Genomic DNA, 134,763 nt, shown 5'->3' with positions numbered 1-134,763 from the left:
TTCATCTTTAAAGAAAAAGTAAGTTTCTAACCCTCACAGCTATGGAGAAAGCTTCAGAATGCAACCCCAGTGCACCCTGAAGGCTCAAAAAGCAGAAGACAAATAAAAATAACACAAAATCTATTATTTTTACATAATCTCATGATTTTAAAGCCAATCCCATGAATTTTAGTGAGACAGACTCATGATTTTTTTGAACATTTAGGGTTGGCAATTCAAAGCATTTCACAGCTTTGTTGTGGCTTTTTTCTGAGCTCTAGCGAACACCAGCAATCAAGGCTGGACGTCATGAACGAGTGGATCAAAGCCCTCAGCTGTGAGTCTCATAACCCTCTCCTCCCACATTGGTGAGACATCATGGACTGACCTGCTCACTGTGCATAGACAAAACGCAGCTCCACCTCCCCTTTATGTCAAACAAATAGCAATGTGTCACTGCCCTGTCAGTGTCTAGCCAGAATGAGTACCTGTATGCAGAGCAGCTGTCTGAAAAGAAACCCAGGAAAGACTGAGGTGATGCTGGTAGGAAGAGGGAAATGCTTAAAACTGGCCTATGCAACAGGCCTCACAATGGAGGGAAGGTGCCTCACTGTGTTGCCTGTCTGTAGCATTTTGGTCCCTTTGGACTCCTCATTGCTATTGGATAGCCAAATAATCCTAGAAGCAAAAAAATGCCCACATACATCTGTGACTGGCTAAGAGATTGCCCGTTCTAGCCTCTTGGGGTTAGGGGCAGGGCAAGGTGGAAGTAACTTCTGCACTTCCCTCCAGAAGCAGGGTTTGGGGGAAATTGCCTCAGCTAATAGGGAGTTATCTGGATCGGGATGGCCTGTGGATCGCACCCTGAGGATGCGGGGAATTAGGAGAAAAAACATAAAGGAGGCTTGGAGACCACCATTGCAAGAAGACATCCAGGTGCTGGTAAGGCGCTTTGGCTCATGCCCCATCTGGAGCAGAAGTTTGGGCAGTTGTGGTGAACAGAACTACCCAAGGAGCCCCCCACTGGTGCAGTATGGGCTGTATGATAGATGGCTGCAGCCTCCTCTCATGACTGGTTACTGTACACCTGTTATTCCTGTATTCTTATAACCTCCCTCCCCCCCCCAATGCAGTTGGAAGCAGGAAGCACACGCAGAGTTGGACTCCTGAGATGCCTGTGCAGACTGCAAACATCCTGTGTCCCAGTGCAGTAGACCTATAGCAGTACTGCTGCAGGCTGGGCTCTCTGTGTTGGAAAAATATGTAAATAACTGGTGTATTGAGCTAGAACCTTCTACATTTGGTCAAATTACAATCCATTATCATCATCTTCCAGCTCAGGCATATTAGCCATGAATCTGACCTAATTCAATTATGGGATACGCCTACACCATTGAGGAGTATAAGTCAGTATTTTTTTTTCTCTAGCTGCCTGTGGGGTTTAAAAACTAACTAAACTGAGAAAATGTTCTTCCTTTGGTTCACAGTTTTTAAAGAGTAACACAACTTCCTTTATTTTGGAACAATAACTAATGGTAGCCTTCAGGTCTCCAGACAGTCTGTGAAACATCTTTTCTTTCTGTGTCATTGCCAATTGACTTTTTAAGCTAGATGCTTGTTTATTTGCTTTTTCCTGGGCAAATCTGAATATTAATTAGGCAGAGCCCAAAAGCATAGGAAATAGAGACAAGTAAAACTATAGAGTACATTTTCCCCTAGTTATGCACAATACCAGGATCGGTTAGACATCTATCAGATCTTTGTCAAAGTGGTCGGATAATCCTTCACACTTAATAGCTAGCTTCAGTGTAAAGAGATCCCAGAAATATACCCTATAGATTCTTTTATTTCTTGATTTATTATACCACAGCTTAAGTCTGGCAACAAGCTAAATTTTCATTGTATAAAGTTGAGTTGTATTTTTTTCTTTCTTATCTCCACTGCTGTCAGAAATCATTCATTTGCTTCACTGATGTGGCCACAGAAGCAATGAGACACAGACACTGCAATATTGTTAAATGTGGAAGCTGCAACTTAACTCTTACCTAACAGGGTAAACCTCCCCCAACTACCCGGTTCTAGTGCAGCTTTCTGCTGTTATCATTAACCTCTGCTGAATCCTGACCAGCTCCCCTCCTCCATGCTGGAGGTGGGAGAAACGAGATGCGGAGAGCCACAAGTTGCACGGGACAGAGGCAAATGCCATCACTACGCTATGTGAATGCCCAACACCAATGCCTGGGCACCCCACAGGGTTATGGGGACCTCAGTCAGATCCTTTCTAATCCCCACATCACACTGGAGCCTGCAAAATTAGTGAGAATTTTAATTTAAACCCCTCCCCCCAAACCAGATCTCCAGGATGTTAAGTGGAAGCGAAAAAATCCACAAGCCGTTTGCTGATTTTTAACAAATAATAAAAATCCCTTCCAGGCCCTTCCTGCAACTGCCCATTAACCAAGTTCCCCCCACAGTATCCACAGAGACCCAGAAAATAGATGAATGATGGTGCTGAAAAAGGGAGGCTCACGATGTCTACCCCCACTGAGGTAGGAAACTGTATTGACACTTCCCCTCTGTCCACCAATGCCACCCAGGTATCGAGCACCCTCACCAGCATCTCCCTCTGATGGCAGCAGTTGTGAATGGGATGGTAAGGAGGGGGAAAAGAGAAGAATCACTCCCCATAGGTGGAGGGTGAAGGGAAGGACCTATGCAGGAGGTGTCTCCTCTGCTCCCAATCCCACCTAGCTAACAGAGTGAGCAATTTCATAATGTGCTTAGCTCATAGTAGTTTAATGGCTGCATTTACAGTATAGAAGGCTGTAACTCTGCCTTTACCAGCAGATATCACCGTGAAAACACTAATTTCTATGGGTTTTGTAAGATAAATATGTGTGGAGCAATCTTGAAGGGTCAGACTATGCTTCACACGGAGCAGTATTTACTCCATGAGTAGCCCATTTGGTTTCCATGGAGCTACTTGGGGAGTAAGGTCCCATTGAATGTGAGTGGTGCAATCTGGCTCTAACTCATTAGTGCAGTGATTGCCATTTGAAATGAGCGTTCCAACTACAAAATATTGCTGAAAAATATGGAATCGCTGTTGGTGTTTAATTTTCTTGTTCAAAAGAAAAAGCAAGTCTCAGTCATTAAAGTCAAAATTAATGTAGTCGGCATAGTAAGACATAGTAGGAAAGCATTTAAAACCAAACTTGTGTATTCTTTTGGAGATATTAGATTCAGTAATAGTAATAAATACACATTTCCATTTAGATGCACAGTACCTGTGGATCTGAAAGCTCTTTGCAAAAGGAAGGTGCTGAATACCTATCCCATTTTTACAGAGGGGGGTGAGAGGTGCAGACAGAATGAGTTGTTCAAGACAGTATCAGGGTCAGAAACAGAACCTAGAATGGCTGATTCCCAGTTCTGTGTTCAGTCCACTATCTCTTCCGGATATGAAGAATCCATTAAACAAGAAGCTAAGGAAAGGACCCGCGATTGGACAGCTATCTAGAGTAGTGAACAAACATTATTCCCAGGAAAAGTGTTTCTTTATTTAAATAAAAATTAGTGCCAATAGAAACAATAAATACATAAGACAATTATATACAACTCAGTACCATAAAGTATATACACCATTTTTACAGATACAAATACATTTATACTCAAACAAAAGGATGAAGGAGAAAGCAATGGAAAATGTGACAACTCACATGTCAGTCTCAGTTGGAAAGTTTCAGGATTCAAGTGATTCCAGGCAAAGTGCCAAACTTAATTTGGCTTCTTTCAAACTTAAACAGCCTCCTTTGGAGTAAATCTATCAAAAGCTTTATATGGTCTGATGTAAAGCTCACTGAAGTCAATGGAAAGAAACCCACTGGACTTCAAGAGGTTTTGGATCAGGCCCCTCATGACCAATAGAGCTTTTTCCAACCACAAATATCCACTGCTGTATCAGAAGGCTGAAGTGATATGTCTGGATAGTCTATCGCATTATATTAACCCTTCAAAGTGAAAATAGAGCTCCCACTCCTAAAGAGCAGAAGTACAGAGGACTTTTGCCTCAGTACATTTTTGCTGTTCAGTGTTCATGTTTTTCAAACTGTCTCTCAAGCTCTAATGCCTATAGATAAATTACAAAGCTATTTTTACTCAGGAAATATGTGGAGACATTTCGTAAGCATGTTCCTGTGCAATGCTTTAAGATTTCAGTTCTTTTGCTCTCATGCGTAAGAACTAATCTAAATATAAGTTATAATAAAATTTAATGCATGACTGAAATAATCATAGTTTGATACAATATTAACCTTTGCTTATTTTTAAAAAATGCAGTCCTTTGGTAGCTAATGCCTGAGCATTTGTAAAACCACAGTGCCATTCAATGAGAAAATGTGTTACAACCGTGGTTTTAAAAAATTAGTGATCACAACATAGAAATGCCACATGCAAAGCAATAATGAAAAAAAAAAGGAATAGATTAAAGATGCAACCTGCTGTTTATCTACGTTGGTTTCAGCAGAATATAAGGATCAAATTCTCTGATGGTGTAAATGGGCACAACGTCATTGACTTCAATGGAGAATTTGGCTTGGACACTTAGAGTGAAATCCTGGCCCCCTTGAAGTCAAGGGGAGTATAGCCATTGACTTCAAGTGGGGCCAAGGTTTCACCCTTAGCAGTTACAATTCTGTTCTGTGTTATACTCATGAAAGACCATTTATTTCAATACAGTGTAACAGAGCAGAGCTAGCATTTCCAGCTCTTTCAGTTTGTAGCAAAGATCTTTTAACTTGTTTTGCACTGAAAGGTCTCCGACTTTTGCAAACAGCTTTATATTGCTAAATGCACATTTCTAATTGGTCATCCAAAGTATTTGAGGCATCTACAAGTAAAACCGTCTGTATCTTGATTCAAGGAAAGCACAGTAAAAGTACTTCTAGTAGATCACAAATCTCTGAGAATGGACATTAACAACGGTGATTCAAAACTAGTCACTTACATTTGGGTAACTTCTCTCAATATTTCCCAGACATTTGCAGAATTCTGAAGTATGCAGAGTCACTAATAATTACCTACTGAGAAAATTATTTTCCATGTTCTTAGCACTTACAGGAAAAAACAACATTCAAATTGCCTAATTTTAAAGTTTCACTTATTTCACTCATTTTGTGTATTTGATTCCTCATCTTGCCAGCTTTCAAGAACATACTAGGCTCTGGAGTACAGCTACCTGTTGAGAGTTCATTGAGCAGGAAAGTAAAACAGCAAATTCTTAACAGTAGTTCCACTCACTCTTTTTGCTAGCTGATGGAGCTGCTTTTCAAAGGTCTGCAAGTGCTAGGAATTTTTGTGGATGTTTTCTGAAGACCCTTCACTGCTTTCATTGAGAAGGACTTCTGACACTTCCTCCAGTTCAGCATCCAGCACTTCCTCTTGAATGGTGAAGTGAATATCTGGTGAGGAAGACTCAGAACTAACACTGCTTCCCTCCATGGAGCAGGCAGCACATGACAGAGATGGTACCATACTCTCCTGCAGCACATTTAGCATCATCGGTATCTGGACAGACCTCAGTCCTGACACAGTTGGCAGAGGTTTCACGGTTTCTCCCCAACGCCTTTCCTCATCTTTGTACAGCAGAAGTAGATTGGATTTCTTTTCTTTCCTCTTGGATTTCATGTAGCCCAGCATTATTCCCATTAAGAAGATTCCATAGAAAGACATAACAATCAGAATGTAAAAGTACTCATTGCCATTGGCGTTCTTCTTCTCAGGAGTCTGGGATTCCGCAGTAAAGATGGTTTGGGTCACGTTTGCATGATCCATCTTCAACATCAAAGCACTTTTGCCAGAACTTAAGCCTAGAAGAGAATGTGTGTGCGTGTGTGTTAGGTATCAAAACTACAGATCAAATATTTGAAAACAAAACCCCTATAGAAATGAATGAATTAAAAACCCAGGCTGTTCTTTGTCACTCGCAATGTGTTATCTTTTAAAAGCTGGCATAACCCCACAGACTGAAGTTTGCATAGTCTACAATATTTGGGCAATAACATTTTAATCTAATGAAATATAATCAAATACAGAAAGTATTATAAAGAGACATAATAATAAATGATGAAAATTCAACTTTAAAATATAACAAAACCTAAATGTGGACATTTAGCATCATGGGTAAAAGTGGAAAATACTCTGCCAGTCACATTTATATAATTGAAACTGGCACTTGTGCTGGTTGCCAACGTTTCAATAGGAAAAACAAAGTTAGAAGTGTTATTGCATTGAATGGTGTGGGAGAAAGAAGAGAGACGTGAGCAACTTACGTGACTATGCAAATAATTCCTTACTTCACAAAGCTCAAGAGATCTTTCCTCTGCCAAATGCCGGGCGTTCTGAAAACTTTGCTCTGCTGCAGTCAGACTATATAGTCTCTCAAGAAATGTGTCATCACGTGCCCTACAGGCAAAGTTTATAATAGTTTGGGTTGGAGTCAACAGATGAACTCAAAGGATTGCAGTTCAACCCACTGAACTTTTGACAGCAGTGAAAAGAAAAAGGGTTAGGAATTCAGAGTTACTTTTTTCTAACCAGCACAGTGCCAGATCTTTCAGGTTGCAAATTTGCTCCCTCCACTTCCCCCAAATACTAAATTTGAACAGTTACACTAAAAGCTGTTATACATAGCAAAGAGTCTGCTAATCATTAAGTCCCCTTTACCATAAAACACAGACAAACACATTCATGATTTTATAGCACACTGTGGAGAATCCCCACTGTAGCCATGTACAAAGTTACTGCTTTCCCAGAAGTCTGTGCAGGCCAGATTCTCTGGTGCCCTGAACCTGGTGCAATCATTTAACCCATGACAAACGGAGAGCAAAATGCTTCCAAATTGGAATGGTAGTGGCATCCGCTTACTTTGCTCTCACTTTGCACAAAGTCTTGGATCCTGAATGAACCTTTCTTGGTAAAACACCCTTGTGTATAAATGGTAGTTTTCAGTAGGACCAATAAGCTAATATTTAGCATTACAGGGTGATAGTCTCCCTGAAACAGAGGTTTAGTCAAGTGAAAGGCCCTCTGCACCATTGAAACCCAGGGCTGGGCTGCCGATACAGAGTGCTTCTGTAACTCTCCATGAAAATCAGGGTGTATCGTGGTCCCTCTGCCAGCCCTGATAGCCCAGCCTGGAGGACAGCACTGGGGGCAGATTAGTGAGTGGGTCCACAGAACCTACAATTACACTGATCAATTGACCCTAACCATTATCTCCTATAAGTGGCACAAGGCCTGTGATTATTATGCCAATAGAGGCTCCAATACAAGCAGTAGAAGGCAGGAGGCCCATGCTGCATCTTGGGGGAATTTCACCTCCTCATGCTCCCCACCCCCACACTTCACACACAAAGCCTGATTAGTCAGGTGCCATGCATGTGATGTGAATGTCTCCCATAGAGGATCACTGCAATGATGTTTATGTAATAGGACACTTCAGTTCCAGACAATATTTTACCAATGTTGTGGAGTTTCCCCATTGTAGGTTTTGAGTTTTTCCATAGTAAGTTGTGGATTCCTTGGATAGTCTCCAAATGCTTTACAAATGCATTATGTCCTCTCAGCATCCCTGAATGATATTGGTGTATATTATTATACCCATTTTACAAGTGGGTAAGCCAAGGTACAGAGAAGGAAAGAATTTCATTATCAACCACTTAAGTCCAGGGGACACAGAACTTTATTAGCTGGAACACAAGCCCTATCCATTTTCTACTTTGCTATGTTTCCTTTTTCTAAAAGGCCCATAAATAGGAAGACTAAACCAGCAGTATTTCCCTCCCGTCCCTTGAAACTGAGGATCTGCTATCTAGGATGTTGATTTTATCCTCTCCTCACACATTCCCATATGATAGCTCAGGAGATGTTGATGTTGGGCTAATGTCTATTGGGATTTCATTTGACAAATTCTGTCTGCAGCACCAAGTCTGCACGTTTCCTCCCTGTTCCCTACAGATTACTGAGCAGACAACAATAACATAACAGTGGGCTTAAATGCATATCAGTTCAGGACTCCCAGTTGTCTGGCCACCTTTGGGGATTTTCTTTGGTATTCCTGTCAGACTCATATCATAGCCCCCTCCCTGCCAGCCAGAATTTCCTGTGGAAACAGCAGCTCTAGCTCCTGCACAGCTCTAGCTATTATCCATCTTCACTCACCTTTGTCATGAGGAGAATCTTACTCCCAGGATGATCTATATACAAATTAGTTTATGAACAGTCTCCGGTTGCCCCTCCTTCCCTTCCTATTTCCACCTCCAGAGGTTTCCACGGCTATCAAAGGACAGGAGAGGAATGGCCGGCCAGCCAATCAAGCAAAATTATAACACACTGAAAAGGTCTCCCCCGACTGCCTTCCCTTGCTCAAGACACTCACATCCTGATGAGTCTTTTGTGACAATAATTAAAATGAATGAAAGTGGCATATCTTTAAGAATAACAAGACTTTGCTCTTCTTTAACACCCTTCATCCAGGAACTCAAATATTCATTAAGCGTCCCTGTGGGTAGGTATCTATCTGATGACAAAGGCTGTAACAAGATCCCGGGGAGATGGTACAACATGAACCCACACTCAGAATAAAGGTTAAGAGAGAGAAAAGGGAAATGGCACAAAACACAAATCTATTATCAGTACAATGTGAGCAGCAGCAAGAAGTTTCCCCAGAGAGTCAGGCACGTTGCTGCAGGCTCAAGTGGAAAATACAGGCTTAACACTTTGGGGACCACCATACTCCTAGTGCTGAATTTATGTCCTGTTTCTATCCAGTGAGTCAGAAAGACTATTGGCACAATTGCACAGAGCTTGATTATGTGAACTGCCAAAATACCCTCAACTCTCTTTGTCCGTGTGGTGTATGTACAAAGTTCTCTGATGCTTTTCTTTGAAGCAATCATTTCAAAAGTTATGTGAAAGAAAGGGAAGAGAGGGGGGAAGTATTAGGAGAGATTTGGTTTTTTTTTCTGTAAAGTGGAACTTTAATGGGGATGAGAGATCAGTAATCAATCAGCTGAAAGAGGAAAAGGGAGAATTTTTATTTTACAAATATTTGCTAAATTGTGTCTCAGAACACTTGGATACTACCATTGGGAAAGGAGAGCAAAGGATAATTAGTATCTTCAGTTTACATATATGATTTCTTCTAAACTAAAATTGGGGATTGTGAGGCGTCTGACACCTGAAAAAGGAAAGCAAAAGGAGCAGTGATATTTGATTGATTGTTCCTTTTTAAAAGACCTGTCACTTTAAAATGCATGCTGACATTTGGGCCCATCATGAAAGCATAAGCCTGTCTAAAGGCATTGTCCAAAGCTCACTGAAGTCAATTTCCATTAACTTCAATGGGCTTTGGATCAGATCCAAAGTGACTGTCATTGCAGAAGTGACTGTGCATAACTCCCAAGTTCTAAGCTACTCTGAAACCAATCTCTCTTGAAGCTTGTGTGTGTGTAGGAGAAAAAGAGCTATCTTAACCTGAGATCTTAATCTTAAAATAGTCCGCTTTTGAGCTAATGGTTGGAACAGGGCATGGTAGTCAGGAAAACTACTGAGTGTTACCCCTACTTGCCATTTCTTGCCTAGAGCGATAAAGTGCATTTTTCAGAAATGTATTAACTTAATTGTAATTCACTTATCTTGTCTTTTCCTTGGTTTTCCCATTTGTAAAATGGGCATTATAATAATAACTGCCAAACCCTTGAAGTTGCTATGAGGACATGATGATATAAATCATTTGGAAATCCGTTCCTGAAGAGATACTGACTGCTGTGTTAAGTGCAAAAGCATTATTAATGTGCCACATCTAACATCCAAGCAACTCTCACATTACTTTGAGTTTTGATGCAACTTTCTCTCTCAGTTGTTTCTCATCATACCATATAAATGGATAACTTTTCTCACACACACACACACACACACACACACACACTCTCTCTCTCTCTCTTTCTCTCTCTCACTTACTTTCACCACCTCCTTTTCTGGAGGAAAATAATAACCAGCTTCTACAGCAGAGCCCACAATGCTGCACGCATACGCATTGACAAGAAGTGACTATCTTTCCAATTAATAGCTGTTAAAAGCAAACATTATAATCCCAGGGTCCAGGTAATGAACTGGTAAAATGCAGCATTAATACTGATCTGATAAAACAACAGAGACATTAATACAATATACAGTAGACTCTCTGTTCTCTAAATCAAAATATATTTTTTAAATCAGCAGAGCCTTCAAGTGTTCTGTCTTAGAAGAACAAACAACAACTACATTAAGAATTTCTCTATATTATTGTGCACAGTGTGCTAGGCACTTGACAATTACATAAATATATAAAAGATGTGTTCCAGTTTATGAACAGAACAAATGTAGAGATAGGGAGGGAGGCAACATAATCCAGTTTGACAGAGGAGTAGAGCATGACATATGTCCTGTATTTCCATGTTGGGTTTGTTTTCTGTTTTGTTATTTAACTGTCATTTTATTTTAATTAATTTTCAAAACAGTGTTTTGAACTACCTGTCACTGTTCCAGAACCACCTTGGTGAATGGAATCTTATTTCTTTGGCTTTGCCTATACAAGGAAAATTAGGAAGCATCATTCTTAATTGGTGGTAGCTAATATGGAGTTAGTAGAATTTTTACCACTGTGTCCTCTAACGCTGCTCATGGCATGTCCAAGCAACCTGGCAGTTAAAAAGGGAGTGGCTATCTACACTATCTTTCTTAAAGATGGTAGTGTAGTGGTGAGAAATTGCCCAAATGAGTCTACTGTAGACATGGCTGATAGACCATGTTAATGATACTACATTAACTTCCCAGAAGGAAGCAGAGACTTACAAGAAAGATTAGGTTCCTGCACTGAGGTATTAGACTTAACAGAAGTATTTTCGATAGATGGATGGATGGATAGGATAGGACTGGATAGGTTAGAGCAGAAAATGTCATGAAAAAAAATAATTTTTTCTGGAAAAAAATTGATTTTTTAAAAATTTTTTCCACTGGCTCTAAAAATATATAGAATAGAAAGTACTACAGATAACACTGTAAGTTTGACTATGGCAGGAGATGTTTATTTAACAGCATAGCGCCTAATATTTATTGTAATTTTTCCACACAAAGAATTTAAGGTGGCTGCTATTCTCCCACAGTTTTAGAGGAGGACTTTTTCTGTCTCAAACTCATGCATAAAACCAAAATACAAGTTTCTGTTCTTTTAGTGACAGGAATCTGATCAAAGTAACAGATCAGTTATAGGTATAAATGTTATCTTTCATCAGTGCAAAGATGTCTCATGACTGGACAGTCATTTGGCCTGTGAAACTTTCCTAATTCTAACATGCTCAGAATCAACATATTAACGTGACAAGGGAGAAGGCTTTTATCTCAACAGGCTGTGGATAAAGAGAGGTGAACAAATATTTAGAGTTTTCAAGAATCACCATAAGCATAAAAGATGAGCATCTGTTCCATTTATCTACACTTTTGCTCTTCTGAAAAATCCTTAATGATCTCAGAAATACAGCTTATGACAGCATTTGGCAAGTGAAAGAAATAATGAGGCGAAAGAATCCTCAAAACATTTGAGTCCTGTACTTAAATTTTCAAGTGACCGAGACAAGAACTTTGAGACTGCTCTGCTAGGAAAGTTAAGGTATTCACAGCACAAAGGGAAAAATTACCTCAGAAATGAATAAATACACTGGTTGCTGTCCAAAGAAATAACTGAAACTCAGGCTGAGTCTAGACTACTGTTCATTCCCTTGCTCTGTGAAAAATTTCTTCAGGTTGCTTTCTCTCTTTTGTAACTTTGTCTTCTTCAAACAAAATAAGTCTCTGTGTGAGCTCGTTTCTTGTTCTGCAGTCACAGATAATTTACAATCGGATTGCACTTATCCCTTCTGCTTTTCACTTCTGCTTCCTCAGTGGAAGCCATGCATGGTTATTTGGGTTATTTTTTAGAAATAACATTTGTAACAAAGAGAGAAGAAAAGTGGATTGATGTACTTTATAAGGCTATGTTACACACAAGCCATGAAATGTTATGGCAAGGACTGCGGATCCAGTGGCTTTAGAACTGTACTTTATTGGCAAAGATACAATGGGAATTCTCACAGCCTATAATACTTCAAAGAAGGTTTAAAAAAATAGACAGGAAATTAATCACTGGGGAAATCAAATACTCTGAAGTCAAGGAGACAGTTGTTGCTTACTTTTAACTAAACCCAGTCAACTCAGTTACAATTTCATGTTACAAGAAACAGTAAAGAGGCCAATGTTTTAGACCAATTAGTACGTCGCCTTACTCCTATTGAATTAAATGGAAATTTGGATTGTGTAAAGGAGTATGGCATAAGGCTCACTGTATTTTTCCTTCATAGAGTGAGAATGTGTTCTGCCCAGTTTTCTGCCTTTCTGGGATCTAAAATACCTAATAACGTATAGGAAATATTTCCTATTATTAATACTGATTAATTATCATAATATATAGCTATTGGTGGAAGCACTCAAGCCCAGAGGAATCTGAGTGTTGGACAAAAATGAAAGCAAACTACTCCAATAAGTGCATCATGGCGCCTTCACAGAGGAAAATAATCAAACCAGCATAACGTCTCTCTAGGGGCACCAACAAGCAACTGTGCCTAATAGCACAACAAGAATATCATTTTCCTGACTTTTCACTTCCTCCTCCCCCACCAAACCAAGCCATGAGAGGCATCTTTAGTCCTCTCTCCCAGAAAACGGTGCGTAGTAAGGGATGGATAGGATAAATTGTGCTTTCTCAGTTCCCACTGATTCAATCAGGTTGCATAGCATTAAATGAACAAGCTGCACTTCTCTACACTATCTTTTTCAATCCTGGATAAAATGGTTTACAAAGTAAAAAGTTGTTCATGTCATTTCACAGCCATTTCAGTGTAGCATCCCAGGTCGCTATGACCTTAATAGCATAACAGATGTTATTTTCACATAGATAACAGATGTTGAACTATATCTCCAATATACAAGGCACTTAGGCTTTTCTTCAACATACGGCATACACATCACATGCATTTATAACATTTTCTCCAAGATTTTTTCTTGAGATAGTCACATTGTTGCAGCTGTTAAAAGGAAAATGCCATGCTTCATTAGAGTTTGAAGTCCACTCTGATGTCCTCTATTTTCATGTGCTTATAAATGCAGACCATGATACTGCAATCTCTTTTGTATGTGTTCCCTTCAAAGCCCAGGTGTTCAAATGGTAGCATTTATTATTCTCCAGTTTTGTAGCTCAGGTGATTAATACAATCATTAGATTCAATTTTTGGCATAAAAAAAATCCTCAGAATTCCTCTTTGTACCATTATCCCAAAAGTCTGCATTAACATCAATAGCAGAAGGACTGAAGACTGCAGTAAGGAGTATGTGTGTGAGTAAATTCAGTTGTGTAGGAGATTGAGCAAATTTCTGATTCCACAGCTGACATTTTGGCCCACTTGAATGCAATGTGAGTTTTGCCGTTGGTGCCAGGATTTCACCCCAGGTCTGTAGACAGCAAGAGGAGGTTAGTAACTAGAATCCACAGCGGTTCCTAAAAATGGGCTATGATTGACGCATGAGGTATGCCCTCACAAAGCTATAATGAAACACTCCACTGCATCCACTCACTTCTAGTCAATGTGGTCGTGACATGGGGCAGCTGTCCTTTATGGAGAAATAGGGCCCAGTCTGGCTATGACTGCCTCATGAAAGCTCTATCTGGGGGTAACTGATTGCCCCAGGTGGCAGATTAGTAAACAAGCACCTGGACCTAATAAAGGTTCACCAACCTCAGTTAGAGGTATCTCCAAAGGAAGACAGAAGGTTTCTGAGGAGGGGAGCTCCTAAGAGAAGCCTGAGCTGGAGGACTGAGCAGGAAGCCTAGAAGGTGAGCTCTCTGGGTAACCTATGAGGTCAGGGAACCTGTGAGAGGCACTCCTGGAGAGAAGAGCCTCCCAGATGGAGGGGTGCAGCCAGCTGGCATCCAAGATGCCTGGTCTCAGCCAGGTATCCATCAGACACTGGCCAGAAGCCTGGCCTGGCAACGGTCACCCACTGTCCCTGAAGAAGATTTGCAGTGGACAGACCTCCCTGGACCCCAGACTCCAGAGAAAGGACATTGTGACAGTAGGGACAAGAGGCAACAACAGAAGCAAAGAGTGGCATCAAAAGAACCTTGAAGGAAGAGCCTAGGTAGAGGTGAAGACTGGACTCAGGTGCGGTACATGGACTGAGAATGACCTGGTCACCCCTTTGCGCCATGTTGGGGTGAAAGCTTTATGTTCTGTGTTGGTTTTTTCATTAACAAACGAGACCCTCCTCCAGGAGGTGCTCTTTAGCACTTAGCTGGCTATTTAGACATGTTGATAACCTGCATGGGGGGGGAAGTGGGAGGGAGCGGAAATCAAGGCTCATCTGCAACACTACACCCACCTGAAAGGAGGCACACTGGGTGAGCTGGAATGGTGGTAGGTAAGTGAGCAGAGAATTTGTCCCTACATGTATAAAACACATAGTGGGCTGTATACAACACTGAGTCATACCGACTTCTGGGGACATAATACAGCTCAGAAGAGAGGTTCTTTCACCCATACCCTGAATCAGAACAGCCCCTGGCAGCTTCCATTGGTAAAAGTCCTTTGGGAACCTAGGATCAAATTAAGTCTACTTCCCTCCATCAGAACCGCTGGGCAGGAGTGGCACTGCAAACATTGCCTTCTAGTGACATGGATGAGTTTCCCCCTTTGGGAAGCTGACAACCAGCAGAAGAAATTCAAGATAAAGGCCTTGACTACAAAAGAAAGCTGTACTAGCAAAGTGCCACTGACAAAACTATTTTGACAGAGTGAGTTCACGCTTGTCTACTTGCACTGGCACACTGTAGTTCACACAGTGTTGATTCAATTTGTAGAGGCAAAAGCACATTGCACTCTGGGTAGGCATCCCACTGTCCTCTGCGCTACCTTCACACACCATGTGTTATGGAAAACTCATCATGTATTGTCCCCCAAAAAAAAGTGAGTTATGTGGATACAATTTTCTAATTTAGACCAGGTCTCTGCAAGTAGGTGGAAAGAAAATGAATCAAAGTTTGTAAAAATTAATATTTCATAATGCTGTAAAAGAAAGTAAAACCCAGTGTGAAAGTTATTACAAAGTCTGAATCTCTGCTAGCAGCAGGAAAGGTTTCTTTGAATGACACATGGCTGTCCCGGTTCCTTTTTCTCAGGCACAGCTATTTACACTGAAGCATGTGGTGAGAAAATAATCACTCTTTGTATATTTTAAGAAGAATATCGTTAATCCAATGGAATCATTATTTTCCCTGTCTTGTTCTTAAATTGTAGCTATTGGCTAATGACATGCAATTAGCCACCCAATGTAAACACGGCACAGCTGGTGCACAGAAATGTGTGTGGTCCTTTTGCTCTACATGATAGAAATGGGTTATTTTACAACAACCAAAAATAATTCAGTGAAAGGAAGTTGTGCAAAAATGGGGGATTCTACAGTTTCACAAGAGTTTCTTGAAGTGAAGCACATTTGGGGAAAGATATTTTTATTCCCGATTGGCAATGTTAGAGAATAATATTCCCAGAGATACATGTTACAGGTGAACGAAGACTAGTCAAAAGCTCAATTAATATTCACTTGTATTATATACAGAATTTATGTGCCCAATGTTTATGAATGTTCATGTGTCCCTTTTCATGAACATTTTAATGCTCAAGCTTCAATCTAGTGTTAGTGAATAGAAAACATTAAATGTGTTAATACTTCCTGAAGAAATTTTGAACTGTATATTTACTTGTAAAATTCACAGTTCACGTGTGTTGGTTACTTACAAAAATCATCCAGTCAGGGAACAAACAATATTAAGATTTATTTAACTGTCCAACACAGCATGACAAACTCTTTGCTAGCATGCTATTGATCAGGAATCAATTTGCTAATTTCTTCAGCAGTAATGTTAATGAAAGAATACTTTCAAACAGGGGGCTATTTGTTTTCAGATGGCTGATGAATGGGAGAAAAGGTCACATTTGGATATTTCTGTCCAAATTACTCATCCGTGTCCTTCTCTCTTCTTCTCATGTCTTTTTGATAATTAACCTCACCCTACCCAAAATGCTGCTGTCAAATCCATGTCTCACCTGTCACTTGCATCATGTCATCCTCCCTCTGAGTCATTTCAGTGGCTCCGTGTTGGGCTGTCTATCATGTTAATAGATTTTAAGGGCACAAGAGAGCATTAGCATTATCATGTCTGAGCTCCTGCACAACACAGACCATAGAACCCCATCCACTAATAATTGTCCACAACTTCTTGTTAAAAAGACAAATCTCATGTCTGTGCTTTCAAGACTTTATATCATGCAGTCCTTGCTTCCATCTCTGACCTTGTCTCCTTCTAAGTGCCCACTGCCCCCCTCAATGTCTTAATATCCTGCCTATCGCCCCTTACCACAAATATTTCTGTGTTTTCTTCCATGTTACGTCTTATGTTTGGAATGCCATCACAAACTGGGTTTCTAAAGTGCCTTCTTTACCCCCTTCAAGTCTCCTCTAAAAAAAGTAACCTTGCTTTTGCTGATGAAAAGGACAGTGCTAAATTATTAAAAAAGAAAAAAAATAAAGATCACAATGTACATATCTCACTGAGCAACGATATGATCTTATTTGCCCTTCTCTTCCCTCCCTCCTTTCTCACATTTCTGGTTCTGACCCTCATTCATAGTGTCATATCAAATAAAGGTGATGGGTTTTTCTCAGCAGAGATCATGTCTTTGTTTGGTGAGATAGCTACCATATTTTCGGGCATTCGGTAATGAGGTATCATCACTTGTGACTGTCTGACTCATACTCTACCCCTAAGCCACCTTGCTGTGAATCTTTCGAAGATTGCAAACAGCTGCCTTTTAAAAGAAAAAGCTGCCAGAAAGACACATCCCTCCTTTCCCCAAAATATGGAATTTCCCTAGCACTTTTCCCTGAAGACTATCTTCCTAACAGATTTCAGCTTTTTACCCTTGGTAGTTTTGGCACAAGAGCTGGTGAAATAAAACATTCCAAGAATCTTGAAGAGGAATAGCTTGGTCTTGTTTTTAACTCTCCTCACACTCTCAGATGGCTACGTCATTTTTTATCAGACTTTTCACAAACATTCTCTCTCAAGCAGAGACCAAGACACCTATTTTAAAAGGTTCTCAGTGCAGGTAAATCTATCCATCCTCACAGCATATCATTGACTGGTGCATCTTTTAGAACCAGAGCCCCAGCCTGGAAAATTTCCACCCAAAATAATCAGCTTTTGAGAAAATTGTGACCACCTGACAACGGGAGCTGAGAAAGGAAACCTTTATGAAAATCTAATTACTATTTAACAGTCATCATTGCTCTGGACATCATAAGCTTAGCTTTAGCATTTGCTATCTGGATGTACAAGAAAGAGTGGTTCTCCTTGATTAAAAAGTCTTTGCAGTGAAACCTTCAGAAGCCACTGAACTGAATAACATTCCTAAAAATAAAATGACCATTGACAGGATTTTTTAAGGAACTGAACAGTTAGAATTAGGCAAATTCCCATCGGTGTTTGAGTCAGCATTGCCATAAAGTATTCTTTTAAATATGAAGATTAACTAAAAAGCAGACAGTATGCAGGCAGCCTGTGTTACAGTCGATAAATTAGATGTGATATGGGGGGGGAAAAATAGAATAAAAATAAAATACAGCACAACTGATATCAGATGAGACGTTATTCTAACAATGGAACAGGTCTGAAGTTATTTAGGGGACACAGTATATTTTGAATAATAGCTGCCCAAAATTCTGTGATAAACAAATCTTTTTTTGCTAGAACCTATAGAATTCTGGCTAAAAAGAACTCTGCTAAATCAGGAAGCAGGGAATCAGTTAATATAAGGGTAATGGATTTAAGGGATAAAAGACCCAATCCTGCAGGACATGGCATGCACTCAGATCTCACTGGGCTCAGTCCTCCTCCTTCTCCCATTAAAATCAATACTTAATGCTCCCATTTATATTCATGGAAGTAGGACTGGACTTATTGACTCAACTGGAACTTGAGGATGCTCAATATCTCACAGGACGCAGTCAGCAGCCAGCAAGATCTCACCCAATGACAGTGTTTTTATATAATATGATAGATTTATAGACCAAGGGAAGAAAGGTGGCTTATAGCATGATCGCCAACCATCCAAACACAGGGCCAGGCTGTGAACCTTTTATTTCATTGGAGAGCAGTTACTCACAGAAGTAGTCTCACTGAAGTCAGTATCCAGCTTTCATATGTCCTTAGCAATATATCCAATTTCTCTCTATAACACTGTTCAGCTAACCTACGGTCAAATCCTGCTCAACTTACTCACAAGAACAGACCACTAAAGTCTTGTGAGTAGGGCAAGCAGAGTTTGGTTGCTAATTGTTAGTCTTTTCACCTGCATTTAAGAACCAAAAGATTTTAAAATTAAATAGGCTCATCACCCCCTTGGAAGAATTAAGATGCAGACTGTACTATTTAGAAAACAGTAGTCGTATTGAACTAAGCTTTCATATCCCTAACATTGGCCAACTTGGACTTCACTGACTGCTTGTTGTCATAGTTACCTGCAATGCATGGAAACAAATACTGCTATGTAAATTAAATTGCCATGGAACAGAGGACATCTGGATGTTATTGCATAAAGATGTCATATTCAGGGTGCTGCATGACATTCTAATTAACAAAGAATATTCTTTCAAAGCCATGCATCTAGCTAATGCATGGCTTTGAAAGAATTGCCAAGAAATTAAGATTAAGGATGTGTTTTGCATGGGCTAGTCCCAAAAAGAAAGAGCATCTTGTTAAATAAATATGAATTACAGAGAATAATTCTTTAAAAATATAAGAACTTTATATAGGATTTATATATAAAGAGCACATAGTAGCTTCCTGATTTGTACTAGTGCAAATGAAAAGAGACTCAAGCTCCACGTGTCTAGAATACACAGTGTTGCCTTCCCAAAGAGGAAGACGAGAAGCTTCACAGAAGGAAGTTACAATGCAAGAGGTGCCACACAGATGAAGCAGTGAAATTGTCTAGAAATTCCCAGTGCTTTCTGAAAATATATCAGATGATGCAGTGAAAAATGAGATACTGTGGTGAGTTGACTAATGCTCAGTCTTCTATCCCTGAAAGCAACAAGGTGTCTGAGCCTGTACTGGCAGAGAAGCAGATGGCCATTGAAATCAGCGGGATTTTTGCCTTGGCTACGGAGTACAGGATAAGACCATAAGTAATTCACAGATACTCCTAATAAACACCAGCATTGCCAACTCCTGTGATTTTATTGGGAGTTGTGGGCTATTGGGGAGCTGATCTTTAGCTGATGTAAATTGACAAGAAGCTCAGACAATCTACACCAGCAGAGCATCTTCCCCTTGCTGTTTTGTTTATCTTAAAGTCCCAGCTGCTGGTATCAGCTTATGCCATGAGACTCTCAGCTTCCATTTAAAAAAACCCAAACACTTCATTTCTAGCCCTCATGAGTGTGGGGGAAATGCTTAAACACATGCCCCATAAGTGCTCCAACACCAGTCCTCAAATAAAAAGACCCCAAAATATATTCATTTTTAAATCTCAAGTTTTGGAGCCCTGACTTACAATTTTTGGGGTTGGCAATAATGCCAAACAATCTTAAAAAGAAGCAGACAAATTCCACTTGTGCTCCCTTTCCTCCCCCCTGAGAATTCAGTAAGCTTTATTTACCATTTGAATCCCTCCTTATTCCCTGAAGATCATAATAGAGCCTGTACATTTCTCAGCCACATTTCCCTTGTGTTTCAGGAAATGACCAAAAGCTTTAGAGAAGGGCAGGGGAATCAGTCATTCTAGGAAAAGTTTTGGACAGAGGGGTTTTCTTTTGCTGACTGGGAAAAGTTTATCAGAGCTGTGGCCAATGTGAATGACGACATGGCCTGAAGTACAGTACAGCTGCCTGTGCTGTGAAACAAAGCAGCATGTGGTTTACATTGAACAGACCAGAGAAAGTTGGAAATTCCAACCTGATACTACTTCATTGCTTTGCCTTGACTGGAAGAGTCAAACTTTTATCTTCTCTTTATTTTTCATAAAGAGTGCAATGAAAGTGTCTGTTACACTGCGGCTTACCCTACAGTTGTTCCACTTTTGCAGAGATCAGCCACATTGAGCCCAAAGCCTGAGCCAAAAACAAGGACAATTTGCATTCAAATAATTTACACTTATAAAGAATTTCTATTCAAAGATTCTCAAAATGCACCATGAATGTTAATGAATTAGCCTCCTATGATGCCTAATATGATGCAAGTATTATTATTACCAGAGATAATCCATGCCTGCCAGCGGCATGGGGTGTTTTGAAATAATTTGTATAGAGAGGGTGCTGAGAGCCATTGAACACAACCATACACCCTGTGTATGATGGAAACCACTTCAAGCCAGGGGGGTGATGCAGCACCCCCTGCACCCCTAGTTCCAGCACCTATGGTCAGCAGTGTTACTGAGCATGCTCAGTCCATCTGAGCAGTGACTGGGACGTAGGCAGTCTAGCCTGGCGATCAAGGCGCTGTTCAGAAACCAAAGGCAAATAAGCAGGCCCATAGTCAGGGGCTAGGGCATCAGAACTGAAAGTTGGAGCCAGGGTCGGACAGGAAACAAGGCAAAGCCAAGGATCAATGCTGAGTAGGCAGCCAAAGAGCAGGGTGACGGGTTCAGAGACCAGAACCAGGCTGAGGGAAGGAGCCAGGAACCAGGCCAGGCATCAGGTAACAGGTAACAGATGGCAGGGTCTGTAGCAGCCACAAGCCAGGATCCACCTTGTTGCACAGATCACTTCTTGGGTCTCTCTCTGGATTAAATAGGGACTCTGTAGCTCCTCCAATCAGGTCCCTGTAGGTGGCACCTTTAGTGGAGCTTAAAGTCTTAGGGCTCCCAAATCTCCAGTCATTGGTAGAACCAGTAGGCGATGTTGAGGCCACAGCAGTACCCCATGGGCCTGTGTCAGGACCCATGCATCCTCCCATGGGGGAGTCCAGACTACTGGTTTATATTGCTCACTCTAGCAATGGCGTATTGTGTGACTTTGGGCAGTCACCTGGTTCAAAAATTTCAAAAGTAGCCTCTGATTTTAGGTGCCTCAAAATACCAGCAGTAAGTAGAAACTTTGGGTATGTTCCAGTAGCACTTATTGAAAGACTGATTGATATCAGTGGAGATTGATTTTGGGACCACAGTGAATAAATAATATTTGCCCTCTGCATAGCACCTTTCATCATCCAGGGATCTCAAAGCAACATATAATCACTAACTTGCTTCAAGCTGGGCATCACCCCAAAATTGAGACACCCTGAATCAGAGGCCACATTTCAAAATTTGCCTTATTTTCTTTGTTTCTCAGCTTGCCCACCTGCCTACTGCTTGGTGGTATTGTGAAGCTTCATTAAATAAGGTTTCTATCATGCTCTGAGATCCCTGGATGATGAAAGGTGCTATATAAAAGGCAAAGTAATATATAGTCACTAGATCTCTGACAGCTGCCCGGTAGTTAAGGAGTTCATAAGTTCTTGCCTAAATCAGAAAGAGGATGAAAGAGGAATTGCTTTTTTGCCAATATAAAGTCACCTAAAACATTTTAAAATAACTAAAACAGAATTGGGATGAAAATATTTAAAATATTTCAAAATATTACGATAGGGACACGGCATCAGTTCTTCATCACAGGGGGTAGCTTGACACTCAGAGAGAACAAAGATGAGAAAATAAATGAAAAAAAGTTTAAACAACTCTTTGAGGCTCATGGAGCATTTAAGGCTATAACTGAAGAGTGGGATTGTCTGTCCTCCTTCCGAGCTGAGGATGCATTCAAGTTAGACATCTGGATCGTTTTTATTCAGAGTTTGACCTAGTTTTTTATCTGGAAGATTCTTCCTCTGCTGCTTCAAGAGGAAAAGGAAGAAGGCGAGAACAGTTGTTCACATAATCAGAATGTACAGCTTCCTTGCTCTTAGTCTGAGCTAGTTAAACAATACAAAAACCTGGAGAGTTTACTCACATTTGTTGTTCGTGAGTATTGTCTGACCATTGATTGCTTCATGAAAATGGTCACAAATCACAAACACTTAGCACAACTGGTTTTTCCTCTGACAATTTCAGCCAGATATGTCTGATTCTTCTGTTTAAAAAGACTGCCACATCCTAATTAGGAGCAAAAACAATATAACGCAACTGAGAGGGCAAATCAAACCCCATCGATGGGAAACACCAAATTGTGATAGATGTGTTGGAAACGAATAACTAGCAAACCACTTATTGGCTAAAATGTGTTCATATCAATCAGCAAACATTTGTGGAAAACAAATTAATCTTTATTAATGATGATCAGTTACCATATAATCCATGAAAAGACTAACTTGCTGACTGACTTATTTGAAACAAATAATTTGACCAGGTCTCTTTTCAATAGAGCATGTGTATGTGATATATTAACAGTATATCAATACCCGTCATCAAAATTTTACCAGTTCAGGCACAAAAATTTAGCCTCCAACCCTGATGATCAAGAGGGGAAAAAAAGAGGGTCCACATGTCATTTACGCTAAAGCTGCTTTATATTTCTTTGTTTAAGGCCCCTTTGCACGGCCAGATGGCCTTAGTGTAAATGAGAAACAAGCCTTCAGTTTGTGCTCACCTGGCTAAAAAAAAAGTTACCCAAGCAAGTGCAATTTAGCAATAGCATATGAACAAGTTCATTTAGACTGCATGTATATACTCTGGGCCTGAGCCTCCACCTTCTTACTCTAGGTTTACAGTCAGAGGCAACATGTAACTGTTGATAGTGTGGGGGGCAGGGCTCCCACATGGGGAAGGGGAAAAAGAGTACACTTTGCTGGGGTCCAGAGGCTCTGGGGGGCCCAGCTCAGGCTGACACACCCATTACCATGAGGAAAAAAATATTCATGGCTCATGAGAGTGTAAGTATGGGATGAGGGATTGTGGTACGTGTGTGGGAGGGGGTCTGTGTTACAAGTTTGTATTGAGCCCAAAAAAACCTATGCTTGGGCCCTGGTGGGGGGACACAATTTTAAAGGTTGGAGAGGGGCACGTGACCACCCCACACATCACCTCGGGGTGCAGGAACCTTTCAGCTCCACCTCCCTGGGTCAGGGCAGCCAATCCCGCCAGCTCCAGAGAGGCTGGGGGAGCAGGAGCAGGGACAGGGAGCACATGACACCAGGCCAGCCCTTGCCCCGGGCGAGGAACTCACAGCAGCAAAGTTTTTCCCTGGAGCTCCTGCACTCTCCTGGACACTAACTTGGGCCGAACACTGGGAACCTGCTCCTGGTGCCTTCCCCAATGACTCCCGGTCTTGCGCCCAGCCAGGGCCGCTGCACTCTCCCTGCCCTGCCAGGGTTACCTGCCACACAGGCCATCACTCCCTCCCCAGCCGGGCTCTTGCAGGCAGCCACCGCCCTGCAGAGGCAGCAACCTGGAGCGGCCACCCTCACCGAGCAGGACAAGTGGCTCTGTCCTGCCCCCTCTGCTCCTTGCCCAGGCCCAGCTGCCAGGGAGAAGAGCTGAGCAAGCCAGAAACATGCGAGGGGAGATGAGGCCACAGAGAGAGAAGGGTGAAGCTCCCCGGCAAGCTGAACAGAACAAGCTCAGGAGTTGCCCACTGAACTGTGGTGAAGGGCCCGGAGTTGGAGGGGGAGCAGCTCTGGGTGCATTGGGTCCATGCGGTATGTCTCAGAGTGCCCGGCTATTGCCGCCATGGGCTGTTCATGGGGCCGCAGAGTCAGTTTGCTCTGAGTCCTGCAAGAACAGCTTGGTCTTCGCAGAAATCTGGAGGGCACGGGACCCCATGTGACCCCCTCCACATGTTGTTTCTGTTTACAGCAATGTAACTCTATCAACTTCAACACATTTACTCCGGATTTTCTATTGTCCCCTGTGGAAACAGAAAAAGAATCAGGCCCTGTGAGTACAATTTCCTTTTTCTCCTTATGTGCTCTGTTTGCATAATTATTCAATACATTTTTTTAAAATAGAAAAAATGTATTTAAAAAATAATTAGGTGACATCTCTGTGTGTAGCAGCCTTTACTTGTTAAGTCTCTGTAAGGCTTATAAACCACAATCCTCCAGGATCTGTTCTCCCTTTTTTAGCATCCACTTCATTGTAACAAATTCCTCAACTCTCAAGAATGCTTTTTTGGGTGGGAGGGGAGGAGGTTAGAGAGGGGTGAATTAAATATATAGAGTGAACAAGCAATTTGCTTGACTTCCAGTGCCCTTAACCTTTCTTTTCACCATCATGATTATTATCATTCTTCCTTGGAGTCCTATATATTTCCCATGTGGAAGCACTACCAGTTAAGAATGACAGCACCATACTGATTTATATGATTCAGCTAGCTGCCTATTGAATATTTAGTGTGGCAGACAAGTGTTTAACAGCTTTTGCATAAAGGGGGCTACACAGCCATATTTGAAAACACACATTCTATTCTATGTTGGTATGTTCCTAGAGGTCCTCTGGGCATGACTGGAATTTTTGAAAGGTCTTATTTAATGGATTACTTGGAATCATGACAGAATTTGGTGTATAGAATTTTAAAATAAAGATGAATACAAAACTTTCATATAAATATAAAATATGTACACTAAGTTGTTTAGGATCCAAAATTTTGTGCAGTTAATTATGAAAAATACCTGTGCCCCCGAATGATACCACAATATACAGACCTCCTAGAGTCTCTCCAAAAAAGTAAAGACGACAACCTAATATGTCTGGAACAGATCTGAAATGGACTGTTTCAGTTCGCCAGAACTAATAAAAAAATGTCACTTTTTTGGGGGGGGAAAGGAGAGGAGGAACTGCCACCAAACCAAAGAAGTAAATTATTTGCCCAACTCTAATGAGCATAACTTTTAGCGTGAGATTTCTAGTGTGAATATTTGTGATATGAATTTTAAATTTGATTTCCACAAATATTCAGCACTATCCATATAAAATGCACTGTTTTGGCAAATATTCCTGCCAGTAAACTTGTTCACTACCATATTCATGGAAAAACAACAAAAAAGAGGTCCAGACACAACAAAGCAAACTGGTTTCAAAATTTGATGGAATGTTCATGAATAAAATTTCCAGTGATCAGCCTGCTCCATTTACCTCAATTCAACCAGAAGATGAAGCTCACAAATAATCAATTTGAGAAACAAGAATAATTATCCATGTACCAGCTAAGAGAAACTTCAAACTTTTGTCAAGTGAAGGAGCCAGCGAAGGGAAGGATGGTCCAGTGGTTGGGGAAGTAGCCAGGGACCTGAGTTCAAATCATTGTCCCCATCACAGACTTCCACCGTGTCACTTTGGTGAGGTCACTTAGGGCTTGACTTATGTGATTTATTACTATGCTAATTTGCACCAGCTGAGGATCTGCCCCAAAGTCTCTCCATCTGTAACACTCGGGACAATAGTACTTCCTTACTTTCTCAGGGATGTTGTGAGGATAAATACATTAAAGATTGCGAGGTGCTCAGATACTATGGTAATAGGGGTGCCATATAAGCACTTAGGATAGATGATGAAGTTGCTGCAGTAAAAGTTGAAAATAAGAAGGAGGGGAGGAGAAATCACAACTGTGTGATCTAGTTCTGAATGTGATTATTTGGATGTGCATGTGCGACTAGCCACAGACCAGTTTAGTAACTAATAGAAGGTGAAAGCAGGACAGGCTGTTTATACAAACACTGTACGTTGCTGATGTTCTTAAAAGTAAAACAAATCAGAACAGGTTAGAGATAAATATTTAGCCATGATGCATGGAAGTATATGAAATATAGTAATCAAATCCCATGCATCACAGTGAACTACTCTTACAGACTGTAAGCCCATGTTGAGTTTACTGGATACACTGTGCTATATACGCAAATAACTGAGACTAAAATCAAGACCAGAACAAAAAAAGAGGAAGAAGCATGACCCCTTCAAATAACATTTTAAGTACGATTAAAAACACATGCACCCAGTGGGCTAAATCGATAGTATTTTCAACTGTAGTCCCAAGTGTTCATCCTTAAAAATGCTTCTGATAAGAAAAAAAAAATCATAAGAGATCTTTAAACTAAACAGAAATGAGGAGTATCTACTGATATTCACCTCCTAGGACTTAGAAATTTACTGTGGAAAAAACCCTCCCTTTTTAAAAAGAAAATACTTTAGCTACAGGGCACAAAGATGCTAAGATTGTGATCTAAACTTTCCAAAAAACTTCCCATTGAAAGGGTCACATGCACCATTACAGGAAATCAGTAGAAGTGGCATGCTTCTAAACCACCAAGGCTTGACATCATTACCCTGGGAAATACAAATCAAGTTAATCATTTTAACCTCAGAATGATTTAGTTATTGATTTATTCCTCTAATAAAACATTGTTCAGCTCTCTGGGGAATTGACTTTACAATAGCCTTCATGATGTTAATTTTCGGATCTTCCCTACATCAAGTATTTACTGGGAATGTTATTCACTCAGGCAGCTGGTATTAATTATTGTGAAGGAGCTGGCCTGTTATAGCTCAGAACTCGTGTTCCTAGCCATTGCAAGGTTCCAGAAGTGACATTTAGTATCATCACGGAAAACTCTTTTAGGAGGCTTGTTAGGTCAGCAAGTACAGATAAAAGAATAGGAAGGGCCAGCAGATGAAAACAGGAACTTGAAGAGAATTCAGCTGGAAAGCAGATGTGCAAGGGATGGCTGTATGGTACTGGACCTTGTTATTCCTTGATTTATTGTTTTCAATACTATTTTCCCCTATGTTTGCTGAAGATACATTTACTCTCCTCCCTCTTCCTCCTTCCTCCCCTTCCCCCTCCCCCCATTTCTAGTAAAATGGAACAAAACTACGTTTCTGTGCGAATCATATTTTTCATTTGTGTGTAAAGTCATTGTGTTTTTATTTAGCAAAGAATGATGCTAGTAAACATTAACTTTTATTTTACTAGTAGATCTATATATCTATTTAAAAGAAAAGAGGTAACTGCTAGACATTGAAGCCATATTCACCACTGTGCATACTCTTTGACTACAATAAGAGCTGTGATAAGAGAGAACAGATTTTAATGCAACAGAGTGAAAAGAGGAGGAAGGAATCCCATCAATAATGGAAATGCACGGGCTTGAGTAATGCAAAGGAAACTTTAAAATGGAGTTTGATAAATTCATGAAACGGATTCTGTGATAGGTACCTGTGATAGCAGGGGACTGAACCCTGTGACCCACGAGTTCTCTTCCTCTCCTATAGTCTTATGATCATTCCCATGCAGCCAATGGCAGATGTCATCAATGTTTGGTTGGACTTCATGCACAGCTTCCACCCCCATTGACTTGCTTGCAACAACCCATGCAACAACAGGGAAAATTATACTAATTTTATATCTTATGGACACTAAAATCTATTGCCTTTTATAGATTTTAAGGAACGTTGTTAATAGACATCCACTTGAAGATACTGAACTATTAATTATGTTTCTGAGAATGACACATACTTGGTCTCCACCAGTATGAGATGGATTTAAAATCTGGATTTTGTTTAGGTTTTTTAATAAATTAATTACTCATATTTATTATTTCAATTTTGTATTAACGACCGTTCGTTTTTAATCTTTATATAGCACATCAAGTGTTATGGATGAAGTATGGATGAAATTTACCCCAGTGTAGAAAGCCTGCACAAAATCTGTGCACCACTTAAGTCTCACTTAAGGTATTTAAAAAGAAAGGTTGAGTGGGACATTCCTCTGCAGCTAGTGTTACTGAAGTCGATTGGACTATTCACATAATAGCATACTAACCAGCACGAGTACATGTGGCAGAATCAGATCCTACATAAACATAGTAGTAATTGTAATGGAAAATTATTAAAAAGATTACAATGTATTACTAGACAGAGAAATTACTGTAATATGTGCCCCTGAGTGCTATTCTTCCAAATTTAGAGAACTTAACTAAACACAGTTTATAAATCATTCAGATGGTGAGAAATACCAGATGGTCTGAAGGCATTTGGTCATATTAATAATGATTAAGGCAGGCTAGTTGTCACTGCAAACAATGGCAAAAAGAGCAAAAAACTCAAAACTTTCATCTGAAGAAAAAAAAAGGAAAATGGCATGGCAACCAATACATTAATGAATATTAAGTTCTTTGTTGTGAGCAATTATGACAAAAATCAAGGCAAAGATTTTCAAAGGGGGTTAGGCTGAATGGGAGCTAGAAGCCTAACTTTCTGAGTCTCCTTTGAAAGTCTAAACCCAAATAAATAGCCTTCATTTTATGAGTATTGTTTAAGCCATTGAATAACAGTAAATAATAGCGTAAAGCCATTTAAAAGCCTACACTCAACCACTCTAGACTGCTACAGAGCCAAATTTGTTTAAGAATAATAATGGAGGATTTATAGGGCATAATCTAAAGTTTATTGCTGGCAACTGGAAAGATTCCCTTTTACTTCAGTAGGCTCAAACCCTTTGTGGTGACAAAGAACATGTCACTTCTTATGAGAAAAAAAACCACTAAAAGTTATAGTTTTTGTCAAGTAAATTATGTCATAATAAACATACATTCTCATTAATGGTGGATCAGCCTGAAGAAGTTTGGATGCTCAGTTCAGATAAGCGCTCCAAAATTGAGATGCTTCTCCAAATCTCTTGAATAGGTGATGTTGATCTGAAAAATCTCACACCAACAGACATTCTTGTGAGATTTCCAATAGTTACTGCTGCAGGTTAGACTAGAAATACTTTAAGACCAGCATTTCTCATGGTATTTTATTGCTTAGGCATTCACGGTACCAGTCTCTGATAAAGTTTGGAACTGCAGGTAGGTGCAAAAAGGGAAAAAAAAAAAAAAAAAAAAAAGGGCGAAGGAGAAATAAGCAAACTTTTTCTAAACCTTAAAAAGGTTTTGTTCAAATCTGGTGAGGAGATTGAAGCTGTTGCCTACTCTTATGATTATGTATCCATTCAAAAAGGATATAAGTGCTCTGTTTTCCTATTCAAACCTGTAAAGGAAAACGTTGTGTTCTACAATAGATTTTGCATGTCCTCAGTATACTTAATCACCAAAGGAATCTGAACACTACAGCTAGCTGGAATATTACAAGTACAGGAAATTTCCTGGATAGTAAGGCTATGCTAAGAAGTCCCGAAGATTTTTTGGAAAAGTACATAGAGGGTAAATGAGATGAAAATAATTAAAATCAGAATTATGAAAACATGACAGTGGCAGTTCTCAATTATCCCAAATTAGTTTGGGACTTTAAACGTGACCCAAGGTCCAGATAAAAGAGAAAAAAATATATTGTAGGTGTAAGCAAGTGCAACTGCCTTGACATCACATTTACGCCAGCTGTGAATTCGGTCGAAAGTATATGATTGGCTCCACATCCGTCATTACTTGAGGTGTGGCTTTTGTGAGAGCTTTGAGGCTTGAGCATGCACACACGCACACAGCTGGAGAGAAATGTACAATTACACAGATTTGCATGACAGATCTATGACTCTAGAGCACCCACAACATCCCCAAAGTCTGTGAGCATGAGTGAGTATGGCAGAGAAGGTCAGCCCTCTCAAGAACAGCACAAACGTAAGCCAATCTTCTGCAGCTGTGTCAGATATTGTGACATGAACTCTGGCAAATGTAGAAACCAGCAGTAGTATCCAAGGAAGTTGTTCTCTCTCTCGCTCTGCAGCTGTTGACCTGCAGTGCAGGAGCAAAGAACTGTATGATAGTTTCTAGCCACCATTTCTTCAAACTATATCAAAAAAATTCCTCTGGAAATGAGTATAGGACTTTGCCTATTTTATTTCATTTCATTTTTATTTGCATTGCAAAGGGTTCTTCCTTTCTTCATCATCTTCAAAGTAAACTGACAAGAAGAACCTCTGTGTTAAAGAAATCTCACCCAAAGCAATTATTTCCATGGTGTATGTCACCCTCATTACTCCTCTGTACGATAGGGCCTGATCCAAAGGTCCATTGGAGACACTGAAAAGATTTCTGTTAGTTTCAATGGGCTTTGGATTAGACCCACACTCACTTGTTTTGCAATGAACAGCTTCTCTTTGTAAATTAATACATGTGAAACATCGTTTGATGTATACATGATGGAAGGCTGGAACCTCTAACATCCTGAACACCATCTGTTAAGAGCTGCAGGTCCTCGGCACATGTCTGATTAAGACACAGAGTTCCTAACCACAATGATGGAAAACCAGAGTGGATGGTAGGTATTGTCCATTGAGACCAACTGCAAATGAAAACTGCTACAAGAAATGGGCCTGACTCTGTAACATACTGATCATGCTTTGCTCTTTTTGACTTGAGAGGAAGTGGGAGATGCTCAGTACCTCAAAGGAACAGGCCCTAAGTATATCAACACCCTTAAGTGAAAAGCAAACAAGAAGAATATCAGAGCAATCTACTATCCTGATGAAATTCATTCTATTTAACAGCAGAGAGGGACGCGTTTCTTCTTTCCTAGAGCATGACCCACCAGGGGCCACACTCCACAGGTGACCCACCTCTTGCTCCCAAAAAGGCAGCAAAATCACATAGGCACTAAGACCCAAGTGAGAATGAGTGAAGGAGAAGGGAGATGCTCTGCTCTCTCCTTTTCTTCTCCCGCTGCCAATGCACAGCCCTGCTCAACCTGCAATCCAGCCATTTCTCTTCCCTCCCTTCCTCTCTATCTCCCCACCTGTGCAGCAAGAGGTGCAGGCTCCATAGTATATTCAAGCACCACTTCCCCCACAGTTGAACACTGTACAGGTGGGGCAGGAGGGAGAAAGCCTCTTCCCCACCACAAGCTCCTTTGTCAGCCCCCTATTTGGTAATCTCCTCTTCTTCCCACATCACACTCAGCACATAGCAACTCCACCCAGCACCCGAAACCAGCTGTCATTTCTTTCTAGGACACAGAATTTGAGGTAAAAATAAGAAACTGTGGCTGGTTTTTGCATCAGAAATGAATGGGAAAAAGTTGAGAACCACCAAGAGAGAGGGAGGGACCTCCTCAATACAACGAATCCTCATTGTGACATCTACAGCTGAATAGTTAGTGCACCATAGTACATACAATATCTGCTGTATGGATTCTTCTGTAGAAGCCTATTTAGCTATAAAACAATATACTAATCAGCAGTTTACATCTACCGAATACACTCAGTTCCATCTGAACAGCATAGTTGGAGCAGAGGAGTTTGCAGGGTGTACCATTTTTGGGGAAAAAAAACACTATGAAAGGACCATACTGCTAAATCATCTGGTATATGTCAGTGTCTGCTTCTGTAAGCTTCTCAAGACACGTGATTCATGCAAGAGTCTGTGTGTTTGTTTAACTAATGCTTGCTCTCACATCAGCTAATCACATTTTCTCTGACCTACTTACGCTTCTTACTGAAAGTGCTACTGATGGACGAAGGAAAAAGAAATTATATAAAAAAAAAAAAAGGAAAGTTTGTGTGAGAATTTGACTGGAAATAAAATGATCCTATGTACACATTGTACATTGTAGTAAGATGATCCTACGTATGCATGTAGATAAAGAATACACAGAAGACAAATAAAAGATAGACTGGCACTCGGGTATTTGCTTAATGTAGATCATCATTAGAATTCTCCTGTAGTACATTTGAAGGTTAGTCTGCACAGTTTCTTGTCTAGTACTGTTCTTGCTTACTGAAGTTTTGCAGTGGTAATCAATGCTATCGTCATTATGGCAGAAGTGCATAATAGGAAGTCAGTTAATGGAGATCGTTAAACTGATATTGTATACTGTAAACGTGATTGATGAGGGAGATGCATTGCACGGATCTTTAATAGATTCAAAATGGTGCTTTTCTTTCTTAGATTCAGGACAGGCTTATACTGCTAGAATGACTCTACTGAATGCCAGATTTCAATGGATTGAGGAAGAGTGATACAGTTAAACTGCTCCTTAGCCACTGGACATTTAGCTGTATGACTAATAGCAAAATACCACATACAAATGTAAAAGATGTTCTGTAGTTTATGACTGAGATGTCTGAAGCTATTTATGGGATTTGGCTGCTCCATAATGGGAATTGTGCATCCAAATCTATTAAACAAAAAGTCAGCGTATGAATTCTCAGTCCAGGGCGTGGCTCAAACAGCAAAAAATATGATGGCTTAATCTTACACTGTGCAATAGTGGTGGTGGGGAGGGAGAGGCTGAGTATTAATGAAGAATATGCAATAAGCTAAAAAAAAGGAGGCATGGGGAAAGCTGGCACATTCCATGGCCCACAGAGCAGCCGCAGGGTGAGAAAATCCAGAAACAAAAATCCAATGGGTCTGTGCAACAAGCCAAGGGTGGCTCTGCGAGCCTGGAAACAATTAACTGAATCTTCACTATACCGCAAAAGGCCAGTGGGGGAGTGCCACAAGGTACAAAAACCCATGCAAAATACACTATTGTGCTAAGGGGAGAAGGGTAGTGGCAGCCATATGGCAGATGCATGAAAGAGGAAGTGGGATGGCAACCAGCTTGACAGAGGCCGGAAAAGCAGGGAGGAAGTGGGATGGTGACCATATGGAGAGGGGAGCGCTAAGCAAGGAAGAAGTGACCCCACAGCATTCAGGGTTTAAAAAAAAAATAAGCAGAAGCTAGGTGTCTGGAAAAGGAAGAAAATCTTCCAATAGAAAAAACAAAGACACCACCCTGAAAAAGGCTAACACCTTCTCCACCATACAAACTATAGCGGCAGAAAGAGAATCACCAGTAACTATGCATAGGTCTACACTACAAACTGCGGGCGTGATTCCCAGCTTGCGTACATAGCCTCGCGTGAGCTCTCTTCTGTGCTAGCATGTTAAAAGTAGTAGTGCAGCTACAGTAGCACAGGCACTGGCAGCACAAGCTAGTCACTCCAAGTACATATCCACTCGGTTCAGGTGGGTTTATACTTGAGGCAGCTAGCCTGTGCAGTCTCTGTCACTGCCTGTGCTACCATGGCACCACTACTACTTTAGAGTGCGAAGCTCAGATAAAAGCTAGTGTGAGGGAACAGTCTCAAGAATTTCAACTACAAAGAGTAAACAGACAAGGCTGCCCCTTATCCCTCTTAAAATCATCGAAATGTTGGATGGGAAGGGACCTGGAGAGGTCATCTAGTCCAGTCCACTGCACTGAGGCAAGACTAAGTATTATCTAGACCATCTATGTCAGGTATTTGTCTAGCCTGTTCTTAAAAACTCCAATGATGGAGATGCCACACCTTCCCTAGGTAATTTGTTTCCGTGCTTAATTACACTGAGTTAGGAAGTTTTTGTTAATGTCAAACCTAAATATCCCTTGCTGCAAAATTGTTCCCTTGTCCCTTACTTCCTTGTCCTGTCCTCAGTGGTTAAGGAGAACAATTTATCACCCTCCTCTTTCTAACAACCTTTTACATACTTGAAGACTGTTATCATGTCCTCCTTCCCTCTTCTCCAGACTAAACAAACCCCATTTTTTCAATCTTTCCTCATAGTTCACGTTTTAATCATTTTTGTTGCTCTTCTCTGGACTATCTCCAATTTATTTACATTTTTCCAGAAGTGTGGTGCCCAAAATTGGATGCAGTATCCAGCTGAGGTCTTATCAGCACTGAGTAGAGTGGAAGAATTACTTCTCTTGTGTCTTGCTTACAACACTTGTGCCAATATATCCCAGAATTATGTGCATTTTTTTTTTGGCTACAGTATTACATTGTTAATGCAAATTTAGTTTGTGATCCACTATTCCCACCCCCTCCCCCAAGATCCTTTTCTGAAGTACTCCTTCTTAGACAGTCATTTCCCATTTTGTATTCATGCAATTGATTATTCCATCATAAGTGTTGTATTTCGCATTCGTGACTATTACATTTCAACCTGTTTATCTCAGATCATTTCTCCAGTTTCTCAAGATGATTTTGAATTCTAATCTTGTCCTACAGAGCACTTGCAACCCCTCCCAGGTTGGTATTGTTCACATACTTTATAAGTGTATTCTCTATACTGTTATCCAAATCCTTTATGAAGATATTGCCTAGAACCAGACCCAAAGGAGATCTTCACAGGAAGAACTCCACTTGATATGCACTTCCTGCTTGATTGTAAACATTAATAATACTCTTTGAATATGCTTTTCCAACCAGTTGTGCACCCAGCTTATAGTAGTTTCATCTAGGCTACATTTCCCTAGTTTGTTTATGAGAAGGTCATGTGAGATAGTTTGAAAAGCCTTACCAAAGTCACGCTATACCACATCTACCGCTTCCCCCCATCCACAAGGCTCGTTACCCTGTCAGAGGAGGAGATTAGGTTGGTTTGCCATGATTTGTTCATGACAAATACATGTTGATTGTTGCTTATTTTCCTCTAGCTGTTTTAAAACAGCTGAAAGATACAGTCAAGTCTGTGTGGCCTAAACAAATGAAGTACCGAGTCAATATTTCTTCTCACAATCAGATATATTAAATTATTTTCCTCCCATTATTTTCAAACTGAAAAATGATTTGTTGTATTGAAAAAATACATTTGTACTAGCTTGGCAAAAATTAATTCGTTGGCAAAAATTATTTTCCTATTTGAGGCTGTACCAACACTGATATGAACAAAGGAAATTCAAACAAGAATTATTAGATTTGTATGGGGCAATCAGTTCCCAAGAGTACTCTGCATAAACCCATTCTGGAAGGAAGATTAGCAGTATCAAATTTACTAAAATCATAGAAGTGTTGGACTGGACGGGACCTCAGTAGGTCATTTAGCCCAGTCCCCTACACCCAAGACAGTGCTAAGTAATAACTAAACCAATGGTTCCCAACCTGTGGCCCACAGGCCAAAAGTAGCCTGGGGGGTCTTTCAAAATAGCCCACTGCTCCACTCCCGCTAGCTGCAGAAGGGAGCCTTTGCCTAAGGACCCAGGTGGAGCATGTTGCTGTGGAGTTACAAGATCTACACAGGCTCCTTGCTGCAACCAAGGGGATGGGAGATCAGTGCTCCCCTCCTCCTAGCTGTAGCAGGGAGCATGGCAAAGCACTCCACCAGGGTCCTGAGGCCCTGGGGTCCCTGCTGGAGCTGCGGGGAGGGAAGCACTGATCTCCGATTCCCCTGGCTGCAGAAGGGAGCCACTGCCTAGGGACCCAGGTGGAGCACGCGAGGCTACAGGATGTATATGGTTTCCTTGCTGCAGTCAGGAGTACAGGAGATCAGCAAGGAGGTCCTCGCTGAACTCCTTCCATCTGGCTGAAGTGGGGGAGGAGGCAGGGGGAGCTGCTGGTGGAGACTGGTGGCCCTTCAGGGTTGTAAAAATGATATCTATGTCCCTCAAGCTAAAAAGGTTGGGAACTACTGCACTAGACCATGCCTGATGGTGTTTGTCTAACCTATTCTTAAAAACCTCCAACGACAGAGATGCCACAACCTCCCTAAACAATTAGTTCCAGTGCTGAACTACCTTGACATTTAGGAAGTTCTTCCTAATGTCCAACCTAAACCTCCCCTGCAGTTTAAGCTCATTATGTCTTGTTCTATCCTCAGATGTTAACAGGAACCATTTTTCATCCTTCTCTTTGTAACAATCTTTTACGTACTTGAAAACTGCTATGTCCCCCATCAGTCTTCTCTTCTCCAGACTAAACGATCCCAATTTTTTCAATCTTTCTTCATGGGTCATGTTTTCTAGTCCTTTAATCATTTTTGTTGTTTTCCTCGGGATTTTCTCCTATTTGTCCACATCTTTCCTGAAATGTGGCACCCAGAACTGAACACAATAATTGAACTGAGGCCTTATCAGCACAGAATACAGTGGAAGAATTACTTCTCATGTCCTGCTTATAACACTCCTGCTGATATATCCCAGAATGTTCACTTTTTTTTGCAACATTGTTACACTCTTGACTCATATTTAGATTGTGATCCACTATAACCCGCACAGATCCCTTTCTGCAATACTCCTTCTTAGGTTGTCATTTCCCATTCTGTGTGTGCAACTGATTGTTCCTTCCTAAGTGGAGTACTTTGCAGACACTTATTATTATACCCTATTTTTATATTTCAACATTATGTTACTTTCTCCACAACCATCTGATCATCCATCTGATCATCTACCAAATGAGAGAAACCATGCGAAAGCATAACAAGATCTAAGGGAAGTTTTTACATACCCTTTACTTTCAGAGGGATGGACATGACTGTCTAACAGGCCTCTTCTAAAGTTAGCTACTATGATTTTATAAATACAGCTAATTACATGCAATAGCGTAATTTTTGGAGATGCTCAAAAATTTTCCATCAAAATGCTTGAAGATGGAATATGGCTTTTTGATTAAATGTAAATTTTTATCAAAAAATACATTTTCATGAAAAAATCTCAGTATTATGGTGAAAATGGTTTCAAAGAAAAATTTGGACATAAACAAAAAAAAAATAGATTTCATCCAAAATATTTCCACAGGTAAAAAAGTAATTTTGGTCAATTCTAATGATTTCTATTTATTGCTGCTGTTCTCACTCTCGCCCTAATTGCTACCCACATTTTTTTATATTTGCTTTTTACCCTCAATACGTCTCATAGCAGGATGCATTATTAATCCCCTTATCTTAATTCACTCACTTGGCTTGAACAATTTATATTTGGGGATTATTTTTAGGGACCAGAGATTAACGTGTGGCATATGGCTTTTTTCTTGCTGTTGTTCTTGGCAGCACTTCATGGTCTAAGAGGCTGGAGTAGACTTTTTTTCCCATGCTTGGTGGTGGCTATATGTTCACAGTGAACAAACTTTATTAGTCTTTCTGAGGAAAATGTGATGCTTTCTTTTCTGTTCTACATCATGCCCACTTTCCGCACTTGACTGTAATCAGCTGCTAAGTGCAAGGATGTGCACAAAAATGTTACCATTATTACTTTGTATCACAGTAGTGCTTAGAAATACCAAATGAGATCAGTACCCTGTTGTGCTAGGTGCTGTACAAACACACAGTAATAAAGTCTCTACCCCAAAGAGCTGGCAATCTAAACAGACAAGATAGACAAAGGAAGTATTATCTGCATTTTACAAAGCGATCAGGTAACTTGTCCAATAGGGAGCCTGGGCAGAGATGGAACTGAATTCAGATCTCCTGAATCCCAGTGCAATGCCTTAAGTATAAGACCATCCTGCCTAATACTTAGCATATATAAAACATTTTACATCTTCAAAGTGCTGAAGAAACTAACTGACAAACCCTCATGCTGCCCTGTGAAATATGTAGGTAGCACCCTCATTTTACAGAAGAGGAAACCAAGGCACAGGAGTGAAGTGACTTGTCCAAGGTCATACAGCAAGTCCTTGAAAGAATTGGGATGAGCACTCAGGACCTTCCCCCTTAAAGCAGGAATAAAAAACCGTTTTTTATACCAACAAATAATTGAATTTAAGATTCAGATTTTACACAGAAGCTGCTCTCAGCCTGTTGAATTTTCATATGTTCCTTGTGTGTGCATACACACATGCATAGATAGATAAAATTTTGCAGCTTTGTTAAAGGAAGCATTTTAAAATGCTCTTTTGGATGTTTGGATCACCGTGTCTCACCTTTTTTTTCACATCCCTCTAGCTAAAGAACCACAGCACTTAGAAACCACAGACTGCAAGAGCACACAGGACACTTATGCAGGGAAATGCTGGTGTGAATTATCTACTTGTAACATCGTTAAAGCTATTCACCTAATTCATCGCAACATGAAGTAGCTCGCTGCCAAGGGCTCCCACTGGAGTTCTACTCGGTCATCTACTTTTTGTTACTGATCCTCTACCCCCAACTCACCAGTATGGTTCAGTGCACAGTCCCAGTGAGCCAATGAGGAGGACTTAGCAAAGAGATGATGGCTGTCTGTAGGACAGAGGGTAAATGAGCAGTAGCAGGACAATAGGGTTGGAATGCCAAAATCGTGGCAAGAAGTAAGAACAGATGTAAGGTAGGTTTGGCTGGGAGGGGTGTGTACAATCCTGCTCCTTAGCTCTGGGGAACATGCTTCCCCTCACTACCAGTCTTGTTCTGCAAAATAGCCTTTGGTTTGTTAAACAGGAATATCCCAGCTGATGAACTCCTGAGAGAGGGACTGAAGATTCATTCCAATATCCATCAGTGGGATGGCTTATCATGGTTTTTCCAGGAGCAAGTCTGTTGAATTTGTGTTCTCCAGTAAGTTTCCATATTTATTTTATTGCTCTGCAATCTAAATATGTCCTTCATATGGGCTATGTGATTATTTCTATTGATATAATACCATATCAGTTTATTTTTACATGCTTATTTGATGCCCCTATCATTCCACAGGAGGTCTGACATCATTCCACATGCAGAACTGGCTTTGGGTAATCAGCAGATGTCTGGAATTCAAAGCAAGCTCAAATAAGCTCAGTGGCACTGATGTGGGCATCTCCTGCATATGGCTGACTCGAGAATACCCAAAGTCATATTTTATGGTGAGCTAAGGCAGGGCACCCATTTTCATGGTGACCGGTACAAATGATATAAAGACACACTGAAATCAAACTTGAAAGTGTATCAGGCTGACCTCAGCAACTGGGAAGCAACAGCCCATGACAGAGCAAGATGGCAGATTTATCATGCCGCCATAACAGCTTTGCATCAAGGCACATTAAGACCTTATGTGAATGCCACAAACAGCGCAAAGCAAGGATACAACAGCCTGCAATGGACATGCACAATCTTGTCTGTCATACGTGTAATTGTGCTTGTGCTTCTCACATTGATCTGATCTTGTAGATGGGTGTCCACGTTTGCTGAATCCTAGTACATCAACATTGATGTGAGACACCATCATCATCAAAGTATCAGTACAGGGTTGAGTTTTTAACTACTAGAAAGCTATTCTTATCAGTCTGTGATCTCTTCTTTTTAGATTTGTTATCTCTAAGTATACATAATGGTGCTGTAATTTATATTTCATTTGTCTATTTTGCTGATTTAAAGAAAAATGCACCTATTAATTGTAGGGTATTCCAGAAAATAAGTCTATTTTCTATTGTGCATATGAACTGGATCCTTTAGATTCACCAATTATGCTTAAGAATAGTTTTTCTGCACTCAAATATAATGTATAGGAAGTGAGAGTTTTGCAGATTTTTCTGCTTTATAATTATTACATAGAATAAATATGCTGTAATATACCTTGTATGTGATTTTCAGCTGAGGGGTTTATAGCACACTAACCAGCTTAGCAGGGTATGGCACTGATCTGGCTTCTTTTAGCTGGCCCTTTGAGGAGAGCCTGGTGAGGGTGATTTAAACAGGCAGCAAAGGCTTTCAAATAAACAAATCTTAAAGCAAAACCTTCACACCAAGTTCTTTCTACGAAGGAGTCTCTGCTGGGATGAAGTTTCCAGTCCTCCTGCACAACTTGGGAGATCGCTCCAGAGGAAGGGTCAAAACTCAGGCCTCGGAGAAGTCAGCAGGCAAGCAGTCCTTCTCCTGCTAAGGATTCGCCCATTATGGAGGTTGTAACACATGATATGCTGCCCTCCTTCCTAGAACTTCCCTGATTGGCTCAGACCACATTCTAGAGCCCAGGCCCAAACATCTGCACTGCAATTAAACAGTACTTTAGCCAGAGCCAGCTGACACAGGCCAGCCACAGATTTTTAATTGCAGCTTAGACATACCCTAAGACTCCACCATTTCAACCAGTTATACACTGAAGGTATCCAGCACTTCCAAAACAACTAATTAACTGCGTTAAGTCTGGATTCACATAAGTATAGGAAAGCAATGTTTGCACTGCATTTGGGAAGGTGCTTGCCAGCTCTGGCAGACAGACACACTAAAAATAGCAGTGAAGCCAGGGGCAGCACCGGTGGCGGCTTGGCTTAGCAGCCCAAGTACGTACCTAGGGGGTCTAGGTGGGTTTGAACTCAGGTGGCTAGTCCAAGCTGCTGCCAGTACCACCTCCAGCTACACTGTGATTTTTAGCATGCCACTTAAGCAGATCCAGCACATCTCCCTACCCAAGCTGGAAAGCTCACCTCCAGCTGCTGTGTAGATGTACCCTAAGGATATGCCTACACTGAGTTTTAAAACCTGCAGTAGCAAGTCTCAGAGTCCAGGTCTACAATCTCGGGCTTGTGCTATACTGCTAACAATAGCTGTGTAGATGTTGCAGTTTGGGCTGGAGCTCAGGCTGTGAAGCCCATCCTCCTCCCTGGCTTCAGAGCCCGAGATCCAACCTGAGCCCGAATGTCTACATAGCTATTATTAGCAGCCCGCATCTGCAGAGCCCATCTCTGAGACTCACTGTTGCAGGGTAGATAAAATGCAGGATAGACATACCCCAGATGCTTGACAGACAGTTGCATAGCTGTAGCCCTGGTATTGTTCTCAGTCTAACTATTATTATGTAGTTCTAGTAATTATGTTTTTTATATATATAAAAACAGATCCCCTACCACAGATTTTCAGAATTCATTTATTAATCCTAGTAGATCTGCAATACTTTTCCACTTTTTCATAATTTTGTTGAATTTCTAGTTTACTATTTTTAAGCCATTTTGGTTTTTCCCCTTGCCTTTTGTTGGTATAGATCAATGGAATGTAGACTTCCAGTTTTATGAGCTTGACTCATCTGTTCTTCTTGTATTTATTTTTTTTTTACCATACTTTGTCACTGTCTCCTAGCAGTTTCCTTAATATAATACACATCTGAAAATTAAGCTTTCCATGTGGTTACTAAATATTTTATCCTTTCTTAGTACCCAGAGTAAGACTGGCTCCTAAATATTTTACAGTCCTTCACTTCTAAAGATTGAATTTATCATACAAAGAGCATCCTACAGAGAGCTTAGCTGCTGCAAAGTTTTAGGAAAATCAATTACAGTCAGCCAAATTATCTAGAATTAGTTCAAACTAAAAAAGTTTCCAGCCCTAGAAATAATATCATTGAAGAAAGTTTTGAATACAAGTGTGTGCCAGGAGAAGTCTGGAATGCTCTCATACATGGATGGAGGCAGAACAAACTGGCTGGCTGTTCAGCAGGAAGGGATTAGCATTCAGCCAATGATAATTCTGCCCCAAAAGGTCCATGGAGACTAAAGACCTATTGTTTGTGAATGCACTTGAATATGAAGTATAGAAATACCACTTTAAAGCAACAAGACACTACCATGATTAGTGCAGAAATATAGGACTAACAGAATCAACCCCAAGTTTAAAACTAGACAGATCACACTGTTGACGCTCTGACCCTCAGCCTGAATCTTTGCCATGTAATCAATATAAATGTGACGGTATCTGAGACTGACTCAAATCTTTGAAACAGTGATTTCCAGATTACTAGAATTCATTTATGGCACCCCAGCTCTCCAATGCAATGGCTACCATAATATGGTCTAAAAGATGTCAAAATAATAACTGCTATCAAGGTTGAAATATAGAAAATAAAACAATGATATTTATGTAACATTTACAAATTGCCAAGCATGGTGTTCGAATATTAAATATCAGCATCACACAACAACAAAAGCATTGTTATAGGGATAAGTTTGCATGGTCTGAATGTAATGGATGTAAAAACGTAAGATGGAAAGGGAAGAATTATTAGAGGAAGACAGGAATGTTATAGTCTGTCACACAATTGTGCAAAAAGATTTCCAACAGAGGAGAAAAATTCAAAGCATCCCTTTGAAAACAGCAACATTTTGAATGGTCTTAATTCATCACCATTTTCAAAGTGGGAAGAACATAGTTTAAATAGGAAGTGTCAGATAGATCCTCAGTACTGAGGTACAATGGTACTGTTCCACCAAGTCAGTGGAGTGAGACTAACTTACACCAGCTAAGGTTCTGGCCCAGAGTGTTTTGGGTTTTTGGGGGGGGGGGGGGGGGGGGGGAGGAAAGGTGTACAACACACTGAAAAGGTGAAGAACAGGAAGTGCAGGGCTTAATTTGTGAAACTCAATTTTACCTTTCTTTATTTTTGAAACTTAATGTCCAATTACAAATAAATAATTCATACAATATAACTCAGTTATGATATACACTTTTTCAGAGTTCATATTAACAACCAAACCAAGATTACATTGAAAATGAGTTTGCATTAAATAACCAATTACAATAATATACAACTGGTCATTCAATTACACTTTCAGCCTGGTCTAATGTGTACAAACTTTAAAAGAGACCCCTCCTCTGAAAAGTATAGAAGACACAGATGTATACAATTTTCTTACAAGCACAAACAAATGAACACATCACATTTATTTTAAAAAAATGCTGCAGCACATGGTCTAAGTGGAATTCTAATACAGAAAAAGCTTGCGAATTTCAGCAGCATAAATATAAAAGTTTACTGCCATGGACTCTCATCCCCTCTTGCATTTTCTGCCTAAATTTACAAGCTTTATAGGATGTTTTTATGTAGGATTTCAATTCCATAAATTTCTCCTCATCCTATTTATAAAACAGATAGATACATGCTATGTGCTATATTTCTTAGTTTCAATTGCACAAAGCTTTTAACTTCAACTTCAGCAAAATATTTCACTGTTGAGAAGACACAGCTTCCCTTTGAGGTACAGTCAATTTTTCTGTAAACTGCAATAGTAGCAGGATCAGTAAACTCGCCAGGTCTTTTCGAATATTTAATTTTTAATTTCCTAACCACATCCAGAAAAGTTTTGTTTCTTCCCTATAAAGAACACTTGTGACATCTAGATTGAAGTGTCGGTCTAAACTCTTGAAGTATTTCAAAAATAACACTAAAAATCAAAAACTCCAGAAGATTTGTGCCAACTATTCATCTTTCAGTCCTGGTTCTTTCTAGATCAGTCAGTCCTCTTTTATAACGCAATTAAAAATTCATAGCTATGTACATTGTGACATGGGGATAAATAGCTAATGATCCCCACTGATTCAGAATTTTAGGAATTTTAAATTGCTTCTTTTCAAGATGATTCTTTACAAAAGACAACTTTTAGGGCCTGAATAGACTCTCAGCTGCAGTTCCCACTCCATATTCTTATTATGAGAAACCTGGAAATGTGGAGGCTAAACTCAGTTTTCTTTTTAAAAAGTAAGTTCATAGCCTTTCTTATTTAAAAATTAACCTTGAAAATGGACAAAAATATTACTGAAAATCTGAGTGATTTTTTCCTGAACATTATAGGTTCTTCACAGTCCACTGTGGCCTTTAGAACATGTGGAATTCATTCCATCAGGTTGCTAGACTTTTTTTTAGTTTAGGGGTGCAAGAAGAGAAGACCCCAGACCAGCTCATAATTGAGGTCTGGTGTTGCATAGGCTGCTACCATTAGGGTTCCCGTGAACTGCCTCCCAATTGAATTGTTCCTCTGCTAAGCAGCTAGTGTGTCCTATGACCAGAAGCTGAAAGGATGGTGGCAGCTCAAGCACCCAAGATGTTTTATAGCTCAATGGACTACAATTACAAGGGACACATGCATTTAAATTTCAGTTATGACATGGCCTCGTTTTGTGGCTCTGGTCATTTAACGTAACTTTTCTGCCTTACAGTCTGCTCCTGAGAAGCCTGGAGTACCCACAAGTGACTTCAACAGGAGTTGCAGATATTTAGTACCTCATAGGATCAGGCCATTTGTTCTTTCGTCATGGAGAAAGGATTATAATACTTAATCAAAAAATGTTTTTAGACTCACCCAAAAATTCTAAGACCTTTTTCTCTGTAAGTGGAAACTAGCAAATAGTTCTACTGGCTTATTTTCACATTCTGTAGAGGAAACAAAAGCTTTATCTTTTCCAAAACCCATCTGATGTCAACAGAAACTGGAACTATTTGTCAACATCAATTTAAGTATATCAGAAAAGAAAATTCGATTGAAAAACAGATGTACAGTTAGACTACAGACCAACCTTCTGCAGAGCTGGAAGGAAAGTGAAGACTGTTCTTTCCAAACTAATGATAAAACACCTGTTCATTTCTGTGATTTATCCAAAGTGCATTTAAGATCTTAACAGTATACTTTAAAATACTATTTCTTTCGGAATTCTTCTTCTGGATTAATCCAATTCAGAATTCTTAAAATATACTGCAGAGTTCAAGAAGTGGTGTTAAAATGCTGGACATACGTTAGCCATTTTTAGATTACTTTTGTTTTTCTAGAATCACAAAAAAGTGATTTGCAACCTTGAATGAAGTATAACGTCTGCTTCCAAGTGCAGACTTTATTTATGAACCTTATTGATTCTTGATGCCATTTAACAGAGTGCAAATCCATATTTTATTAAACATTTTTCTATACCTAAAATATAGTGACACTTTCCTTTGAATCAGACAGACACTCTCCTACATTCAGTTTTATCTTTATGTATCTATCATGTTATAACTTCCTTAGGATTCAGATCATGAAGTATAGACTGAATTACAGAGGCCTCGCTATTTCATTTCTCATACAAGTGGGATTTTGAACTCTTTTTTAAATTCTGCTAATTCTATTTGACTAAATACACCAAATCTCATCAAAAGGTAGAGAGAGTTCTCCAGCGCCAACAGCAATGCAAATCCATGACAATCCAGTAAGAGCTATTAAAAATACAGTTCACCCTTCCATTATTTAAGTGACTGAAACTAGGTATGATGAGATATTCAGCTTTCACTAGCATGGGTAACTTACTTGACTTTGGTCTCCTACACAACTGCACTGCATAAACAATGTCAACTTTCAGATATTTCAGAATTAAATTTTTCATCAGTGTGTGAGAAACTGTTTAAAACTCCCGAGATAAAGCTTTATAAATGCTAACTGCAGAAAAGGCTTGTTTCAGGTACTGCACTTCTTTTGTACAGCCAATGCTCTGTTCTCGAACTATAGCATCAAGCAGAATGAAGACCTGATTTTTTACATTATAATTACATATACCTTATATGAGGAGAGAAAAATCTGCAAATTAAAGCCCTTTTAATATCTGTTCCATCACAGAATGTATGGATGTATGCATTTCCACATTCTCATGTGACCCTGATCAGAATATTTTCTCTAAATTAATATATTATAAACCAATAATTAAATACATATCTGAAACAAATCTAAAGCCTCTCACTTTAGACCTAGCTAGCACCCAGAACACTCTAGATGAAAGCTTCACTGGACTATTTCTAATCAACTAAAAATTGAGACTCCTTTTCAAGAATTTGGGTGCAACAATTAAACAACCAACTAGGTAAAATAAATATGACTCTTACTGACAATACTTCAGACATTTGCTTTCAAAGCAAAGAAGATTATAAACAAAAGAATATGAAATTATTAATTTAGGGCGAGATTTTCAAAAGCACAAATGGCAGTTAGGTGGCCCAGCTCCAACTGGTACCTAACAGATCTTTATGCCGTTAAAAAATTTCCTTCCAAAAGATTTGGGCTGCAGCTAGGATTGAACACAACTGTTATCAATGATTTACAAGCAACAAAACAGCAAACCTGAATTGTGTGTGTGTAAGGCTGATGAGAAAAGAGATGATTTTGTTAAAGTCCCATCAAACTTTCAGAATTCGTTTTACATAACACTTTAGAAGTTTTAATAGTTCAAACAATACAACTTCTGTACAAAATGGCCTCAAGATATTTTAAAAAGTGAATTTCCATATTAGACATATTATTCACAGGTGTAGCTTTTGCTGTGTTAAATAGCATCTTTTGTGTTAACAAAGCCTCAAACAGCATATTCTCTAGGGATGCCTGCTTATATACAGTACAGTGCTATGCCCACCTTTCTTTTTCAGGTGAAAATAAAATATTTAAGGATCAACCATCAGGCACATATTTCAGATGTATTTCACAAGTCAGAATGTCAGATTTTTTTCTTTCTAAAATGTACAAAGAACCATTGCACAGCAACATATAATCTGGTCTTCTGTCCAACACTGATTTGATTTATAAGCATTTTCAGATTACATAATTTCACAACATCAATAACTTTTTATATTTAAATACTTTTATAAAAAAGGCCCCCAGAATAACCATTTCTTATATTGCCAAGTTATCCCTCTATACATCCAAACTTTTAAAAGTTACAAACAGAACATTATACAGGATTTAAAAATCATATTTTAAAATTGAGGCTTCAAAATCAGTTTCCCAAAAGGACTCAGGAAAATCCACATACTGACAGGGTAGCAGAGAAAACTGGAAAGAAGGAGACAGACTCAAGTTTGCTGCCTTAACATTTTACTAATCCTGACAGTCAAAGATGTTGATGTTATTAGAAATAACAGTTCAAGCTGAAAATGAGGAACGGTGTTTTTGTGTGTTGGTCTCAAGTATTGAGACATGAGATTCAAGTATTTCCTATTTGATCCGAGCTCCCTATAGCAAAGCAGCGCAGGAAAAGACTATTTTATTTTTCCATACATTCGATCAATGTCTACCTGGTAGTGTGATGTAAGATCTCTGCGTTTTAATTTGAAGGCATCTGTCACCAGACCAGTCTCAGGGGTCCAAGGATCAGGGCTCAAACGAATTTTCATTGGTATTTCAAATTTCTCCAGATGAGCTGCAATGATAAAAATTGCAAGTAAGAGAAAGATTTCAAATGTATGTGGGTTTATTTTTGTTGGTTTTTGTTTTCCTTAACTAAAACAAAGATTGAGGGTCTAAATCATGCTCTCACACAGAAAAGCCTATGCTATGGGGATAAAACTACTCCTCAAACTTTAGTTTGCCGCCACACAGAGAAGCCTTCAAAGCAAGTAGAGTCACGGGATCTCTGGGTGATTATAGTCCCATTACCATGGAATTTGGGAATATGTCCCACGTGCTTGGGCCTTTGTGCTGCTCACTAGCTTCACAAACGCATGCATGCACATGCACACAGCAGCTTGGCTCACTCAAGATCTATGCTGTCAGGCCTGTTTTCCTCCCCTCCCCTCTGAAAATGGTAGAAGGCATGGAATTGAGTTTATTTAGGCTGCTACTTTCTGCTGTGTATTTTTTATGGTATTTCTGGAAAGTTGCTGGGAGAACATGTTGAGTATGGTAGCTACTTCCCTTTCTACAATATACTTCACCAAACCTGCACAGGCCCAGCTATATGCGGTTTGTGCAGATGAGCTTCAGTGAACTCATTGGAAAGGGAAAGGAAAGAAGAGGGAGAGAGAAAGCATGTCACTTACATTCTACTTTCCCCCTTTCATTGTTTTCCCACCCTTTTTGTTCTCTATGGAACACAATGGAGAGGAGTGTTTCACCATTACTCTTTAGCATGGAGGCTAAAGTTATGAAGTAATGTAAAAGTAAAATCAATGGAACACAGAGCTAATGAAAACAAATATCAGTGTTGGATACTGTATGCTCACTAGCTCACACAATATTTAACTTTCTATATTATCTATTAAAGGTTTTGAGATAGGCAAGGAGAAAAATGGAGGTTACTTACCTGTAACTGGAGGTTCTTCAAGATGTTTGGTCCCTCTCTGTATTCCAAATATGGGTATACAAGCTCCATGTGTCTGAGACCAGAGATTTCTAGCAAGTAGAGTCTGTTGGTCCGCACATGCACAGTTGCTCCTCTCATGCTTTGTACCAAGGGTAACATGGCAGTGCAGACTGATGCCTCTCCAGTTAATCCTCTTAGTGAGAATCAGAGAGGATGAAAAGCAGAGGGGAAGGAGGGCAGGTAGTGGAATGCAAATAGGGACCACACATCTCAAAGAACCTCCAGTTATAGGTAGAGGAACCGAGTACTGGTCTCTATGTGTATCCCACCTGTGGGTGACTGGTAAACAGTTTTCAAACTGGAGGGTGGGGAAAGGATGCAGTCGATATAGATGTCTGTAATATTGCTGTCCCAACCGCTGCATCTGCAGAAAATGCCTGGATTAAAGTGTAATTTTTGTAAAGATTTGGATAGAACTTGATTGCTGCCTTTGAGAATACCAATACTGGACACTTGGAAGACATGCTACTGATGTTGCCTGTGCTCTAGTAGAGGGGGTCCTCACCCTGTCCAGGAAGGGGAGACACGCCAACTGGTTACAAAGAGCAATACAGCCAGATATCCACTTAGAGAGACCCTGAGCAGAAATGCTTGTCCCTGTGAATGTTCTGCTATAGTGACAAATATAGGCATTTTCCTAATTGGTTTCATTCTTTGCACATAGAATGCTACAGCCAATCTGACATCGAGGGAATGAAGTCTCCTCTCCTCAGAAGCGTGAGTTTTTGTGAAGATTACCAGCAAGGGAATAGACTGCTGCATATGAAAACTCAGAAATTACCTTGGGGGGTGATTTTTGGGTGAAGGTGAAGGGAAAACCCTCTCCTTATGAAAAGTGGTATACGGAGGGTTGCCCATGAATGCTCCCAGTTCACTCATTCTGCTGGCTGCCGTGATGGTGCCGTGATGGTAGAAGATGACCTTCACGGAAAGGTGGGACATCAACCACATGGGCAATGGTTCAAAGGGTGGCCTAGTGAGTATTGATAGTACAAGACTGAAGTCCCACTGCAGTGTTGGCATTGCTACTCCTACTGAGATCCTTCAGAAATCTGACTGTTGGGTGACTAAAAAAGGAATATCCTTCTATTGTAGTACAGAAGGCATTGATTGCTGCTAGATGGACTTGCAATGAGCTAATAAAAATTTCCAACATCTAGAGGGTAAGAAGGTAGTCTAAAATACCTGCTCTTTCTGAGGATAGCTGGTTCTGTTGCACCCAGGTAGAGAAACACCTCTAGATACCATTTTCAGGTGGAGTCTTTTCTACTATTGAGAATAGTCTGAATGGCCTTCGAACATGGCTATTGGAGGGGTGCTACTCACAGACTGAGGCCAAGGTACAGGAGGTTCCCTCTGGCCTGGATCAGACCAGCGTCTCACAGCCTTCTCCATGAGGGCCTTCCTCAGTCGGAACTCTCATCCCTCACAGGTTCAGGGAGGGAAGGAACAGTAGATGCTGCACTTAGTGGAAATATAAGGCTCCCCAAGACAGGAAAGGCAGTGCTGGTGGTCATTACTGACGGAGAAGGAATGTGGGCAGGAGAAACAGTTCTTAAATCCTGGGACTCTGGGTATAGTCATGGTCCCTGAGGTAGGGATAAACTAAACTACGCAACCTGGAATATAAAACACTAAAAACACTACAACTATATACAATTATATATATATAGGTTATGAATGATAGAGATAGCTTCAGACACAGAAGATTCCGACTGAGGCCACATGGTGGTAAGAAGGAATTGGAGAGGCATTGGTCTGCACCCCTCCTTATACTGTTGGAATGGAGCACCAGGGAGCAACTGAACAGGTGCAAACCAAGAGACATTATTTGCTAGAAATGTCCAGTCTCAAGCACATGGAGCACATATGTACCTACGTGTGGAAATCACAAAGGAAAATATCCCCATCCGTCCCACACACAAAAAGCATGCTCCAGTTAAAGTCAAGTTTTGCAGAAAACACCGACTATTCATTATATGCAGACTCTACTTCATAAATCACACAAAACGAATCATTTGTAAATTGATATGCATATTTTGTTTCTATTGTTTCACAGACATTTTATATTTTTACATTAAACTCCACAAAGAAAATAAAAATTTACTCAAGTGCTCACCTGAGCTAGAAGCTTCAGCGAGCACCTTCAGTACCTCTTTTTCCATTTCAGCACTAGTACAGATCTCTTCCCAGGTTCCTTTAAATCCTTTCTTTCGAGCTAGTTCCATAAGCTCCTTTTGATTTGGCACAACAAATGCAACGACATAAGACTGGAAACTGAGAAGTATAATGTACTTTAGTATGAATTCTGTAGAGTTAACAATTAAATCATTTTAAAACAATTATAAAGTTAAACTTTTTTGTATTTTATATTGATTTTTAACTTTTGTCCATCTAGAATCTCACAGAGTAAGTATATACAATTGTACCTCTGCCCTTTTCTAAATAAGCAGAAGTTTGTATTACTGAATATGGTTACTTACGCCATAACAGACACATATCAGTATTAAGGAGAAATATGATACCAGCAGAAAACACACAACTTGGAATCTACTGACTGCGTATTTAAATTCCTAACTATAATGCCAGATTAGCCATTTTTAAATGTAATTTCCTTATTATGAGATAATTTGGATTGCCTATTTATAGAATGCACAAAAATAAGGCATAACAAATTCAATTCATAATTCACTGAGGAGCAAATCTAAACTTGCCCTTTACAGATATGGAAAATCCTCCTGCAAAGGAACCAATGCAGTTCTGCTATACTAGGGAGAGGGGAGGCATGGCTCAGCCCATGAAAGATGTGCACACCTCATGCATGAGAAGAATACCAGTTCTTGTAGGTCTTACTTGCATAATGTCACACTGGGGTATGTAGGTGCTGGATCCCTCCCTAGATAGATTCACCACCACTATCCCCATGGCAAGTTTACAGACATAAAGGCAGGCTGGGCTAGGAGTATCCATGATGCCAGGATCTTTTGGAATTCCATATTCAAAATTAATGGGGAAACAACTGTGGACAGTAATGGCATGGAGTTATCCAGTTATTCTGGGAGACCAACTTATTCGCTAAATCTTGGCTAATGAAGCCATAGGTGGGTCCCTTGGACAGAAGGAAGCAACATTTTAATTATTGCCCGAGTAGTTGCACAACGGTAGTCGTTTGACAGGCAAATGGCACTGTTCATGGAATAGGTTGGAAGCAGCAGGAAAAAAAAAAGTGTTCCATTGTAACTGCCTGTTATGTTTTGCCCAATATTTGTGAGAGCAAGAGAGAAAGCCTTATATATGGGTGGGAAGCTGAGGTGTAACAGCCAGCAAGGCGTCCTATACAGAACACAAACACCCAGGGGAATGCTGTCAGGGATGCCTACAGTTTGTATCTGTATCATGTATCTGAACATGTTAGCCGGTGGGGTGTATTACGAGCACTGGTATATTGTGTGTGGTTGAAGTTGCACGGTCACTATGTGCTTTTGTAAGACCCGATTAGTTATTTCAGGTTTATTTAAAGATTTTCCTTGTTAAATGCACTGATGACTCATAATGGATGTATTATAAATAGTTTTATTATGAAAATACAAACTTGTAATGAAACCAATGGGAAAATATTTTATTTGGAAACTCATTTTACTAACCAATCTACTTAGTAAGGAACCAATTGTGCACAACCTTTTAATAAGTGCAACCATGGAAAAAAAAACTCCAAGTGCAACAGTAAGAACATTTCAAACACAACAATTTGGAGGAAGGATGCAGAAAGTTAAAGGCAAGTATATGTCTTGCCCCTGGCTCTTCTTGTCCACATGGGTTCTCAGGTTTAGGCCTTGGCTCAAAATTCACAGAGGCACTGCACGGCTCAAAAGAATTGGACTCCAAGGTATAAGTGTTCTCAGTGCATTGGTGAATGCAGAGAGGTGAATGGGAACTGCTGGAAGCACTGCTGTGGAGATGCAGAGATTAGGAGTTAGTGCTGGTCTCATTAGCCAGCATTGTCTAGGGTCTGAAGGACATGGCTGGGTCCCAAATTATGGGACTGCAGGGCTTGTTGGCCTAGCAAGAGCATGTTTTGCAAGAGGACATTTTGTCTCAGGATAGCATCCAAGAGTTGCCTCTGAATCTCTCTGCCTTTTTCCATGCTCTCTTTCGCCATGGTGGTGATGTCCTTGGCCACAGCCACATTTTCACTGGCCACTGCAACACTGTCTTAGGCCAGTGCCATGATCTCCTGGGATAGCTGGACTTCTTCCTACCTCCCTCATACACAGTCTCCATCTCTCTGCCAGCCTGGTTTTCATCTCTGACTCTGCCATGAGTTCTGTAAACATCTTGTCTTGAGTCTTCTTTTTTCTCCCCTTCAGATTGACCAGCCTGTTAGCATAGAGATCCTGTCCTTGATGATCTGGATAGTGCAGGTTCTGTGGCTATGGGAGACCCGGGGGTGGGGGTGGGGGTGGGGGGGTGGTAGTGGTGGGGGGGGGTGCAATCTACTATATCTGCTTCCATGACAGATGTGGTGCAGTTGGAGCTATGTTCCAGGTTTGATTTTGCAGTTTTGTCTGTGCCCTGCAGGTGCTTCTTTGCCCCTCCTTTACACCTCGAATGCCAATGAGGGAGGCAAATTTGATAGTAATTCCCTTTACATGCCCTTTAAGTTGTCCTTACTAGGAGGCAGAAAATCACCTTACTCAAAAAGGCAAAGGGCAGTATCTTGCCAGTCTGTTTTTCACCAGGATGAACCCACCCCCAAATCACTGCAGGAGTGGAAGGAGCTTGCAAGCTATACTGGGAGGCATAAGTGTGTGGCTATTCCCTATAATATGCAAAACAAAACTATATCTCACTCTTAAAATGTGCTATATCTCCCCTGCAGACGTGGAGAAAGTGCAGAGAAGAACAGGGTGCAATGATCATCAGCTACAATGTGTGTTACGGGGCATTTATAACTCAGAAGGGTGCAGTACTGTTTGTGCTTTACTGGGCGGGCAATGTGCAATTATCCTTCACATAAACTATGAAAACTAACCAAATTTCTTTTCCTGCAAGCACGATCTCAATCAACTATTGAATTTTGAACACTTTGAATGAATGCTTTTGTTACTGAAATCTGCCATGGAGGAGGGTGCACAAGAGAAGAAAGGGGGACTGACTGCAACTGCGCCAAGCTGGCTGGTGCCATTTTGAAGCTGTAACGAGTGGGATGATGGAGTGGGAGAGGAGATGGCAGCTCCTAGCTCCCAATAATAAATAATAAATTGTAGGTACTTACATGCTGAAGTTCCCTGTAAGATATATGACTCTTCAGTCCTGGCCTGGGTTTCTGGCTGGGACTCTGGCTCAGCTGAGGCAGGGCAGGAATAAGGGTTTGTTGTAGCAGGGCAAGACTGGGGCTGGCTTTCCAGCTGGCCATAGTCAAGGCCCTGAGTCACAAAAAGTTCCTGGCTCTCAGGGGGCAGTTCCTCTCTGGCATCCTCCGATGGGTCTATCCAGTCAGTCGTCTGCAGTGAGGGGGGAGAGTGCAGGCAACACTCTCGGAATAGTGCCTGGCATGGGTTATACTATAATTGTGTAGAATCCAGTCTAGTTCATCAAAAAATGGACAAGTCACCTGTCCCCTGCCAGATTGTCTCCTTTTATCCCTCGTGTTAATGTTTCTCCTGAGCTCCTTGCTTTTTATCTGGCACACACCATCCTGGTCACAAGCCCTCAGAAACATGTGCTTTGCAAGGTCCACAAAAAGGTCCTTATGCCTGTGGTTGACCACAAGAGCTTGCTGAACTGACACTTCTCCCCAGCGGTAATGAGATCCAGGGACTCAACACATCTCCAAAGAGCTGCGCAAGGCATGTTGTGGGGCTTCTGGTGTGCTATCACGTTTGTGTCACCAGAATAATGATATACTAGACTGTAGGAGCAAATGGCCAAAATCTGGCTCTGAGCACCCTTTAAAGGGGACAAGGGTCATCCTGGAAACTCGACACCAGGGCAAGGAAGGCACATGAGTAAATGGATAGGTCAGTAACAGCTGACCCGGAAAGCACTGGGGGGATAGCCACGGAAGCACACAAAAAGTGGTGAACAGTAATGTAAGCACATGAACAAAAGACCAAACTAATTCTATTAGGAGCAAACCTAGTCCACTTGCAGGAGGATTCCAGAGTACCCAGGAAATATGGGGTTAATGTGTAGTGATGAGTTATATCATGCATACACAAGCATTTTCAAACTGAATTTGATCCAGTTCAAAACCCCTACGTAGACAAGCTCTCAGAGAGTTGCAACAACATCAGTAGCTGAAAACCAGTTTTCCACTGCTGCCCAATGTCTAATGGTGGGGGTAGGTCAGGAGATTCCTTTTTCCCTTCACTCTTGCAGTGATCCTCAACATATTCAGTTACTTGCAGACGACCTATGAAAACCAGATTTGGCTACAAATGTATTCATTTGGTCACATGCAAGTACTTATGCATCAATAAGAAATAGCTAATACTTTACCTTTCAAGTTTTAGATAGGGATGTACCTGCAGCCGAGAGCATAGGCACAATGCAAAAAACTTAAAAACAAAAAGGGCACTTGAAAAGTTTCTACTGTTAAAAATTTGTACTGGTTTATTTTTCATCTTAAACCTCTTTCAAATGGGTAAAAACTTGCAAGTCAGCAAAAATGTTTTATATACAACCACTGTAGTTTAAATATTAGAAAACACAGACCCCAAAGTCTTGGAAATATCAACTCTCTTACCTGCTTGCATATGCACAAATATTATCTACCAGTGGAAGATTCTTCAAGGCTGCCTCAACTTTGCCAAGAGAGACGTATTCTCCAGCCTGGAGTTTTACAAGGTCTTTTTTACGATCTATTGATGAATGGGAAAATGAACTATATGTTATTTGCAAAATGGAAACACTAAGGCCTTGCTCATACCCCTTTCTGAGATCTAAGTGTATAAATGTAACAAGCATATTTCTGTGTGCTTTAAGTTGGATACATTTATGCCAAGTTCCAGTCTTTGGTACTGCACTGGTTTACAAAAATTAATTTGCGCAGATAATTCAAATGTGTCCATATTTAAACACGAAACCTTTCCCCAGTGAAAGGTTATATTTACTATGTGTTTTATTCAAACTATATCTTCTAGTTATATGGTAACTTTATCAGATATAACAATATCTATTGTCACTGTCAGAAAACATAACTAGCCCATAATTAGAATTATGTGAAAAACAGTAATTGGCTGAAACTATGGGTTTCAAGCTGCTTGGCTCATATACATATGACCAGAAACATATGCAGGGGATACAGTATTTTGTGGGTTGGCTTTTTTTTTTTTTTAAATTTATATTTTAACAGTTCATCTGTTGCTCAAGGCACAATAATTAGAGATACAGGGCTCATTTCTCAGGTCTGACTGAGGTCTCATTAATACAGGACACAAGTGGAGAGGATAGCAAAGGTGGTGGTAGGCCACCTTTATGCCCTTCAATCCTGTGTGTGGTAAAGGGTTGATTCAGACCTCGGTACAAGTGACAGCAATTTGAAGGCTGTTCTATCTTGCCCCAGCTGTAATGGCTTCTGAGGGGCTGCTGCAGCAGACAAGGATTGCCATGTGCAATGGCACTAAACCCCTTTCCCCAACATGCTCTCTGGGGCAGCCAAATAAGTAAGCTTTGTAGCTCTATTGTCCTGAAAGACCACTAAAGGAAAGCAGCTGCAATGGGACCTAGCACCTGGCCCATACAACAAAACAAATGAAGTCAACAGCAATAGTCCTCATTTTACTCTTAAATCAGTGTCCTGATTTTCAAGATTACTGAGCACTCAGAAGCTCAGTAACTTCACTGGAGGTGCGTCACACTTTTGAAAGTCATGCCACTTATTTGGGTGACCAAATATGGCTTTAGGAGCCTAGCTTTAGGTGCTTGTTTTAAAAAAGTATTGACCTGCATGTATTCCTCTTTCACTGTCTGCAGAGGACTCCAATTTATACCACGACAAAGAAACACACTTTATAATTACTGAGTGCATAATACCAATACAACTCCCTTCCCCACACGCCCCTCATCAAAAAACAACAAAACACAAACAAAAAAACTTGAAAACCTAATACAATAGTTTAACTGACTCATAAACCTTGATTTAGGAAAGTAGAGTCCTCTACTGAAGCATCCAATATCACAGCTAAGCCTATATTAAAAGAGGGAGAACAATTGTAGTTTAAAAAATAACCTGGAGTTTATGGTTGAGGATATGGTTGGATACTTGGAACAGCTTGAGCCCAAATGCCAAGTAGTCCAGCACTTGAGAATTGTAGGCAACTCCGCCGCTATAAAGCAGTTCAGTTAAAGTTACCTTTATGTGTTGTTTACACAAACTGTTTCAACTGCGAGAAGTAAATTAATCAAATTCCTTAGGTCACTAACCAATTATTTTTAGACATCCATCAGCATGGAACTCTCCAATGTCTCCAGTATGGAGCCATCTCTGTCCATTCTCATCCACAGTGAAATCTGTTTTGGTTCGTTCTTCGTTTTTGTAGTAGCCCATGGTCACATTTTGGCCTCCAATAAGAATCTCACCTCTAGGATATGGTTTATCAGTATTATAATATCCACCTAAAAACAGAGTTAATTATTTTCTAAATATGCAGTTGATTTTAAAAATTTGAAGTTAAACAAAACACTATAAAATAAAACTACTCCAAGCAAGATTATACAGTTTTTAATAGATTAACATATAAAGTGTTTATTTTTTATCCAGATTAGGTTTTATAGAGCAGGGCCTTAGTTTAGAATAATTATTTTTGGAAGTATCCTTTTTACAATAAGTTTCTGAATAATTTAATTAATTAGAGTATAAGGGGGTCCAAATCAGTTTTAACATCTAGTTGGAGAGATGGGTAGGCACTGGTGAAATTCCTGTGTGCGCAGAGGGTTGACTCAAGGCTTACTTATCACCTGAGTTCCATTCAGGGGGCTTAAGTGCGACAAAGCCTTATGTACTGCCCTCCTGCAAAAATGGGGTGAATTTCACTGAATGTCATGAGGAAAAACAACTAACTGAGCTCTCAGATTTGCTTTAGAGACCTTCAGCTCTCCAAAATAGTGAATCCAAACTACAAGAGACTGTGAAGGGAGGCAAAGGACCAGAAGAGGTGCTTCCAACATCTAATTAGACACATTTGATTTGGCATCTAACTTAATAGACTTCCATTTCACTGATCAGTGTTTGCTTGTTTTCTTATTATTATTATATTAATACTAGTAATCTGCACTATGCCTATTGTGAAATTTTCTAACAGTGAGAAGAGTGTACATATAGTTTAGCTTAAACCCTAGTGAATCAAACACCCCGAGCGTGGCATATACAGAGCTTTGCCTCCCATTCCAGTGTGTTGACATTAGTTAAGTAATTCTCTAGATTTGAGTGTACATGCACACACATGCACACAAACGCACAAGATGTATGTTCATATATTATGTGATTAACAAAAAGAAATATATTATAATAGATTATTATTATTTGTATTATCCTAGTGCCTAGGAGTTGCAGTCATGGACCAGCATCCCATTGTGCTAGGCACTGTACAAACACAAACTGTAAATCAGAACTGTTTAAACAGTCGATTTCCATTCATCCTACAACAAAAACAGACTAATTCCATGGCTTCATTATACTAACCATCATCTCTTTAGGCAAATATCAATAATTTTCTATTGTCTACCTTTAAATTATCTAGACATTCTACTGAATTCATCTTCAATAAGCAACACACACACTGTACTTCTTGGCGCAGATTCTTCTCAATCCTGCTTGAGCAGGCTCCGTCAGGGAGCTTTGTTGCAGCTCACAGGTCCTGTGTCACCCAGGCCTTTAACTTACACTGTGGAGGACTGGACACAGTGCAGCTAAATAAATACTAACAAGGTTTTTGTATGCATTTGAATTTTATTACAGAAGAGTTTTCTTACCTTCTTCCCAGTTCAGTAATTTGATTTCACAGCAAACCAAAGGTGCTCCTACTCTCCCTGTAGTATAGTCCCAAACTAAAATTAAAAATAAATTAGTTTTCAGTTAAAAATGTGCAAGTAGTTTTTAGAAATAAATGTTATTTATCAAAACTGAGCAGAGTTGATCAATAATTCTTAATTTTAGTTCTCATAACACAACTTTCAAAATGTGCGATTAACATACAGACATACTGATTAGGGCTTTGATTGTGCAATGTGACCCTGGGGGGAGCAAGGCAAAGTGTTAAAACTAAGTCAGTATGACTCTGTGCAGTCACAGCAGTCTGACCTCATGGATCACATTCCAGGACCAGGACCTACAGCTTCAAATGGTTGCTTGCCTGCCTCCTGATCAAGTCAACAATAAAAATAAAACGTTACTAACCTTTCCATAACTGTTGTTCTTCAAGATGATTTGCACATCTATACCAATGCAGGTGTGTCCGTGCCCCGAGCACAGTCACTGTAAATTTTTCCCATTGGGTCAGCTCTGGCACAATGGTGCCATGCATCCATAGTGCCTCTGTAAAAGTGCCTCTGTGCCCCCTGAGCTCCTTCTTTCTGGCCAATTCCGATAAAATGGGTAGGTTGGGTCAAGGAATTGACATGTGCAATCGAAAAACAACAGTTACGAAACCCGCCAGTTCATTACATGTATGGATATATGATGTGATCCGCGATGAAATTCTCTGAGCAGAGATGGGGAGACCTTTCATCCTATCTGCTACTACTACATATAGCTGGGTGAATTTCCAGAACAGTTTGGTCCATTCAATGTAGAAAACTAGTGCACGCTTAATGTCCAATGAGTGAAGTCTCTGCTCTTCCCTATTTGCTGTGGTTTTGGAAAGAAACCTAGTAGGAAGATAGTTCCCAGTTTCATAGCAATCAAGCTCACTCTTGGGAGGAAAGCAGGGTGAGGACACAACTCCACCTTATCTTTAAAGAAAGTGTGTACAGAGGCTCCGAAGTGAAGGCACAGATCTCCGAAACCCTTTTGGCTGAAGTGATGGCCACTAAGAATGCCATCTTCCAGAAGAGGTATAAGAGGGAGCACATTGCCAGCAGCTCAAACGGTGGCCCATAAATTTTGAAAAGATGTGGTTGAGATCCCAGGGAGGGACAGGCTCTCGCACCTTGGAGTACATCCTTTCTAAAGCCCTTGAGGAAACAGATATTTGTTTGAAAAGACAGACTGCCCATCCACACAAGGGTGAAAAGCAGAGATCACTGTCAGTTGAACTTTGATAGACAAAATAGCTAAGCTCTGCTATTTCAGGTGCAATAGGTACTCTAGAATGAGTGGCAACAACGACCATGTAGGTGAGACACTGCAGTGGGACAACCAAATGGAGAACCGCTTCCATTTTGCGAGGACCTGCTTGGAGCAAGCTAGCACTCTGGGGTTTAGCAATAGAGCTTTCCAGGCCACCAGGTGCAGAGAGCTGAAGTTTGAGTGGAGCAGACAACTGTAGTCCTAAAAGATCAAGTCTGCATGCAGAGATAGCGGAATTGGATCTGTCCTGGAGAGATCTAGCAGCATAGAGAATCAATGCTGCAGGGCCATGCTGGGGCTGTTAGGATGACCCGTGCTCGATCCCACTTGATCTTCACCAGGACCTTGTGTACAAGCGGTATATGACGGAACACATAGTACAGTTGACCTATCCATGGGAGAAGGAAAGGATCCGTGAGTGACCCGGGACTGTGACCTTGTAGGGAGCAGAACTGCTGACACTTCCTGTTGTACTGAGTATCAAAAAGCTCTACCTGGGGAGTCCCCCACTGCTGGAAAACATCCTTTATGACATCTGGGTGAAGGGACCACTCATAGTGATTGAAGAAAGACCTGCTGAGATGATCCACCAACTAGTTTTGCACTCCTGACAGGTAGAAAGCCTCGAGGTGAATTGAATGGGCTATGCAGAACTCCCACAGCTGAACTGCCTCCTGACACAGGGAGGTAAAAGAGCGAGTTTCTCCCTGCCTGTTGAAATAAAACATGGCTGCCATGTTGTCTGAGAGAACTAATACATTTTTGCCTGTAACACAAGGCAGGAACGCCTGACATGTCAGGTGGACTGCCCTGAGCTCTCTGATGTTGATGTGCAGAGAGCTCTTCCAGAGACCATAGGCCTTGAGTCCTGAGGGGCTCCAGGTGAGCTCCCCAACCTAGTGCTGACGCGCCTGAGAGCAGGGAAATTGACATTTGGGGCTGTGAAAACAGGATACCCATGCAAACAGCCAGCAGATCCAGCAACCGATTGAGGGAGGTGAGAACCCGGGCAGGAATTGTGAGGACCTAGTCCAGATGGTGGCAATTTGGCAAGTACATCAAGGCCAGCCACACCTGGAGGGGTCTGAGGTGTAGTCTTACGTACTGCACTACATAAGTACACACAAGGCTATGTCACCCAAAAGCCTCAGACAACTCTGGGCTGTTGTAATTGGGTGATCCTTGAGGTGCACTATGAGGCCTATGATCACCTGGAAATGGGAGGAAGGCTCTGGTCTAGACTGAGTCGAGCACTGCTCCGATAAACTCTATCCTCTGTATTGGGGTGAGAGTGGATTTCTTAGTGTTTATTAGCAGGAGTAGGTCCTGGAAAGTCAATTGAATGAGGTGGATGTTGGATTCTACTTGAGCTCTGAACTGACTTCTGACCAGCCAGTCATCCAGGTACAGGTAAATTTGCACTCCTTGTCTCCTCAAGAAGGTTGCTACTACCACCAGGCATTTTGTAAACATCTGAGGGGCTGCCGAGACGCCGAATGGGAGAACCATAAACTGGTAGTGTGTGTGGCTCACGATGAACCTGAGGAACCTTCTGTATCATTGAAATGTAAAAGTAGGCATTTCTCAAATCAAGGGTGGCGTACCAGTCCCCTGGATCCAGAGAAAGAATGACAGAAGCCAATGAGACCATGCAGAATTTTAGTTTCTTGAAGTAGCTGTTGAGTTGGCGCAGATCTAGAATAGGTTTAAGACCCCCTCTTGGCTATCGGGATTAGGAAATAACAGGAGTAAAAACCCCAACTTAGATTCTGTGGAATCTCTTCCATGGCTTCCATTCATAGAAGCGATTGCACCTCCTGAACCAGCAGTTACTCATGAGAGGGGCCCCTGAAAAGGGATGGGGAGGGGACCTGAGATGGGGAGGTAGAACTGAACTGGAAGGTATATCCCACTTCTACCGTGCCCAGCACCCAACAGTCTGTAGGTCCCAACAGGACCATGCCTGGAGGAAGTGGGAAAAGTGGTCTGCATAGAAAGGGGAAACAGGATTCAGAAACTAAAGACTGGTACAATGTCCCCAGGCATTCCATCAAAAGGCCTGCTTAGAGGCGCCTGGGAGAGGCAGACACTGATGCCAAGGATGGGGGGTGTGGTCTATGCCAAAGCCCTGCTCTTTTTCCTCTGTGGGTCCTGCCTGGCAGAAGGAAATACTGAGAGGATTGCTGGGGCCCCTATTGCTTCCTTGAAGTCTCTGGGGTGTACAAGTTGCTGGAAGTTTCAAGCCGTGGAGCCTTGCATCTGTTTGCGCTGAAAGTGCCCTCAAAGGGAAGGTGCTGGAGGGTTTGTTGAACCTCCTGTGGGAAGCCTGAGGACTGGAGCCACAAACTCCTATGCATGACCACTGCAGAGGCCACGGACCTGGCTGCCAAATATGCTGCATCCAAGGCTACTTGCAGGGAAGCCCTTGCTAAAGTCTTCCCTTCCTTAACCAGTGAGAACTCCAGCCTGGCCTCTTGTGGTAGCAGTCCTTAAACATCAAAATGGAATCCCACGTGTTGAAGTCATATCTGCTCAAAAGTGCTTATTGGTTAGCGATCCTGAACTGCAGACCTTCAGTTGAGTAGACCTTTCTACTAAATAAGTCCATCTTTTTGGAGTCCTTTGCCTTGGGAGTCACTCCCTGCAAACCCTGCTGCTCTTGCTCATTGGCAGCCGAGACCACCAGGGATCCTGGGAGGGGATGGGTATACAGAAATCATATCCTTGAGCTGGGACAAAGTACTTCCTCTTGGTCTTCTTGGCCGTGGGAGGTAGGGAAGCAGGGGTTTTCCACAGGGCTTTTATCAGGTCCATGATGGCTTCGTTGAGACAGGGCTATTCTGTGGTCAGAATGTCAATCAAACTACGGGAGGACTCCTTTACTAACTCCGCTTATATGCACAAATTTTGGGCCACCCTTTTCAGCAGCTCCTGGTGGGCCGGGTAGTTATCATGGGAGGACAACACACCCACTCCTGTCACAGTCTTGTCAAGAGGAGAAGGAGGCCGGCACGGGCAGAGGGCACTCCTCCTCACCTTCAGCACTGACCAGGTCCTGTGCCACTGCGTCCTGGTATTCTGCACTGGCTTTGGTACTGGAGTCCAGATCGGGCACTTCCTAAAGGGGCAGCAGAACTCTTCCTTCGGAGGCCACCAAATAGAAGCGCCTCAACTGAGGTCCCAGCATTGGAGGAAAAATGCCCACTGGTTCCAAAAAGGCCATTGCATGGGTGCCAGCCAATGACCAGGAGGCCAAGCACCTGATGGCATTTCCTGGCATGAGTCCACTAGTGGGTAGTGCAGACTCAAGGCATGTCAGGGTTGACTCCTGGGACAGAAGGAGTACGCCCCACCTCAAACTCAAAAGACGAGGACTCATTGGCTGAAGCAGTTCCGACCGGTGTTGGGATTGTGAAGACAGGGCCAACATGGCCAGTTTTCCTTTAGATGGCACAGTAGGCCCCGGTACCAAATAGTAACTGGTGGCCACATGCTCCCTTCTGCCCGCTGGCACCAATGACACCAATTCTTGTACTGTCGGTGATGCCAGCAAAAACAGGTCTCTAGCTGCAGTGAAAGCCTCCAGCTTGGATGGCACTGCCATAGCACTTGTATCGTATGGACTTTCTAGTGCCGGGGTCTCTCCAGTATCAGACTCAATGTCATCCCCATGGCGTCAATGGCATCGACTGAGCTGCCAGAGCTGAGGAGTGGCCTGACACAGGTCACACTCTGCTCTGGTCTCAGTGTATGGCCATCCTTGGAGTCAGGGAACATCCTCTCTTGGCCAAGAGCTTCCTCTGTTTCTTTCTCAGTACCAGGGATGGTGAATGGTGCTGTGGCTCCCAGACAGTGGGAGGAGCACTCCTGACCGATGCCGAGACGCTCGGTGCAGAGTCCAAATGTCATGACTCCGAGGAGGGTCTTGGCAGAGGAAAAAATTTCTCATGACTGTGCTTGGAGAGTGCACACACCTGCATTGGAATGGACGTGCAATAACTCAAAGAAAATAAAATTTCACAACCATTTAGCAATACTGCATTTTTAATCTCTTTTCTGAACTACCTCTGAACTGACACAACGAGATCCCAAGATGGGAATCCCCACTGCTGAAAGATGCTCCATACCATGGAGTCAGGCAGTTACCACTAGTCGTCTCTGGAGAAATGTCAGCTCCAGTTGTCTGCCAAAACATTGTGCACTCCAGGAAGACGCACTGCTTGAGAGAGTGATCTGGTGGCAAAAGCAGGAGTTCCAGAGATTGACTGCTTCTACACGAACAGGGATGAACCTTGCTCCTCGTTTGTTGATAAAGTAAACTGTTGTCACATTGTTTGATGGGACTTGAACATGCAAGATCTGAACAAACAGTGGAATCTCTTGCAGACTTTGTGTACTGCATGCAGTTCCAGAAGGTTTATGTGCAGCTGGGATTTTTGTTAGGTCCAGGTACCCTGTGCAATGTGCTTGCCCAGAGGGGCTTTCTACCCTAGCAGGGGTCTGTAGTCAATCTTACTGAGAGTGGGGAGGAACAAAGGAAAGCCCCACGCACATTGTCTCCCAGTTTTCACACAAGGAGCGAGAACACAGAACTCTAACAGGAACAAGATCAGGTTGTCCAGACTGTGTTTATTTGACACTGTCCATAATCAAGCCTATAGACACTGAAGGCAAAATCTCACAAAGGGTGTCACATACACACACAAGGCACATGACAGATGAATGGGATAGGTTCAAACGGTTGTCTGAGGGCTCAGTCAAAGCTGAATGATGTTCTTCATAGCTTGGATTTGTCCTGAAGTAGGTATGCTTTTGCTCTGATTGAAATAAGTCTGTTTGGAAGCTAAAATGTACTTTTTTTGTTTACTTGCAGTCCCTACACACAATAATAAGAGGCCGAACAGTTGAAGGCTCAGTGCAACAGCAGGTTTCTTGAAGTTCCAAAACAACATGAGGAGGTCTTGAATTTTCTGGATCCTCTTAAAGATAGCTAGAGCCCTGCAAATCCATGGATACCTGCTTCATATCCAGATATCCACATATGTGGATCATTTTTGCAGATTACGAATCGGATGCAGATACAGATTTTGTATTGCTCAAATGATTGCTCACCACTACCCCAAATCTGACCAAAAAAACCAAACCCTTAAGCAGATGTGAAGGTGAGAGTTGTAAAAACCTGCCTTTCGCTCACTGCAAGCAGGAGCTGAAGGGGTGTGGCCAGATTATTCAGCTCCAAAACTCTGATCTGCCTCCCTGTTTATAAAATACGCACTCACGGTACATAAAGCAACACCTGTTTCACACAATTGTCAGTTGAAGTGAATGTCAATTTATTCATAGTAACAAAATTAAAAGTTTTAGCTTTTTTGAAAAAAAACAAAAAACAAAAAACTATTCTTCATAGTGTACACTTTCTATAATCTTCATCAATGGTATGTCAAAGTTTTTTTAGGCGGCACTCACTAGAACTCAAGGTATTTCAAGAATCTTGTTGTCAAGTATAGTATATTGATGGTTCAACTGATTTATCTATTGTATGCAATATATATTTTTAAATTCTATGTAGATCTGTTTCTGTCCTATCTGAATCAATACTATTGCTTGATTCAAATCTCAGAAATACTGCATGCATTACTGCCTCTCTTGAAAAAACAATGACTGCATATTCACAGCAATGTGCATTCACATATTTGACTTATATATTGAATTTAATTACTATGTAGTCTCTATCTAAAAGTAGAGAAACAAATTCTGGAGGCTGTGTACATCCAAGAAAGAATGTAGGTCACTGGTGACTGAATTATTTCCCTCATGATGCTGGCCACCTTACTCTTCAGGCTTCTTGGAACAAATTTATTCAGTTCAGTTATTATACACAAATACTGCCAAAATCCAGTTCATATCATTTCAGGTTTCTCTGCTATAATGAGAACATCCATTTATATATTTCTATATTTTAGTATAAAGTCTCCAGATTACACCTTCTAAAATTAAATTACTCTTTAACAATCCCAAGTCACCTCTTAGTGTTTTCTCACTTAACAGTTTGCGGATATAAATCCAAATGAATACTCTGCTGAAGATTATACAAACACAGATCACCTCATCCATTTGGACATGCCAACACTAACCTTCAGTGATTGTTCCAGCCCCGGCTGACTCAGTTAGTCCATATCCTTGTCCCACAGGGCAACAGAAACAGATGTTCATAAATCTCTGAGTTGCAGCAGAAAGTGGAGCTCCTCCACATAGTAGGATGCGAATTTTGCCTCCTAGCAGCATTCGTACTTTCCGGAAAATAAGGCTAAAAATGCAAAATTAAGATAGGAACATGTTTTTGTTGCTTAAAAATAGAAGACCAAGGGAATGATCTTATTTTGCATGTGCATCCAAAGCTTCCAAGAGATTTTTAGATGTGCAAAAAATGCAGGATTAGATTTACAAATAGTACACTTAAAAGTTTTTCAAAGCAATGTTTAGATAGAAAATGTTTAGGTTTTATTTTTGCATTTTACTTTGCAGGATGAGTCAAAGTCTCTTAAGTATACTTTACTGAGAAGCAAAGTTCTAACATCTATTTACCAACATTATTGAAAAGGAAAGAAAACTGCAGAAATCAGCTAAACTATACATATCTTTTAGTCTCAGTAACATTTGAAATAATTGAAATCCTACAAGTGACTTGAGCTTGGAAGTAAGCTGTCCATGTATCCATATATCATGTGTATGTAAAAGGCTCAGAAAACATTAGCAGTAGACTGTAAATATTAATGTGCTGTGCATTTTAATTGAGGTTTACAAGAGGATTTGAATTAGCTTGATGTGACTCTACCTTTTTCTCTGCATTTGTATGTCCCTGCTTCTATCAGAACTTATCACAGAATCATAGAAATGTAGGGCTGGAAGGGACCTCAACAAGTCATCAAGTCCAGCCCCCTGAACTGTGGCAGGATCAAATAAACGTAGACTATCCCTGACAGGTGTTTGTTAACATGTTTTTAAAAGCCTCCAATGATGGGGGTTCCCCAACCTCTCTTAGAAGCCTATTCCAGAGTTTAACTACCCCTACAGTTGGAAATTTTTTTTCCTAATATCTCCCTTGTTGCAGATTAAGACCATTATTTCTTGTCCTAACCTTCAGTGGATTTGGAGAACAATTGATCAAAGTCCTCTTTACAATAGCTTTTAACATATTTGACGTCTGTTAACAGGTCCCCACTCAGCTTTCTTTTCTCAACATTAAACATCCCCAATTTCTTTTAACCTTTCCTCATAAGTGAGGTTTCTAAACCTTTGATCATTTTTGCTGCTGTTCTCTGGACTCTCTTCAATTTAACCACTTCTTTCCTAAAGAGTGGTCCCTAGAATGGGACATAGTACTTCAGTTATGGCCTCACCAGCTGAGTAGATTGGGAAAGTGACCTCCAATGTCTGTCTTACAACATTCCTGTTAATACACCCCAGAATGATGATAGCCTTTTCCGCAGCTACATCACACTGTTGACTCTGAACCACTATAACCCCCAATCCTTTTCAGAAGTACTACCACCTAGTCAGTTATTCCCCATTTTGTAGTTGTGCAGTTGTTTTCTTATTGCTTTTTATGTCCCATGTTAGGTGTAACTCATTTTGCGCCTTAGCCTTTCTGATTTTGTTCCTATATGCTTGTGCTATTCTTTTGTTACTTCCTTATGAGAGTGTGCATGTTTCTACTTTTTGCAGGATTCCTTTTGCTTTTCAGGTCATTAAAGAGCTCCTGATGGAGCCAAATGGGCCTCTCACTGTTCTTCCTATCTTTCCTTCTTGGGATAGTTTGCAGCTGTGCTTTTAATGCTGTCTCCTTGAGAAACTGCCAGCTCTCCTAAACTCCTTTTTCCGTTAGATTTTCTTTCCATGGGACCTTACAGACCAATTTTATGATGGTAAGATTCACATTATGTTAAAAACAAAGTAAGATAAATGTTGCAAGATTATATAAATATTTTTCCCTCCAGGTATGTACAAAGCCCCCATTAAAACCTAACAGGAGAAACACAAGGACTTCAGTAGGAAAATATAGTTAAGTCTCCAAGTTACTGAGAGAAAAATAATTAAACACTTTTATTGCATTTATATTAATAAATTTTAAAGCAATCCCAGTTGAACTACTGACTCATGTGATTTTAGGCAAACCAATGGACTTACTTGTGTCTCAATTGAACAGTGAGCTTTAAAACTAAAGAAAAGTATAATTTCACTAAAGACCAGATATTGCACATATAGCATGATTTTGACGAGCATTTAAAAATATCCCAATAAAAATAGAATTAAAAATCTACCTGTCACAAAGTGGCGTAGTGTAGCCTTTTGAAATCTGTTCCATTTTGTAATTGTAGGCCAATATAAACAGATTCCTTTGGAAACTGGTCATTTCGTTCACTTTATTCATGACGTTTTTGTAGATCCGATCCATGATTTCCTAGTTACATTAAAGGATTAAATACAGCTAAGCAAGTTAATAGCAATACTAAATTTAGTACACTAGAAGTTAAACATGAAATGTAGAAATGCTAGTACATTTCAAGGGACAAATCCTTGCCTGTTGCTCCCATTTCTACAGGATGTCTATAGCTGGGCCAGGATCTCTAAGACAGACCAGGGAGACAGAGCAGCAGTAAAATCCACCCCCACTCTGAGTAGGTGCATTATGCAATCCTAGCTTACCTGCCGCCTACAACATAAATACTATGTAGCTAGGGATCTGGATATCTCCTAACCAGCATTCTTATGCTGCACTGGCTATGGTGTGCAAGCTGGTGTGTTTGCTAGATCTCAGTGTTGTTAAGTGCTATGAAGTTTACTTCTCTTGCTTATCAAGGAGTGTGGACCCCCTTAGATCCCTTTCCCATTCCTTCAGCATTAGCAGAGCCTGCAGCAGGACACTGCTCTCAAATTATAGTTAAATGGTAAAACATGGATAAGCTAACAAAAATAATTATAAAATCTTAATTTACATAGTACATCATTACTCAAATATTTTTAGATTTCTGATGGTTTGCACTACACACTATCTGAATTTAGAAATATGAAACTGTAACCTAATTACTGCTAAATACCATCTTTCAAATGTTTCATAAGTAATATATACATCAAGGTGCAAAGCATACTTACTACATTCTTTGCCCACAAAAGACCTAACTAGCTCGCATATTTTTTCCCTTTAAACCAACAGATGAATGAATGTTTATGCCAAAGACAATTTTCCACCTTCTTTTTATATGATGCTGGCAGACTCATTGCTCTATAAGGAATATTTCTTATCAGGAGACAATAGTACAGCACATCAATGACAAACAGAATAAAATGTCTTCTATGGATAGCATTTAAATTTTACCTAAATCATATTTATACTACCCACTATTAGCAATAGTTTGATGAAAGCTGAAATGCCAAGATGTGTAATTTCCGCAACTGGTTAAACACTTTAAAATTGAGTTAGTCACCTAGGAAGTAAGAATGTTCACACTACCCTGTAAATATTTATATAATTTTTTTAATACAAAGTACATTATGTAAACTATCTGAACACCAAACGTCTTCTCATATTTGTAATTTACAGTAACTCTTAAGAGATTATTCCTCTTTGTCATGTAACATTTGAATGATGAAGTATCTTTGAAAGCAAGCACTAAACTTACCGGTACAGATGCCATTAGGGTGGGTCTAAGCATAGTAACGTCTCCTTTGCTTCCTTTCTTTATTTTAGAAGACTAAACAGGGGGGGAAATAAGGTTAAATGGAGGATTTGTGCAGGTTTTAATACGTAAATAGAAATGTGATAGTCTACATAATGGGGGGGGGGGGGGAAATCAATCACCTGGGTTCAGGGAGCCCTCACCTTAAAACTTGCTTAGAAACTAGTCTAGTGTATTGTTATATAACAAACAATATACCCATTTATATTTTGATATAAAAAGATTTTCATTATTTCTTTCCTATAACATTTTTAAACAGCTATTAAGAGCCATCAAAAGTTGATCTTTTAATATTATGGTTTGACATATACAAGTTCCGTACCTGATCAGCTAACGTCTGGGGTGATGAGTAGCCAATACGACATCCATGAGATAGACAAACAAGTTCAGCACTTAACTCCAGAACATGAGCAAGAGGCAAATATCCAATATAAATGTCTTTTTCCCTGAAAAGAGTTTTAAAAAGATACTAAATAGTATAATGTGAATGTGCCTTCAGGACAATTATTTAAAGCCAAACTGTATTTACAACCTGCTAAAGAACCAGAAAAAAGTTAAAGAATGTGTGTATGCGCTTGGGAACCAATTTCAGTATTCTTGAGCACGTGTGGTTTCAAAAGTTGTGAAATGTTCATTTTTAATTTAGGGACTTTGAGAAAAGTATGTTATTTACTTGTCAGGGAACAAAGAGATTCTTATAACTAAGACCACAAAGACTTCTCCAGAGCAAGAAAAAAAAAAAGGGGGGCTTTATGCTGCCTTTGCGCCCACCTGATTCTAGGCTGCTCAGGGGGCTTCAGCAGTCCCAAGTGTAATTTAGACAGCTCTATGGGGCTAAACTTACATCAGCCTCCACAGGCTGCCCTTCAAATCACAGTGCTGCGCAGAATCTCTGCAGTGCTCCATGCTGCAACTCTGTCCCTTATATGCCCTTTCTGCATGTGGCTTACTATTTGGATTTTTGCTAGTCATTTGGATTTAAAAAAAAAAATCCAAAAATAAAATAAAAATAAGTTACTCCATTCAGAATATTCCCTGTAAATTCTTTAACTTATCTTTCAGTGAGATGTCATGCTCTTAACTTAAAGCTAAGATCTTCCATATGGGCAAATGGACAAATAATCAACAGCACTTCCTTTGAAAAACTTGGGAGAAAATAGTTGTATGCCTGCCTGTGGTCAACAACTTCACTGCTGATACAATTAAACTCTCTACATGAAGGGGAAAGCTCATCCGTGCGGGAGACAGAACATACTCGGGGGTCAGTCCAAGACTGTGGAATGAACCTCCAATGGAATAAGGACCACCGCAAATCTCATCACTTTCTGCTCCAACTGCAAGGCCCATTTCTTTGACCTTGCCATCCCTAACACAAGTATACAGAAAAAAACAACATGTAACAGACATTAGTTACGTTGCTAATGGACTACTGGAAAACGCTCAGATACTACGATGGTGAGGAGAGCAGTATAAGAATAATTAGTTTACACAATAATTGATCCATGATTTAATATAATTGCAATCCATCTTTAATTAAAATTGTTATCGGTACATACCCCAAATGAGGAATTCTTTCAGCCATCCCAGTTATACCAGCAATAAGGTTGCAATGAGAGATCATAACTCCTTTTGGAAGTCCTGTAGATCCACTTGTGTACATGATTACCGCAATATCTGAGGGTACAGGCTTGGCCTGCTGTTTGCTTACTGTAATTTTTATCAAAAAAATTATGCACAATGTGTAGAAAGCATATAAAATATAATATCTTAAAATACTAAAACATATTATAGTAATTATTTTGATAAGGAACTAGCCATTAAATACTTCTGTTACTATTACATTCAGTGAGCCAGACTGTGGCCAATCCCAGGCACCTGCACAGGGAGAAAGAAAATTTAAAGTGCACCTACCTTCTCTGCATCATCTATGAATACTATGTAGCTACACTGGGGTAAAATCAGACTCTGCAAGTTTACTATATCTCATCTACACACCTGCATGAAGCTGGGTAGGAAACATGGAACCAAAGCTCTGTTAATTTCCCAACTCTCAATGTGCTGGACAGCACAACTGCACTGACATGCCGGGAGATGTCCACTGCACCAGATATAGCGCAGGATACATCTCCACCAGAGCAGGATGAGGAAACAGGAGCATGATCTGCTTCTGTGTGCTCCTGAAGCACAGCAAGAACATACTACCCTATACATGGGGCTCACACCAAAGGCACAACTGAGCCAATGTCAATTCGCAAAACCACATTCTGTTCACCAACTATAATTTCTGGGAAGATGGTGCTATTCATTTGAAATAAGTAATTCACATAGAACTGTAGGAATTTAGGCCCCAATCCTGCAACTTATTTCCTGTAATTAACTTTTTATTTGTGAGTAGTCCCATTGACTTCAATAGAATTACTCACATGCGTTAAGTTAAACACATGCATAAGTGTTTGCAGAACCAGGGCCCTTATTTGTATCCAAAATTTCATTCTCTATGTTTCTAAAAGTTTACTAATGTTGGGCAGACTAATTCCCCTTTTGTTTAGCCTTTTGTCCTTGCATACAGAGCTGTTTTGTCGGCAGAACTGGTAGCAGTACCTAACACTTTCCATTATAAGACCCTATTTTCAGCTGCTTATAACTTTACCAAATGTTCCGTGCCAGGTGTCTGTTGGAGGGCTGACTATATTTTTAATGTTTATGCAAAAACAGTTCAGCTGTTTCTCAGCATGAGATAACAGAAAATCATTTTTAACATGGGCAAAAAATGTAAGTCTTACAGCCATTTCATAGAGCATCTCTCATGCCTATATTTCTTCGAGCAGGAATCTGAAATCTGGCAGAGGGATCTCCTTAGTGTCAGGGATGTGTCTTTCTCTACTCCCATGAAAAAACTTGTCCAATTTCTAAGATGCTGTTCGAATCTGGCAACTAAAATCTCAGAAGATTTCATCTATGCTGAACAAGACTATTCCTGCAATTGCTCTTCCTGGCACACAGGGCTGCTGTAGTGTCAGGCACAGGATCAGAACAAGGATGTATGTTCTCAATGCTCCTACTGCTGACATACATGGCAAAAAAGGAAGCTGCCTGACTGGAAAGCAAAGTGATGAGGAGCAGGAGTGACAGAAACAAGTGGGAGCAAGGGGGAAAAACAGGGGCAGAGTAGATAAGGAAAGAAGGGTCTGTAATCAGTAGATATCACCCCCTTCCAGAACCTGGAATGGAACCCAGGATTTCAGTCACTACGTTCTTCTGCTGTGTAGAAAATAGATGCGAAACACATTGGCAAAGCGTGTCTCTCATTACTCATTAGTGATCCTCCACACAGAGGATAACAGCTTGTGACTGCTATCCATTATTCTATTAGCTCAATGGGTAGAGGTCTATGGATCAAAAGACTCTGACCCTGCTGATGACCTATATGGGGGGGGGAGGGGCAATATGGTGCCACATGATAAAATGTCTGGGTTTTTTCAGTTTGTTTTTTTCAAACCTAAGAAACTGCATTAAGAAATAACCCCCATGTTAAAAGAATGTTAAGGGTGCAAAGTCAAACACTCATAAGTTAGGGAATACCAGAATTAAGGTTGCCTGCACAATCAAAACTCAGTCCCCTTGCACATATGCAATATGACACACTCTTTAATTACATGATTACATAGTAAGATTCTGAAGCGAATGAGACAATTCTCTACAGGACCTGATTTATCTGCTACAGATGCTGTAAGGTGCTTAGGAAATGATACAAGGGACTGCAGGGAGAATTGTGATCAAGGTGACGTTCAAATGCCTCAAAAAAATTCTATACCTGACTGTTATACAATTTCTATGTATTTAGCAAGTCACTTAGGCCCAGATAGGTGTCAGCATTGCAATACCTAATTGATTTAGGAGCCTAAAGGTTATTTTCAGAAGTTATTCAGGCACTTAGAAGCCAAATCCCATCAACAAAGGGCCTAAGTCCCTTTTGAAAATAACAGTTAGGCTCCTAAATCAGTTTAGATGTTGCAATGCTGAGTACAGTGACACCTACATACCTTTACAAATCTGAACCTTAAATCAAAACTTTTCACAAGTGACCACTAAATGTGTGTTCTTTATTTTATGGATGCTTCACTTGAAGAGCATAGGTTCACATTTGCAAGAGTGCTGAACACTCAAAACTGCAACTGTAGTGCACATGGGGCTGTGTTTTGAACCCATGAACTGCTATACAAATGCTAACCACTCTAAAAAAAAACAAAATCAGGCCTTACGCATCTCCAATTGGGCACCCAAAATTAGTGGCTATTTTTGACAACATGGCCTTAATCTCTACAAACCTCAGTACCCGATTTGTAAAACGGGGATAATACCATCTCTGTACCACACAGTGGTGCTGTGAAGGAAAGGCCATTAATGGTTTTTAAATGCTCATATATTATTACAGTGATGACTATTACAGAAAAGCTCATGGGGAAAATAATTCTGTATTCAGAGAAGGGTTTGCATGGTGTGCAGTAAATGTGGAATGAAGCCATAAACTAAGGATTATAAAAGTAGTATTGCATAGCTACCCAAACAGTGAATACTGTCCATCCCAGGCACTGAATGAAACAGGGTCCAAAGTTTGTGTTCATGTAATTAAAGAGTATATCACAATGCACACAGTCAAAGGTGTTGAATTAAAGTTGCATGAGGAACCCTAATTATGGCAATTTCCAACTTCTGAATGCTTGACTTTGCAATCTTATGCTTTTAATGGAGTTTTTTATGCAATATTAAAAAGATTGATGCAAGATGAAACATAAGGCCTTTTACTTAGTACTTTGAATAACAATATTCAACTGATTCAATATGAACTTTAGCCATATTAAGTTCTGCTGTAGGGGCTAAACATTTGAATAGCACATAGAGCTCGTTCATCACAAAGGAACACAATCATTCCTTTAAATAGAGAAATTAAGCACTTTTAATGTTGGGAACAAAACTGTCCAAATTATTATTCCCACATAATCAACAGCAGATGTACAAACCACACACCCCCACCTCCTAAAATATAGTTACATCCAACATTCACATGACCTAATGATTATAAGGATTTTGTAATTCCCTTCTTTTCCCCGTCCCCTGTCCTCCAAAAAATAACACATCACGCTTAGAGCGGGAGGAGGAGGAGGAGGAGCTGGGGAGGAACTCAGCGCATGAAATCTGAAGAAATCAGATTAACCAAATTTTTAGTACTAATAGTGAGAATTTACTGCTACTTAACAACATGCATTTAAAACATTTCATGTCAGGGAAATTCAGATTTCTGGTTCTAAGGAGTTAAAGAAATCAACATTAGAATTTAAAAAAACTAGCATAATATATTTTGATACCTTCTAAAATGCAGTAATAATAATTTAAACCAAGTTGTAAATCTCTAGATTTAAAATAGTTTACACGTTACTTCAAGTCTATGTTTATGCCTAAATTAATGAATATACCACAATGTAAATGAAATGTACCATATTTACATTGTACGTTCTCTACTTATCTCGAATGTTTTAAACTAATGCATGCTTCTTCACCGATGTTGGGGAAAATGGCCATCCTAAAAAGTATTCTTCAATTTATATGAAATTTAAGGATGGGGAAGAACAGCTTTAATGCAAGTATTTCCAATCTGCTTTTTCGAAAAACCGAACATGTCAAGAGAAAAAGTCATGTGGCAAAAAAAGGTGAAACTTTGTATATTTGTATGTTTCTCAAATTAAAAAATATTAATATGTTGCATCAAAAAGCAATCTGTTAGATATACAATTCATACATAAGAAATGATTTAACAAGACTTTCAGCAGTAAAGGTCTGTGACCTCCCATTCCTGACTCAGTCAGGTTTAGTCAGACACCAGTTTCTCCAACCCAAATACTTTAAAAGTACATACCATTATCTGCCTTGGCCCCCATAGCTTGCACAGAAGCCATAGTGTGAACAATGACACCCTTCGGGAATTCTGACCATGTTGTTGGTTTGCCATCCACAGTAATAATATGTCGCAATAGCGGAACCTGAGAAACAATTTCCTGTAGAAATGGATACATATGTTTCATTTTCCACAGTAAGCTGGTGCAAAAGTTTGTGCCAGGAAATAAACAAAATATTTTTACTGCATATATTATTGATTTAAACCACTAAATTGTAATAGAATCAGTATTTGAGTGAAGCCTGCAGCTTCCCCCTCTCAAATCTGTGGGACATCAGGGTTAATTTAAACTTTTCTTTCAACATAAAATTAAGGCCAAAATTTTAACAACGGTGCACTAATTTTGGGTGCTTCCATTTTTGAGACAGATTTTCAGAGGTGCTGGCCACCTTCCACTCCCACTGAATACTGATGAAAAGGGTCACTTTGGCACTTCATGGGTAACACTGAGCTCAGAATGGATGACTCAGTTTGTCTTCTCTGCTATTTCTTGAAATGCACTGTTTAGTATAGTATTTAAAATACGCTCTGCAGCAAATAGAAGTCTAGCAAAATGCATAGTCAAACATTATTTAATTACTAAAAGCAAAATCTAAGTTTTAGAGTAACTAAGAATACTGACCACCATTCTAAAGTACAAGGGAAAATGTGAAAGGCTGGTGCGCGCACGTGCACACACACACACACACACACACACACTCCATTCATGCTAGTTTTTATTTGTTCAGAACAAATTCTTGTAACTATCCAAAAGGAAATTTAAAAATACAGTTTGGGGATCCTGACTCTAAATGGAGCAACTTTTTTTTTTTTTTTTTTTTTTTAAATAAAAAATTAAGTGTTGCACCAGCTCAAGGGTCTAGTGGCTGCACAATGACTAAGGGTATGTCTATACTGATGGCAGCAAAGTCACCGCCATCAGATTGATCTTTCTGGTTCGATTGAGTGGTCAGTGTAGACTTGCTCAATTGATCAGGAAGTTGACGTTAATAAACCACCCCCACAAGTGGTGTAGCGTTACATCGGCGCAGTGCAGTGAAGACAGTGCGCAGAAGGGAAGCACACCTGTCGACTGCCGCTGAATCTCTAGGTAACTGTAGATCAGGGCTAAGTGCGGAATGTAAATGAGAAGACCTTTTTGAATATATTTTCAGAGTCAGTAAGGTCTTGAAGCACTCTGGATGTCCTGAATTCAGCTTCTAGAGAAAAATGTTATTTAAAAACAATCCAACAGTCCTAATGTCTAACAAAAAACTCTTAGGTATATATTAAGAACCAGTTTTAATAATACAATCAAGGGTTAGATTAGTTTCTGAGTGGGAGGAATTAACTATTTCACAAATGGTTTTCACTTAAACTCCTGAAAAAGAGCTTTAGGTTTGGATAAGATTAAAATTATTTATGAAAATAGTTACAGAAATACAGTAATTAGCTATACTACTTTAGAATTTATAAAAAGGTACTTAAATTTCTGTATATATGCATTAGACAGTTTTTGGATCTTAATTATTTAAGATTTCAAACTGAGTCCATGAATTAATGACCAAGTACTTCTGAATTTTGTTTAAGTAAAATTGATTGTACACCGACTGTGGCCGTTTTTAGGCTGGGGGAAAATTTCTCATCAATTTTACTTATTTTTCCAATTACCATGCTAGATTTAACATATTCTTATTTGTAATTTAAAAGGATGCCTTTAGACAGACAGGTTGAACATTTAGGCTACTTTAATAAAAATATTTAAGCAGATCTCCTGTTTCTAAAAATGACACTGACTCAAACAGAAGAGGTGCTGCTCTGCACAATCCATTGTCTGCTGCGAGAACAATTAATAATAAACCAGGAGTGATGAATTTTGTCACATTTATTATTGTATATGTACTTTATGCATTATTCCGCTCTGCCTATTTGCTTCATTTTTGATCACTCAGGATACAGAAAATATGTACAACTGTGCTCTTAGAATGCTTTATAGAACACAAAGCAATCGGGCAGATCTAACTTCATCTGCCCTATTTTCTGTCAAAGGTGACAGATCCAAGACTGACTCTTTTACTCTCTCTAGCATTGTTTTCACAAGACAAATGTGAGCATTTTTCTGCACCAATACAGCTCCAATGGTGTGAACTCTTTTGTATTGCAGGTATTTTAACTACCCAGCTCAGTAGGGTTAAACAAGATACTAAAAATGCCTGCACCTTGTCTACACAATAGTTTACTCAATTGGAAAGACCAATACAGCAGCAGCAATCTTTAGTCTCCAATACCAGATCACATACACAACAATAGATTTATTCACAAAGAAAAAGCATATTCCTTACCTTCAATTTTGTTTGCATAAGTTCTTTACTAGTAATGATGGTTGTCACCTCACTTTCATTTAATCCATGTACTATTGCTGGGCCTCCTAAAGTAGCATACAGTGTAACAACTGCAGGGAAAAAATAAACTTGATGAATCCTTATTATAAAATTGAAGTGCCACATAACTCTCGTTGTTTTTATAAATATTCAAGATATTTCAAAGCTCTTCAAAGAGAAGAAAAAGGGCCTCAGATTAACCAATCCTAAATCAGGTAAGGGAATCAGAACCTGTGTTGCTAACTAAAGTAAAGGCCAAGATAGGTAGTCCTGTGGTATAGTATGTTACATGCATTTAAAAGCAGTGAATGCAAAGCAAACTAAAATTATGAGAGGAATCAAGAACAAATGTTGCTTACATGAGTATTTGTTGTTAAGCAAGCAATAACTGAATATTCCAAAAACAACGAGAGTCCAGTAGCATCTTAAAGACTGACAAATTTCTGTGGGCATAAGCTTTCATGGGCTGCAACCCACTTCGTTAGATGCATGAATATTCCAAAAATCACACTAGCCTGTGTAACCCTCTCTAGACTTGCTCCTCAATCTTCCTGGTGTTTAACATTTTAAATGCAGGCATCTACTCTTAATTAATAAAATTTTACACTGTACTTAATCTTCCTGCATATAAAATGACTAACTTTAGTTGATTAATTTCTCTTTTCCAAAATCATATATTCCATTACTAGACTTTTTGAACTGGTGACTGAAACTATTGATAAGTTGTAATTAATATAAGGTTGGACTTTTCTTAGTCTAAAAATGGGTCCAAAATTTACCTTAAAAAAAAATTTTGATAAACAACTGTGACAGGGGCTACCGGAAGGTAGTAGAAGGACGCTATGTGAGCCTAAGAATGGCCAAGGCCCTGTTCCCCTAGCAGCTGCCCGAGGTTTCCCTCAGGCTGATTAGGGCCAGCTGAGGCCAGGGTCAGCTGAGACGATTAGGGCCAGTTGAGGTCGGAGTCAGCTGAGACCAGTTAAGGGATGCCTGGGGGCAGATAAAAGCTCCCTGCCAGGCAGGCAGGGTGCTCTTGGAGTTTGGAGGTCTGGAGTTTGGAGAGTGGAGCTTTGGAGAGAAGCAGAAGCAGAAGCAGAACTGTGAGTGGCAGGGGTCGGAGGAAGACGGGCTGGAGGCGAGGTGGCCGCCATCTTAAGAGTGGTGGGAGTCCCGGGCGGCCATTTTGGGCCCAGCACATTTGAAAAAAGCGCTCGGCCAACGGGAGCACGATGGCCACCCTACCACAACTGGTGTCAGAAGTGGGATCCTTTTTCCCTCTAACGAGGTGAGAGCGCACTGGGAACAAGGCCCTTGTACCCCGGCCCTGCCAAGATGGACGACATTGTCCGCGTGTTGGTACAGGCTACAGCAGCCCAGCAAGAGTCAACCCGGGTCCAGCAGGAAACCAACCAGCTGCTGATTAGCCAGGCGGCACAGGACCGGGCCCTCCTGCGGGAGGTCGTGGCCCAACTAAAGACCCTACCAACCCCCAGTCGAGGAATAGGCACCGCTGCGACGCTGAAGGCCACCCATTGGCTACAGAAGATGTCTCTGGGGGACGACATTGAGGCTTACCTCCCAGCATTTGAGAGGACCGCAGAGCGAGAAGCCTGGCCCTGGGACCAGTGGGCCGGAATCCTGGCCCCCTTCCTGAGTGTGGAGGTTCAGAAGGCCTATTATGTTATGGCAGCCGCCGATTACCCCCAGCTGAAAGCTGAGATCTTGGCCCGGTCAGGGGGTGACGCAGGCCGTCCGGGCTCAAAGGTACCATGCCTGGCGATACCGGGAGGACAAGGCACCCAGATCGCAATTGTTCGACCTCGTCCACCTCACCCGGAAATGGCTATGCCCAGAGGCCAACAGCTCGGAGGCCATCGTAGAGCTCCTGGTCCTGGACCAGTTTATGTGGGGACTAATCCCTGATCTTCGCACATGGGTAGGACAGCACGACCCCACTTCATACGACGAAGTGGTCGCCTTGGTAGAACGACGGTTGATGGCCCGAGAACACTCCCGCCCTACCCAGGGAGGGTCGGGACCCCGTCTGCGACCAGGGTCCCTCCCAGCGGAGCCCGCGTCGGGGACCTTCAGTAAAATGGAGGCCTGAAAAAGGGCCTGAAAAAGGGGGCCTGAAGGCCCAACCGGGACCCCAGGGGAACCAAGGAGGACCCCTTTGGGGCCCGCCAGCCCCAAGGCCCCAGGGATGACCAGGGACGCGTATCGATGCTACGCCTGCGAGGAGTGGGGGCACCTCGTGGCCCAATGCCCGAATGCCGAAGAGCCTATGCCGTGCAACCTGGGGAACTGGACTGACCCCTGTTCACTGGTCTACCTAGTGGGGCTTGCGGGTGCCCCGCACCGATACACGCGCCCAGTGAAGCTGAATGGAGTCGACACCCAGGTGCTCATCGACTCCGGGAGTGCAGTCACGCTCGTCTCCGGCGACCTGGTGAACCCCACCCAACAGCCTCAGTCCCGCCGCACCGGCGTAACCTGTGTTCACGGCGAAGTCGCCTACTACCCCACCCTCCCAGTGGAAATTGAGGTGCAAGGGGCCCATGCTAAGGTGACAGCAGGGGTAGTCCCGAAACTCCCATACCCAGTGATCATCGGCAGAGACTTCCCTGAGTTCGGGGCTTTACTCCCGGCAGAGGGGCCAGGGGAGCCCGAAGGCCCACGAGAAGAAGAGCTGTCCCAGGGCGATGGGGCAGCACCGATATTCCCAGACCTCGCCCCCGACCCGTTTCCCAAACCAGGGAAAGGCCGGAAGACGAAGCGGGAAAGGAGAGCAGCTAAGGCATTAGGGACCCGGATCCTGCGCCAGGGCCCGAGGGCCGCCCTTGTGGGGAGAAGGGCCCGAACGGCCGCAGCAGACCACCACCCCGGAGAAAACCCGCCCGAGGCTGGTCCCCGGCGGGAGATCACCAAGCAGGACCCAGAGGGGATATCCGAGCCCCCTGAAATAGGGCTCCTCGGGCAGCAGCGGGAAACCTTTGGGTGAGACCAGGCCGAAGATCCACGGTATGAAACCGCCAGAAAAGAGGTAGCAAGGGTAGAAGGGGTACCCGTGGAAGGGAAGACGGCAGGGCCCGGACCCTACTTCATAATAGAGAGGGACCTGCTCTACCGGGTAGCACCTGGCCAGGGCCAGGGCCCAGACCAGGAGGTGCGCCAACTCCTAGTCCCCACGAAGCACCAGAAGGCCGTATTAAGCCTGGCCCACAGTCACTTTTTGGTGGACACCTGGGAGCAGAGAAAACCCTCGCCCGGATTCTGCGGAGGTTTTTCTGGCCGGGCGTGCACGAGTCTCTCCGGCGCTACTGCGCCTCGTGTCCCGAATGCCAGCTACACAGCCTCCGACCCCGGCTGAAGGCACCCTTAGTGCCATTACCGATTATCGAGGTCCCGTTTGAACGTATAGCGATGGACCTTGTGGGGCCCCTCGAGAAGTCAGCCCAAGGACACCAGCATGTGCTCGTGATCCTGGACTACGCCACCCGCTACCCCGAAGCCATCCCCCTGCGGAGCGCAACCTCCAAGGTAATAGCGACAAGATTACTGGAAGTATTTGGCCGAGTGGGAATTCCCAAGGAGATACTCAGAGATCAAAGGACCCCGTTCACGTTGAGGTTGATGAAGGACCTGTACGATCTGCTTCACGTACGGACCCTACAGACATCGGTGTATCACCCCCAGACCGACAGCCTGGTAGAACGGTTCAACCGGACCCTTAAGTCCATGATCCGGAAGGTGGTGAGTCACGATGGGAGGGATTGGGACGACCTCCTGCCATATCTCATGTTTGCAATCCGGGAAGTGCCCCAGGCCTCGACTGGGTTCTCCCCGTTCGAGCTACTATATGGAAGGCACCCCCGTGGAATCCTAGATATCGCCCGTGAAGTCTGGGAGGAAGAGCGAACCCCTGGGAGGAGTGTAATAACCCATGTGCTCCAGATGAGGGACCGGATAGCCCGCGTCACCCCTATTGTTCGGGAGCATCTAGAGAAGACCCAAGAGGCTCAGCGCGCCTCCTACAACTGGCTAGCGAAGGTTAGGCGATTCCAGCCCAGTGAGAGGGTAATGGTCCTAGTCCCCACGGCGGAGAGCAAGCTCTTGGCCCAGTGGCAGGGACCCTATGAAATAATCGAGCCAGTAGGAGAGGTGAATTACAAGGTACGGCAACCCGATCGGCGAAAAGGGGAGCAGGTCTACCATGTCAACCTCCTAAAAGCCTGGTAGGCCCCGGAAGCAGGTATGGTCACCCTCAACGTTCCGACTCAGGGGGATGACCCCCGTGAACAGGTGACGATATCCCCTGACCTGATGCCGACACAGAAAGCCGAGGTACAGGAGATGGTAAGCCGAAACTGAGACGTGTTCTCAACCAGGCCGGGCCGCACGACAGAGACACACCACTACATCCTCATGAACCCCGGCACCAAGGTCATGATGCGACCCTACCAAATCCCGGAGGCCAAGAGAGAGGAGATCAGGGCTGAAGTACAGAAGATGCTGGAACTGGGGGTGATTGAGGAATCGCACAGTCAGTGGTCAAGTCCGATCGTGCTCATGCCAAAACCGGATGGCACCACGCGGTTTTGTAACGACTTTCGGAGACTGAATGAGGTTTCCCAGTTCGACGCGTATCCCATCCCCCGAATAGACGAGCTGGTGCACTGGCTGAGTAAGGCCAGGTTCTTGACCACACTGGACCTAACGAAGGGTTACTGGCAGATCCCCCTGGCAAAGGAGGCTAAAGAAAAGACCGCCTTCGCCACCCCAGACGGGCTGTTTCAGTATACTGTCCTCCCATTCAGGCTACATGGTGCCCCAGCCACCTTCCAGCAACTCATGGATAGGTTATTGCGGCCCCATGGCCGCTATGCTGCCGCTTACCTCAATGACAGTCATCCACTCCCCCAACTGGGAGACCCACTTGGAAAAAGTGGAGGCGGTGATAGAAACCCTAAGGCAGGCCGGCCTCACCGCAAACCCCGCCAAGTGCGCTATCGGACTAGCGGAGGCTAAATACCTGGGGCACATTGTGGGGAGGGGCATAGTGAGACCCCAGGTCAATAAAATAGAGGCGATCCAGACATGGCCCCGACCGAATCGGAAGAAGCAGGTCCGGGCATTCCTGGGCGTGGTAGGCTACTACCGACATTTCATCCCGCACTTCGCCACCAGGGCAAGCCCCCTAACGGAAATGATCAAGGCTCGCGGCCCCAACACGGTAAAGTGGAACCCAACGGCGAAAGCAGCCTTCAAGGACCTGCATATGGCCCTCTGCAGCGATCCGGTGTTGATTGCCCCGGACTTTCGAGAACCTTTTATTTTATAGACGGATGCCTCCGAAGTCGGGTTAGGGGCAGTCCTATCCCAGGTGCTTCAGGGAGAAGAACACCCAGTCCTCTACCTAAGCCGGAAACTCCTCCCCCGAGAACAGAAGTATGCGGTTGTTGAGAGGGAATGCCTCACTGTAAAGTGGGCCGTGGAGACCCTGCGATACTACCTTCTGGGACGCGAGTTCTCCCTGGTCTCTCTCTGGATGCACCGGAACAAGGAGAGGAACGCCCGGGTGACCCGCTGGTTCCTGTCCCTACAGCCCTTCCGGTTCAAGATTCAGCACCGAGCGGGCCACCGGCATGGCAATGCGGACGGCCTTTCGAGGGTCCATTGCCTCACGACCCAAGTAGCCCAACCCCTGATCATATATTGATCTTATTTACTATTAAAAAAGACTCTTCACTGATTTTCAATTATATGCAATATTCAGTTAAATTACAATATGCATAATTGTAGTTTTCAGAGGTATGAAGTAGTTAAAGGTAAAAGTTTTCTTGTGCACCAAATGCCAAATTCAAGTATTATTTTATTTAAACTAAATCATCTCAGCTTTGTGTCTTTCAGGTAGGGCTTACTGAATAGAGTATATACATTTGCATAAACATAATTGCTTTTACTTATAAGTTATATAGGTAAATAAATGTTTAGTCTTGAAAGCTTAATCCAGTTATTTGCTAGTGAAGTGAAAAATATATATTTTAATTCCAGATTTGCATACTGTTGATAAAGTATGTGACACTTTATACAATAATCATTTGATGAGTCTGTTCCCCAAAATAGCAACTACAATATTTCCCCTAAACTTCCGCTATATGATAAAAATAGAGTTATCCTTTTTATTTTTGCTGTGCTTTGTAGACTACATTAAAATGACCACATCTGAACTGCCTACTGCTGGTCTTTTCAGACATTGATACCAGTCCTGCAATCAGATCTGCATATGCAGAACCTTGTGCTTCCATGGTAGACCAAATGAAGTCAAAAGGACTCTCTGCATCCATCTGTGGAATGTAATAGCACAGAGGAGAATTGTTTTTTCATATTGTAGGAAGAACACTAATAAAAGAATGCATGAAACACCATTCCTGGAGGAGAAAGGGAAGAGGTGGGTTTTTTTTTAATGTCTATGAGCAAGACAGTCTACTGATTTTTGTCCTTGCTAAATTGTTTTTACACAGGTCTTATAAAGAACTGAACAATCTGCCCTCTTTATCCAAAATGTTTTGGGTGTCTGTATACCCAGCTGAACTGGGAAGTGATCTCATGCACACTTCCATGTCCAGGGACTATTAGCCCAGCATTTTAACCAGGATGTGGTTAAGTAAAACTTTTCTGTACTGTAATTCAGCATCCATTAGTGTCCTACTTGAAACAATATAGTAAAATATTGTTTTTACCATTTTTTCCCTACCTTCCTTATTTTCCTTGGAATTGTTGGGAAAAATTATTTCCTCCTTTGGTGAAGCCCACCATCACAAAGTTAGAGAACAATTGGTTTACTGCACTACATATATAACTATGTAAGTAGTCAGAATTATAGATACGATGAATGAAATTCTGGTCCCACTGGAGGATTTCATGGTCAGAAAAACTGCACTATTCTGTTAAATACCTTCCATATTTTAATAGTAGCTTATGATTGGGAAGCTGTAAACTTCAGTAAATACTTCATACTTAAAAAAAAATTGTACAACCAAATTTCATTATTACAATATATTGTGTGGGAAGAGAACAGAAGAAGAGAAAAGGCAAGAAAGAGCCATTCAAAGGGAAAGAGAAAAAAAATCTACAATATAATTCTAAAAGCACAGCTAACTTTACTTTTCCAAAATGGAATACTAACTAAGGTGTGAAGACAGTTTAATGCAGTTCACCTCTTGAGCAAGTTGCAAGATCACTAGTTCTTTTCACCTTTGGTATAATCATTTATTACAATGGCAAATTCAAGCATAGAAGCTGTGTGACATTATCAGAATTAGATATTTTTAAATTTCACTTGGCTTTTTGTCTAGATTTAGAGTTTGCTGAAAATTTTAACAGGGAAAAAGTCCATTACAATTTAATTATATTTTTGCACTAGCTTTATTTTAGTAATTTAATATTTTGGTCCCAATACCACCAAAGAAAAAAAATCTCAGCCTATCAGAGAATATGTAATTTTTGGAATTACTAATTCAAAATGGTATACTAAGAAAAATACAAAAGAAGACAACTTTTTTTAAAATCAAAAAAGTTAATCGTCAGCTTTTTTTTTTCCCCTTGTTAAAACAGTCTATCATAGTTCAGAACTGTTGCAGGGCAAATGCACATGCACATTGTTTTCTTTAATTTGGTGGGAGAAAAGTACAGAAGAGTGGCTCTACTAGTTCCCACGAGCTCTCTCCATTTAGTCCAGTGACCCCTGTTATACAAACAACTTAGCAAAAATTAAGCTTCCCCAGACCAGCTAGCCTATTAAAACACTGTACTTGGAGAGAAGAGTATAATCTCTTGAATAATAATGTATATAATTAATTATTCACCTACAAAAGCGAACAAGTGAAAAACAAACGAGTTATGTGACAGAGCTGATTAAGCTGAGAGGTTTATATAGTTTACAAAAGGGGGTACTGACGTCATGGAGAAAAAGAAAAGTGAGCTATGGCAGCTGTTAGTCCTAAATGCTGATCTGCAAAGTCATCATTTCTCAGCTAAGGAATCTAACACTTTCTCAGGCACATCTGAGACTTACATATACAATCTTATGAGCAAGTCTGAAATTTAACTTTTATTTGTGTATTTGCATATGGCATTGATCCAAGGAAAGCCAGAAAACAAAAACAAAAAACTTCCAAGCACTAAGTTTATCAGCTAATCATATAGGGTGAAATCACCACCCCATTGAAATCAATGGGATTTTTTTCATTGATTTCAATGTGGCCAAGATTTCACACACATTAAGATTAGACTCATTCACTCTCTACTATGTGTCAAACAGATTTTTTTAAAGTATATTTTCACTAAAAAGACTGCTGTGAGGTAGTCCAATCCTCCTGGCAGAAAAACTCGGAGACACCCAATCTCAGATTAACAATGTATTAGGAGAGTGTTAGGGAAAAGCCAATGTATGATCTTATGTTTTTGTGGTGTTACTTAATACTGACTCACGTCTTTCAGTTGTTCCCAATGGGTGGGAAAGTTTTGTGCATTAATTGATTTTGAAAGAGGGAAAAATACAATGCAACTGCTATATTACCTGTTTAAATCACCCTCCTGTATACACGTAGCTTCTTTGAAACATCAAACAATTTATAGGTCTTGAAATAAAATGTAAGTATAAAAAATTGAATATGTAGGATTTTTCTAAATTATATCTTAATTTTGTGCAATTCATGACATATATAAATACACTGAAATATAGGAGTAAGTCAATACACACCCTAACACCAGGTTTCTAAACACTTTATATCCATCATCAGACTGTCAGTGAGTGTGACCCTTGTATATACTAGCATGTATTTTGTTCATATTGTAGCATAAAAGATATTACATTTTACATTCCAAGTGTATGGAACAGAATTGCAGGAATATTTAGTCTTCCTTTCCATATCTGCAAATTGGAAAAATACAAATACTCATATGTATAATTTAGCAGCAGCACAATAAGTGAATCATTTGCCATATTGCCAAATTTAGTTAAAATATAATTCATTCTGTTCTAAGTGACTATGTGAACAGTGCGTGATGTTATCTGCCAGCAAAAAAGTCAGCCAAGTTCACACAAGATCATATATGGCTTTGACACTAAACAGTATGTCAGACAGTGAGCTGAAGCACGTCTCAATGAAAGAATTTAAAACATTAAGCCAAAAACAAAAATTTAAAACATTAAGCCAAAAACAAAAAACCCACAAACAACTCCAAACACCACTCTACACCATCCATTGAGACATTTCAGTATGTTAGAATTTTTTTAATAAAAAGACTTTTTAGAATTTGTAAACTTATTTCATTCCAAAGATAAAATAAATGATCTGTGCATCTGTATCTTTTTCCCTTGGGTGTTCATTTAGAATATAATGGATTCCACAGACGTGGAGAAGGATGGATCTTCACAGATAATACAGTCTGAGGACTCCAGTTAGAGGTGAGTAACCCTGCTCTCTTGAGAATTACCTATGCAGATCCCTATCCTTGGGAGATTATCAAATGATAGGCACCAAGGAATATTTAAAAATTATAGGATTGCTTCCCTACACTGTGTAGACTCAGACCTTAAAAGCAAAATAATACTGTGTAAAAAAGTCTGAATAGATCTCACAGAGTAATCTTGCAAAACTGTAATGAAGACAGTTCTCAGATATCCCATCCAGGCTGCTTCAAGTAGGGTGACATGTGCTGTTGAACTTTCAGGTAGTGGAATACACTCACGTGCATGAGAGAATAGAATGGAGAAGCTGGGCAGCTGAGAGTCTAAACTGCAGCTGAGAGCATACCTCCCAACCTGTGTAGCCAGATTCATGCTAGCATGATAAAAATAGCAATGTGAGCTATCCACCTGAGCTTGAACCCAATGGGTCGGGAGAGCTTGAGAACCTGAGCTGCTGTCACTGCCGCAATGTCCACACTGCTATTTTTAGCATGCTAGCTAGAGCTGAGCCAGAGCAACTCAGCACACCTGGACTGGGAGGCAAGCTCCCAGCAGCAGTGTAGACATACCCTTAGGGTATATTTATACCAGAGCTGGAAGTGTAATTTCCAGCTGCAGTATGGACATACCCTTAGACACTATCTTCTCCTGGGGTTTGTTTCTAAAAAGTCACAAATATTCTAGGTGATTAATGTATTTTGTTCTATTTAGCTAATAATTCAAAGCCACCTTTACACTTAGTTTTTGCAATGGAGCTAACACTGCTGAAGTAGGAGGTTCCAGAAAAAAAAATTACTGCACTAATCTTAGGAAAGAATTTGGATAAGGAGAATAGAGTCAGCTTATTCTCATACAAGTTTGAGCTTCAGGGTTCATTCTTCTGGTTAATGTTACAGCCACCAGTAATGCTAGTTTGAAACCCAGATAATAAAGAGGAGGACCTTTCCCCAGTTGCTCAAAGGATGGTGTACCGTCAACAGGAAGTAATGTATGGATGGTAGTTCTTAAACACATGGAGAGACTTTATACCAAATCATGTAAGTGGCTTGCAACAGTAAGTGGCTTGGCCCATTAAATGAAACTTGGTTCAGTGCTCCTGTTCCAGGGACTCCCATCTGGGCAAATTAAGAGGCAGGGCAGCACCTAGAGAGCTATAAGTAGCCTGGTGAATCCAATGTGTCAGAGCAAATGGAGTCAGTCAGCAGAAGAGCAAGAATAAGAGTTGCCAGAGAGAAAGTGGTTCCTGGGCGAAGGCTGAGGCAGGAGAGCAGCAAGGGGTTTGCTGGCTGGTGTCCCCAAACCAGACAGCCAGTGCCAGAGAGGGCTGAAGGCAGGAGAAGCAGCAGCAGAAGCATGCCAGCTATAAGCTGGGGAGCCAGAACCAAGGGACAGAGAGGGCAGAAGGAAGGGGGATCAGTGGAGGGGCTTAATCACCGGCATCTCCTTGATGGACAGGTGGACCCCAGAGGAACCATTAGAGACTACCAGCAGAGAGGCTGTGGCAATTGTCCCAGGAAAGAGTGAGGGGGGAAATTACACCCCAAAAAGAAGGCTGGGGTGGCTGTCCTGGTAGAGGGACAGGAGGACTGACAGTCTGGGTGTGGCAGAAGACATCAGAAAGTGATATGAGTTACATAAACGGCCAATAGGATATGTAATTTTAAAGACTACTTGCATTGGGATGATATGGACTATGCTTTGGGATTTTTGCACTATATTTGAATAATAAATCATGTTGATAGTCTCAAGTGCATGCTTTCATAGAGCTACCGGGGACTCAAAAGAAAACTGAGGTGAGGAGCCACTTACAGGGCTGCCCTGAAGCCATGAGGAGGCTATTCAGTTACAGTGCCCTTTATGATATAATTCCTTTAAATGGAATATCCTTGTTCAGATGCTAACATGCCTGAGAGGTGCATATTAACAGTACTCTAAGACAACCCTTAATTTTCCAGTGTAAGTCTAAAGTCCAATATAAAAAGGAACAGAAGATGACAAAAGAGACAAGAGACAAATTCATCAACTATCAGTGCCTAAAGTTAGGAATTTTAATTTAAAAAATGGCCTGATTTTCAGAAGTGTTTATCTCCCACATTTCCACTGAAGTCACTGGAAACCACAAGTGCTCTGGAAAAATCAGGCCAATTTTATTCATGTCTCAAAGTATGGGGTGTAGATGTCTGATTAGTCAATTTAGGTGCCCAATTTTGGCTAATATTGTTATAATTTGTATTATAATAGTGCCTAGAGATCTCAACTGAGATCAGAGCCCTATTGTGTTAGGTACTGTATAGATACTTAGGGACTGTGTATCTTACAATCCAAATATACAAGACTGGGGTGGGAAGGCACAGAGGGGGCTAAGAAACTTATCCAATGTCACAAAGCAGGTCAATGATAGCACCCAGAAACCATGTTTCCCAAGTCACAGTCCAGTGTGGTGACCTGATTATGTTGTTTCTCCTCCTGCGCACCCATGCTGAAAATTCTCTACCATTTCAAAAGCACAAGGCTTAGTTGAGGACTTTAGATTCTCATTAATAACCAATACATCTCCACTAAATAACTGCTTTCTGTTCCTCCTGAGGTAACATGTTCCAATCTTCTCGATGCAAGATCTGACCCCATTTCCAAGACCAAGATATGGGAAAGGTTGTTTTCATAGACAACAAGTCTGTGAACTATATTTGTTATTTTAACTTTGGCGCTGTGAAAAAGTCACATGGGTTCTACCTTGTTTTTAATCTTCCTGATTACACTTGGGAGTAAAAGCGTAAGATGGATGACACAGGAAATTTTGACCCCAGAATCTAGAGAACTGAGGAGTGTTGTGTCTAGTGCCAAAATAAATCTATTCAGGAGTTCCCCTAATTCTGAAATACGGACTTGATTACAGCATGTTTCAGAGACCACTCATGATGAGTATAGTATTTGTGGCTCAGGTAATCTGCTAGGATGGCTTTCATTGCCTAGCAGATGGAGAGATGTGTATGGCTCTTGACTGCCCTGGATTCCAATACATTGAGTGTGACCTCTTCCTGCTGAACAAACAGTTGGACTCAGATGAGCCACCAGTCAAGGCTGGATATATCTGTTACATGTACAGCTCAGGTAGGAAGAGAAAATGATGCTCCCTGACAAGAGCTGATCATCATGGTAGGGAATCAATAATACATGGCTGTGTGTTCACTAGAGCCTGTATTTCATCCTTTTGGAGCCAGTAAAACATGCATAATCACCAACACAGAGATCTCACAGTGAAAATGGTGTTCTTGAGCTCTTTCAACATCTGATTTCTTCTGGATGAGGTCCCCCAAATGAAAGATTTGATTACACCTCATGAAGGAGGCTGGGAATTCTTCAGTCAAGAGGCTCCCTTCATAATAACTGTTGCAGTAAAATAGGCTACAGTACAGTAAGAGGAACATTATGGAGGAAGATTTTGAAAAGGCAAAAAGGAGAGGTAGGTGCTCAATTCATACTAATAGAAAGTCTCCCCCAGCATGTCACATAAAACAGTGAACTTACAATTGCCTTTAAAAAATGCATGCATTCTAACAAATGTTACCACAATCCTTCAAATGAAGCTAGTCACTGTTAGCTGGACATTATCCTTAAGAAATTAAGGAAACAAGTTTAAATATAGTGCCATAAAGCCTACACTACCATCATATTAAATGTGAAATGTAAGCAATGAGGCTTCAATGTCTTAGGCCAGCTCCTGACACTGTCTTGACTCTGAAATGACTGGTCCCTGTTCCAGGATCTCTGATGTAGAGTTTTGGTGCAAATACAGAAAAGTGGTAGGTGGAAATGAAAGAGACCAGAAGGAATATAAATGCAACAGGAGGAGGGAGAAAAAGGAAGAAAGGAGAGAATTAAGACAGATAAATGAGATTTAGGAGACCTACATGGCCAACCAAAATGCGTTCCTGAACTATTAATCCTAAACGAACAATGTAGCTAATTAAAGTGCAAGTGATTTAAATCCAGTTAACTTTACTTAAAACAGGAAACTTAACTTCAGAGGTCAATTCACGACGGTGAAGTGGTGGATAACAGACAAGGTTGAAAGAAAATTGGGTAATCTCAGATATACTGGTATACAGTTTTGGTCTGATGTAATAAAATGAACATAAATGCTATTCAAGTCAAATTTATAACAATGAAAAAGTCAGATTATAATGCAAAAAATGACAGCAAGTGTGCAATCTGAAACCTAAACCATATAAAATGTAGATACACATCTGTCTCAATCACTTAGATTCAATTAATTCTTAGAGGGTTTTTTATTTATTTTATATTTTATTTTATTTTATTGTAAAAGAACTAAGACAACCTGCACTTATTTGATACCAAAAAAAAATTAAAGATTGTTTCTCATCATTGCTCACCTCTCACGGAGAAGCAAAGCACAAACTGGTCTCAGGAAGATATACTTATCTAACTTTTATATATTTATTGAGACTACTACAATTGTGGATCCAGGTTTCATAGAACACACACATATTACAAACCAGTAGATGCAGAAACCTAACACACCAGAACAGAGTTGGACAGACTGAGCTTAGCACAATAGATATTTTTCATTTGAGATTGTGTACATTCTATAAAATGGTAAAATATTTCAAATAATAAAATATACTTCTAATACATTAAGTGAACTCAAGACCAATTTAAATTTTCAGATTGTATCATGAGACCAAAAGCCATTAAAATTACTGGGTAAACAAAGAAAAGTACTTACGTTGGTAATTGTACATAAAGCAGGCCTGTGCAATGATCATCCACTCTGCTCTAGTCTCACAGAAGATGGCAACGTTAGTCTTTGGTTGCTGCCCCAATACTGCTAAGCCATTTCCAAAATTAGCAGCTTTAATGTAGACTTCATCATATGAGAGCCAGGTGTATTTTCCAAGGATGACCTAAGAAAGAAATATAGATGTATTTAAGTGTAAATTAGAAAAGGGTAAGCCCGGGGTTTCAGTGAAGATCTTTATTATGCCTTATGCCATGTGAAAATACAAATGATGTAAATCTAAAAATACAACTGAAATAAATCACTTTCATTATCAAAGTTTACCAAAGGACATTGCATTGTAGGTTTGAGGTTTTGTCCCTCAAAGTCCAAGTTAAAAGGCTCTATACAAGGAAACAATGTGATTGTTGAGGGAACTGAAACTGTCTGTAGGGAGCGTGTGGCATACGGTGGACCACAAACCATGTATAAGCAGCACAGCACGGATGTAGTTCAAAACGTTGGGACATCCTCTCCCTCATACTGTCCCTCTCAAAACATTTGCCCACTACCATCCCCGAGAACTGGCACACCGTTCAGTTCCACAATTCACAAGGACTGTGACATCTCCTAACACATCACAGTCTTTGTTTCTGCTCCCCACTTGGGAAGTATGGTATGTCTACAGCATTTGGGGTCTTCTAAGGCCATGCTAAACACCATACTAATTAACCCTTAAGTATTAAAAATTTTAAAAGGTTTATTCCACATTAAGAAAAGGATAAAAGCATGGTAGTAAAATATTTTCTCTAATATCCCATTTGCTTTACTTGGATGGAAACCTGCCTGGTTTCCTACCAGTTTGTCCATCTGCCTAGCTACCCTTCCTAGCACCTCTGCAGCCTACCTGGCAGGCTTCTGGGAAGTCAAGGATTCCAGACTCCCCAGGTCCATGGCAACTATTTGGCTGAGAAGCCTGGGCTCCCCAGCCTTGGCCTAGGAAACCCAGGCTGCTGCAGAGCCATAGAGCTTGAGAGCTCAGAAAGCTGACTAAAATGGACATGATTGTTACAAATTTCACATCTACCCACCACTGAACAGCAGCTGTGAAACTGACCTAACTCTTGTTAACTCTGTTTAGCTGTTGCTTTTTAACAAAGCTGTGAGCAATAGCAGAGACAGGTACTGGGGATATTCATGAAGAAATATCTCCCTCAACAAAAAATGTGCAGCAAAGGAACTGGTTCCCAAGCTCCCAGCAGCTCCTCTGACTGGCTGCCAAAGCCAGGGAGCCCAGGAACCCATGGAGCTTATTTCATTTTGGAAACACAAACATTCCTGCTATCTTGGTGTTTTTTAAACAAAATATTGTGTATTTAACTGTTCTGTAAAAAATAATAATAATAATAATAATAATAATAATAATTTTTTTTAGATTTTCATCCTGTTTTTCAAGAGACTCAACATTCTTTGCAGACCTGGAAATCAGTTTCACTGACAGCTCTAGGTATAAAGCCACCTGGTACAGTGAGCAGCAGGACTCACTTAAGATCACCACCACCAGATCCTACTCTGAGCTTGTTATACTAAGAGATCCAACCAGGGTACTACTGCCATGTAATATTTATCTCTATCTCCCCATGTGATTTACACAGTCTACCCAAACTTAACATTGTCTGCCAATATAATTTGCAGACATACATGAAAAGGTCAAAACAACACATTCCTAGGAGATGAGTGGAAATGGATCTCTTAAATTAGCAATTTTAACTTTAACCCTTCAACAAAGATTTTTGTTTACATGTTATATCTAAAGTTTAAACTAATTTGGCATAAGACATCTGAAGGAGGGGAGTCCTGCTCCAGCAGATCTTTTGATGCCAACTAACTAGTGCCTTCCAGAGGACACAGGTGCATTTGGGGAGCTGGAAAGAGATTTTATTCACAAGGGAAATTTTAACTCTACTAGCTACCTCAGATACTGAGGCAGTGAAGTGTAGGGGCGTGCTCACCAACATGGGTTGTACAAGCACACTGGGTAACATCACATGCTGCCATGGCTTCAATAATGGTACCAAAGCTAGGTTAGAGCAAAGCTAGCGCAGGTACATATACATGAGCTGCAACCACACCGTCTAATTGCCATGTAGATATATCCTTAATCTCCCTGCACAGACACATATGCTTCCTTGATTCCCTAAACTCACTTTCCTTACCCCAAGCTCTATGGTCCCCTGCATCGTTTGTTCCTCTTTTCATGACATGCCAACATCCTGCCACCATTTACATGCCACTTCCTCCTGCCTTCCCCAGCACAAATTTTTTGAGGATGTGAGACAAAGCCTCTCATCATCCCTCCAAATAGAGGGGCAGAAGATCGCTGTGAATGGGGGAGAGTGACAGGAGAGGTTGTGAGGAGAGTTAGAGATTCGGCAGCAGAGAGGCTGCTCGTTCCAGACTGGGAATGGGGATCCCAGTGGTTCCCACCTGCTCCCTGACCCAATTCCAGGTGTTGCAGGTGCTGCTCCAGCCCCTCCAGATCCCACTCTCACATCTGCGGCTTTAGGCAGGGGTGGTACCTGTGAAATATTTCCATTGCAGAGGCGTTAGCTCTCACTGCCTCTCTGGTTTAGCCATCCCTTCCTCTAAGCACCCTACTACCAAATTAATTTCCCTTCCAATCCCCTGACCTCATGTTCACACTCCTACCTAAACTTCTGACCCACTGTATTTTCCCTTGGTCCCCTACCTCTGTCACAGTTCAGTAGCTGGCGTTAGAAGGTCAATTTATATTATAAAAAGAGGTTAATCTTTACACACGTGGAGATAACCCTTTTTTTTTTTCTTTTTTTTTTAAAAAGCACCATGCCCCTTCACCCCCCACCACCAATTAACACTCCTCAAAAATACTAAGGCAATTTTTCCTCCTCAAGGCATATAAAAAATAATGTAAAGATATTTATCTATCAAAAGAGAATTTTGAAAAATGTTTTTAGAATTTTCCTTTCACTGCTTTAGTATTTCTATTAAATGGGGTAGGGTAGAATACTTTCTTCCTCGTAATTCATTTTGATAGTTCAGGAAAAAAAACAAAGACACATTTGAAATCAATGGTTCAGAGCCTTTCTAAGATAATGCCTATAGTGGATTTTTAAAATGATCATGGGTTAATTTGCATTTTGATTTCATCATTGTTAAGAAAAGGGTTTTCTGGTTGTTAAAATAATTTACGACAACTTTGGGCTCTTAAACCATAGAGAGTACAAGAGGAACATAGTGTCATTGTTTACAGAGGCACTTTCCAGTGTACAGCACTTAATGCCAATTTTGATAACTTGTTTACTATGTAAAGATCACAATCCTTCAAACATTTTTGTACATGCTTAACTTGTCCTATGGGGACTACTCATATATGTAAAGTTAAGTATGCACATACATGTTTACAGGGTCTAAGAGGCCAAAAGTAATATAAAAATCTCTCATTCAGCAGACATTTATATTCAAACGTTGTCAGAAATATGAGACACTGAAGTAGCGCTTAAAGTTCTCCTGAAGAAGCAGTCAACCTTAAGAGTAGAGAAAATAAATAAATACTGCCCTCTAGTGCATCTGATTTTTTTCATTTAGCTAAACAGCAAATTAATTACTAAAATTATACAGATTATGAAAGTTAATATACATATAATACTTTAAAACAGGGGGGAAGTCATTATATACAAATAAAACATTTCCAGATATTTAGTGTAACACATTAAAGAATAATTCTTGAGTGGTTCTTGGACAAATCTCTGTCACATACCCCTCCATGCAGTGTTATTGTAGCCATGTTGGTCCCAGGATATTAGAAAAACAAGTTGGGTAAAGTAATATCTTTTGTTGGACCAACTTCTGTTGGCAAGAGAAAGAAGCTTTTGAGCTACACAGAGCTCTTCCTCAGGCCTGGGAAAGATACCAAGAGAAGCTGGTCCAGTAATGATATTACCTCACGCACACTGTCTCTCTACATATTTGCCCAGGAGTGGGGTTTTTAAAAAGTGCTCAGCCTTGGACCAACTCCACTCTCACTCAAATCAACTGGGAGTAATTATGCCACGGCTCAGCACTTTTGAAAATACTACCCTACAAACGTTATAATTATTTATTCCAAACATGATTATTTTGTTTTTAAAAATAATAAAAATAAATAATAAAAACCCAAAGTACACAAAGCCAACTTCCCCCCTCCCCCCGGCATTCACTGCTATAAATCCAAATGCAGCGTTTTGTTTTTTAAATGTATACACTCTCAGATAGAAGCACCCTGCATATATCCAAAACACAGGAACTGCCATACTGGATCAGACCTATAATCCATCTCATTCTCATCCAATGTCTTATTTCTGACAACGGCCAGTACCAGATGCTTCAGAGAAAAGATGCAAGAAACCCCACAATAGGCACATACTGGTTAATCTGCCCTCCACTTTAGGTCTCTTCCTAATAGTTAGAGATCATTTTAACCCTGAAGAATGAGGCTTAATCTCTCTTCCAAAATGTATGTTAGCATTAACTATTACAACTTGGGATATTTTTATTTTTGGTTGTATCAATCTCCAATCTCTCTGAATTTTGCTATGGTTTTGGCCTCAATGACATCATGTGGCAGTGAATTCTACAGTCCCACATGGTGTGAAAATGTATTCCTTTTACCAGTAGTTTTGAATTTTCCATTATTTAAATTCAGTGTTATGAAACATTGTTATAAGATAGGGAGAACTGAAGCTCCTGAGCTACGTGTTCTAGATTATTCATTATTCTATATACTTCTACCAGGTCATCTCTCATCAGTCTTCCAATTCCAATCTTTTTATTCTCTTTTCATATGAGAACAGCGAGAGTCCTGTGGCCCTTAAAGACTAACAAATTTATGTGGGCATAAGCTTTCGTGGGCAGAAACCCACGAAAACCCACATGATGCATCTGACAAAGTGGGTTTCTGCCCACAAAAGCTTATGCCCAAATAAATCTGTTAGTCTTTAAGGTGCCACAGGACTCTCACTGTTTTGCTAAAAACAGACTAACACGGCTACCCCTCTGAATTTCATATGAGATTTTTTCCGTTATCCTAATCATTCTCATCACCCTTTTCTGAACAGTTTCGAATTTTGAAATATCCTTTTTGAAATGGGGTGACCAATACCACTGACTTACTGAGTGACCATAGACAAATCATTTCTCACCAGTTGGTACTCTTCCCAACTGGCAATAATAATTACTACCCTTTGTAAATAGTTTAAGGTTTATGAATATACTATATAAATAAAAGTTAAGAATTATATAAATTTTCAAAAGCTTGCTCTGACCATTGACAAGCTGCCTTTATGGAGAGAACTAGATGATAAGAAGGATATAAAATGGGAAAACTAGGAAAAAGACCACAGAGTTAGTAGTTACTCAACTAAAGTGTTAGTTAATCTGTTCTAGGGGATAGGCATCATGGCTTTAGACCAATTACTTGAAAAATAAGATACTTCTAAAAAGACATTACATATAGATTTGTTGTAAGGTTGTAATATGTCTAGCAGATGCATGTGTTAGTCTTCAAACAATTTTTAGAATATGTTCCTTACAGTAAAGTTGCAGGGAATTACAGTAGAAACTGGAAGTTTTACCATTGACTTCAGAGACAACAATTAGGCCAAAGTCCCATTTCAAAATATATACAAGCCAATTCTCTCCGTCCTCGCTGATGAAACTCATTGTCAAAACTCTCACTGATTTCAACAGGAATCTTACCATTTATCTCAAAATGTGCAAAGTATCTTGTAAAACTTTTACAGTCTGATTTGTTTGCTAAACCTTTTAAAATCAGATTTTAAAGAAAATACAGTATTTCTTAACACAAAATGAAAACACTAAGAAATTCTAAAAGCAATCTTGTGTAGCAGTGCCACCCCATGGAGCAAAACAGCACAGCATCAAATGTGCCAATTACCATAATGAACTGTTGTCTGAAGCTTAGTTAAAATGCCCTGATTGAAGATTTAGAGAAAATAAATCATAAGTAGGTCAATTTCTACATTTTTCAGTTTTCCAGTACTTCCAAGACACTTACTTGCATAATGGAATAGTCTAAAGCTTCCTAATGCTTACCCTTTATGTCATTAATTATGCTTAGAAAACAAACCCCCAAAGACTGCCTGTGGCCAAAATGTTAATCTGTACTCAGAAGCAGGCCCAGTTTATATGAAACATTAACTTGCTCTTTTGCTTATTTTACAGGCCAACAAAGTTAGGAGCTGTGCATTAAGGTAGATTATATGTACCCACTCATTATGAAAGCAAATGCTTCTATGCAGTATTTCTCTCTTAACAGCACATTATCTCCAGAGCTGAGGAAAAGATTCCCCATCAATTAGCGCTCCTCTGTAAGACAATTTAAAACAGAACTAACATATGCTAACAATTGTTGATAAATACACATATATAAATATAGGGGTACTTTAACCACATTTTTATAAATAAAACACCACATATGTGGGGTTAAAAAATCCCTGTTGACAATATTCAAAGTAAAGCAGGTTCCCCACTACAAAGAGGGTATTGCCACCAAAATTAATCTTTTGCTGGGAAGATGGCAGCCCTTTTAACCCTTCCTGGAAGTCCTAAAGAGCATGATACTGGTGACTACTGGTTTCTGATCAGCACACACTTGGTTGAGAATACCACATCTGCGATGAACTGCATTGCAGCATGCAGATTTTATGTACATATATGCAAGTCCTGATAATACTATCTCAAAATCATGCTGTTATAGAGTTTAAATAATGTGAAATAATGGAGGAAATATTACTTGACTTCTGCTTAGGCAGTTAGGTTTTTCATATTGTACATTGTCTATGAAAGTTTAGAGCAATGTGAGTAAGATCTTTCACTGACCACAAATGTCAACCCATTTCTCACATGCTCCTCTTCCACCTCTAGATTTTTAACAAGCAGCACATTCCCCCAAAAAATCAGAGAACAGTCATGCATAATAATTTCACCATCACTTTTTCCTGTTTGACTGGAACCATAAATAAGGATATCTAAAGAATGCAAAAAGATATTTTAGATTTGTGTTAAACATGGATTAATGAATTATAATCCTTAGCTCTTTCCATGGCTACTTAATCTAAGAAAGAAACTTTGTTTGTCTGTATCACCCTACTTGTAGTTGTTGTAAAGGAAAATAGTCTTTGTTTTTTTTAAAAAGGTTAAAAGGCAGACAACAAAATAACTTACCTTTTTAAAAACTTTTCCGGATGGCTGGATTTCATCTTCCTCTTTTAAGACTTCACGTGTTCCTAAGAGTTTTTTGTCCTTAAATTTAGTTTTAGCATACTTGAAAATTTTGTCGAGTGTATCACATCCAGGATATAAAACCGAAGCTAAGCAATGCAAACTATTAACAGACCTGTATGAACTACCAGGTTTGTTTTTCACAGGTTTAGCTTTAATTTGCTTTGATTTTGCTATGGTCTGTCTTGAGCCAGATAGTATGTACCATGGAATGTATGTTATAAATGAGTACATCAATATTATAAAATTTATTAACTGCAGAAGAACAGGATTGATAGTATGCTTTAGCTTCATTTTGTCTATTTGTGAAAGTTGTAGGTCACACGGGAGAGTCTGACAAATCTGTTGATTACATGTATATCAGCAAAGACCTGAAAGAATAGAAAAAAAGACCATTTGCAGTCCTATTAAAAAACATGTATTTACCATTTTCTGATTAAGAGTTAACGAGGTAGTAGGTCAATTTATGCATTTAAGAGTTTAGGGTAAAATCCTAATCCCTTGCACAAAGATCCAGCATCACACATAACACAGGAGTGGGGGTAACAATTCTTTCTTCCCTTCCCATCTATGACTTGCAGCACTGATTTTGATTTCTCTGGGAAATATGAAGGAATCTAAATACACACTCGAAATTTAAAATGCCTTACTATACAATCTTATTTTTCAATACAATATTTTGATTTAATCAAATTTCCAGTTCCAATTTTCAAACAAATCGATCCACCCACAAAAATTGAAGGTATTCTACCCAATCACATCAGAATATCGTAAGATTCTGTGCGTAGATGTTAATCTGCAATCTTCAACTCCTTCATCTTTGAATTATCAACTTCCTTAAGAGCCTGTGGGAAAAAACAGTAACATCCATTGCTCCTCAAGAATGATCAGTAAATCCATCAAATTAATTAATATGTTGGCCAACGCCCTATAAAACCCTACACATTAGCATGAATTGAGCCACTGTAGAGCTCTATTCCAGGGTGCACAGGAAATTATGCAATTCCTCTGTATGGCACACAAAGCAACTATATTGCTTCTTCTACATGAGAGCATTCCATGACCTAAAGGGTTTCACTCTTGGTACTTGTATGCAAAGACTGCACTTTTACTATAAACATAATCATCCCTTAATGATATCCCCATACTTGGAGGTATGACAGAGGAACTAAGATACGGTTAGAATTTTTGTTCTATCAGTATGGACAGAGTTAAATACTGTCCTCCTTGATGGTGCCTAGAATTTCCATCAATAAAATCCCCATGGTGCGTAAATCTCTTCCAGTGGGCATGCATACAAATACCAAGAGTGTCTGACACCTGAACACTTTACTCATGCCTAAACCCTAGCAGAATCTTCAAAATAGGTATTGCCCTAGCTATCTCGACTGCAGGGCCCAAATCACTAGGAGTTTTTGGAGACCACCTATCAGATCAGGCCTCTCATAAAATGGTGGTATCTTTATAACCTTGAGCCCAGTTGTTAAAGCATTCACTGGGGACATGGGAAACCAGGGTTCAAATCCCACCTTTTCCCTGATGTGGAGTAGGGACTTCAATTTGGGTACCCTATATTGTAGGCAAACACCCCACCCACCAGCTCATTCTCACTATGTGCTATCATGCTCACAAAGGCTATTTTATTATTCATACAAAGTGGAACAGACACCCTAAATTCCTTTGAGGGACAGGCCTCAGGATCCAGTCCTCTCCTATTTTTCCTCGTTTAGACAGCTCCCCACTCAGCTTGCTGGTTTTTGTAGATCACATTCTTAAGCACCTAACTCTCCCCCTGTATTGTACAAAGAGCCTGGGCACCTAACAAGGCTGTATATTCCACTAGGCAACAGGGTGACTAAACAGTAGGCATTGCAACTCTAAGTCTAAGTCCCCTTTATAGATCTAGTCCTAAGATTTCTGCATCATTGTTTGAAGGGCTAATTAATCATGCACAAACTAGAAAAAAAGTATGCATATTTATTTATTTTACATACATAAGATAATTCTCTCTAAATAATGTTTATAACTCTAGCTCAAAAGGTGTTAAGGGTGCCACAGAAAAGGCAGTCTAAGTTTGGACTTTGTTTTCTTTGCCCGTTGCTCATTATGCTCATTTGTGTCTTGAAAACTTAATGAAAAACTTCATTCTTCTAGCACAAATTATTGATTATATTATGGAATTAACAAGAGTTACATTATGTAGGAGTAGATTCCTTCATTAGCAAAGGGGAGGAACTTGCATGTTGATGCCTCTGAGAACTCTGGATTTCTTCGCTGATAAATTAGTTGCCTTTCATCCGTAGGATCAGACTAATTCCATCTTAATTGTAGTATTTTTCATTTCTTATACTACAAAACGAAACTTCTGAATATTGGCCTCTCCCTTAATAAACTGATGTAGTCAAAGCAATTGCCTCAACATGTTTTCTGTATTTTATTATTATATGTATTATAGCAGTGCCAGAAGGATCTAAGCAACATCAAGTCTTCAGTGTGCTAGGCACTAAACAAACACAAAGTGAAAGATAATCCCTATGATGAAGAGTTTACATTCTAAACAGACAAAGGACGGGAGAAAGGGATAGAAGCAGAAGACTGAGAACAGAGGCACATTTGTTTTTGAATTAACAAATCAAATACAAAGTAAACAGGTGTTGATAAATTAAACAACCTTAAATAAGTAAAAGGGCAAGTTAACTAATTATTAAAGAGACTTGTGGTTTTAGGATATCATTGAAGGGTACTTAATTCAGATAATCATATGCATAACCAACAAGCTACTGTACAAGTAGTACTCTGGAAGTTACTCTTTATTGGTATTAATAGTGGCACAGACTATGCTGTTGTAAAGTTGAATCAAGCGTTCATATGATAAAAAATATTTTTCAGGAAGTTATAACTTTACCATAAAATTAAAAATTTCTCAGCTTCCATAACTCAGCCCAGAAACGCTTTATTTTCCATTAAGCTGGGGGCATGGTTTGCACATACACATAGGCGTTGTGAGGGAAAACAGTTGACTTTCAGCTATAACAAGGAAAAAATAAGCAAATGATTTGATACTTTTTTAGAATTCTAACTCAGAAACATGCTCATAGTATTATGATGTTTTCCACTTTGGGCATTTTGCAATTGGGTTTATACCTTCTCTGGATTGGTTCCAATGTCTTCTTGAGTAGTAGTTTTTCTGTTTAATCTGGAATATAGTCCAAGAGTCTTATTCCTATTTAACTAGGGCCCTACCAATTTCACAACCATGAAAAATGTATCACAAATGTGAAATTGGTCCTTCCCTGTGAAATCTGATCTCCCCCATTCTGCTAGGAGCACGTCTGCCAGGGATCCCTAGCTGCTAGTTCCAGCAAGACTAGGGTGCTTTCAGCAGCACAGAGATCAGACTCACCTCTGTTATCTCCCCCTGCTGCAGGAAGCTCTGGGGCTGGACAGCAGCCCGGGAGGTTCCTGCATCTGGAGGCAGCTTTCAATTTCCCCTGGGCTGCTGAGCGGCCCAGCCTGGCCAGGACTAGCAGCTAGGAGCTCCTAGCCATATTGGTCCTACAGTGGTAGAACTGTTTCTGGAATCAGATCCTGAACATTAAGTACCAGATGCAAGATAGTTCAGTAGCATCAGTCTAAATCTTTGAGGAAAAGAGTCTACTAATTAATGCAAGAACTCAGTAGAAAAGTTAAAGAGATAAGTGTGTTTACATGCACATGCGTGCACACAATCACTATACAGCTGTATATGAGACACTTCCTTACTGCTCCATCAAGAAGTGAGAGGGAGAGAGAAAGCAAGAAATCCTCTCTATTGTCCCCTTCATTCCTCCAAATCAACATAACTCAGGCATTTTTATTCTGGATCTTGGGGATATGGGACTGGCCGTTTCCAGTGCTGATCCTTCCTTCTTAGACTATAATCTCTGATTTGACCTGATGATGTACTTACCATGCTAATACTATTCTAGCCTTTACTTTCAAAAGTAAACTTTTGTTAAATGGGAAAGAAACAAATCCTTACAAAAATGTGTTTATTAACTAACCTGCTTATCTTGTGACAACAGCTACATGAGAATAAATACACAGAGTGTCAAGAAAAAGAAACCTTATGCAACTTTTCATCGTGGCAGGTAAAGATATGAAAGCAGCTGCTGGATGCTTCAGTCTCAGCTTATCCCACGGGAGCTGTCACAGGCAAGTGTGTTGAAATCTAGAGAAGAAAAATCCAATTAAATACGGCAATTATAAAAGTATAATATGCTGTAACTGTTGTACTTTCACCCAAATAACTCTCTGTAACTTAAGGTCTGTAATTTTCCAAGCAACAATATACATTACATAACAATAGCAATTGATTAATCAGATTTTTTTCAAAATGTAACAATAAGATTTAATAGTAGAAGTTGTACCCGGGTAAAAAAAAAAAAAAGTATTAAAAATACCACATTATTGGCTTGTTTGACTCAATATGTTAATAGCCAGATATGATAACACAATGGCAATAAAATTACAATCAATTCTACAGAGAGACTTGAAGAATCAGAAAGATAGGGATGCTCTTCTCAAGAGCTGATTGTTTTTTTAATTTCAAATTAAGTCACACGGACTGCAGCCTCCAAACCAAGGACCACTTTTCTCTGATTAACAAATTACAAGTGTCACTGAACTTATTTTTTAATAAAGTTTAAGACAATTACGCTGAAAGTGTATTCTATTTTTAGTAAGTAACTCAGACTCTTCTCAATTCTAGTGTCTCTCTATTGTAGCACCAGTTTTGCTGAGTCCACTGGGGGATGACAAGGCCACAGGGACAACATGATTCACCTGAGTTGCAAATTATAGACAGAGAATACTCAAGGACTCCTGGTGTTGTTAGTTCATATGGTACCTACTACAATGGGATCCTGATGCTTCATTCAGGTCCTTAAGTGGTATCACCACAGAAGTAATGATGAAGGTTGGTTGTTTTTAAACATAACCTTAGGGGGGGTGGAAAAATCAGGGATGAATGGTAACAGAAGAGCTGATAACTAACTAAGAAAACTGTGAGGCAATTCTGAATTCACTTGCAGTGAATGCTACATTTTTATAGGGATAAAAGAGGTTTTGCTCAACCGTTTTAAAAATCTGGAACAATGAAATCCCAGTAGTTGTTACTGGAATCCTTTTTTGTCACCAAAAACTAATAAAATAGTAAGATCATTAGATACACATTTTTCTATCTCCTCTTCTTCAGTATCTCATCCTGAGCATGTTTCAGAAAATGCTATAGCAGTTTGTTGAATCTCTATTTATTTCTTCAAACAACGGCACAGATTCTCAGCTGGAGTAAACTGACATCAATGGAGCTACACCAATTACATCAGTCAATAATCTGACCCACTGAATCACCATATTCCCAATTATCCAAACTGAAGTGGGATGCTAGACCCATTTGTTTACAGTAGAGTTGGTCACAAATTTTCTGACTGAACATTTTTCCATCAGAAATGGCCAATTCAACAAAATTTGAAAGTTCTGCAGGAACATGTTGATTTCATCAGATCTTCCAATGGAAACCAGTCTGGTTTCCTACCAGCTTGCCTGCCTGGCAGGCTGCCACAAAGCAGGAGCCTGGCAGTTCTGAAGAGCCAGGGCTGTCAGGGTTTCTAGGCTCCCTGACATGGAGGGAAGAGACTAACAGTCCTGCAGCAATGGCAGCCCTGGCTGGAGCCTGGGATCTCTGGGCTTCCAGCTCTACAGCAGTGAGCCTAGAAGCACAGCTACCACATCTCTGGGGAGCCTCATCAATTTGGAATTTGAAAAAAGTTTAAATGAAATGTTTTGAGTTTTCTAAATGAAGCTTTGGAATTTCCATTCCATGGAAAGTTTGAAATTAAGGTTTCCTCCTGATGGGGAATGATTTTTTATTTTTATTTTTTTTAGACGTTTCAGCAGTATTAATACAATTGTACAAGGCACTGGGTAAGACCTCCTCTGGAATACCGTGTACAGTTGTGGTCCCCCGTGTTCAAGAAAGATGAATTCACACTGGAACAGGTGCAGAGAAAGGCTTCTAGGATGATTAGAGGAATGGAGAGCCTATTTTATGAGAGGAGACTAAAAGAACATGGCTGTCTAGCCTAGCAAAACAAAGGCTGAGAGGGGATACGAATGCTTTCTATAAATATATTAGGGAGGAAGAAGAGCTATTTTAAGTAAAGCAAGATGTCACAAGAACAAATGGGGTGAACTGGCTATGAATAAATTTAGGCTTGAAACTAAAACATTTCAAACAATCAGAGGAATAAGGTTGTGGAACAACATCCCAACAGCAGTTGTGGATAAACAATCTAACTAATTTTAAGATACAGCTTGAGAAATGTATGATGGATTGTATGATGGGCTTAGGTTTGGCAACTCCAGGAGTCTCTTCTGGTTCTACATATTATGTTCTTTAAAATGCCATACTTCAGCTGGACATCTGCAGGGGTTAGGCAGGACTCTTCTCCCCCTCCCCCAAAGTATTCTGATTTGTTTTGGGTTTTCTCCTCCTTCATCTGAAGCATCGGGGATGGCCATGGCTAGAAAAGGGACAATGGACAAAGTCGGCCAGTGTTCAGAGAATTCTCAGTCCCATCTCATTCTCAAGTGCCAGGCTGGTGGATCTTGCTCACATGTTCCAGGTTTAACCGATTGCCATATTTGGCTTCAGGAAGTAAATTTTCTCCCAGGTCAGATTGACAACCTTGGGGTTTTTCACCTTCCTGTAGCATGAGGTGCAGGTTGCATGCAAGGACCACCTGGGTCTCTCACACTAAATCAATTCCCTGCCACTGCAGAGGCCTTGGGCACTGGGGCACCTCCATCCCTACTTTTCTCTGCCTGTAGCATACAGCAATTTAGTCTCCTGAGGGCTGTAATATTTCAGTCAAATTCCAGTCATTGGGCTTGTTGTGGGATTGGCTGGGTGGTCTTTAGTATTCTGTAATATACAGGTCAGACTGGATGATCTGGTGGTCCCTTCTGGCCTTAAATGCTGTGACTATATATAAGGGCCTGTTTTGACTGAGTAATGCAGATATTACACAAGAAGCGGAGAGATTTGGGTGGAATACAAATAAAAAAAAAGCCCTTTACCTGCTCAACATGCCAAATTGGATTAAAAAATTATTACTGCTTGAGGCACTTGCCACAACAGCTCTGATTTGCCTTACAATTCAACAGGATTTATCCCTGGTGAAGACTACAGGTAAGCACAGGTGTCCTGCAGACATAAATTTGGCCTCCACAGTCTTTATCATCAGTGATTATGAACAAGGGCAAAAAAAATCAAACAAACAAAGAAAACCAACATCACTGTCAAAACTCAAGGGAAAATTGCTACACTGCCTACTAGACAAAATATTTTTACTTCAAATTTAAACATTGAAATTAGCAAGACACAATTAGTATGGAATCCCATATATTTTCTTTTACATGCCACTTTTCAGAGTAGACCAGAATTTCACAACTTTGTTTACCTGTAAAAGACTTGCCAGGATAGTCCGTAGGAGGGTTTGCTAGCAATGTAGATGCAATTTATAGTAACTTAAGATACAACGTATCCTGGTTACACCAGTTCCCCAAACAAAATAAACTACCAGCAAAAGGAGTTTTGCCAGTACACTGTGTGTACGTTACAGTTTTTGCTAGCATAGCTATGTCTGGGAATGATGAGGGATGGTGGTGGAGGGAGTAAAAATCACACCCATAACTGACATAACTCTGCTGGCAAAACTTTTAAGTGAAGACCAGGACCAAGAGACATGAATATTTTTCACCACTGTCCTGCATCTAGTATCATTGTTTAGACTAGGACAGAGTGAGGGAGAAACACTACCATGCAGATTTGGTAGCATTTTACATCCACTTTAGATCAGGGTAAAATGGCCACAAAGATACAGGACAATGATAGAGTAGGTGTAATTACTGAAGATGTTGCCTATGCAGACCATTACAGCTAGAAATTATGCAATTTCATACTGATTGACTAAAATCAAAAGTGTTTTTCCCTCTTTCTTTTAAGCAGGATAGACCTTTTATTTAGAAGACAAAACAATTATTTGAAGGAACAAATTTTCAAATTCTGGACATGAACTACATTTCAGAGGGGTGCATGCAAAAAAGGTACACATCTAACATGATTTGAACCCAAATGTAAAGTATTCAGCTCATCCATGACATGTTACATCACCCTTGAAGAGACATGCCCCACAATATTTGAGTTCAGAAAACCCACTATAACGTAATAAAAATAGTCATAGTTCACGGTCACTTACAAAGTCATGAGAGTCAAGAGTTCTGGAACAATATTAATCATATGAAGTCACATATGCAGATTACTGTCTTACTGGCTCCTTGACAATCAAAATTAGTTTTTTTACATCCCCCACCCACTCAAATCTTTCATTTCGCTCCATCTTTTAGAATTATCTACATCATTGCATTTCAGTCCATGGCAACTAAGGAAATATTTCCCGCTATTGCTGAGGAAGAGGTCATGAAATAATTTATGCCTGATTACTGACTGTTTCAGTAAACATCAAGTTTTGATTTATTATTCCTAAAGGTAAATATTGATCCTTGCTTTAACTTTAAGACTGGGCCAACAATTTGTAATTAATTTAGTCAGCAAATTTAGATATTTTTCCTATATGTGAATTATCTGTAAATATTGTTACAGATTAAGTCATTGTCCATATCTGTGGAAATAATTTTTTTGTATAAAAAAAATTCAGCTTATGGATGGCTTACTATTTGCTGAAAGTATTCAATAAGTTGTATCAATGGTTACCTAACTCAAAGTTCTGTTTCTGTATCCTGATTAGATGACCTAACACAAACCCACAGAAAGATTTCAAGATGGCCACACAAGTGCAGATTGATGCCAATATACATTTGCATGAATATTCATAACTCTTTCAAATTCAATGAACCTTGTGAACAAAAATTCATTTGATTTTTATAAAGATCTCAGAAAGCAAAAAAAACGGGTTGAGAGTATAGATTTTATTTGAAAGACCATTTGAATACTTTTTTATTTATTCACCTAGATCTATTTTTAAATAATTAACCAAGATATATATATAACAATATAACAAAACTTGTAATGCACAAATTTAATGTACAAAAGTTTGTCTCTACTAGTTTCCAACTGCACTTTCACTGCCCCCTTTTTTAAGTAGTGACCTACTGCAGCATTGCATTCTACTATACTTCAGCTGAAATCCCCCAGACTAGCTGTTAGCAAAAACATTTCTTAGTTGATTTCCAGCAAATATTTATTATCAAGAGGTGATGTAGTGATAGGCAAGATGACTTAAATAATGCTCTGATTTATATTAGCAATACCCATATTTATTTAAATTATTACTCTGATACATCACTCAAGCCTGTTTTACTTAACCCTAATTATTAAATTCACATATTAAGAGTAACCACATTAAGAAGTGTCAACACAATATTTTAACACTTAGAATGATAATTTCCAAGTGGACCGACACCTGAAAAATTGAGTTTGACATTTTGAGATGGGATAGGGATTGAGGGATAATTGTAGTCATTTGCCAGAGGATCACGGGAAGGTTCAGCAACTTGAGCTTTTTGTTTCGGGAAGTGAGGGGAAGCAAAATTGCATTGGGTATACTTTTCAAAGGTTTTACACTTTAGCTAATGCAATTCTTAAACCTAGCTTCAGACAGCAAGTGAAATTTACTGTTTTACTGAACTTTTAAAAATGTGTCCTGGTTTTAAATGCCTCTTTTTGGACTTGAAATATATTCTTGCATAGTTTGTCCTCTTTATGGTAAAACTCTCACATACTCTCTATTTTCCAGTCAGCACATACAAGTAGGAAACAGATACAAAACTGACTGTGAGGCTACACTTTACCAGGAAAATTGCTTTAACACAATGAGGTAAAAAGGGTCGCTAGTACGATGGACATCCTCTGGAAAGAATCTTAATTCTTCAAAATAACCAAATCTGGGCCGATGCCCTGTCTTGAAACATCAGCCAACACGTGTATTTAAAAACCAAAAACGGACCTTCTCAAAACAAGAGCTGTTTAAAAAATGTTTTCTTATTTATTTTTTAAAAAGCGACCGAAATCAACGCACCCCCCGAAAAGCGGGGGAAGTATCTAGTCACTGCCCTGAAACACTAGCCGGGCCAGGGCCCGTTTTCCGGAGTTGCGCCGCACGCACAGCCTTGGAGAAGTGAAAGGAAATTGACGGCGCGGGGCGGGGCGGGGCAGAGCAGAAGCCGGCAGCGGGCATCAAAGTGCGCTAGGGAGGATAACAGAGCCCGGCCTCTCTTCTCCCCACCGAGGCTTACATGGTCCGTGCGTCTCAGCCACTCGCTGAGCTTACCTGCGGCGCTCTCCCGGGCAGGCCACTCGCGTTCCCCCACGCACCCCCGCGAGGTCTGGCGGGCAGCTCCTACTGCCATTCACTTCATGGGGATCGGGGTTAAAAGCAGCTCTAAGCTGGGCAGCGTTTCCCTAGCAACGGAAAATCTGCTTTGTGACGCGTTCACAGGCGCCCGCTTCCCTCCTGGCCCCTCGCCCCCACCCCACCCGTGACCCAGACAAAGGCAGTTGGTCGTCCTTTCACGGGGCTGCAGGCTGCGCTGGTTCTAAGGTCTATCCAGTTCTCCTCTGCCCCATCACTGTCCCGGGGAGCCCTAGCGCCTCCCCTCTTCGCCTCAATCATTTCCCTGCAGTGTGTGAAATGCTGGCATTAGCTCCCGGCTCCTTTACTACAGGAACCGGGATTTCTCTCTTCTCCCCCCCTTTGTCATGGCTTTTGCTCTGGGCTGTGCCCCACTAACCAATTACAACTAGAGAGACAGTGATTTCCGAACCTGAGGCAGGTAAAAAATGTCCCACCAAAACACAGCAATACTCATCACCTCAGACATGAAGCACAGCTTTAAAATTAATTCTCCAACTGAGTGAGATGTCCTGCAGGTCTGCTGTTCTGTTTTAAAGGCTTTGTGTGTTAACTTTGAGACATCTTTCTTGGTGCTTCTGTCAGTATTGCAACATATCCTAAGTTATCATCAAGCTTAGGAAGTAGGAAGACTGACAAAGTCACCTTCAATCAACAGTAAATGCTTAAAGCATTCTATCTGGGGTATTAAGATTTATCAAAAACCTGTCAATAAGGATAGTTAGCTCTGAAGGGCAGGAAAACCTGATGTAGCTACCCCATGAATGTGAGTGGCAGTCAGGAATCATCATCCCTGCCAATTTGAAAACTTGGCAGACCTCACAATAGAAATATTTCTCTGCACCCTTCTCAACCCCTACTTTCTCACTGTAAGATCTGAACTAAATACTACAAGCAATGGCTAGAAGACTTCCCACCCCCTCCCCACAACCATGTGTATAAAATTATTATTAGTTTACATGGGGAAAAAGTACTACAGGAGACAAAAGTTACTATGCACTTCAAACTGGTTTTTCCTAAAGATATTAAAAGAAGTCTTACACAGATACCCGGCTAGTCTAGGACCATTAAAGAGCAATTATATTATTCATTTTGGTGCAAGGTTAAAGTCTATACCTGCATATGTATTTCAGCAATCAACTATAATTTGTTTAATATTAAAATAAAAATATTACAGAAAAAACAGCACTCCCATCTCAGTATCCCTACTTTCATGATTCAGCCCAATCAACTGCTGCTGGTGCCAGTGGAGCCATTTCTAACTCAGCCCTTCCAGCAGATCTCAGAGAGACAGACCATGAAAGAATGTGATTGGCAGAATCATTATGGGAGTACCAAAAGCTAGCACCACCAGTCAGATCTTGGTAATAGATGCAGCCAAGCTGATAATGTACTGTAGCAAGAAAAAAAAGTAAACAAAAGGGTCAGGAAGTTCTATAGCAAACAACTGTCAAGAAAACAAATATAAATAAATCTGTGCACTAAGTGTTTGTCAGAACTTTTAATACATTTCCATGTGAAAGTAAAGTGCAGATCCTTTAACCAAGGAAATAGAACAATTAATTCAGTCATTCAATCAACATTTCTAATCTTCAAGGTTTCATTCTCTGGGTTTTTTGACTGTATTGATTACATGAAAATAAAATGCTTTTATGTGACCAGAAAACCCAGCCGTGTTTACATCTCAGGCAAATAGTTATATATGGCAGTTCAGCTTCTACTCACACTCCAATGATTAAGCTGTTTTTAGGATGCTTCATGTATGCCATCTGCACTATGAAATTTCTCATTATTGTGTAATGTGTATCTTGTATAGAAAGGGCACAGGCATTTTTTATCATCAGAACTATTAGATACAATGAAAGAAACATATGCATCCATAGGAACATACAAACTCCCACACTGGATCAGAGCTGAAAGTCCATCCAGTCTAGTAACTTGTGTCCAGCACTGACCTGTATCATATGCTTCAGAGAATAATACAATAATACCTAGCTCTTATATAGCACTTTTCCTCAGTAGATCTTAAGTGCTTCACAATTTTTAATGTGTTTAACCTCATAACACCCCACAAATGGGGAACTGAGACACTAGAAAGCTAAGTAGCTTGCCCAAAGTCATAAAGGAAATTTGTTGCAGAGCAGGGATCCAAACTCACCTCTCCCAATTGCTAGGCTAGAGCCCTAACCACTGAACCGTCTTTCCTCTGGCATAAGACCCCTTCAGAAGGTAGTTGTGGGACAACATGTTCTTCATATTGCCTCTTATCCTTATTTCTAATAGCTAGCTTAAGCCCTGAAACATAAGATGTAAGATCTCTACCAAAATGTTACCAATTATAGCTTTGGTACTATCAATATACGTGGCCAATCTCTTTTTAAATCTTGCTTAGTTTTTAGCCTCAACTTCCTGTAGCAATGAGATCCACATGTTACTGGTTCAGGTGAAAAAGTATTTTCTTTTACCAGTTTTAAATTTGCCATCTTTTAATTTTATTAAATGGCCCATTGGTGTTGGTATGAGACAGGGAGAACAGAAGCCCCTGATCTACTTGCCCTATATCATTCATTATTGTATATATTTCTTTATCATGTTCCACTCTGGATGGTCACCTTGAGTTTACAACATAAAAAACAAGTGAGAAATTTCCTATGTGTAGAAACGATACCATTTGATCAATTTGTTCAGCTGAAACAGTGCTGACCTCCAAGCGTAGACAAGAACAAATCCATGGTCAGCTCGAATTTCACCAACCTGACCGCTGACAAAACTACTGAAACAGCGCTATTTCTAAGCATCAACATGGACTTAGAGGATTCTGCAAGAAGGAAGATCTTATGATTATGGTACTGGGTTGGGACTCAGAAGATCTGAATTCAAGTCCCAGCTCTTGCACATTCTGCATGTGTAACTCTGGCCAAGTCACTAAGGTGCAGGATTTTTAAACATATTTAGATGTTGTTACACTGAGTGTTGCAAGGCCTAAGTGACTAAGACAGCTAAGTTCCACTTTCAAAAGTGACATAAGGGCCTGATCCTTTAGGAAGTCCTATTGACCTCAATGGGTTTTGAATGAGGCCCTATCTGAAATAACACTAATATTTCCCTACCTCATAAGGGGTATTTTGAGGATAAGTTTATTAGTATTTGTAAGGTACTCAAATATTACAATGGTAGAGGCTATATAAGTTGAGAGAAAGCCATGTATGATAAACACAGAATAAACTTGCTGGAAAACAAGGAAGACCTCCAAACTGCGTCAAAAGGGCTTTCTTTCAGCATTTGACAGATGTTGCAATTTTAGGCCAAGGTGCAAGTTTTATTCTGAATTTCTTGGCTAATTAATAGGACAAGTTAAGCCAGCCAACAAACTTTTCTTAAGGAGCTCTCTTCAATTTTTACTTTGCATATAGTTCCTCGATCCTGGGGTGCTCTTTTGGTTTTCATTTATTAATGTTTTTATTTCCCTGTATGTTTCCTGCTTGACCACTTCCCCTATTTGTGTCCCTTCTCTTCCTGTTTGGTCAGCTTCTTTTTCTTCTGTCCGCTCCTCCCCAGTTACCTCTTACTTTACCCTATGGCTCCTGAATGAATCACTGCCTCCACCTCTAGTTACAGTAAGGCAACAGCTTTACTTCCCAAGCACTGACAGCAGATTCTCAACCTTTGTAATCAAATGCTGTTGATCTGCCACCATTTTTTCTATAACTGCCTGTGAAGAAATGAGGCAAAGAGCCTAACCCACCCATGAGAGCAAAGGCCTCAACTCCAATTGTACTCATACTATAACTACTACCAGTAGCATAGCATCAGGACTGGTAGTAGTAGTGCTTTAAGCGCTACTCTTTCTCCAAATAAATTTTTGTAGCATGATTGTAAGAAACACATGAACCCAACTACATCATTACTGCAATACTGTTTTGTTGTTGTTGGGTTTGTTTGTGCAATAGCACTCTGGACTCATCTACACTGCAAAAAATTTCTCCAGGACCCCAGAGATACAAAGATTTCAGTTAGCATACCATTGAAATAAGTGGAAGCAATTCACACTTCATACAGGCAAATACTGCTCCTTCCTTTAAGGTAGGTAGCACAAGACCCCTTGTAATGTGTCAGTGAAGTTCAACTGTACAGGAAACAGAAGGATTTGGGGAGCTCATGCATGGGAGTCACATCCTCTGTACACTGCACAGGCCACCTCAATGGAGTAAGCCTTCATGTTGCTGTGTAGCAGGAAATGTGGGTATATAAATCTACTATCTATATGGGGAAAAACAGACCTGAATAGCTATTGCAGAATAGCTCTCCTTTTGGCCACTCTTATGCCACACTAAGCCCTGGTCTAGACTTACTGCTTCCCTTCTGTGTGGCGTCTTCACTGCACTGCACCAACGGGAACCGCATTCCAGTCGATGCAGCGCTACAACACTTAAGGGGGTGATTTTACTTCATCGCCTTCTGGATCGACTGAGCGGATCTTCACTGACCGCTCAGTTGATCCAGATAGGGTATGTCTACACTGACTGCGACAAAGTCGCTGCCATCATATCGATCTAAGAGTGTCTGTGTTTAGCTTAATCCATTTTGGAAGCCAGGTGGATAAAATATGATTTTTTTTAAAATGATTTTTTAAATTTAAATTAAACACAGGTTTAACATTTTAACAAAATAAATCTATTTAAAAATAAATTTAAAATTGACAACCTATGTTACGGCCTAAACTTTTTATTAACTCAATTATTATATTAAACAGTACATGTTTGCTACCAAGTTTTAAACAAACCACTGAACAGGTAGGCGGATGTCACCGGCTAAGCACCTCGAACCAGAATTTGTTGAAGTGCTAAACCAATTTTTGACAGTAATAATCTGTTCTCCAGGTGCAGAAAGAATGTACTTTATTTTAGTTTATTCAACTAGCTCAGTTCCATGACTAGTTCATTCAAAGTTAAGAAACCAATTGGGAGCTGAAAAAGCAGGAAAGCTTGTTTTCCTCTTTCAATAGTGCGAAACAATTTAATGTATAGTTCTAAAATCTTGATTACTTCTGGTCACCATATCCTTCATCTCAATTCACTAACTACAAATCATACTTCTTTTAATATATCAGTTAGTTTTAAATACAAAACATATTTTGATAAACCTTTTAGAATTTTTATTCTTATGCATCCAGCATGCTCAGTTAATTATTTTTTAAAAGGTCCGTTTTGTGCATTTTTAATTGAATTTGAATTTCTATGTTTTCATGAAAACAACAAGCAAAAATTAATCATTAATAAACAAGAAATGCAACATTCACTATTTTCTAACATCATAAAAATATAAAAGTTAAGAATCTAAATACATCCACGTTAAGTTATATAACTGCTTAAATAAATGCAATGAGATATAGTGCATCTTTCTGTTTACCAAAAAGAAACACCAAATTTACTGTAAAGGCTACATTTAGTTGTAAATCAACATGTTTTAATGGTTACCAACCAAAGAGCATCAATCTTTCTTTAGGAAAATAGCTAAAAAGTAAAAATGCAAAACAACTTAAATTTGATGATTTAAAGTAAAGTTTCCTGATTGGTGATTTAAATCATTTTTATTTATATCAATCCACCCCTTTGGGAAGTGGATTAAACTAAACCACACAACGGCACTCTTAGCGCAGCATCAGATCTGGTCTGCACTACAGTTAGGTTGACATAAAGCAGCTACATAAAGTGTCTACACTTAAATTTTGCTCCTGCTGACGTAACTGCCCCACTACGCTGACTTAAATCCAGCTCCACAAGCAGCATAGAGTCAAGGCCAACATAGTGAGGCCACTGCAGTGTAGACACTGCGTTGCTTATGGCGACTGTTACTGGCTTTCAGGAGCCATCCCACAATGCCCCACACTGATAGTACAACTGATACAGGTGCCCCTGGTGAGCACTGCAAACACTAGCAGCAAAATGCAGACACGCACAAGCAAAGTAATTATTGTGGCAGTAATTTAATTTTATAATGTAGACATGGATTTAGAGTTGGTGTGGAACAGCTACCGTACATTAAATTCACATCCTAGTTTATTTTGCAAAAGCTTCCCCATGTAGACACACCCTCTCTCTCTCTCTCACACACACACACTCACACACGGCTGAAGTAACAGCCACAAAGTGTCCCCATCCCATTACAGTAACTCCCCAGTGCAAAGTCCAGCTACTTGGACTGTGCACTTAAACAATGCTCACTCACTCACTCTTCAAGTAGAAGCGTAGATCAGACCAAACTCTGTTCAGCAACATTTCAGAAATGAGAGTAATAGATGCCTGTTTAACTGAGAGCCCCCTGATTGCAACAGGTAATTATCCTAAGGTAGGCAAAGATTCCATCAGCCAACTAAGGCTACATTTACACTACAACCTGGGATGTAATATGCAGCTCATGTGGACATATCTGCACTAGCTTTTTTCTTGTTAACTTACTAAAAACAACAACAAAGGACATGACAGCGCTGGTGGCAGCACAAGCCCGCCTGGCCCCCTGGATACATACTTACATTGCTAGATCACACTGAAGCCCACACCATGTCCTCAGAGCCTTTCTTAGCGAGTGAGCTAGATTAAAGCTACCATGGGTAAGTTTACATGATCTGAAAATAGTTGCAACGTAGACCACACTGCCATGCTACATTTGGAAAGTTTTTCTCCAAACTAAATAGGCTGCAAACCTTTGTTCTTTAAATTAAAGGATAAATTTTGCAGAAATTGGTAAACAAGCTCCCTAATACTCAAAGTGCTTTACTAAAGAGGTCAGCACCATTACCCCCATTTTAGACAGGGGATGTGACTTGCCCAAGGTCACCCAAGCAGGCCAGTGACAGAGCCAGGAACAGAGCCCAGGTCCCACTCCCATGCTTTATCAACTATGACATACTGCCTTCTAGACAGGGAAAATTTCTTATTCATTGTTATTAGGCAAATGGATTTATCAAGCCTAACCAATTCCTGCCCTGCCCCCACATTTCCCATTTAAAAAGTAGTAATTAAAACACTTTGAACAAAAGAGAAAATAGCATTTACAGGTACTTCTGAAAAGTACAAATAAGTAAAATTCAACAGGGGAACATGCTCATGACAGTCACACATGGGGACCTGGGGAAGATAGTGTTCCATTACATGGGATAAAGTTGCATATTAAATTTAGCATCTCAATACTGATATACAAATTTAAATCCTGAAAAACGGATTCATGGTCAACATGAGACACCATTCTGAAACAGAGGGAACCTCACTATCTGAGAAATTGTTGGTTACACGGTATATTTTTTCTTCTTCTCTTTTTTTTTTTTTCTGGTAAGTCTCAGAATTCTAACTCCCAATATCCTTGACATACAGAATGTCAAGACAGATTGTTGTACTGAAATAGTAACGCAAATAATACAATGCACAAAGTCTATTTACTACTGCATAAATAAAGTCAAGTGGCAGGAGAGTACTTTAGAATACAATACCAGAACATACAGGTCTAGTTGCAAGAAGACAGACAAACTCTGGCTCCTCTATGTGTAAACTATTAGGAGATTACAAATCATTGTGATGAATTCAACATATGGAAGCCAATTAAAACTAGAGAACCAAAAAACCAAAACACACCAATAAAATGTTATAGGAAAGAATTCTAGAAAAAAAATCCTCCTCCCAAGGGTTTGAGCTACATTGCAGATGGAAAGATAGTTTTCAGAGACGATGTATTGGTTCTTAGGCTATGAAAGGTTATGGAGATTTTATTTTTTTTTAAAATCGTCATCATCAGTCTCCTCTCCAAGTACTTCCACTGGGTGGCAGACTCTGCTTTCCTATGAATGCATGGGGGGGGGGGGGGGGGGGGGGGGGGGCCAGGGGGGAGACTACAATGGTTTAAAGAACTTTTCTCTCTCATGCAACTCATTGGTTGATCAATTCTCCAAAGTTTCTCTCCCATTTTTTCTAGGAGCCCCAGGATAAAGAAAACAGTCCTTCAGGAAGATCTGAAAGGGTATGGTCAATATAGTCAAATGGGAACAAAAAACATGTGGGTGAAGCAAATGGGTCAATACAGAAATTGATTTAAAACGTATTAGCAAAATATCTACTTAAAAGCAAAGACTAGAAGACAAACAAATTCAGCAACATATTAGTCCTGAAGGATCTGAAACGATGGGCATTCAGTACTATTAAAATCTTAGGTGCAGCTTTGAGGGTTTGTTCTTTTTTCAGTGCACATACTTAAATGCTACAAACACAAATAGAAGTTATATATGCATTTGAAGAGTTTCCACTTATTTTTAGACAAATGACTCATTTTTAAGAATAAAAACTATTTAATTACTGTATTCTTTAAATTATGTATTTTAAAAAATAGCCTGCTGACTTGCTTCAAAATCCTGCACTTCCAAGGGTGCCAATGAGTCTGGGAGATATATAGATCTTGCCAGCCACTTTGTAACATTTTTCAACACTGCTAATAAGTAGGACTTTCACGTATTTTCATTGTGCATATTTTAAAAAATTAATCAGAATGAGAATGAGCAGCAGCAACTGCACTGGTGTCTAAAGAAACGAAACTGTATGGATAAAATGCTTTAATGTGCTTCAGATAAGACATCAAAGCTATTTTCCATAAGGTTTGCAGAGAAGGGCATCACCAGGACGCATGTGCGAAAAACAATGACAAGATGAATGACCAACCAAGGAGGAATTTCATAACCAGCTTTAAAAAGACATCCATAGCACTATCACCCCTGTTTTGTTGAAAATCTCATCTGAAGGAATTGAACGTACGAATTGGGAGTTCTATCCTGAGAAACATGGAGGGTTGTCTCAAGGCACTCCTCAACCCAGCTAGTGGTCCAACTGGGTGGAATGAAAGAATTATTCCTTCCCATTGAGTCAGGTAGCCAAGAGGACACTTTTTACCTCTCCAAAAGAACTAGAGAAGTACTATTCAGGTAGTTTTTCCTCCTAGAAGGTAAACAGAAATAATTTGTGGGAGTCATAACCCTAGCAAGACTGGTCTTCTCCAGACACATGAAAATGCAACGTTCTTGTGCACTTATGGTAATCTGTAGTATCTGGTGCTACAATTTACAATCCACTCACAGTCTGTTTTCTCCAATTTACATCAGTCTCTGTATGACATTGCAGTCATTTGTGGAGACTAACCTCTGCAGTACCCAATACCAATACCAGTCCTCCACAGGTAGAAAGATGGCCATCCTTTTCACTGTTGCAATTGCTGATGTGTAACCAACCAATGTACAATTAACTTTTGAGTAACTTACTTTTAAAGAAATATTTTTCAAATTTGTCTACACTAGCTCTCATTTAGCACTAAGAATATATAAATCAACTCTATTACAATCAACCAAAAATTACCTTTTTCCCCCCAAAAAGTAGAAAACTTGGTAATTTTTCAGAATCTTATATCTCTAAAGTTACTTCGCTGATTTGCTTCAAACTTAAAAAATGCATTTGTGGCATTATGCAAAGCATTAGAATTTCCATGCCAAAATATGTTTTTTATAATAACATTAGTAAGCTGTGGGCATAGCAAGGTGTTACAAATAGGGCTTAGGCCAGAATGTTTCTAACAGCCTTAACTGTAGAATCATAATTATTACTTACAACCCCCTGCACAGCCAATCTCCAACACCTGGAGCGTATGCACACCAGAAGTAGAACGCAAGTAAACACATCTCGAGCTCCAGATACTAAACCACTAATTAGGAACTTCGCAGGAGCTCCAGGGGCAAGTCTGAGGACTTCTCTGGCATAATTGTAAATCTACAACCATGTTCTCAGCCACATTCTCAGCACTGGCAGTGTTAAAGTTTACATCAGACTGGCTCAAAAGGCCCCACTTCCCAAGTTGGGCTCTCTGGAAGGTCCCCTCAAGACTGACACAGTTTCAAAAGCCCCCAATATGCTAAGCCCTAATGACTGTGCTCTTTCTGAAGCTCTTTCTGTGCTCTGAAACAGTGCAAAAAGGAGCAGCAGCCCAGATTCCAGTCTGGTAGGCTCCTTCACAGAAAGGCAGTTTACATGATAATGCTAAAATCGTCCTCGTCTGCTCTGGAATTCTACAGATGAGCAAAGGAAAAAAAACCAAACAAACCAGGAACAAACCTTTAAAAATAGTTTTAGACCTTCTTATACTTCATGAAAAAAGCAAAAAAGAACACAATTCAGACACCCTTCCCCCTTTGCAGATCACCTTTAGGACTAACGGCTACACATGCAGGTCTGAAAAGGGCCAATCGAAGATAATGCTTTCTGTCCATACCCACTGGTGATGGGAGAAAGGAAAGAATGAGAAATCTCAAACTATTTTTAAAAGATGACATAAATGGAATGCAATGATAAATGGAATGCAAGATAATAGGAAGGTGAGGGTTCTAGCAGAATGAAGGAGCCCAGTTTTTCTATAAAAGTAAAAAATACTCATCCTCGAACACAATGTCCATTAATGTAACATTAAGAGCAAAACATTAAAGTCAGGAAATATAAAACATAGGGTTCTTAAAGCAGCATTACTTTAGCTGTATTAACACTTCCTGTTTATTTTATGAGACATAGCTGACATTTAAAAAACCATAATGAGATCCAATGTTTGGAAACTGAAGTAGACAAATTGAGATTAGGAATAAAGCACATTTTTAACAGTGAGAGTAATTACCTACTGGAATTTATTTTGAGATGTTGTGAATTCTCGATCCCTTGAAGCCTTTAAATCAAGACTGGAAATCTTTTCAAAAGACATGCTATAGCTCAAACAGAAGTTACGGGCCACATGCAAACATTACTGGGCAACATTCTTTGGCCTGCATTAAGCAGCAGGTTACATTACATAATCATAATGGCCCCGTCTGGACTAAAGCTAGAATTTTAACTATAAAATCAGATATAATATATTTTGTATATGCAACATGTAATACTGTTTAATTTTAGAAGGCTTTCATAAGAAAGAAAATCCCAAACTAACTTCATTCAGGACAGAGGTAAGGTTATAAATAAAATTTTTACTTCAAGTCTGTCCAAAGCCCTTCTAGAGTGCTCAGTTATGTTAGCTACACAAATAGTTATGGATGCAAAACAAAAACCAGAACAAAACAAAAAGTCTCTCCTGCTCCTCGCTAGGATACTGTTCCACCCTGTTACACTCTGACCTGGCCATGGTGATCCAGGCATTCATGATGAAAGCTGGTTAGAAATTTTTTGACAAACCATTTTGTCAAAAATGCAGATTCACCAAAACTTTTCACAGGAACCTATCAGTTTTGAAAAAACTTCAATCAATAAGGTTTCTCATATCCAGGATAGAATTTCTGGTCAAAACAAGGGGGCTCTCCCCACCCCCGCCTCCAGAATACCCGACGGTGGTTACAGCATTTATACTGAATGTGGGAAACCCAGATTCAAGTCCATCTGAATTAGTCAGGGCAGGAACTTGAACCTAGAACTCCCACTCACATGAGTGCCCTTAATCACTAAGCTATCAGCTATTCCATGGAAGGCAGGTGGGTGAGAGTCTGTGGTTTTTCATCCCAATGCAGAACAGGATAATTTTGAAATGTCACAAATTTTTGCATGATGGAAAATCCATTTCCCACCCAGTTCTGTCTGTTACCTCAACTTAACTACTGCATCCCTATGTATGTTGTGTTTAAGTCACTGCACTTAAAAGGCTCTAGCTGATACAAAAGGCAGCAGCCTCTTGTCAAGGCATCTGAAAGCCTATCACACTAATGCTCCACTCCCTACCATTCAGTGGTTCCTTGTTGAACACCACATATTCAGTGTTCCAGCTCTGGTCTTCCTCCATGATAAGGACCCAAGCTTTAACAAACAACCTCAACTTCCATGAACATGACTGCCATCAGCAGCTACACTTACTAGAACAATGAAACATTAACCCACAAGAGTGAAACTAGTGAGGGCTGAAGACAAAACTTCCAAGGTAGCTGGCTCATAAACATACAAATCACTTCCAGAACATAGACTGACCGCAAGATATCACTGCCTTCCAAATAATCCCGCCCCCCCCCACACACACACACACAATTTTCCAAGTGTTTTCTCCCTCAGAATACTCTATTAGTTTTATCACAGGAGGAGGAAATCCCCAACAAGAGAGGCAATATATTTTTACTACCTGTATGGCCCTGAGGATGTCACATGGGCCACAGCTGTGTGCTGATTGGGCCAACCGGGGGCCCTGGATTGAGAACCACTGATCTAATGGATAGGGTACTGAGTCAAGAGAAATGGGTTCTCTACCCAGCTCTGGTGCTAACCCGTTATATGATCTTGAGCAAGTCACTTGGCTGCTCCCCATCAATTTCCCCTTGTGAAGATATGTACTATTCCTTTAAGGGACAGGGTGGAGCCTCACAGCCTGGGGTGCAAATCAAGGAGGCCCTGCCCCACCCTACAGCTGAGTTATATATAACAGGAAAAGGGAAGGAGATGCTATGCAAGGTGCAGTAGTGTCTCTCAGGCTCTAAGAGACCAGTCTAATAAGATTCAGGGTATGTCTACACTGGGATACATGACCCACAACACAGCTAAACCGGCCCAGGTCAGCTGACTCAGGCTCATAGGGCTCAGGCTGCAGGGCTAAAAACTGCTGTGTAGACATTTGGGCTCAGGCTGGAGCCTGAGTTCTGGAACCCTCAACTGTCACAAGACCAACTGTCAGTTTTTATCTCTGTGTACACATACCCTCAGAGATATGGTGTTATGGACGCTAAATTTTTGAACTGAACCAGGGTCCCAAGGTGGGGAACATTATGAACTATTTACCGTAATTGCTCATGTCATGAAGCCTTATTCAAAGAGGGATACGATATTCTGTTAATGTGTGTTGACTATCCTTGCCCAGGCTGTTAAACATATTGCTACCAACCCGAGAAATTAAAGTGGTAGACACTTGCAGCACCATACCAGGTTGCTAAGGGAAGGGACTGCCCACACCTTTACCCCCTCCATTCTTTTTGTCTACTGTCTCTATTTAGATGGTAAGTTCTTAGGGCAGGGATTGTCTTCCCCCCCTACCCCCCCCCCCCCAAAAAAAAAAAAAAGTTTAGTGCCTTGCCCAACAGTTGTGGCCTCTAGGCATTACTGTAATACAACTAAACAAAAACAGTCCAATTTAAGTGAAACAAGCAGCAATTAACTACAAACATTTTCTAGAGCATGTTTGAAGTTGTATAAATTGTAAATTCAGAATTCATCAATTCATTGTGATGGCTGTCTTTGCTTCTTCATGCAAAGAAGTCGGTTTGTCCCACAACAGGAAATTTTACTTAACTAGTACAGCCTGGTAATTAACTATAGTCCTCTGGAGGGCAGCTGAGGAGCATGTCTTCCTGGTCTACATATCTTTAAAGTTCTGCGTGGATACAAAATTTGGATCTGCATCCATCCACAATCCGCAAACATGGTCTGTGGATATAAATTGGATATCCACAGATTTGCAGGGCTCTATATATCTTGGCACTTTGTCTCTTCCTTCTGTGGGACTAAGCAAGGGAAATCAGCTTATCTTGACCTACTCTGGGCTGCTGATTGAGTACAAAAAAAAAAAAGTACCCACCCGGGCCAACATCTAAACTACACTAATTGCCCTATGAACTGGAAAGTAAAAGTGCAGTTTACTACCCACCTACCCCCTCCCAAAAAAAGGGACATACAGGAGTAGCAACAGACAATGGTGAGTATTTGCTTACACCACCACCAGCAATAAGAAGGAATTATGTGGCAATTGGTGCTGTGGCTCCTTATAAACCCTCCGATACAGGATGTGATGAGAAATGGAGGGTGGGCATGCAGCTCCAGTAGAAACCACCACATAGAAAGTTTCAAACTGATGTATCCAAGAACATGAGGAGGAGCTACAGTGAGAAGCTATGCAGATAATGCTCAACATTGCCATTACAAGAATAGAACAAATGAAAACAAGTTACTCAAAAACACTGAGGGAAAAGTCGAAAGGACCGATGACTTAAAAAATGCTAGTGAAACATATATTAGAAAAATATTTTGGTCTTCTGTTTGACTTCTTAATACTGATAAGTTTCACTATAGTTTTAAACAAACCTGTATACTTTTCCACAATGTTTTACTTTGCCACAAAGTAGTCATCTTTGGAGAGAATGATGAAAATAAATAGTACTTATTAGAAAAATCCTAAAGCTGGAATCAAAAAAATTAAAGGTGACTAGCAATATGTGCTGAACATCCATAGGCTAAGAAGTAGTTAATACTTTTACTTAAACTTTTTCAATCATTCAGGTCCCTTTATGTCTATTCTTGATGCAGCTAACAGGCAGCTCCATGCTCCAGTAGTACCTGGTAGATGCAACATCAAAGCATGATACATGCTGCTGTGTCGCACTGGAACAGCAGACTGCCTTTGCAGAAATGGACATTGAAGGACCTGAAAGAAGAAAAACTAAAATGTGTGCGTAGATTATAATCTTTACCTTTTCTACCTACAAAGCAATAACCACTTTATCTAATCCATTTTGTGTGTACAGAAACAAAACCAAAACAATTTCACCAAGATGCTCTACAAATAATTATTTATGCCCAAAAGGGCTCTATTTAACTAGAGAACCAGATTTAAAATGGTCTAGGCAAACTCAGTGACTCAGGGAATAAATGGTATTCATCTGCCTTCAAAAATCCCTTGCAAACTAATCTGTGTAGTTCTAAAGGGTGCTTTCAGTGTTACATTTCTTCAGTGTATTAAGATCTTTTTGTCTTCCCAAATCCTGTTGAATATAGTGGACGGAATAGATCAGATCATCTCTATGGAAGACATCTGCTTCTTTTTATTCCAATGCCATCCATTGATTTTAATTTAACCGAACAAAAACCCAGGAGATGTTACCAATGTCACAAAATGTCTTCCATTAATTCTTCAGTGGCTGTACAGTATGCCAACGTGATCAGACTAACTAACTTGCTCTAACTGAGCATAAAGTTCACCACTGTGCAGGTGGTTATGAGGGTAAAGAGTTGTGCGTTGTGATGATTATGTTCCTCTTATAATATAATCCAGAAATATATTAGTGTGCCAATCAGTTTCAGAATTTGCTTTTCATCAATGTTCTAGTAAAAAGATCTTGGCCCATAAAGGATAATTTTTTTGAAGATACTGAAAAACACAATGTTTACTGATACCAAAAGGACCTATCAGGTCATCTGTCTGTCTCTCTTTAAAAATCAACAGATGTGTGCTAATTTACATAATTTAAGTAAAGAAAAAGTAAAACTAATATTCACATCACCTCTTCTAAAATTTGTGAACTATTTTTTTTAAACAAGGGTTTTTGTTCTTTAGTTCATCATCTACCATACCATTTTTAGGGGACCATGCACCAAAGCCAGAACACACATTATAGAAACTAACACTCTCTAATGGGAATGTAATACTGCCGATTAAGAAAACTAAAAAAGGGAAAAACTTATATTAAACTAAAACAGATCTATAGTTTCCTCAGTTAGCATGCCCATCAAGCTAAAGAATGTCAGAGCATGCACAAACGCAAACTTTGTCACAATCATCAACGGATTTCTGTAGTGTTGTCTGTAAATGCAGAGACTGATTTTAAGGCCCCAATCCTGTACTAAGAACTGTGTGAGTGGACCACTATGCCCATACAAAGTTCCTTTTGACTCTCACCAAGGATTCTCAGTGAATGATCCAAGAATGAAAAGAGTTCAGACCAATAAATCAAATAGTTAAATGCAAACCAAAAGCTCCCTGTTTTCTGAGTCTGAAAGTGCACCACCACCTTTATGGAAATATCTGAAATTGTATTTTAGCTATTATATTCCCCCATATTCTATAGATTTTTCCACTGCAACAAAAATGTTTCATATCACTTTAAGAGCTAGCTGACACAAATTACTTGGGGCTAGTCTACACTTAAAACTTACAGCAGCACAAGCTGTAAGAGCACTTGTGTAGCCACCTTGTGTCGACACAAGAGAGCTCTCCCGCCAACACAAAACCACCTAAACAAACAGAGGTAGCTATGTTGGTGGGAGAGTGTACTATGTAATTTTATAATGCTGATTAAAAATCATTTTAGTATATTTTATGGGTGTCACATTAGTTGTACTTGTATAGAGAAAGGCACAAGAAGACTGGAGAACATGTATGCACACATTTCCTTTCCCTTATCTAAGTGAAAAATAACTACCAAAACTGAGTATTTTACATGTCTAATTTACTTACACATTTTATTTGTCTTCTGTATTTTTTCCATTTGTACGATGAAAATAGACTATCTGGTTTCACTTTTTAAGACACTGCCAAGTGAGTACCATTTCCTGTTGCTCATGCATTAATACAATGCTGCAATGTTTATATTAGCCACTGGTTGGGAATATTTATTTGTTAAAAAAATTGCACTGGAATGTGAGATCAGAGCTGGGTGTTTGGGGTTTGTTTTGTTTCTAGCATTGTTTTAAATACACAGTCTAAATACTGGATCAAATTTGGCCTGTCTCTTTCAAGGCCTTGACTCTTTCTTCTCCATTCACTTGCCCTCCCCCTCTCTTACCCCATAAAAACAAAAAAAACAAAAAAACAAGACTACCCTCAGACACAGCATATTCAGGACAGAACAAAGCCTTCTCCTTCATACCAGTCTTTTTATATGTCATTAACTCCAAACACTTTCCTTGAAATAATCTACATTATAGTCACCACTCCACTGTGTGGTGAGAAACAGCACCAGTACTATTACCCCTGAAATCCTCTTAGTGTAGGCAAAATAAAATCTACGCACTTCAAATACAAGTTTCCAAGGAACAGCTAATGCAACCCAATAGACATGACTGAGTGTCCACTTCCCCTCTCACTACCCCTACCCTTCAAAGCTGCAGTGTGCAACAGGGACTTAAATATATATATTCTAAGGGATCGTCTACACTTACTGTGCAGCTGCGCCACTGTAGCACTAAGGGCATGGCTACACTACAAACCTATGTCGACTTATGTTAGGTCGACTTACAGCCACTGCAGTAAGCTGATGTCCACACTACCTTCCTTCTCTCTGATGTGCGTCCTCACCAGGAGCCAGGGCTCTCAGCACCGCGCATTTCCCAACAGAGAGCCCAGCTGCCCCCCCAAGCTCTTGCCTTCCCCCACTCCCAGCAGGGAGCAAGGTCCAGCCACCCAGGCTCCTCACCCTGGTTCCCAGCCAGGAGGTGGTCCAGCCACCACCTCTCCAGGAGAGAGCAGAGCATCTGAGCTCTAGCTGCCAGCTTTCTTGTCAATTTCACAGCTCCTGCATGAGATTGACAAGACAAGGAATAGTTGCTGTAAGAGGCATTGCCCTAAATACAGGGACATAAACCTTATGCCTCTCATGGAGGTGGAGTTATCGTGTTGGTATAGCAGGGCACTTTGTGGAGACTGACATAATTAGGTTGACGTAAGTTGCCTTAGGTTGACCTAATAGTGTACTGTAGACCAGCCCTTAGTGAAAACACTACCTACACTGAAAGGAAAGCTTGTAGGTACCTCACCAACAAATGGTAGCTATGTCAACAGGAGAAGCCCTCCCATTGACATAGTGCTGTCTACACAGGGAGTTAGGCTGGTATAACAGCATTGCTCAGGAGGTGTGAATTTTCCACACTCCTGAGCACCGTAATTATACCTACCTAAGCTGGTAGTCTCACTCTTGCCACACTATATCGACTCCACTGGTGTTGGCAACATTAGCTTACTCTGAAGCTAAGGGTACTTCTATGCTGCAGTGCTACACCTGTGACAAGGTAGCACAGATACTTCCTACAATGACAGAAGGTGTATTTCTGTCAATGTAGATAATTCACCTCTCTGTGAGGCAGTACCTAGGTCAACAGAAAAATTCCTGTCAACCTAGCTGCATCTACAGGAAGGGTTAGGTCAATTTAACTATCTTGCACAGGGCACAAAGTTTTTCACATCCTTGAGTGCTGCAGCTATGTGGATCTAATTTTTAGGCATAAATTAGACTTAAGTTATTGTTCCTTTAAGGAGTCACACATGTCATTAGGTCAACTGCACATGGGAAATTGTATCTGAAGCTTCATTTCCTGGGAATGTTATTTTGCACTGGAGGATCAGGGAAGGAAACCGAAGGGATAACTTGGAGCTCTTACAGCAAGCAGCCCGTAAAACAAAAAGAGGCCATTCATGATCCCAGATGCCTAACCCAATCCCAAACTCCTATTTACTTGCCCTCCACTGAAGCTGTAGCCCAATTTTACCAGTTCCACAACCAGTCTCAACACCCCCCAGCCATTCCCTTTTCCTACGATCAACCCCACACCCTACCCACCCCATAGACCATATACTCTTTTCCTCCCTGCCCATCCTCACTTCTGCTCCCCCTCCCCCCGTTTCCAGGCATCACATCTAAGCCTGACTACTGCCCTGCCCCCTGCTGACCCCCTCTCCCTCTGGCCCTCGCAAACCCACCCCCACTCCCTTGAGCCCTCCACCTGCCAACTTCACGCCTTGCCAGCCCCCTCCTATCCCCACACCCGCCAACCACGCCCCCCACCCCTCAACCTCACTCCCCGGCCCTGGAATACGCACACCCAACATCCTCGCTCGCTCGCTCACCCCCTCCCACACCAATCACGAGCCTCATCCCTATGTCCCCTCCGAGCTAATGCACCCGAGCAAAACAGGCAGCAGCTCCCGTCCGCCGGCCGCTCTCACTGCGCCTTGCAGATCCGAGGTCCAGGCCGCGACGCACGGGCCCAGCCTAGGGCCTGGCCGCCCAGTGCCAGCCAGCCGGCTCCCCTGGCTCCCCAGCCCCGCGTACCCGGCGCCGCGGAGCCAATCCAGACCCCGGAACCTCCCCGCTTACCGAACAGCCCACGCAGATGCAGCAGGGCATCCTCATTCCATATGCATGAGCGGCGCTCTCTGATTGGCCGGAGCGGGGTGGCGCGCGAGGGGCTGGCTCTGTAACGTTCTAAACGGCTGCCACGCATTGGGGGAGGAGCGCGCGCGAGCTGCAAAGCGGTTACTATAGGGCATTCGCTGCCGGGGTCACAGCCGCTGGGAGCAGGCGGGGCGGCTGCTGATTGTAGCGCGCAGGACAGCTGGGACAAGGAGCCCGTGGGCAGCTTTTGCAGCTGCTCCGAAGTCTGGGGGACGGGGAAATAAGATGAAGGGGGCTGGGAGTACGAGTAAATGATCTTCATTGACAAAGTGCTATAAGTAACATTCGCCATTCAAATGCACTAGGGTCCATTGAGTAATTTATCATGCAAATACTGTTACAGTTATGTCATTTATTATGCAAACATATTTCAGCACATTGTGTAAACAATTATTATGCAAACAAATATTTCCTTTCAATCTCAGCCCCCTCATTTAATGCTGCAATGTAAACATTTACTATTTATTACATAATAGCATAATCCCAAATCATTTTGTAAGCCCATATACTAACTGCTGTGAAAACCTCAAAGATTTACAAGCAGTTAAAGTGTGTCATTTAGCTAATTTAAGGAAGGAAGGTTGCTTCCTAAATTAGGGAGATTCATTTTGTGTTTACAGATGCTGTGCTATTTGTAAAGTTCCAAAGGGGTAGCCATGTTAGTCTGTATACAGCAAAAACAACGAGAGTCCTGTAGCACTTTAAAGTCTAAATTAAATTTGTTAGTCTTTAAAGTGCTACAGGACTCTAGTTGTTTGTGCTATTTGAAAATAAGTATCAATGCAACAAGGTTGCAATCAGAAGGACATAAAATGAAGCTGAAAGGTTTAGTTTTTAACTTTTACAGCATGCATATATTATAATATGAATACTTTATTTCAAAATACTTGAGGGGTAAGTGTGAAGTGATAGAGTGATAATCACTTCAGTTTAATACTCCCTTTCTCCATTTTTTTTTTCAGTTGTTGCTATTAATTTTTTCCAGGGCACAGTCAACACCAAACATCTGAAATGATCTTGGTACTCCAAACCAATACCCTTACTTCTCAGGGCACAAGGACTCCTTTTATCCTAGATTAGTTTAGGAAAATGGTCCAGTTCTCAACATTAAGGACTTCTGGAGTGCCTAGTCTCTTCCAGTTTTTTGGCTCAAACATTCTTGCTCTCCTGTGAGTTACAGGCACCAGAATGACTTATAAAGTGACTTAGGCTGCCTGCTTCATGGATTCCTTCTACTGATATGATTTCTGGAGATGTCATTGTAATTACATGAATCTACCTCAGAAATGGAGGAAAATATTGCAAGATAGAAATAATATAATGGAGATTTCTCAGCTATAAGCAGCATTAAGGACCACAGGGCAACAGAGGTGATAGCAGCAATACTGGGATATTAGATTAAAAATTCAAGAGTTCCATATTCATGGGGATAAGAAAAATGAACAATAGAAAATCATGTACCTGGAATGGGAAGAACTTCCACCACTTGTTCAAAAGGAAGGAAAACATTTCAATTTCTTCAGAAGGAGGGAGTTCAAGTGATATTCCCCCAAGGGATGCACTTGTTTCAACAAACATATACCACATTAAAGACAGTAGAAAGAATGTGAGTCCTCACACAAAGGGAAGAAACCAGGGTTGTGACAAACTCCTCTGACTTGAACTTCTAATCCATTACATTTCACTTCACTAAGGCAAAAGACAAAGTTCCAGGATAAATCAACAATAGCTATTTTATGTAAACACTGACAAGACCAATGGTCTGTCTAGCCCAGTATCCTGTCTTCTGACAGTGACCAACGCCAGGTGCTTCAGAGGGAATAAACAGAACAGGCAATAAACTCCCCTGGCAGCTTGGGAATCTCTGCAAATTCATAATGCTTTTATGCAAACTGGGCAAAGTTCTGCAGCCAGAAAAGCACTAGAGCTCTGTGGATACATCTTCAAAGGGATAAAAAAAAACAGGCGATTGGCCTGGGTTAGCTGACTAAGTCTCCTGGGACTCGGGCTGTGAGGCTAAAAATCACTGTGTAAGCATTCGGGCTCAGGCCTGAATGTCTCCAAAGCCATTTTTGAGCTCCACAGCCAAAGCCTCGGGAGACTGAAACAGTTGACCCAGGCCAGCTGCAGCCATGCTGTGGGTCTTTTATCCCTGTGTAGATGCACTCTGTATTGTTTTAAGGCAATGGTACTCTTATGGCTAAAATGCACTGCCTGCTAATTTTAATAATCCCATGACTGAGCAGCCTAAAAGGTGCCTCAGGGGGCATGCCATCCTTCCTATTCCAAATTGGAAGACACCTTTTGTTCATTTCCTTCTGTTAAACAAAGTAATCAGTTCAAGAAAGGGAAAATGTTGTCTGTGATTTCACTCTCTATATGACTTTTTATCTAAGAATTTTCTACTGCTGAGCACTTTCCATGTAAAATCAATAGCGAAGTCCCTAGTGGACTTAATAGAATCTGCAACTTTTCATTATATGGAATCCGAATTCTGCTTGGAGTACCTTCTTTTCTTGGGGTGGAGGTTGAATAAAAAGCATCTTCAAAATGTAAGCGTTACTTATGTGGCATCACTTCCTCTCAAAAAGGAAGGTCTTGCAATGTTTCCTAAAGATGGTCAGATGCTGGGTTCACCTGATCTCCTCTGGAAAATATTGATTACTTTGAAAATTAGGACCAGGGCCTTACCTTTGCTTCAGAAGCTGACTGGAAGCCAGTGGAGAGACTTGAGCACAGGCCTTATGTACTCATGGAGGCTTGAGCCATGGAGAAGGAGGGCAGCCACTTTCTGTATCAGTTAGAGCTTGTGCATCATCTTCGGGTTCACCTCAGATACAAAGAGTTACAGTAATGCAGCCTGGAAATGACAAATGCATGGCCAGGTCCTCATGTGGGACGAAGGGATTAAATGTAAGTGTCAGCCTGTCTAGTCCATTGCTTGATTACACTGGGTTTGAGGAGCGATGAAGCATATGGCAGTTTTTATGTCTCTCAGTACAAAGGCAGTTGTCGGGCTTCCCTTTGCTGAAACATCAGAAACATTTCTAATTTGGACAGCATCCTGCAGACTATGCAGATCTACCCAGAGAATCAGAGACCCATAACCAGTTTCCCCTCTCTCTGTTGCACCAAATGGCAACTGAGGACAGCAGGGAATTTGGGCCTTAATATGGAAGTGTCCCTTTTATACCATCTCTATACACAGAGCCTAATGACAAGTTTGTTTGTTACTTTCCTGTCTGGAGGATTATATTAAAAAGTCTGAAATACCTATAATGGATTCAGGCAAGCTTTTTTTTTTTTATGTTCAGCTGATACTATCAGTTAATTTAGATTAAAATCTAATAAATCTTGGACTATGACTATAGTGAAAGATGCTGGTATTGACTTCTGGAATTTTTCTGCACATTCATAGGAGGTGAATCAGCTGTTAGTACTACTGCAAGGGGCAAACTCATTGCATCATTTTTGTGTACAGCTAGATGGAATAGTTACTTAGAATACTGGTGAGTCTTTTCCCTGGCATCAATGATTTCAAGTACCAGGAGTGGGGAGTTTCTCTAAATAAATGAGAACAAAACTGGGATTATATTGTAACATAGAAAAATATTACTGTATGTACTGATATCCTACATTATTGTTCCTTTCTGATTATGTCTATTTTTCTTTTTCATGATTGGAAAATACTAATATTAAGGGGAAAATACCTGGTATCTTGTTTCTATTAATTTTTAAATGTGTCTAAGAACCTGGAAATTTTCACTATATGATATAATTGCTCCATGCCAATTATTCATAAGGAAACCAAAAGGAAAAAACTGGGAATTTCTTATATTTGTAATAAGCAGAATTATTACTTTTTAAAATAATTGATCATCTGCATTTATATTTAAAAATCTCCAGTGTACAAGAGATATATGCCAGCACTTTGGGGAAACTCTGAAACTTACCTTTCTTCACAAATTTAGCAAGAAAATAATGAGATGATCAGAGCTAGGCGACAAGCCAAATATTAGCATGGTGTTGTTATAAGCCAAAGATGAACATGATATTGCAAATGAAGGGAGTGAGTGCGGCTCTTACATTATTCTTGGGTATGCAGGCAGGCAAAGGTTATCTGTGAAAATGTTCATAAATCCCCAAAATTGCACAACTTTTAGCACATATATTTATTTATTGGAAAATTTGTATCAGAACAGCATTATTCACTATTCTTATTTCCTGTTATAAAAAGTCTCAGTCATCCAATCAAGAAGCAGAAACAATGCTATGTAGCTTGGGTGACCAACCATAGAACATGAATAGCTAATAGCTCATGAAGTATTTTTAGACTGCAAATTATCCTGAGTACTTGCAAACAACAAATACATTTAAAGAAAATCTGGATCAGGTTGCAAACAACTCACTCTCCAGAAAAGGGGACTAAATAATAAATGTTATTTGTAACAAATAGTTTGGTCAGCTCTATATTAGTATACTGTAGAAACAAAAGCAAAGCCAGAAGCCACATTATGAAACAAGAGAATGGGAGAATATGTGTAGGAAGTTCTCAACTAATTCATTATGAGCAGAGTCTGCTACATCTTGGTACAAAGAGAGATCTACAGTTAGAACTAAATAGAAATCCAAACATCACAGATACGCATATGAGAGTCCTTAAGTAAAAATCCAAAGAGGGACATAACTGGACAAAATTAAGTACTTTAAGAAAGTAAACATAATAACTAAAATTGCAATTGGCAGAAGGCATGTAAAGCATGGTGATGATATTATCTGAAATAACAGAGACAACTAAGAATGGGTTGGGTAGGGCTAAGCTTCAAGCCTGGATAGGATTTTTATACACCTTAAAATTTCTGCAGGGAAAATGACTGCTATTAGCAAATGTACTATATGACTCTCTGGCTAACTGGACAATACAAATGATGCAGCGTTGCTCATATAATGTTTCACAGCACTGCGACAAAAAAAACCTTAAAAAATTTAACCCATACTAAGTAAATGTTTTAAAAGCAGAAGATGTGTCAGACGTCTTGAGATTCAAAAGCAACAACTTTCACAAATGTATAAACAGACACACACAATCAGGCTCCCAGGAGGTTTTGATTTAAACAGTCACTCTGATGTTATAAAATCCCATTCTTACTTCCAATAATCTATTAATTTGACATTTTTAAATTTGCGTGTCCTTTTGCAAATTTGAGGGGGCAAAGTTAATACTGAGTGGGTGGTATATGTCAATTAGTCTGAAAGAGAACGAAGAATTATGGCATCGGGGACAGGCTGGATTCCTGAATTTGTTTATTTCCAGGAATTTTATTATCTGAGGGGGGAGACAGGTTGTTTGTTTTAAGTGAAGAATTTTATAAAGAAAGCAATACAAATTGTTAGCTGATCACCACTGAAATACAAATTAAACTACTTTGCTTGTTTGTGTTTGTTTGATTTGGAAAGAAGGTTTTTGTCTGCAAATAAAGGATTGAATGAGTGAATCTCCAAGTGTGATTTAGAGAAAAAGAAACATTCTGGCAATATGCCCAAACCAACTCAGTATTTACTATACATTTTATTAATACTTTTGACATAGTCTAATATATTCAGGATTGGGGCTAATAACATCCCTTGACTTTTGACAGAGGAAAACATCATGAGATTAACAAAAATGTGATCAAAGCCTAAGTGCAGAATTTAACAATCACTTGGCACCAAAAAGGAACAGTTCAGTTTTAATAATGTTTTATTTAAAAGTTCTTTAGGTTACCTTAAATTCATCTCATATTCTCTAATACCACAAATATATTGCCAGACTAATACGAATAAATCAGAATGCCATCTATAGCAGTGGTTCTCAACCAGGGGTATGCGCACCCCTGGGAGTACACAGAAGTCTTCCAGTGGGTACATCAACTCATCTAGATATTTGCCTAGTTTTACAATTAGCAGGTCACTCAAAAACATATTCTGCTTTTAAATATTGGTTTTGATATGATATTATTTGGTATGGAAAAGAATCAACATAAACTTAGAAGTTGATGTAACACTTGTGTTCTTGGGTGTGCCAGGTGTAGACAGAGATTAATGATTTTACAACAAAACTTCCAATATATTAGAACACCCTCTGTAGTACATGTATAGGAAGTACAGGAAGACACCCCTTCCCCCCTGCACACACACCTCCCTTCTCTATATATACAAGCAAATAATTATTCCTAAACTTCACTCTTCCACCTTCTCATGTCATTGCCTAACTTCCAAATCCCTAAATCAAACTGAACAATAATTATTTTCCACGTCATTGGACAGCACAGCTGGTAACACCCAAAAGCCTGTAATGCCTGCCAAGAAAATGCTTTAAGAAGTATGTCATAAATCCTGTTCCACAGGCTGAGTTTTTATAAGACTTGAACTGAATAACTAAAGACATGGGAAAGGGTGATGTGGGAAAGGGAGAGAGCCACAAAAATATTTTATAACTCATTCCATCTTGTCTGTCTACAAGGCAAGAAGCTGCTGCAGAAATGGCACTTAGAACCAGTTAATCCATTCACAAAAATCAGATTTTGATTCATGATATCCACTACTGACAACTGTTAACTATTTCCTTGCTGTTATTGGACTGCATGCAACTTGCTATTTTTAAGCTTTTTAATATTGAAATACATTTGTCGCTTTTGCATGAGGCCTGAAGTCCTCTATCAACAGCATAGGCACCAGCACTTCCACCCTATCTGCATCATCATTGGGGCCTGATCCTAAGTCCATTAAAGTAAATTGAAATACTTCAGTAGGATCTGCAGCTGTCATTTGTAGAGGGATTATCTCTATACATTA

General features: G+C 40.4%; 2 protein-coding genes across 7 annotated transcripts; both read right to left on the bottom strand.

Annotated features, from left to right (window-relative positions):
* Positions 1-3,526: 3,526 nt before the first annotated feature.
* Positions 3,527-6,352, bottom strand: KCNE4 (potassium voltage-gated channel subfamily E regulatory subunit 4). Its single transcript, XM_067538656.1, has 2 exons — positions 6,309-6,352; positions 3,527-5,846 (listed from the first exon to the last, which is right to left on the bottom strand). Exon 2 carries the CDS (start codon positions 5,818-5,820, stop codon positions 5,323-5,325), a length of 498 nt encoding a protein of 165 aa, XP_067394757.1. The 5' UTR covers positions 5,821-5,846; positions 6,309-6,352; the 3' UTR covers positions 3,527-5,322.
* Positions 6,353-42,100: 35,748 nt separating this feature from the next.
* ACSL3 (acyl-CoA synthetase long chain family member 3) lies at positions 42,101-129,608 on the bottom strand. Of its 6 annotated transcripts, none has more exons than XM_067538970.1 (16): positions 129,391-129,608; positions 102,590-102,694; positions 98,428-98,855; positions 91,174-91,351; positions 76,913-77,022; positions 74,553-74,691; positions 70,195-70,345; positions 68,961-69,084; positions 68,582-68,653; positions 67,223-67,362; positions 65,036-65,208; positions 57,587-57,661; positions 56,039-56,230; positions 54,360-54,474; positions 49,731-49,888; positions 42,101-46,669 (listed from the first exon to the last, which is right to left on the bottom strand). In XM_067538970.1, exons 3-16 carry the CDS (start codon positions 98,776-98,778, stop codon positions 46,509-46,511), a joined length of 2,139 nt encoding a protein of 712 aa, XP_067395071.1. In that variant the 5' UTR covers positions 98,779-98,855; positions 102,590-102,694; positions 129,391-129,608; the 3' UTR covers positions 42,101-46,508. The 6 variants fall into 6 exon arrangements, with proteins under 6 accessions (XP_067395071.1, XP_067395070.1, XP_067395072.1 ...); XM_067538969.1 differs by lacking the exon at positions 129,391-129,608 and adding an exon at positions 127,852-127,987; XM_067538971.1 differs by lacking the exon at positions 129,391-129,608 and adding an exon at positions 127,657-127,685.
* Positions 129,609-134,763: the final 5,155 nt, after the last annotated feature.

Source organism: Emydura macquarii, unplaced genomic scaffold (assembly GCF_026122565.2).
Source record: "Emydura macquarii macquarii isolate MOO-44397 ecotype Brisbane River unplaced genomic scaffold, CSIRO-AGI_Emac_v2 contig_499, whole genome shotgun sequence".
Classification (NCBI taxonomy): Eukaryota; Metazoa; Chordata; order Testudines; family Chelidae; genus Emydura; species Emydura macquarii.
The sequence above is the reverse complement of the archived record's forward strand: the minus strand, read 5'-3'. Positions and strand labels throughout refer to the sequence as shown.

Bases quoted from the DNA above. Each gene is read 5' to 3' on its own strand.
- KCNE4 (XM_067538656.1), bottom strand. From the start codon at position 5,820: ATGTTGAAGATGGATCATGCAAACGTGACCCAAACCATCTTTACTGCG.
- ACSL3 (XM_067538970.1), bottom strand. From the start codon at position 98,778: ATGAAGCTAAAGCATACTATCAATCCTGTTCTTCTGCAGTTAATAAAT. The intron at 77,023-91,173 runs GTAAGTACTTTT...TTTTCCCTGCAG, and splicing joins CTTTATGTACAATTACCAAC to TTGTTACACTGTATGCTACT. The intron at 57,662-65,035 runs GTTAGTGTTGGC...TTTTAATTTTAG, and splicing joins GGCTGGAACAATCACTGAAG to TTTGGGACTATACTACAGGG.